Source organism: Amblyraja radiata, chromosome 7 (assembly GCF_010909765.2).
Source record: "Amblyraja radiata isolate CabotCenter1 chromosome 7, sAmbRad1.1.pri, whole genome shotgun sequence".
Classification (NCBI taxonomy): Eukaryota; Metazoa; Chordata; class Chondrichthyes; order Rajiformes; family Rajidae; genus Amblyraja; species Amblyraja radiata.
In genome coordinates, this window is record NC_045962.1 from 4,446,716 (window position 1) to 4,590,516 (window position 143,801).

Sequence of the window (143,801 nt, forward strand, 5' to 3'; positions counted from 1 at the left end):
TAACTCTCTCTTAAATCCATCCAGTGATTTGGCCTCCACTGCCCTCTGTGTCAGGGAATTCCACAAATTCACAACTCTCTGGGTGAAAATGTTTTTTCTCACCTCAGTCCTAAATGGCCTCCCCTTTATCTAAGACTTTGGCCCTTGGTTCTGGACTCACCCAACATTGGGAACATTTTTTCTGCATCTAGCTTATCCAGTCATTTTATAATTTTATATGTTACTGTAAGATACCCCCTCATTCTTCTAAACTCCAGTGAATACAAGCCTAGTCTTTTCAATCTTTCCTCATATGACAGTCCCGCCATCCCAGGGATCAATCTCGTGAACCTACGCTGCACTGCCTCAATCACAAGGATGTCCTTCCACAAATTAGACCAAAAGTGTACGCAATACTCCAGATGTGGCCTTATACAACTGCAGGAGAAGAACTGATGGAAGTTTGTAAAATTATGGAGAGACATTAGACAGGGTAAGCAGCCAGAATCTTTTTTCCACGGTGGAAAAGTTTGAGACTAAAGAGCATAATTTTAAGATGAGAGGGGGAGAGTTTAAAGGAGAAGGTTGGGCGAAAGTTTTTACACTGAGGGTGGTGGGTGCCTGGAACGAGCTGCCGGGTGGTAGAGGCAGATGTGTGTGAGTGGCATTTAAGAGGCTTTTACATAGGCACATGGTTATGCAGGGAATAAAAGATAGGAACCGTGCAGGCAGAAGGGATTGGTTTAAGTTGGCATCATGTTGGGCACAGATATTGTGGGACGAACGGCCTGCTTCTGTGCTCTATGTTTTATTTTAAGTTTTTAGCCAACTCTCCTGCTGTTGGCTATGGAGGAACATGCGGCCTTGAGATCAGGCTTCATGAAATCAGGGGTCAGAGGGTTGGAGGTTGGCAAGTAATGTCTATCTGGTCATCAAAGAGCAAGGTAAACTTCCAGTTGGATGTGCAGAGTGATCAGGGGTTAGTGACTCCCCACTTTGGGCTACTGGTCATGGCACCATCAATCAAAGGGTCAGGGGCTATAGCTCATGGTTCAGGTCATAAGGGCATAACTGAAAGGAGCGTAATTAGCCCTTTCAGCCCATCAACACCGCCATTCAATCATGGCTGATCTATCCCTCCCTCCTAACCCCATTCTCCTGTCTTCTCCCCATAACCCCTGACCCCAGTACTAATCAAGAATCTGTCTATCTCTGCCTTAGATATCTCTGCCTATATTTCTCTGCCTTCTCTCTGCTTCTGCCTCTGGTTGGGGAGGAGGTGGTAGACCATGGAATTTACTTTGTGGAGTCTATATCCAGCACTGAGCTGTGCGAACACAGCTGATATTGTGGTGATTTAGGAGGATGTTGCCAGGACTAGAGGGTGTGAGCTATCGGGAGAGGTTGAGTAGGCTGAGTCTCTATTCCATTGAGCGTAGGATGATGAGGGGAGATCTTATAGAGGTGGACAAAATCATGAGAGGAATAGATCGGGTAGATGCACAGAGTCTTTTACCCACAGCAGGGGGAATCGAGGACCAGAGGACATAGGTTCAAAGTGAAGGGGAAAAAATTTAATAGGAATCCGAGGGTTTAACTTTTTCACACAAAGGGTGGTGGGTGTATGGAACAAACTGCCAGAGGAGGTAGTTGAGGCTGGGACTATCCCATCATTTAAGAATCAGTTGGACAGGTATTTGGATAGGTCAAATTTAGTGGGATATGGAGCAAGCGCAAGCAAGTGGGACTAGGATAGCTGGGACATTGTTGGCCGGTGTGGGTGAGTCGGGCCGAAGGGACTGTTTGCACACTGTATCACTCTATGACTCTATGACCAGTGGTGGCTGCATCTGTGAGCACATGGATCAATCAATGTTCATGGTCAAGAGCTTCAAATTCCTGGGCGTGCACATCTCTGAAGATCTTTCCTGGTCCGAGAACACTGATGCAATCATAAAGAAAGCACATCAGCGCCTCTACTTCAGAGAAGATTACGGAGAGTCGGTATGTCAAGGAGGACTCTATCTAACTTCTACAGGTGCACAGTAGAGAGCATGCTGACCGGTTGCATCGTGGCTTGGTTCTGAAACTTGAGCGTCCTGGAGCGGAAAAGACCACAAAAAGTAATAAACACTGCCCAGTCCATCATCGGCTCTGACCTCCCTACCACCGAGGGGATCTATCGCAGTCGCTGCCTCAAAAAGGCTGGCAGCTTCATCAAGGTCCCACACCATCCGGTCCATACACTCAACTCCCCGCTACCTTCAGGTAGAAGGTACAGGAGCCTGAAGACTGCAACGACCAGGTTCAGGAACAGCTACTTCCCCACAGCCATCAGGCTATTAAACTCGGCTCGGACAAACTCTGAACATTAATAGCCCATAATTTGTTTATTTGCACTTTATCAGTTTATTTATTCATGTGTGTGTATATTTATACAATGGTATATGGACACACTGATATGTTCTGTATTCGTGCCTATTATGTATTGGTGTGCTGAAGCAAAGCAAGAATTTCATTGTCCTATCTGGGACACATGACAATAGACTCTCTTGAACTCGAACTCTAGTTCCTGGCCGGGCAGAACGTGGTCACTTGATGTAGGGTTGGCACTGTAATCATGTCAGATTTGTAGGCATGACTCCTGCCGGGAAGTGTCCGGTGGAAACATTGGAGCAGCATAATAGGAAATGCTCTTTATTCATTTCAACCCATGAATACGTCTCCTCTGGACACAATTATTTATTGCCAATATACACCACCATGCTGTGATAGAATTTGCTCCTCGATCCATCCTTTCCTCTGTCGATGATCAGGATCCCAATTTGCTGTAGGTTGAGTTAACGCAGGTGGTGGGTCTAGAGCCTGCGGTGGACAGGGTTTAGATATACAAAGCTGACTCGATCCATGTCAGCTGATAGACCATTCACTAAAGACCTGCTGGTTTCAAGATCCTTCAGACATGACCAGTCACAAATTTTAACCAAGAGATGACAACATGGCCAGTATGACAACAGGCCCTTTGGCCCGCCGAGTCCACACTGACTATCAACCGTCTATTTATCCTAATCCTACACTAATCTAATCCACCTCTAGTCTGTCGATATTGTCATCAGTTTCCCCCTGCAGATTCTAGCACTCACCCATATGATCAGCCATGATTACATTGAATGGCGGTGCTGGCTCGAAGGGTGGAATGGCCTACTCCTGCACCTGTTGTCTATTGTCTGTACACAAGGGGCATTTGACGGCAGCCAATTAACACACCTATCTGCACATCTTTGGGATGTAGGGGGGAAACTGAAGTACCCAGAGGAAACTTAGGTGGTTGCAGGGAGAACGTGCAAACTCCACACAGATAGCACCCGATATCAGGAGTGAACCCGGGTATCTGGTGCTGGGAGACAGTGTATCCATTGGATGTGCCACAGTGCTGCCCTAGTTGTATCTGCTATGTGAGCACTTTCTTCCGATACATGGACTTCCTGCCATTCTGAAACGTTCTTCATGCAGAGTCCAAGGTTAGAATTCTCCTGAACCCACATCGCACTCTGCAACTTGCTGATGGGACCGGACAGCCCTGGAATCCAAACTTGTAAACAGAAAGGAGAGTCGCTTTATTTAATGATAAAATATCTTCAGAGAAATGTTCCTTTTGAATGTATTCCCAAAGCTGTTACTCAGGCAATTTGAGAGGCTGGGAGGAAAATTTTATTGCCAGCGCCTGATCATGGAAGATGAAAAATCTGGGTTTATTGGCTAAAATAAAACTAAATGGTCTCGACCTGAAACGTCACCCATTCCTTCTCTCTAGAGATGCTGCCTGTTCCACAGAGTTACTCCAGCATTTTGTGTCTATCTTCGGTATAAACCAGCATCTGCAGTTCTTTCCCACACAAGAGGCAACACAAGTTTGGAACATTTTATTTAATCAAAAAATTGGGGCTTGTAGACTGTCCCACTTAGACGGTTTTTCAGCGGACTGCCGACGACTGTCAAGTTGCCGCAGTCGCCTGAAAAACCGGCGACTGGAACGGCGACCGTCAGAGTGGAACGCACACACACACACACACACACACACACACACACACACACACACGTATGCACGCACACACACACACACACACACACACACACACACACACACACACACACACACACACACACACACACACACAAGCACACACGCACGCACGCATGCACGCACACACACACACACACACACACACACACACACACACACACACACACACACACACACACACACATCGCTTCCTTCACCAGCCCGTTATGCAGGCGGGGGACAGGGCAAGCGGGGGAGCGCTGTCTGAGTGAAAATCACACGGTGCAAAGCCAAGGTGAAACAGACACACACCGCGATGAACAGGAAGGTTGGCGCTGTAAAAAGACGGCTAAAGCACAGTGTACGTTAAGTCCTTTAAAAGAGGGGGGGGGGGAGAAGGGGGGAGAAGGAGTGGAGACAACTTTTAAGAAGCCAGAGATACACGGCTATGAAGCTTGGCGGACATTAACATTACCAGTTGGTTATCCTAGGTTCAGAAAACTACTGCTTACCTTTACTTTTCACAATGAGCCAATGAAATTCACCAGTCAGCACCGGCTACATCCTCCGAGAACCTACGAAGACCTTCGACCTCCTGGCAACCCATTTGGGCCTCCTGCCGACCCATCTACGGCATGAGAATTCTCGCTATTCTCCAGGGAGGCTTCATTCTAGTCGCCGCTAATTTTTCAACATGTACCATAATGAGGCCGCGAGCAGTTCCCAGAATGCGGGAACTCCTCACGACCACGAAGGCCACTCCCCGGCAACCACATGTGGCGACCGCATAGTCTCCTGCAGTTCGATCCTGACTACTGTATGTCTCTGTAATTCCCACAACATCACACCCACCAATCTCAAACTGTGCTACAAGCTCATCCACTTTGTTTCTTGTACTACGCGCATTCAAATACAACACCTTTAATTCGGTATTCACCTCTCTTCTCACACTGGTCCCGATTCTACCCGACCTTTCTCTCTTAGCCCTTCTTGAACTTTCCACCCCATTAATTTGGGAGACATTTCCGCCCCTCTCTTTCCCTTTAACTCCACCCTTACACTTCCAATTTGTTTAAACCCCCCCCACTATTTATTTCATAGCTCTATCTACAACCCTGGTTATAGGGTTTGCCAGGAGTCTACTCCTAGCCGGGTTCAAGAGGAGTCAGTCCCATTGGAACAGCTCGCTCCTTCCCCAATACTGGTGCCAATGTCCCACAAACTCAAACCCACTTCTTCCACGCCAGTCCTTGAGCCACATGTTCAACTCTCTTAACTTCTCAACCCTATGCCATTTGCACGTGGCTCAGGTAGCAATCCAGAGATTATTACCTTCTTGGTTCTGCTTTTCAATTTGGTCCACAGCTGTTCAAATTCCCTGTGCAGAATCTCTTTCCTTGTTCAACCTACATGGACGACGACAACCAGACCTTTGATTCCTTGCTACGCCAAAATAACTCCGAAATTCTCCCAGATTTTTTCAATTTTGGTAGAGATTTCACTTTTACATTCTCAAATCCACTCCTCATTAAATTTCGTCATGTTTATGTACACATTTTTAATAAAATCCTACCCCCCCCCCCCAAAAATTTCAAAATGTTAAAAAAAAAACAGCTCTCACCCATAGAATGTTGGTGAACGTTCCATCGTGTGATGTCACAATGCCCAATGCTCACAGATGTCCAATCGGAATGGATTCATTTCCATATGCCTTTGCTCCAGCCCCCCCCCCCCCCCCCCCGCAGCCAGTGTCGAAGCGCATGATCACGTGTGTGGGAATAGAGAAAGAGGATTGGGGGTAATAGGGAATGGGGAATAGATGGACTGCCCCTACTTCTCCCCCTCCCACTCTCCCTCCCCACTCTTTCCCCTCTCTCCCCCCACCCCTCTCCCCTCCCTCCACACTCTTCCCCTCCCTCCCCTACCCCTTCTCCCTCCTCCCCTCCCTCCCCATCCCTACCCCCCTCCCTCCCCATCTCCCCCATACCTCTCTCCCCCTCCCTCATCCCTCTCTCATCCCCCTCCCCACCCCTCTCTCCTCCCCCTCTCTCACCTACCCCATCTCCCTCCTCCCCTCCTTCCCCCCTCCCCCACACCTCTCCCCCCTTTCTCCTCCCCTCCCCCACCCCTCTCTCCTCCCCGCTCTCCATCTCCCTCTCCTCCCCTCCTCCTCCCACCCCCATCCCACTTCCCTCTACCCCACCCCCTTCCCTCTCTCCCTCAACCCCCTTCCCCCTCCCTCCACACTCTTCCCCCTCTCTCCCCTATCCCATCTCCCTACTCCCCTCCTGCCCCCCTCCCCCACACCTCTCTCCCCCATTTCTCCTCCCCTCCCCTCCCCCACCCCTCTCTCCTCCCCCTCCCCATCTCCCTCTCCTCCCCCTCCTCCTCCCCCACTCCATCCCTCTCTCCCCCAACCATTTCCCTCTCTCCCCCACCCCCTTCCCTCTCTCCTCCCAGCACCCTCCCCCATACCCCTCTGTCCCTCTTCCACCACTCCCCCTACCTCTCTCCTCCTCCCTCTCCACTCTTCCACCTCTCCCGTTCCCCCACCCCTCTTCCTCTCCTTCCCCCACCCCTCTCTACTCCTCCCTTCCCCTTCCCTCCCCTCTCTCCCCCACCCCCTCCCCCTACCCCTCTGTGCCTCTTCCAACACTCCCCCTACCCCTCCCCACCTCCCTCCCCACTCTTCCACTTCTCTCCCCCTTCCCCCACCCCTCTCCCCCTCCCTCATCCCTCCTCACCTCTCCCTCCCCCACCCTCTCTCTCCCCTCCGTTCCTCCCTCTCTCTCCCCACCCCCTTCTCCTACCCCTCTCTCCCTCTTCCACCACTCCCCCTTAACCCCTCCCTCTCCCTCTGTACCACTTCCACTACTCCCCCCTACACCTCTCCCCCCTCCCTCCCAATCTTCCACTTCTCTCCCTCCCCCACCCCTCTCTCTCCCCCCTCCCTCCCCACTCTTCCCCATCTCTCCGCTCTCCCCCTCCCTCCACACTCTTCCCCCTCTCTCCCCCCTACCCCTCTCCCCCTCCCTCCACACTCTTCCCCCTCTCCCTCCTCCCTTCCACCCTCCCCTCCCTCTCTCTCCATCTCCCACCCTCTATCCCCCTCCCCCACCCTCTTTCCCCCTCCCCCCACCCCTCTCTCCTCCTCCATTTCCCCCCTCTCTCCCCTTTCCATCTCTCCTCACCCCTCTCCCTCTTCCCCTCCCACCCCCACCCCTCTCTACACCCCACCCCTCCCCCCTACCTTTCTCTCCCTCTTCCACCACTCCCTCTACCCCTCTCCCCTTCTTTCCCACTCCCCCCCAGAGTAGACATGTGTTCAGTGTTATTCAGAGCTCAGAGACACGTAACCCTCTGGCTTCCTCCATCTTGCAGAGACTGAGTGAGGCACACCGGTTCCGGATTTTATAGTCCCTCCCCCCTCCCACCAGCAGGGGCAGCAAGAGATTGGCAATTAAAAAAAAATTAATATCTCTCTGATTTTTCATCAATGGGAAAAATCCTCCAGTCCCGGAAGGCGGAGGGGGGCTCTGAGCGAGGTGGCCAAAAATGACGGCCGTAGGTGGCGGCGTTCTCTCGGAAATCACACCACAGCGAGCCAAAAGCGGCCAAGATCAGACTTTTAATAATATAGATACAATTATTAAGGAATTGGACAGGCTAGATGCAGGAAAAATGTTCCCCTAGTTGGGGGAGTCCAGAACCTGGGGGTCACAGTTTAAGAATAAGGAGTCGGCCATTTAGGACTGAGATGATGAAAAACCTTATCACCCAGAGAGTTGTGAATCTGTGGAATTATCTGCCACAGATGGCAGTGGAGGCCAATTCACTGGATGTAATCAAGAGAGAGTTGGATATAGCTCTTAGGGCAAACGGAATCAAAGGATATGGGGGGAAAACAGAAATGGGGTACTAAATTCTGGATGATCAGCCAGAATCATATTGAATGGTGGTGCTGGCTCAAAGGGGTACACCTATTTTCTATGTTTCTATGTTTCTATTAAAGCCCCATCATCCAGCAATCCTGGCACACCGATTAGGCACCCGAAGAGCAAAGTGATTCACAATAAGTGTAAAAGGATAAAGCAAATTAAGCAAATGAGATGTATAGGAAGGAACTGCAGATGCTCGTTTAAACCAAAGATAGACACAGAATGCTGGAGTAACTCAGCGGGACAGGCAGCATCTCCAGAGAGAAAGAATGGGTGACGTTTCGGGGTAGAACTGGAAAAACAGAATTACATTTTGGCGTTCATATCTTGCAGAAGAGTAGTTTGCACTCCATCTACTGGGTGAATGAGGGGGTGAATTTGTGATTGAAAATTCTCTTCCTCCAAGCATTCGAACAGTTTACGACTGAGGCCTCCTTGTTTCTCACTTTATGATTGTTTTTTCTTTGATACCAACTTGGTCAAAGATGGCTGCGAATTGTCTGAAGAAGGGACTCGACCCGAAACGTTGCCCATTCCTTCTCTCCAGAGATGCTGCCTGACCCGCTGAGCTGTTCATGTGAAGCACAGGTCCTTGAAATGTTTCTTTCAGCTGATACTGAAGTCCACTTCTTGACAAGTTCAGCTCCACTTTAGGTTCCCAGCAGGGTGGAGCCTGAGTGTTGGGGTGTAAATGGATGATGAACCTGTGAATGTCATGTCCATGAGCAAATTGCAGAGCCATTAGCATCCCCCCCCCCCCCCCCACCCCCAACCCCCATGCCCAGCTGATCAAGATCCTGCTATAATTTTTGATAACCATCTTCACTACCTGTGATACCACCAACTTTAGTGTCTTCTGCAAACTTACTAATCATGCCTTGTACATTCTTATCCAAGTCATTGATATGAGACCATTGATGTGATTTGAAAAGATCATTCTTTAACCATTATTCGTTATTGCTGCAGGGCATTCTTGCCTCTGAATTAGGCTCAATGCTGGTGCAGCTTTTGCCTCAGAGTTGCAGGTTCATTCCTGAGCTCCAGTGCTGAAGGTGTGGCAATTGTGTATTATTCCTGTGGCCACACGGTCATGGGGAGAGTGCTTTGATTTCCCACCCGCAACCCAAGAGTAGGTGGGGAATTCTCCACCATCGTAAGTTGCTCATTGTGTTAAGGTGATTGGTAGAATCTGAGTTCATGGGATTGTGGGGTGAATACCTTGCTGGAGAAGCGATTGTTTTCCAGATCATATCTCCGGTCGCTCTGCTGTCTAACATCATCGAGCTGGCGGCCTTGCTCCAGACTGACTTTGAGCCTCACCGTGGGGCCGTGGACTTACCATCGGAGCCGATCCCTTGCCTGAGATCGATGCTCCAACCACGGCCTGCGGATTTCAACATCAAGGAGCTCGCAGTCTCGGGTAGAGACCAAAGTCGGGAAGCTCCAAACGACGCAGGTTTCAACCAGCCCCGACCCGGGGTCCGATCGCCCGGCGCAGGGGAGCTGAGATCCCCCCCCCCCCGATGCAGGAGCTTGATCGCCCTGACACGGAGGGCCAGCCGCCGGATACAGGAGCCAAGATCGTTCCGTCAACGGAAGGCTCAAGGGCCCCGACCGCGGGAGAACAAAGAAGGGAAGAGATTTGAACTTTTTTTTCACCTTCCATCACAGTGAGGAATGTGGAGGAGTCACTGTGGTGGATGTTCATGTTAAAATGTGTTTTTGAGTCTGTTGCTTTTAATTGTATGACTGACCTGGCCAGTGAAATTCCTCGTATGTTGCAAAACATACTTGGCGAATAATCTGATTCTGATTCTGATTCTGATTCTGATTCTGATTCTGATTCTGATTCTGATTCTGATTCTGTTGCTTTTTATTGGTATGACTGTAAGGCAAATCAAATTTTCGTATGTTGCAAAACATACTTGGCTATTAAAGAATGCTTATGATTATTATGATAAAATAGGACATGTGTAGGATTAGTGTAAAGGCACGCTTGGTGATTAGTCTCAGCTCCATGCGCTAAAAGGCTCATTCCTTTATTGTATCGCTCCATGACTCTATTGAGCATTCATTTCCATGGACAAATGCAAATTCGGGCATGTCACTGTAAGGCAGATGTAACAGGGTGTTGGTCATGTCAAGGATGCATTTTCAAACAATGTGTTTATCAATAGCTGTGTCTGTCTTCTTAGAAGGACATAATGTGTAGGAAGGAACAGCAGATGCTGGTTTAAACCAAAGATAGACACAAAATGCTGGAGTAACTCAGCGGGCCAGGCAGCATCTTTTGAAGGTAGACAAAATTGCTGGAGAAACTCAGCTGGTGCAGCAGCATCTATGGAGCGAAGGAAATAGGCACCGTTTTGGGCCGAACCGTTTTGGGCCGAACCATTCGATTTTCCAGCATCTGAAGTCCCTTCTTGAACACAGCATCTCTTGAGAAAAGAAATAGGTGACATTTCAGATCGAGACCCTTCTTCAGATATCTCGACCCAAAATGTCACCTATTCCTTTTCTCCAGAGATGCTGTCTGACCCGCTGAGTTAATCCAGCTTTTCATGTCTATAGAAGGACATAATGTTCCATGGGAAGACTCATCACCATGCTGTGGCACCTTGTCAGTTTTGATTATTGCATATTTAGTACATTTCCTTTAAACCTTTTGTCCTGACTTCACTGTTGCTTGGGAATGTCAAAGATTGAGCTATCTGCTACCAAATAAATAAATGTCTGAAAACAGGAAGCAATTCATTTTGAAATACTGCAAGAGAGACGAAACCATTAACCCTTAACACCTATCCCACCCATGTACCTGTACAAATGTATCTTAGATGTTATAACAGTACCTGCCTCAACTACCTCCCTGGCAGCTCATTCCATATACCCACCATCCTTTGTGTAGAAAAGTTACCCCATAGTTTCCTATTAAAATTTTCCCCACTCAAATTAAACCTATGTCCTTTGATTCCCTATTCCCCTACTTTGTACGGCGGTGCGACTCACGTTGCAGCGGCCCCTACAGCCTGTCTGCCTTATATATTTTTTGTCTAGTTAAATGTAGTTGTTTGTATATTTTTTTAATACTGTATTTAACTGTGCATATGTGGGGGGGTGGGGCGGGGTGGGGGAAACTTTTAAAAATCTCTTCCCTGCACGGGAGACCCAACCTTTTCCCTGTCGGGTTCCCGTTGTCGTTGGGGCCTAGTACCGTGGAGCGGCCTCCAACTGGAACGACCTGGGGGCTCCAGTCGCGGAGCCTGCGGACTCACTCACTGAGCTGGCCGGCCTCGGAGCGTGGGAAGCTGTGGTGGCTCGCTGCTGCAGCCCAACCCCGGAGCTCCAGCTGCAGGCCCGGTGGACTGGGACATCGGGAGCTCGCGGGTGCCTGGTGGAGACCTCTTTCCGGAGCTCCCGCAACGCAACTTCTCTGGCACATGTCGCGGGGTTGGAACGACTCGGAGCGGGGCCGTGCATTGCCCGGCGAGGCTTTAATGGCCGCGGGACATTCCAGCGCCCACCGGGGGCTCCAACTTTGTGACTTTTGGGCCTGGAGTGGGGCCGTACATCGCCCGGCGCTGCCTCAAATGACCGTGGGACTTACCATCGCCCGCCTGGGGCTTCGACATCGGGAGAGAAATGGTGCAGGGGAGAGAAAAGACTTTTCCTTCCATCACAGTGAGGAGGAGATTCACTGTAGGTACACAAAAATGCTGGAGAAACTCAGCGGGTGCAGCAGCATCTATGGAGCGAAGGAAATAGGCAACTTTTCGGGCCATTTTTCAGACTGATGGGGGGTGGGGGGAGGGGGGGCAGGGAGAAGAAAGGAAAAAGGAGGAGGAGCCCGAGGGCTGAGGGAGAGATAGGAAGGGGAGGAGACAGCAAGGGCTAACAAAATTGGGAGAATTCAATGTTCATGCCCCCAGGATGCAGACTCCCCAAGTGGAATATGTGCTGTTCCTCCAATATCTGGTGGTGCTCGCTCTGGCCATGGAGGAGACCCAGGACAGAGAGGTCAGATACAGAATGGAAGGGGGAGTTGAAGTGCTCGCTACAACAAGTAATCCTCTGCCAGTTTCGCCACCTCCAACATGACCCTACCACTCGCCACATCTTCCCATCTCCCCCCCCTGTCTGCCTTCTGTAAAGACCGCTCCCTCCATAACTCCCTTATCAATTCTTCCCTTCCCTCCCGTACTACCCCCTCCCTGGGCACTTTCCCTTGCAACCGCATGAGATGCTACACTTGTCGCTTTACCTCCTCCCTCGACTCCATTCAAGGGCCCAAGCAGTCATTCCAGGTGCGACAGAGGTTCACCTGCATCTCCTCCAACCTCATCTATTGCAACTGCTGCTCTAGATGTCAGCTGATCTCCATCGGTGAGATCAAGCGGAGGCTTGTCGATCGTTTTGCCGAACACCTCCGCTCGGTCCACTTTAACCAACCTGACCTCCCGGTGGCTCAGCACTTCAACTCCCCCTCCCACTCCGTATCCGACCTCTCTGTCCTGGGTCTCCTCCATGGCCAGAGCGAGCACCACCAGAAATTGGAGGAACAGCACCTCATATTCCGCTTGGGGAGTCTGCATCCTGGAGGCATGAACATTGAATTCTCCCAATTTTGTTAGCCCTTGCTGTCTCCTCCCCTTCCTATCTCTCCCTCAGCCCTCGGGCTCCTCCTCCTCCTCCTTTTTCCTTTCTTCTCCCCCCCCCCCCACCCCCCATCAATCTGAAGAAGGGTTTTGGCCCGAAACGTTGCCTATTTCCTTTGCTCCATAGATGCTACTGCACCCGCTGAGTTTCTCCAGCATTTTTGTGTACCCATGAGATTCACTGTGATGGATGCTTGTGTAAATTGAATTGTTTGTGTGTCGTGTAGGAATTGTTTTGTTTATATAACTGAGTTTCGTTTGAGCCTCTCTGAAGTTCAAATGACATGGAATAAATATTGTATTGAATTGTATTGTATTGGGCAATAGACTCTGTGCATCTACCAGATCTATTTTGTATATCTCTATAAGATCACCCCTCATCCTTCTGCTCTCCAAGGAAGGGAGCTTCTCAGACTGGATGCCTGTGACTAGTGGTGTGCCTCAGGGTTCAGTGCTGGGCCCGTTACTGTTTGTCATCTACATCAATGATTTGGATGAGAATGTTCATGGCAAGATTAGCAAGTTTGCAGATGATACAAAAGTGGGTGGTTTTGCAGATAGTGAAGATGGTTGTGAAAGATTGCAGCAGGATCTGGATCGATTGGCCAGGTGGGCTGAGGAATGGTTGGTGGAATTTAATACAGAGAAATGTGAGGTGTTGCATTTTGTGAAGTGTACCACGGGCAGGACCTACACGGTGAGAGGTAGGGCTCTGGGTAGTGTTGTAGAGCAGAGGGATCTAGGAGTACAGGTGCATGTTTCCTTGAAGATAGAGTTGCAGGTAGGTAGGGTGATTAAAAAGGCATTTGGCACATTGGCCTACATCAGTCAGAATATTGCGAATAGAACTTGGGAGGTCACGTTGCTGTTGTATCCCACTAGTCACAGGCTGAGGATAGACGCACAAAGCTGGAGTAATTCAAAGGGTCGGACAGCATCTCTGGAGAAAAGGAATAGGTGAAAAGAAAAAGAAAAGGAACATTTCGTGTCGAGACCCTTCTTCAGACTGAGAGACGGAGTCTGAGAGTCCGTAAGTGCCGGACCTCCCTATCTGATGACCTGAACTCCTTTTACGCTCGTTTCATGATGGGCAACACCACCCCAGGTCTGCCGACTATCGACAATACCGCCAGCGGGCTGGCTACCGAAGCTGAAGGGAGGAATGTGCACACATTCTCGCTGTCCGAGCACGACGTGAGGAGGGCTCTGACACGGGTGAACACGAGGAAAGCTGCAGGCCCCGATGGCATCTCGGGGCGAGTACTCAAGTCCTGTGCTACGCAGCTAGCTCCAGTGCTCACTACAATATTCAACCTCTCCCTGGTCAAGTCCGTGGTCCCTGCCTGCTTCAAAAAATCCACCATTGCACCGGTACCAAAAAATGCCTCCCCAGCCTGTCTGAATGACTACCGTCCGGTGGCCCTTACCTCGGTAGTCATGAAATGCTTTGAGAGGCTGGTGAAGAAACACATCTGCGCCTTCCTCCCTCGCAACATGGACCCGTTGCAGTTCGCATACCGTCCGAACAGATCCACGGACGATGCGGTCTCCCAGGTTTTGCACACCGCTCTCTCTCATCTTGACAGCCAGAAGGGGTGCTACGCGAGGATGCTGTTCATAGACTTCAGTTCAGCCTTCAACACGATAGTCCCCACCAGACTGGCCGGGAAGCTACTGGAATTGGGGCTCAACACCTCCCTGTGTGCCTGGGTCCTGGACTTTCTCACCGCCAGGCCCCAGGTAGTCAAGATGGGAGGGAATACATCGAAGTCCCTCACCCTGAGCACAGGATCGCCCCAGGGTTGCGTCCTCAGCCCTCTATTGTACTCCCTGTACACACATGACTGTGTGGCTAGGTTCAGCTCCAACTCAATAATTAAGTTTGCTGATGACACTGTGGTGGTGGGCCTGATCTCAGACAACGATGAGAAGGCCTACAGGGAGGAGGTGGCTGATCTAGCACTCTGGTACCAGGATAACCGCCTCCTCTTGAACATCAAAAAAACGAAGGAGCTGATCGTAAACTTTAGGAGGGCACATCATCCGAGGACGTACACACCATTGAGGATAAATGGGGATCCTGTGGATAGGGTGAGCTGTTTTAAATATCTGGTAGTCCACATCTCTGAGGATATGACATGGACATCACACGCCTCAGCACTCGTGAGTAAGGCAAGGCAGCGCCTTTACCACCTCAGGCAATTGAGGAAATTCAGAATGTCTCCGAGGATCCTCCAGTGCTTCTACGCAGCGGCTGTGGAAAGCACCTTGTCCGGAAACATTACCATCTGGTTTGGGAACTGCTCTGCCCAGGACAAGAAGGCTCTGCAGAGAGTAGTGCGTTTGGCCGAACGCACTATGGGAACTTCACTCGCCCCTCTGCAGGAACTATACATCAGGAGGTGCAACTCCAGAGCCAATAAAATCATGGGAGACCCCTTCCACCCATGCAACGGACTGTTCCAGCTGCTACGGTCAGGCAAACGCCTCCGTTGCCATGCTGTGAGAACGGAGAGGTTGAGAAGGAGTTTCTTCCCAGAGGCCATTCGGACTGTAAACTCCTATCTCACCAGGGACTAACTTTACTGAACGTTTTTCCTTCCAATATTTAATATGTAAAAGAATATGTGTGTGTTTATGATTGTGTTTATAGTTTGTTTGGTTGTTTGTTTGTTTGTCTTTTTGCACAAAGTCCGCGAGCATTGCCACTTTCATTTCACCGCACATCTCGTATGTGTATGTGACGAATAAACTTGACTTGACTTGACTTGAGTCAGGGAAAGAGAAATGAGGGATATAGATGATGATGTAGAGCGATATAGAACAAATGAATGAACGATATGCAAATAAATAACGATGATAAAGGAAACAGGCCATTGTTAGCTGTGGACTACGTGAGAACGAGTACAGACAATGTGCTTCGACAAGACGACTTTGAAGCTGGTACGACTTGGGTGGTGGAGGGATGGAGAGAGAGGGATGTACGGGTTACTTGAAGTTAGTGAAATCAATACTCAAACCCCTGGCCTGTAAGCTGCCCAAGCAAAATATGAGAAGCTGTTCCTCCAAATTGCATTTGACCTCACTCTGACTATGGAGGAGGCCTAGGATAGAAAGATCAGTGTGGGAATGGGAAGAGGAATTAAAGGGTTTGGCAACATGGATCAGGTAGGTCCAGGCAGACTGAGCGAAGGTGTTCTGCGAAACGATCGCCCAGTCTACGTTTGGTCTCGTCGATGTATAAGAGTCCACATCTTGAACAATGGATACAGTAGATGAGGTTGGAGGAGGTGCAAGTGAACCTCTGCCTAACCTGAAAGGACTGTCGGGGTCCCTGGACAGAGTCGAGGGAGGAGATATAGGGACAGGTGTTGCATCTGCGGTTACAGGGGAGGGTACTGGGGAGGGGGTGGTTTGGGTTGGGAAGGGATGAGTTAACCAGGGAGTTGCAGAGGGAACGATCTCTGTGGAAGATGGAAAGGTGTGGAGATGGGAAAATGTGGCTCGTGGTGGGATCCCTTTGGAGGTGGCAAAAATGTTGGAGGATTGTGTGTTGTGTGTGATGGCTGATGGGGTGGAAGGTAAAGGCAAGAGGGGCCCTGCCTCTGTTGCGACTAGGCAGAGGGGGAGCAAGGGCGGAGCTGCGGGGTACCAAGGGGACACGAGTGAGGGCCTCAACTATGATGGAAGAAGGGAAACCCCGTTTCCTAAAGAATGAGGAGATCTCTGATGAACTGGTATGGAACACCTCATCGTGGGTGCAAATGCGACATAGACGAAGGAATTGGGAGTAGGGGATAGTCTTTGCATGAAGCAGGGTGGGAAGAAGTGTAGTCTAGATAGTTGTGGGAGTCAGTGGGCTTATAACAGACGTCAGTCGATAGTCTAGCTCCTGTGATGGAAATGGTGGGATCAAGAAAGGGGAGGGTGGTGTCGGCCCAAGTGAATATGAATGCAGGATGAAAATTGGTGGTGAAGTTAATGAAGTCCATGAGTTCTGCATGGGCACAGGAGGTAGCACCAATGCAGTGGAGATAGGGTTTGGGGATACCTCCTGTCTGAAAAGTAACCTTCCACCATCACCTTCTGCTTCCTTCCGTGAAGTCAATTTTCTACCCATTCAGCTATCTCTACTTGAACCCCATGCAATCTAAGGTGTTGGAAGTTATTGCGTAGTGAGACCTAAATATCTGTGGAATTACCTGACGGTAATTTATCTGTTTTGTAGTAAATGCCTACTATTTTCTGTGTGCTTAAGCAAAGCAAGAATTGCATTGTCCTATACAGGGACACATGACAATAAACTCACTTGAACTTGAACTTAAAATATGGTAAAATGGGTAAAATATCTCACTTCAGGCAGTCTGAAGCGCAGTCTAACGTCTCAACAATATCAGCTGGTGTGTGCAATTGCTTCAGACAATTTGCCAGTGGACGTTCAGTGGATCATTAACAACACATATGTAAAGATAGGCCGACACAAAATGCTGGAGTAACTCAGCGGGTGAGGCAGCATCTATGGAGAAAAGGAATGGGCAATGTTTCGGGTGGAGCCCCTTCTTCAGACTGATGTCAGGGGATGGAATGGGACAAAGATAGAATGTAGGGGGAGACAGTAAGACTAGTGGGAGAAATAGGAAGGGGAAGGAGAGATAAAGCAAGGGCTATCGGAAGTTAGAGGTCAATGTTCATAAAGCTTGGGTGACAAGCCATTGACCTGATAAAACAAACTAATTTTCTCGTCTCTCATCCCTTCCCGACCTGGACGGTAATTCCACCATTGTCTGCTTTCATTTCACCAGACAAGGTAAAATCTTTTAAAATATTGATAGCGGATAGATTTCTTGTGACAGCACAACTTTGCAGAACTTGCTCAGACCTATAATTTAAGAGTCTATACCTGGAGGTGGTTCACAGGATTGTGATGGGAAAATGAAAGGTTGTCTTTGGAAATTAATAGGGATTAAATTAAAGTCACAATCACATTGTGAAAGATAAAGTTGGAATATTGAAGTAAAATTATGTATTATTTTAATGTTTGAATTACAAACTGTCAACGATTTAAGCTTTATTTTAGTTTCTATGTTTTTACTTATTTGGTGATTTTAATTATTTTTTATACATAAATTTAATCTTGCACAGATATGGATTGTTAAGGGCTTGGACACGCTAGAAGCAAGAAACATGTTCCCGATGATGAGGGAGTCCAGAACCAGGGGCCACAGTTTAAGAATAAGGACGGAGACGATGAAACACTTTTTCTCACAGAGAGTTGTGAGTCCGTGGAATTCTCTGTCTTAGAGGGCGGTAGAGGCAGGTTCTCTGGATGCTTTCAAGAGAGAGCTAGATAGGGCTCTTAAAGATAGCGGAGTCAGGGGATATGGGGAGAAGGCAGGAGCGGGGTACTGATTGGGGATGATCAGCCATGATCACATTGAATGGCAGTGCTGGCTCGAAGGGCCAAATGGCCTGCTCCTGCACCTATTGTCTATTGTCTATTGTCTATTGAATTGTTTATTTATCTGTTAACATTGCTCATTTGTTTTAAAAGCATGTTGTTGGTGTATAAATTTTTTTTTCAAAATGTATATATTTTTTAAATTAGTTGGTTAAACATTTTATTGTAACATTCTTCTTTTCACACAACTTTTCGCAAAATTTGTGAAGGCCCAAGGCATGATGCCAATAAGGAATGCAGAATTCGAACATGTTGCTTCTCAAACTTTATTTGACTTTAAAGGGCAATCCTCACGGGGAAGAGAGATCATGCTATGTGACCTTCTACAACTCTGTAATACGACGGCAGGATCCCACAGTGGGAAAGCTTGCACCCCAGTCAGAGAAGCGCCTGTACTCTCCTCTCTCCAGCAGGTACTGCCTCCCTCTGAAGTTCGGGTGCTCGTAGAAAACCCAGGAGCCATCCAGCACTTGGCTCGATTGGACTTCACGGTACGGAAAACGATCGTGGATGGAGGAGCAATCTTCAGTCAATTCCATCATCTGTCCACCAAATTCTGGCCTTTCATAAATTCTAATTTTGAATAAACCACCAGGAGTCTATTGCATTCAAATAAAAAAAATAGTCAGTGATTTGGTAATATTAAATTGCATAGTTTTCATATAGACTCGACAACAAATATACATCTCATGTGCTCGAGTTTGACAGCACACGACAGAGAAATGTTAGTTGTATAGAAATCTCCATTTTTGCTTAGTGTGGATGGGAGAATCAAGAGCGATACCTTTGAAACAAAAACATATAAGATTATTAAGGGATTGGGGTTGGAATAGAGTAAAGCATCAACGACATCTCGTGTCCACGGGTCTTTATTGGATTAATTGTTTAACTTGCTAGATAGCTAGATAGGGACATTCAGTGAGTCCATTATAGAAACATATAAGATTGTTAAGGGATTGGACACGCTAGAGGCAGGAAACATGTTCCCGATGTTGGGGGAGTCCAGAACTAGGGGCCACAGTTTAAGAATAAGGGGTAGGCCATTTAGAACGGAGATGAGGAAACATTTTTTCACCCAGAGAGTTGTGAATCGGTGGAATTCTCTGCCTCAGAAGATAGTGGAGGCCAATTCTCTGGATGCTTTCAATAGGGAGTTAGATAGACCTCTTAAAGGTAGCGGAGTCAAGGGATATGGGGTGAAGGCAGGAACGGGGTACTGATTGTGGATGATCACCCATGATCACAGTGAACGGCAGTGCTGGCTCGAAGGGCCTAATGGCCTACTCCTGCCCCTATTGTCTATTGTCTATAGTCTTGATTTAATACAATACTGGATACTTTTTTCTATTGAAACCATTTTGTAGCCCAGTTCCCAATAAATTCTATTAAAACATGAATGATGAGTCCACAAATATCTCTTGGTTCAAATACCAATGAGCCTAAAATGAACTCATTTGTATGCATTTTACCTGAAGTAAAATCAGTAAGTGAAATATGGCTCATGTTGCATCCATTGGGGAAAAATCAGTTGGAAAAATGCAAAATGTACGATGATCACATTATTATTTTGTCATCCCCAGGCACAAATATTAACTTGATTAAATATTATTGCGTTTAGCAACACTAAATCCTGAAAATAAGCTGCAAATTTGAAAACATCAAGGAGGGATATGGCTGGGCAATTTCAAATGTATGTAACAAAATGGATCTAGTTTCTGCTGAGTGATACAAAACGCGATGTTAATCGGTGAAGTGTAAAAGTATTCACGAGCAGCTTGTCAGAAATGAAAGAATCTCGCACATTTATCTGTATTTCTGAAGATAGACACAAAATGCTGGAGTAACAGCGGGACAAGCAGCATCTCTGGAGAGAAGGAATGGGTGACATTTCTGGTATCGATCATATTTCTGGTCGATACCCTTCTTCAGACTGAGAGTCAGGGGAGCCAGAGACAGAGATAAGGAAGTGTAAGGTGTGAAAACGAGATATCAAAGGGGATGAAGTACAAGGGAGGTGTAGAATAGGTCATTGCTAGCTAGGAGAAGGTTTCAATGAAGCATACAGAGATAAAATATAATCAGGGACAATCAGACTGGTTGGAGAACTAGGGTGGGGGAGGGATGGAGAGAGAGGGAAAGCAAGTGTTACCTGAATTAGAGAAATCAATATTCATACTGGAGTGTACACCACTTTGCAACAGGATCCTTGACTTCCTCCTCTGAGTGTCAGCGGAGAGGGAGTTACACAGATAAAGAAGTGTGTGAGATCAAAAGTGATGTGGATCAGGGAAAATGTAGAATAGACGACCAGAAACGTCCCCCATTCCTTCTCTCCAGAGATGCTGCCTGTCACGCTGAGTTATTCCAGTATTTTGTGTCTATCTTAGTTCAGAGATACAGAGCGGAAACAGGCCCTTCAGTCCACCGGGTTCGCGCCGACCAGCGATCCCCGCACATTAACACAATCCTACACCCACTAGTGACATTTTTTTACATTTACCGAGCCAATTAACCTACAAACCTGTACATCTTTGGAAACCTTTATCTAGCAATGTTACAAAATTTTGAGATTTAAAAAATCAAGTCTGTAATTTATCCCACCAGATAAAGCATAAAAAGAAGTTTAATTTGACACCTAATTCACTTTCATATCTCAAGTATTTAAAAAGTTATGGCAATTTTCATACTCGGAAATTAGCATCTTGTTCCCTATTGATTTTCTATGGACATAACAAAAAAGCTGTGATCGTGTGCAGTCAAAAGCCCATAACCTTCTTAAAAATTAAGAGAACTGAATGAAATTTTCAGTTATCGTAGATTGAACCATTCTGAAACAAATATAAAATAATCTTACTTGGATGACCTGAAATTAAAGCATATAATTAGTTAGTTACCCAAGTGTAGTTAATTTCAAACTTCAATTACTAGATCTAAACATCTATCCATTTCTTAATAGATGATTAACATTTTTAAATAGCCTAAGTGTCCAAATAATATTCATAAATAATTCACAATAAAACATGATTTTTAAATCTCATTTACATTAATTTATAGGCCAAATGGAAGGAATTTAGTGTTCAATTGCTGTAAATTAAAGTCCATTTTAAATCAGCTTTCTAGTGGGATCCTGTGAACGCGCTGGTTTAGAACGTTCACATTGCGCTAGATTTGTGCCCTCAAATGCCCAGAAAAATACTGCGGGATATAATGGGCCCAAAATGAGCTACTCGCAATATTAAACTTTGTATAAAGGGATCTTAAGAAGCCCTTTTTAATGTAAAAATATGCAGCATACCTTCTATTATTTGCTCTATGAGACCCTGACAGCTGCCGGTGGTCGCGGGTTTAGAGATTGATTTTTAAACTACTATAACTATTATACGAGGCCTTTAAAACTAATAATAGCTTTTGCGACGGGGTCTTCCAGCGATTTTTCGTTAATAATTAACTAGGCTGAACATCTTCGATTTGAACAGCCTAGAGAAAATCGCGTTTTAAACCCGCCCCCCTCTAAACGGCGCCAAAATCGCGCACACCCGCAGCGACAGATTTTCAGCGACGCTTCAGGTAGGCTTTGCAACATACCTACTTTATCTGCAGTATAAATCAGCATCTGCCCTTCCTTCCTACACATATCTGTATTTGGTCTGTTTGTATATTATCAGAAGCTGTCTCCATGGGACTTTGTCAATGCCTCTGTCACCGGCTCAGGCAAGATTTGAGGATTTTACTTGGACAGTTGTGTCAGCAATTTCTTTATTTGTTGCTTTGAAAATAGTTGGCCTGATCTCATTGATCGTAATCGGCTCAGAGAAATTTAGACATTCTTATTTAACTGCCCAATGTTAAATGATTCAAACTGAGAGTGATTGGAAAATAAATCAGATATCACAATTATACAACATAACAAAATAAGACATCATGTAGGAAAAACATTCATTGTACTGTATATTCAGCGTGAATTAGTCAAACCAACCATTCAATTGAACCTCCTATAAGTTAGCATTTAAATGCCAAGTTATTTTAGAGAAAATTAAGGACCTGTCCCACTTTCACAACCTAATTCACGACCTGTTTTACTCGTGGACATTTTTCATCTGCCTAGAAAAACGCCCCGACCTACTTGATGCCACAAGTACCTAAGACTAGCATCACGACCTGCTACGACCTACCTACAACCTCCTACAACCTCGTGACGACCATGCTGCGAGTATGAGTATTCACGCTGAATATACAGTAGAAGGAATGTTTTTCCTACATGACGTCTTATTTTGTTATGTTGTATAATTGTGATGACTGATTTATTCTTGGCAAAGGTCGTGAATTAGGTTGTGAAAGTGGGACAGGCCCTTAAAGCTTAACATGATTTAAATCAGTAATATTTCCAATTAAGGATTACAGATGTTAGTTACTTATATCCAAAGTACAGGAGAGCATTAATATGCCTCAACTCAACGCGTGTTCATCACTATTTGTTGACCCTAACCTTGATATACAATAGGGAGGCGCAGTGGCACAGCCATACAGTTGCTGCCTTACAGTGCTTACAGCATCAGTATTCGATCCTGACAATGGGTGCTGCCTGTGTGGAGTTTGTACGTTCTCCCCGTGACCTGCATGGGTTTATTCCGAGAACCGGTTTTCTCCCACACTTCAAAGACGTGCCGATTTGCAGGTTAATTTGCTTGGTATAAAAATGTTTAAAAATTCCCTAGTGTAGGATAGTGTTAATGTGCGGGGATCGCTGGTTGGTGCGGACTCAGTGGGCCGAAGGGCCTGTTTCCGCGCTGTATCACTAAATTAAACTAAACAATAATAGAAATGAATTGACTCCCCAGCCAAAATTTGGTTTCCTGGAACCTATATTTCTAGGTAATGAATTTCTAGCTAATATCAATGTTTTGAAATTGCATGGAATTATATGGCGTCTACACACATACTGTACGTAAGTAAGCTATTTTCCCATTTGCTGGTGTTTATTCTCTGCTAAAGTATCTTCTGGATCACTTGTCCAACCTTCCCAGTATGACTTCCCTTTCCTTTCTATATCCAGCTGCACCTTAAATGCAATTCATCTCAAGTATTCCATGCAGTTTTAACAGTGTGACTCCTCTTGAGGTTGGCATTACAACAAGTGCAGCACCACTCTTCATATGGGGCCAGATGGAAATGCCTCAATCGATTGATAACGGGTGTTAGCAGAGCCAAGGTGTCTCTAAAGAAGTGGGGATAGAACTCCAACGATGTCACCTGCGAATGTGACATTGAACCACAAGCAATGGAACACCTACTGAAATGTCTTCAACTGGAAAACCAAAGCACACCTGCCGATCTCGCCGCCTACAATGAAGCTGCCGCGAAGTGTGTTCAGCTCTGGCTGAACTATATCTAATCTTGTGATGTGGACTCGATAAGAGGAATGCACTGTTAATATCCACACGTTCAATACTCTCCAGTTAGGCAAGTGGTTTTCTGCTTGCAGAAGGGAGGAGAAAATGGAAAAAGAGTTGTGGGGTGGGTCAAAGATCGATGATGGTGTCCGACCCAAAATGTCACCTGTTCTTTGCCTGCACTGACGCCGCCTGACCCACTGAGTTCATCCAACAATTTATCTTTTGCCCTGGTTTGCTTTACATGAGGTATGCTGATTTGATAAATGGCTTGCTCAACCATAATTCTATCGCACAGAATACAATGCATGTTCTACAAAACATCATTATGTGTATCAATATCAAAGGTTAAGGCAACACTTTTTGTGTCGGTTTGCAATTAAGCCCGGCTGTCTTACTTTCAATAGACTATTTAAAATATCAGTAACATAGAAACATAGAAACATAGAAAATAGGTGCAGGAGTTGGCCATTCGGCCCTTCAAGCTAGCACCACCATTCAATATGATCGTGGCTGATCTTCGAATATCAGTACTCCGTTTCTGCTTTTTCCCCATATCCTTTGATTCCATTAGCCCGAAGAGTTAAAACAAACTCTCTTTTGAAAACATCCAGTGAATTGGCCTCCACTGCCTTCTGTGGAAGAGAATTCCACAGATTCACAACTCTCTGCGTGAAAAAGTTTTTCCTCACCTCAGTCCTAAATGGCCTACCCCTTATTCTTAAACTGCGAACCCTGTTTCCGGACACCCCTAACATCGGGAACATTTCTCCTGAATGTAGCTCGTCCAATCCAGTAAGAATTGTATATGTTTCTATAAGATCCCCTCTCATTCTTCTAAATTCCAGTGAATACAAGCCCAGCCGATCCATTCTGTAATAAGCACCCGATCTATTCGCAATACTTGTGTTGTGAAGTTAGTACTTACCTGGTGAATGAAGCGACATGATTTAATGCTGTCACTGTATCCATTCCAGTGTTGATAGTCTGGGTATTCCCCCCTGGTCAGAATGTATTGGTACCCAACATAATTTGTTTTCTCGTAGAGCGCCCAGTTTCCACCCTCCACACGGATGGAGTTGCATCTGCTAAAGAAGGCGTGCAGATCTGGGCAGTCAGTGTTACACTCATAACACTGGCCCTGGAAGTTTTTGTCCTCAAAAAAGATTATCTGCGGTGAGGAGAAGAAGGTTAATTTGATACAATCTCAAATCAATAAAAAACAATAACTCTTATTTGTTGCATTGAACGTCTGCCTCTACCTTTCCCATTTTGGAGTTTTACCCAAAGGACAGCTTTGATGGACGAACCTTAGATATGAAATGTGAGCTTTATATATCCAACCTGATCATGCGATGTAACCGAAAGCTTTGTTAGTTTAATCACCTATATTTGCATATCAGCAAAACCTAGCCCTGGCATCCTTTGGTGCCAAAATGATAGCTCAGTATTAAAGAACTGCTGCCCTCTGTCAAATTAATTGCAGAGGAAATGCTTGAACAGCTTAATGTGTGATTAGATGTTTCATGCACAGAAACTTTCCGCTCATGAAAAAATTTAATATATTTTGTATTTTGTTACGTTAGAAAATTGTCACGACAGAACAGGCTGATCCTTTTCCAGGTTTTTCACACAGGGTGGCGGGTATATGGAATGAGCTGTCAGACAAGGTGGAAGCAGATGCAAGTGCCATGGTAAAAAGCCACTTGACAGGTACAGATACAGTAGGTAAGCAGTAAAGCAATATGAGCCTAGAGCAGGCAAATGGGATTAGCATAGACAGGCACCATGGTCAGCATGTACGAGCTGCTCGTTTCAGAATTCAAATAAATAATATCAAATTAATGTTAAATCAATCAAAAATTGCCTTTACATTTTTTATTAATATGCAAAAATGATGTGAACAAATTTATACGGATCTAACTTCAAAGAATTGAGCGTAAATGTTTTGATTTTTTGCTGATTATATTAGAAATGTCTTTTTAAAACTATAGTTTATTTGGTCCGTGGACTGGAATGTGTAATGAATCCTTTATTAAGTTAGACTGATGTGCAAAGCACATTGTTAGTGCATGAAGTGTTTGGCAAATGTTCCAGCTGGTACCAGCAATATTTAATTCAGCTTTTGTACACTCACTATTGTGAACCTGGACTGCTGCAAAGCAAAAACTCTACTTGAACTTTCGTTTGTTTCTGTACTGTTTTATTTTTGATTTAGCTAAATTCCATACAATTTAATTCAAAACATAAAATGAGCGTTTGACGGCACTGGGCATGTTTTAGCTGAGGTTTAGAAGAATGAGGGGGGACTTCATCGAAACGTACAGAATAGTGAAAGGCTTGGATAGAGTGGATGTGGAGAGCAGTGGGAGAGGCTAGAACTAGAGGTCATAGCCTCAGAATTAAAGGAAGGAGATGAGGAGGAATTTCTTTAGTCAGAAGGTGGTGAATCTGTGGAATTCTTTGCCACAGGAGGCTGTGGAGGCAAAGTCAGTGGATATATTTGGGGCAGAGGTAGATAGCTTCATGATTAGTATGGGTGTCAGAGGTTATGGGGAGAAGGCTAGGAATGGGGTTAGGAGGGGGAGATAGATCAGCCATGATTGAATGGTGGAGTAAACTTGAAATGCCAAATGGCCTAATTCTACTCCTATCACATATAATCTTAATAGATTCCTAGCTGGGATGGATTAGGAATGTGATTTGAAGGTAATCTTCAGGAAGTTAAGATAAATTGATAGGGAGAGCAATGAAGTGATCACTCATCATCGTTGAATACATTAGCGATGCAGTGGTGCTGGTTTCCATCGGGAACGGTGACGGACACACCACACATCTCTGTCCTCCAGTTCCTGCGGACTTCCACCGCTGGAAGTGTTGGATTTTGGTGTGTGTGCTTTATCATCATTCCTTACAATGCTGTGTACGACAGTGATCGCAACTTCTACTGAAGTGTGGATGGCCGTTGGCTCGCTAGAAGCTCATCCACCCTACAATACAATACAATACGGTTACAATACAATATGGTTTTATTTGCCACATTGCACATAAAGTGCAAGTGAAATGAATTTGTCAGCAGCGATACAATGATAAAGAACACACAATACACAATAAAAATTGAACACAAACATCCACCACAGCATTCATCACTGTGGTGGAAGGCACAACATTTGGCCAGTCCTCCTCCATTTTCCCCCGTGGTCGGGACCTCAACCCTCCGCAGCCGTCGCTGCGGGCGTCCAGATGTGCAGACAAGGTAAAAGTCCAGGTAAGTCCTGAATCGGCTCTTCCCCACCGCTTTAGGTTGGTGTAGGCCGCAGGCCGGCGGTCGAAAATTTAAAGTCCCCGCCGTGCCGCAGCCAGAAGCACCGCAGACCGCAGGGCCGGTGGTCGAAGCTCCCCTCCAGGGGTGATGGTAAGTCCACGCCGGGCCCGCGGTAGAAGTAGGTCGCGGGCCGGCCGATGGAGCTTCTTCCTCTCCTGGGTCCCCCATGAGAGATCCCAGGCTGCGGTCGCCGCGCCAGCTGGAGCTCTACAGACAGCGACTTCAGGCTGCCGCGGGCCAGAAAAACGGAGTGCTCCCCTCCGGCGAGCCCCAGCGAGCGCTCGCCCGCTCCACGCCGAGAGTCCACGCTGCGCCCGCCGCTGAAGCCACGGGCGCGTCTCCGGGAAAGGCCACACCGATCCTCGATGTTAGGCCACGGGGGAGGTGACCTGGAAAAAGTTGCCTCTCCATGGAGGAGGCGACCGAAATGGTTTCCCCCTTACACCCCCCCACACCACCCCCCACACAAGACACACAAAGAAACATTAAAAACACACTTCAAAACATACTAAAATAATAAAGAAAGTTGAAAAAAACGAACACGCTGCTGACAGGGTGCCAGCTTGCAGCGCCCCCACCGACCAGTTTGACAGGTCTTGTTTTTGGTCCTGCTGGGGGTCCACAGCCCCCTCCTCACCTGGCAAAACAGGTGGGGGAGATGGTTTAGTCGCCGACTTTCCGACCATGGAGCAGGTAGCACGAGATTACATGGTACCCGTGGCGGGTGGAACTCCCCCCCTACCTGACCTGATTAGCACTAATGCAAAAATGTTTTGCATTCTTTTGTTGATTTTCACTGTCTTGCAGAACCTCTGTGCGTGTGAGTCAATGCGCCCATGTTGCTGCTGCAAGCAAGGTTTGCATTGTACTTGTACTTCATCATAAGTGTGCTCTGGAAAGGGTCCAAAGGAGGTTTCCAAGAATGATCCCATGAATGAGTGGATTAACATATCATGAGTGTTTGTCGGCACTGGGCCTGTACCCACTGGAGTTTAGAAGGATGAGGGGCTATTTCATTGAAACTTCCCAAATAGTGAAGGCCTTGTATAGAGCGAATGTGGAGAGGATGTTTTCACCAGTGGGAGCGTCTAGATGTCATAGCATCAGAATTATAGGACGTTCCTTTAATTCCTAGGAGATGAGGAGGAATTTCTTCAGTCAGAGGTTGGTGAATCTGTGGAATTCATTGCCGCAGAAGGCTGTGGAGGCCAATGGATATTTTTAAGGCAGAGGTAGGTAGCTTCTTGATTAGTACAGGTGTCAGAGGTTATGGGGAGAAGGCAGGAGAATGGGATTAGGAAGGAGAGATAGATCAGCCATTATTGATTGGCGGAATAGACTTGATGGGCCGAATGTCCTAATTCTGCTCCTATCCCCTATGACCTTACATGACAATAACCTCGATTTGACATTTTGAAATAACCAGATTGTTGTGAAAACTACTCTGGTTTATTTAATCTTAGTGCATGAAATTTGGCATTTGTATTCAGTACAACCCATTTATGACTCCAGAGCCATTAGTATGTTTGAGTCTTAACTACTTCTATTCAGAGGCAAATAAGGTTCAGTTCAGTGGCAAATAAGGTTGTGTAATGACTGAGAGGTTTGTCAGCCTTGTCCCTGCCTCACGATCAAATGGGTTAAATATATTTGTGAACACAAGCTCGTAAAGAAGCAAAAGAGCAATTGCTATCTCCAGGATTTACATTGTTTCAATACTGTTTATAATAACACACGTAGGATGAATATAACATAGGATAATTTGAATCATATAAGATTGTTAAGGGTTTGGACACGCTAGAGGCAGGAAACGTGTTCCCGATGTTGGGGGAGTCCAGAACCAGGGGCCACAGTTTAAGAATAAGGAGTAAGCTATTAAGAATGGAGACGAGGAAACACTTTTTCTCACAGAGAGTGGTGAGTCTGTGGAATTCTCTGCCTCAGAGGGCGGTGGAGGCAGGTTCTCTGGATACTTTAAAGAGAGAGCTAGATAGGGCTCTTAAAAATAGCAAAGTCAGGGGATATGGGGAGAAGGCAGGAACGGGATACTGATTGGGGATGATCAGCAATGATCACATTGATTGGCGGTGCTGGCTTGAAGGGCCAAATGGCCTACTCCTGCACATATTGTCTATTGAATAGTCGATGTGTGTTAAACAGATTTATCGCCAAAAATTACTTCAGAATGCCTCAGAGCAAGCAGCAAAGCACTAAATGTAGGAAGAGCTTGCTAGCTAAAGATCTTTAGACTTTAGTCTTTAGACTTTAGAGGTACAACGCATAAACATGACCTTCAGCCCCCAAGTCCACGCAAACCAGTGATCACCCCATACACCAGAACTATCCTACACACTATGGACAATTTTACTGAAGCCAATCTTCAGACAGTCTGAAGAAGGGCAGATGGAATTTATTAGTTGGAATTTAAGAGTCGTCATTAAATACACTTGAGGTGCTGGAAGACTGGAGGCTGGCAAATGTTGTGCCTCTATTCAAGAAATGGCTGCAGGGAAAAGCCTGGGAACTACAGGACAGTGAGCTTAACATCTGTGGTCGGAAAGTTACTGGAGAATATTCTGAGGAGTAGGATATACATGTATTTAGAAGGGCAAGGGCTGATTAGAGATAGTCAACGTGGTTTAGTATGGGGGAGGTCGTCTCCCACAAATCTGATTGATTGTTTTTGAGGATGTGACAAAAATGTTTGTTGAGGGCAGAGCTGTAGATGTTGTATATATGGAATTAAGCAAGGCTTTTGACAAAATTCTGCATGGGAGGCTGCTCTGGGAGGTTGGAGTGCATGGGATCCAAGGATAGATAGCTGAATGGATAGAAAATTGACAATGGAAGGATGTCTTTGGGACTGTGGTTTGTGACTAATGTTGTGCCTCAAGGTTTGGAGCTGGGCCCATTGCTGTTTGTCATGATTTGGATGAGAATTTGCAAGGCATGATTAGCAAATTCGCAGATGGCACTAAAATGGGTGGTATTGTAGATTGTGAAGATGGTTGCCAAAAATGCAACAGTACCTTGATCGGTCGGGCAATTGGGCTGAGGAATAGTTGATGGAATTCAATACAGAAAATGTGAGGTGTTTCATTTCGGGAAGTCTAACATGGGCAGGACCTACACAGTGAATGGTTGGAGTCTGGGGAGTGTTGTAGAGCAGAGGGAGTGCAGGGACATAGTTCGTTGAAAATTGCGAGACAGGTAGACAGGGTGGTCAAAAAGGCTTTCAGCATTTAGAGTATTGTGTTTAGTTCTGGGCACCATGTTATAGGAATGATGTTGTCAAGCTGGAAAGGGTTCAGAAAAGATATACGAGGATGTTGCCGGGGCTCGGGGGCCTGTGCTATAGGGAGAGGTTGAGCAGGCGAGAACTCTATTCCTTGGAGTGCAGGAGGATGAGGGGTGATATTATAGAGGTGTATAAAATCATGAGAGGAATAGATCGTGTAAACGCACAGAGTCTCTTGCCCAGAGTTGGGGAATTGAGAACCAGAGGGCATAGGTTCAAGGTGAGGGGGGAAAGATTTAATGGGCTTCTGAGGAGTAAGGGGGAGAAAGCTGGAAACGTGGTGAGGGTGGAACAAAGTCTGGTGAATGATAGGTGGATACAGGTGAGGAGGGTATGATGTGTGGAACAAGGCCAGAGATGAAAAGGAGACAGAAGGGTGTCAGATAAGGAGAGAAGATGAGTGAAATGTTGCACCAGAGGGTGGTATATAGGGGCAGTGGGGGTGGATTGAGGGAAAAGGGGCATGCCAGTGGGAGAAATGGTTGTGCACCAAGATAGAGGGCACAGGAAAGAGTTAGCAGGAAGGGGGGGGGGGATACTATTTAAAATTGGAGACTTCAATATTTATACCATTGGGTTTTAACGTGCCCAGGTGGAATATGAGATGCAATGTGGTTAGAATGAGGCTGCACACTCTGGCAATGGAGGAGGCCCAGGTCAGAAAGGTCATTATGGGATGGCAAGGGGAGTAAAAATGATCAGCAATCATGAGATCTGACAGGCATTATGGATCAAGCACAGTGAAATGGTCGCCTAGTCTACAGTCATGTTGAGGTTTAGTTGAGATACAGCGCAGAAACAGCCCTTTCAGCCCATTGGGTCCACGCTGACCATCGATCCCCGGACATTAGCATTATCCTATACCCACTAGGGACAGTTTTTATATTTACCAAGCCAATTAACCTACATAACTGTACGTCTTTGGAGTAAAGGAAGCCACTTCAGGAGCTCTGAATACAATAGAAAAGATTTATGAAGTGCATGTGAATGTCTGCCTGATCTGGAAGGGATGCTGGCGTCACTGGATGGACGTGAGGGTGGAGGTGTGGGGGCATCTTGTGCTGTTGCAGGGTGAAGTACCTGGGGAAGGGGCGGTTTGGGTGGAGGGGGAAGAGTGAGGCAGGGAGTTGCGGAGGGATGTGGTCTTTGTGTAATGCGGAGAGGGGCCGGAAGGGAAGATGTGACTGGCGGTGGTATCACGATGAAGGTGGTGGAGGTGTGGGAAATTATGCGTTGGTTGCAGAGTTGAGGACCAGAGGAACTCTACCTATGTCGCAGTGTGGGAGTGAGAGCAGAACAGTGGGATGCAGGAGCCAGAGCGTTGGAGAGAACGATTCTGCTTTCTTCGATACAGTCCCAAGTTGGGTGCTGGATCCTCCAGCACCCCAACTTGTAATCTACAATCACTGGGGATCTGTTAGCTCTTTCATGAAGTAATTCAGTAACTGAACAAGAGCAATGTCAACATGTCAATGTCAATGTCAATGTCAACGTTCAGTCCGAAAGGTCTGAATGACAAAAATAAAATTCAATTCAATTCAATTCAACAAGACAGCATCTTCATGAACTTACATACTGCTGGCTTCCAAATAGTCACAAGTACAGGGAAAGGTTTTGAAGCCTAATGCAGACTTAAATGCTAATGGTGTTTCTACATGCACGTTCGATAATTTGGTAGAGTGTTCGACTTGCATTTCCAAATCGTTTCTAAATAGGTAATACCATATGGAGTAGGAAGGAACTGCAGATGCTGTTTTAAACCAAAGATAGAGACAAAAAGCTGGAGTAACTCAGTGGGTCAGACACCATCTCTGGAGAGAAGTAAAAGGTGACGTTTTGGGTTTAGACCCTTTTCCAGCTTTGAGTTACACCAGTAAGGATTTGTAATAAGAATGTGATTTATGACAGCCCAAATAATGGTAACAAATCAAGGTATTCAGCAAAAAAGATTTTTATTTATGCTCATGAATTTATCTACTCCTTAATTCATATTTTTCAGCAACAGTTTAGAAGTCCCTCATGCGCCTGAAAGACCCGATGGTGGAGTTGTAGCCGCCCCAGTCATTGTATTTCCTGTACTCCCCGGGTCTCATGAAGTACTGTCGGCCCCTGTAGTTGGCTTGTTCATAGAAGATCCAGTAACCATCCATCACGTGGCAGGAGTGAATGTCACGGTAACGGAAGCGATCGTAGACGGAGGGACAGTCGTCCATGAATTCCATCGTCTGTCCTCCAAAGTCAGGCCTCTCGTAAATCTTCATCCTGTAGTTGCCTCCTCGGTACTGGAATGGGAAAAGTTTCAGATTTACGATTCAGCTACATAATTGGCACATAACTAGATGAAAGCATTGGACTTTTTTTAAGGGATTCAGGAGATGCCTTTTATGATATGAAGGTAATTTCTGCAGAAAAAAAATGATAGAAAGTGCTGGAGTAACTCAGCGGGTCAGGCAGCATCACTGGCAAGCATGGATAGGTAACATTTCAGGTCAGGTCTCTTCTTCAGACTGATTATGTTGAGATTGGGAGGCCAAAAAGCTGGGAGAGAAGGGGCAGGACAAAGCGTGGCTTGTCCTGTACTGTCAATGGAATATTTGGAAACAGCTGAGGGGGAATCCGTGATGTTTGGTGGACTGTGTGGGGTGGGAGGACCCCTTGCTCCTCCCGTGCAGCAGGTGGTGCTGCACAGGACAAAGGGAGATGTTTTGTATATAGTTTATCCTGTGGGCATACAGTATGCGGGCAGTCATTGTGACTAGTCTTGCTGCCAGCAGTGAGTGAAACATTAAAGACTTCTGTTGTAAACTAAAGACTCTCAAAGTTTGTGCAGACCTAGAAGACGAACACACAAGATTCTTGATAAGCAAATGGCTGGACAAAGGGCAGAGATGAAAAGGAAGAGGATTGAAGAATTGCAAAATGTGAAGATAGAGGAAGCAATGTAGTTAGAAGGGGAGGGGGAAGAGAGAAATTGGTCTGAGTCCAGGGAAGAGAGGGGGAGTAAGGAATGGGGGGGGGGGGGGGGTTGTGTTGGAAGAAGGCGTAATGGGGAGGGGGTTGTAAGAGTATTAGTGTCTTTTTGCAAACCAGCATCCGGAGTTTCTTATTTCTAACATTCGTAGCAGTGTGTGAGTCTGTGGAACAAATGGATTAATTATGTCCAGTAATCAGAGAGGCAGTTAGGACAGACTTGATATCTTTTTGCTGATTTAGTGTAAAATAGGAACAACAGAATGAATTCTCTATTTCTGCAGCTCTAATCAATTTTCTATTTCGAAGCAGATATGCTTGAACCCAATTTGGTTTAATTAAGTCTATGGTGAAGATCGTTAAAATAGTATATCTGTCGGGAAACTTTGCTGAATAATATGTTTAAGAAAGGACTGCAGATGCTGGTTTAAATCGAAGGAAGACACAAATTGCTGGAGCTGGCAGCATCTCTGCAGAGAAAGAAAGGGCGACATTTCCGGTGACATCGCCCATTCCTTCTCTCCAGAGATGCTGCCTCACCCGCTGAGTTGCTCCAGCAATTTGTGTTTACCTTGCTAAATAATATTCTAGTTCAGCATTGTGGTCCTCTCACAATTCATAGCTACAATCCAGTTATTTGATGTTAGCATGTATATGTTCCAATTAAAATGCTCAAATTTTAGATGCTTGGTAAAAATATTCAATCAGATAATTGTCTTTTAAACAAATGCATTTAAATTAAATCAAATTAAAATATAAAATCAATCAATCAATGCACAGTTTAAAAAAAATGTAATTTCATGCCAACTTGCACAGACGCCACAATTGAAAAGGAAATGGTTATTCCCAATATAAGTTTCATAAAAGCAAATGCTGACAAATTCTTACTTGCTGCCACAAGTAAGAATGTCATTGTTCTATCTGGGACATATGACAATGAAGCACTCTTGACTGTTGACATCAATGTGACAAAAGTCAGCAGCAGACCTAAACCATCAAATTATCACTCACCTGAGGGTAGCTGCGACAGGACCTGATGTTGTCGTTGAATCCCATCCAGCGCTGGTAGTCAGGATACTCCCCCTTGTTCAGGACATACTGGTACCCCATGTAGTTGGGTTTCTCGTACGCCACCCACCAGTCACTCTCCACACGGATGGAGTTACAGCGGCTGAAGTAAGGGGACAGGTCGGCACAGTCGGTGCTGCACTCATAGTGCCGACCCTGGAAGTTCCTGTCCTCGTAGAAGATGACCTGTGGAGAGAAATAGGTTTATAAATAAATGGTATTTCAAGCATTGAGTTAAATGATGAAGAATTCCATTACGCTGTTTAAATACCGAGTTGAACTTGCCTTTCCCATTTTGATTCCAGTTAGTGTGATAACCGACTGACTGCAGCACTGCCTCACAGCTTGATATTTATATGCTGGGAAAAAAGGCCACGCTGGCTTGTACATTATTATTCTAATGATTCGGGTTTAAAAATCAGCAAAAAAAATGAAACCACATTCCCTGGTCTTTGTGTACAAAACATCTGTGTGCATGTCATTGATTCTTTTCAGTTTGCTTTCACCTCGTTTTAATTGTTGTACAAGCAACATACACGAATTGCAGGCTTTTAGTTCCATAGTACAAAGAAAATAGTGTAAATGAAGCATTAAAGCACGGTACTGTCCAGAAAGATATATGATTGCAAAAACATTGGTGGCTCTTTGCATCTACACTGTTCGATGGCTGTACTGCAAGGGGCCGCGGAGCGTTTTTGAAAGTGGGGGGGGGCTGAGCGATCACTGATCACCAGCCTCGGGGGGGAGGGTGGGGGAGGGGGTCCCACAGTAGGGACTTTTTTCAATTTGATGGATCAAAATCATGTTTTAGTGCATTGCAGAAGTGTGGTTTCAATGTTTTTTGTTTGAAGTATTTTTAAGATAATGTCGGGCCTTCATGAGAGATTGGAGCAGGTGAATATTATTTTTGTTATTGCTCAACCTCCAAAATCTGGGGGATAATAATACTGGCTATCCCCCACCTCAAAAATTGTGGGGGGGGGGGGGTATGTCCCCCACCTACGTGGGACACCGGTCACCAGGTACCAGGGGAACCGGTTACCGGGGGATACGGGCGACATGTCACTGAGGTACTGGTTACCGGGCACCCGCGCCTGCTCCGTTTATCGCTGTGTTTCCGGGCGTGTAGATGGATGGGGTGACGGCAGGACTGCCCCGGGAGCGGGTCTCAGGGTCAGTGAGACGGGGTGGCACATGTACCCTAAGGAGGGCAGAGCCCCACCGGTTCCGCGGCCCATGTACGGTATGTTATAGAGATGGGATAGATGTTGCCCAATCCCCATTTTCTTGCAACTGATGGTTCGGCACCTCCTTTAGTTTAGTTTAGTTTAGAGATACAGCGCGGAAACAGGCCCTTTGGCCCACCGTGTCCGCGCCGACCAGCGATCCCCGCACACTAATATTAACCAACACACCCTAGGGACAATTTGACAATTATACCGAGCCAATTAACCTACAAACCTGTACGTCTTTGGAGTGTGGGAGGATGCTGAAGATCTCGGAGAAAACCCACGCAGGTCACGGGGAGAACGTACAAAGTATGTACGGACAGCACCCGTAGTCAGGATGGAACCTGGATCTCTGGTACTACAAGCGCTGGAAGGCAGCAACTCTACTGCAGCACCACCATGGCGACCTCTTTAATCTGGACAGAGTTGAACTGTTATCTACTATCCGGTCAGTTGGGTTCTACAAGTAATAATTAAAATGATCATTTATGCCGTGCGTGATCTGCCTGAGCCCCAGTGCACTGTGCATTGGACAAATGCTGACTTCCCTTCCAACAGGGCATCTCAGTGTAATCGCAGATGGTGGTTCCGCTGATGGATGTCGGTTGAGGGAAGAACGTTTTCCAGATCTCTGGTGGAAGTGCCATCTTTCTACACCCTCAAAGACGTTACCTGTCCCCACCGGGGGATCAAGGACCACACAAGTAAACAATCACCATTCCACTGAATCACCGATGATTCACATTTATAATCACTCTTTACAAAATAATAACACCAAGTGCTGGAGTAACTCAGTGTATCAGACAACATCTCAGTCTGAAGAAGGGTCTTGACCCAAAACATCACCCATTCCTCCTCTCCGGAGATGCTGTCTAAAGGGCCTGTCCCACTTGGCCGTCATTTGCGCGCCATTTACGCGACCTGGTAGCGTGTGGGTAGCTTGTGGGTAGCGCCGGACGGGCGCATGGAGTGGCGTGGAAGTGTGTGGAGTTGCGTGCGGTATCGCTCAGCACTCCAGAATTTCGTTCTGCACTAAATCTTCGTGCGCCACCGTCCTGTCGTGTAAATGACGGCCAAGTGGGACACCCTGGCACGACGCAACGTCTCACCTCCAACAGCAGCAGAAGCAGGCAAGCGATTGCCGAGCTCGGCCTGGGGCTCACGGCCGATGCGGATCCGGATCCGCCCCCACTACAACTACCAGAGCAGGACCAAGACGATTGGAGTCTAGACACAAAATGCAGGAGTAACTCAGCGGGACCGGCAGCATCTCTGCAGAGATGCAATCGGTGATGTTTTGGGCCGAGACCCTTCTTCAGACTGAAGAAGAGTCTCGACCCGAAACATCATCCATTTCTTCTCCCCAGAGATGTTGTTGGTCCTGCAGAGTTACTCCTGCATTTTGTGTCTATCTTCAAATCACGCGCTCCAGAAGGCTGTGCGGACGCATGATGACGCGCGCGACCGTCGCACAACTGTCGCGCATCAGTCACTACCGGTCTGTCGTGCAAATGACGGCCAGGTGGGACAGGCCCTTAACCCGCTGAGTTACCCCAGCTTTTTGTGTCTATCTTCAGTTTAAAGCAACATCTGCAGTTTCTTCCTACATATCTCAGGTGGTTATGGATAGGAGACGTTTCTGGTCGGGACCCTTCTTCAGCCTGACCTGATCCTCCGAGTTACTCCAGCATTTTGTGCGTGCTTTTTTTTAAGTAAACCAGCATCTGCAATTACTTGTATCTCACTAAAGTCTCTTTTCTCTTGCGAATGCAGAGTAAGTCTGGTGTAGGTATTGTGGTGTTGCGGGATGACCACAGTAACAACACTGACACTCGCAGTTGGGTGAACGCAAGTGATATATTCTATTTACTGTGGTAAGAAAGTCCAGGGCTACATGGGAGTGCTGACCTTCACTGTCAGAGCACATGAGCGATGATGCTGGCCATCTCAGGTTTGTCCCAGCAGCTTAGTCCTTGTCTTCCAAGGAGGAGATGTGGCCATCTCAACTACTTCCTGCAGTTTAGCCTTGCTTCTCTCTCTAGACCCTGCATCCACAGGCTGCCTTTGGCCAGTCATCATTCCCGAGGGGTTAAGGCAACATTTCCTGTCCGCTCAGCATCCACAAGTTATGGCTCCAACTCTCGTTCAAAACCATCCAACCCATGATCATCTCAACACCATCAAGCCCGCCATTCACAGCGTTAGACTTGTCAACTGTGGCCATTTGGTGCACATTTCCCTGCCTGTGGTCGCATGTGACCCGTGATATTAGTTTAGTTAAGTTTTGAGATACAGCGTGGATACAGGCCCTTCGGCCCACTGGGTCTGCACCGACCAGTGATCCCTGCACATTAACAATATCCGACACACTCTAGGGACAATTTACACTTAGACCAAGCCAATTAACCTATAAACCTGTACGTCTTTGAAATGTGGGAGGAAACTGAAGATTTTAGAGAAAACCCACGCGGACACGGGGAGAACGTACAAACTCTGTACAGACAGCACCCATAGTCGGGATCGAACCTGGGTCTCTGGGGCTACAAGCGCTGTAAGGCAGCAACTCTACCGCTCTACCGTGCCACCCCATATATTGTAATATATACTCACCGTTCCCCCCTTCATCGACGCCCAGGCAAGGAAACAAGCAGCTTGTCCGATCACCGCTAATGTTACTCCCCTGGTTTTGGGGTACATTCACCCAGTTTGCAATGTCCAGCAGACAATTTAGATATTTTAATGCCATGCATTATTATTCCATGAATCCATTCACCATTCCTATTGTAACCTACTGTTTCCATAATTTTACATGAATATCCTTCTCCCCACAGCTTCATGAAGGAGGTCCTATGCCTGAATTATTACTACATGTCCTCTGTTTGTCCGGCAAAATGGATAATCCAGCAAGACTCTGGAACCAAAGCACCAGAAAATCAGTGTTCAACCTAGAGTCCGATTACTGGACCAGTAGCCAGAAAATGGGATTGTTAATCTGGATATGTGAGTTGGATCTCTCTGTGGTTTCTAATGTTCTTAAATTTAAGCAATTAAATAAATGTGTGATTAAAGAACAAAGCGACATTAATAATGCAATGGCTGGAATGTAATAGTTCAATATTAATCTACCTAACAATCTACTACCTACTTTGGGAGCTCCAAGCCACAGGAGCTTCGACCGCCCCGATGCTGGAACTTCGATCGCTGGCTGCTGGAGCGTCGATAGTCCCGACTGCGGATGGTTCGACTGCCCCGACTGTGGGGGAATAAAGAGGGAAGAAGATTAGACTTTATTGCCTTCCATCACAGTGAGGAATGTGGGGAATCCGCTGTGGTGGATGTTTATGTTAACTTACATGTAGTTGTGTGACTTTGCTTTTTTTAGTATGGCTGTATGGTAAATCAAGTTTCACTGCACCTTAATTGGTACACGTGACAATAAACTGAAATGTGTTACGTGACACCAAGACCTTAACATGGTGATTAATTCCAAACAAGTCTCTGAACTGGTTTAAAAAAATATGTATAACATCATGAGAGGAATAGATCGGGTAGACATACAGAGTCTGGTGCCCAGAGTAGGCGAATCGAGGACCAGAGGACATAGGTTTAAGGTGAAGGGGAAAAGATTTAATAGGAATCTGAGGGGTAACTTTTTCACACAAAGGGTGGTGGGTGTATGGAACAAGCGGCCAGTGGAGGTAGTTGAGGTAGGGACTATCCTAACTTTTAAGGAACAGTTTGACAGGTACATGGATAGGACAGGTTTGTAGAGAGAGGGGTCAAACACAGGCAGGTGGGACTAGTGTAGCTGGGACATGTTGGCCAGTGTGCGCAAGTTGGGCTAAAAGGCCTGTTTCCACACTGTATGACTTTCTGAGTAAGTCACAGTTAAAAGACAATTATGGTCTTTCAAAGAAAATGTTTTCCCACTTTGTCCATATCAATAAATGGATAATAAAATAAAGTTATTTTTGAATAATGTATCTGGATGTCTCATCAATAATTCAGAGTTTGCTGGGGGGGAAACAGTTGATGTGTTCTATTGCAGCTGAGAAGACCTGCCCATGATGTTTTGAGACGTGTGACAAGTTGAGATGCAGGAACAAAGGGATTCTGATGAATAGCAAGACTGAGTGTGTCCCCTTTACTGATGAGTGGAGAAATAAACAGATGAAGGGGTGCATAAGGGTTGAATAATTTAATTTGTTGACACAATGTCGAATGAAGCACAGAAACAAAAATAGAATGAAGATAAGGAAAGAGCAGATTACAAAAATGCAATGGAAATGGAAAATAAAATATCAAATCTGTAAATTTAAACTTTAACTTTTCGTAAATTCTTCAACAATTCACAACGTAGGAATGAAGTTTCATGTGAATGCCATTCATGTGAAAGAGGAAATGTGCTTTTAGAAAAGGGAATGACAAAGTGGAATTATCAGCGTTCATCCTGTGCCAACCATTCAGAAGAGTGTTTATAACATTCTGTGCTTGATTAGTACTGGTGTCAGGGGTCACGGGGAGAATGCAGGAGAATGGGGTTTGGAGGGAGAGATAGATCAGCCATGATTGAATGGCGGAGCAGACTTGATGGGCCGAATGGCCAAATTCTGCTCCTATCACTTATGACCTTTCTATGAGATTTGAGGCAATTTGAGAGGAGATGAAATAGGATGGTGAAAACTGAGGACTGCGAAACCAGAGTCTGTATTAAACCTGTAAATACTGAGCGAAAATGGCAATAGCAGGTCGACAAGGGCCTCTTCTGTAGTAAGTACTGACTGATTATTCTCTCTGTAGTTGTCACCAACCATTGTATCCACTACCAATAACATCTGTTGTGGTTGACAAAAGCATAAAAGACAACGCGAGTCATATCAATCCAAGGAAATGGAAATATTCATGGCAGGACCATTGATCAGTGCAGGAACAAATATCACTGACTCACTCTGTTCCTTTGTAACATGGTTAAATGTCAGTTTTGGAACAAAAACAAAAGGGAAGTCTTTCATTTCTTCCACAACCCCAAGGTGGCCAAGGTCTCTTTACTGTCAAAGGACTGACTGTCATTGAAGAGTTGAACAGAGAGTAAAGGCAGCAGCCAGTTTACACATGAGCTCCCACAAGCAGTGATGCACCAATAACCACTCAACCTGTCTCATTGATCAGAATCAGTGTATTGGCCAAGTATGCACACATACAAGGAATTTAAGGATGCTTTGCTCGCACATGGTAAAAACACAATATGCAGCAGACTATTAAAATAAATATTATAATTTCAAAATGTAAAAATAAGGTGCAAGGATAACAAGGTGCAGCTTTGCCATATAATGCACATGTAGATATCTCAAATGCACTTGGACAGTTCATCAGTGTTTGGCTTACAGACCAGAATGTAATGGTGTGGTGCTGCCGCTCGTCGGAAGAAGTTGTTTTTGTGTCTGGATGAGGAGGTTTTGATAGTGTGGATCAGTCCCAAAGGGGAGGTCTTCAAAGAGTTTTTGGGCAGGGTGAAAAGAGGGTCAGAGATGATCTTACCCACCTGATTAGACAATAGACAATAGGTGCAGGAGGAGGCCATTTGGACCTTCGAGCCAGCACCGCCATTCAATGTGATCATGGCTGATCATCCCCAATCAGTACCCCGTTCCTGCTTTCACCCCATATCCCCTGACTCTGCGATTTTTAAGAGCCCTATCTAGCTCTCTCTTGAAAGCATCCAGAGAACTTGTCTCCACTGCCCTCTGAGGCAGAAAATTCCACAGACTCACCACTCTGTGAGAAAAAGTGTTTCCTCGTCTCCGTTCTTAATGGCTTCCTCCTTAATCTTAAACTGTGGCCCCTGGTTCAGGACTCCCCCAACATCGGAAACATGTTTCCTGCCTCTAGCGTGTCCAAGCCCTTAACAATCTTATATGTTCGAATGAGATATCCTCTCATCCTTCTAAACTCCAGAGTGTACAAGCCCAGCTGCTCCATTCTCTCAGCATATGACAGTCCCGCCATCCCAGGAATTAACCTTGTAAACCTACGCTGCACTCCTTCAATAGCAAGAATGTCCTTCCTCAAATTAGGGGACCAAAACTGCACACAATACTCCAGGTGTGGTCTCACTAGGGCTCTGTACAACTGCAGAAGGACCTCTTTGCTCCTATATTCAATTCCTCTTGTTAAAAAGGCCAACATGCCATTCGCTTTCTTCACTGCCTGCTGTATCTGCATGCTTACTTTCATAGACTGATGTACAAGGACCCCCAGATCCCGTTGTACTTCCCCTTTTCCCAACTTGACACCATTTAGATAGTAATCTGCCTTCCTGTTTTTGCTACCAAAGTGGATAACCTCGCATTTATCCGCATTAAACTTCATATGCCATGCATCTGCCCACTCCCCCAACCTATCCAAATCACCCTGCACGCTCACAGCATCCTCCTCACAGTTCACACTGCCACCCAGCTTTGTGCCATCTGCAAATTTGCTAATGTTACTTTGATTCTTGGCCCTTGCAGCATACAGTTCATCGATGGGGGGAAGGTTGCAGCCAACAACCGTCTCAGCTGAGGGATAAGTATCACCATGGACATGAGGAGAACTGGACCTCTTCAGTCAAACATTGCCTTGTGCTCTGAGTTTTTAATGCCATCTCAGAAAGCAGCAAAGGCTTTATGTTGCCATTCCATCTCTCCAACAGTAAAGCACATTCTCGGTACTAAGTATTACAAGGAGTATTGTGGGGAAAGTAGATGAACTAAGAGCCTATTGAGCTCATCGTTCCAGGATTTCAATGTTTCAGACATGATCGAGAGGGAATTAAAAGAGGTGGAGGAGTTGGCTACTAATCAAGGGGACAGTCACTGCAGCAGAGAGGGGTCATAATGAAAGGTTCACCCACTGAGGCGATATGGGTAGAGCAAAGAAATAAGAAATGGAAAAAGCACTCTAAAGCCCCTGTCCCAGTTAGGAGACCTAAACAGCAACCTCTGGTGACCTTGCCCGTCACCCAAAAAAAAATCAAGGTCGAGGTGACCTGCAACCTCCTACCCCCTCCCACGCATATGTTGAAAACCTTCCTCGACTATGAAGAAAACCGGCTTCGACTAGACCTGCGACTAAAAAATCATCGATTTTTAAAACGGCAACCTATTTTTAGTCGAGGCCGGTTTTAATCATGATGAAAAAATAGCAGCAACCTAGATGAATTTCGACCATAAGGGAGAGTGACCAAAACCTCCTGTGACCTTATGAAAACCTTGGGTTGTGGGCAAGGTCACCAGAGGTTGCTGTTTAGGTCACCGAAGTGGGACAGGGGCTTAATGGGATTGTACTATAGGCCCCACCAATAGCAAACGGAATAGAGGAACAGATATGTAGACAGATCACCGAAAGATGTCACAAAATGCCGGAGTAACTCAGCGGGACAGGCAGAATCTCTGTAGAGAAGGAATGGGTGACATCATGTGGTATGTGGAAGGTACTTTCTTAATATTTATTCCTTCAAGTTCTGTTAATCATATTTCATGACAATCTATAGTCGTTTGAAAACAACAATAGGTTTTAAATTATAAAATGTCTTTTATGTAGTGAATTGCTTCAAGATGTTTCAATCAGACATGGACTTCCTTGAGCTGGACACTAACTGGACAGGTAAGGCATGACTGCTTAAAGTTAGATTAAATCCAAATGGAGCTGTAGCGACTAAAGGCACACAATGGTCCATTGTGGGCTCCTTGGCTATCGGTGCCGGCCTGGATTTGTGCTGTATCTTTGCATTCCTCTATTTCCCTCTCCCCTGACTCTCAATCTGAAGAAGGGTCTCGACCCAAAACTTTACCCATTCCTTCCATCCAGAGATGCTGGCTGACTGAGTTACTCCAGCATATTGTGTCTATCTTTGGTGTAAACCAGCATCTGCAGTTCCTTCCTACACCGAAAGATGGGAGATGGATTTACTCCCATTGGGAAGAGAATGGGCTAATTAGGAACAGTCGGGATGGCCTTGTACATGGCAGGACATGCCTTACAAACTTGAATTCCTTTATGGAGAAGGGAACAGAGTTGATCATTGAAGGTAGGGTGGTGGATGTTTTCTGGAACTTGAATGGATCAAGTTTAGTGAGGCACTTGGTAGGCTGATCCAGAAGATTAAGCATGGGATTAACAGTGACTTGGTTGTGTGGATTCGCAAGTGTCTTACAGATAGAAGAGAGTTGTGGTGGAAGGGCAATATTCAGGCTGGAGGTCAGTGACCAGTGGAGTTCTATAGGGATTTGTGCAGGGTGTGATATGTATATATTACTAAAAGTCTAATCTTGACCACTTTCTGTTGTTCTGTATATTGATTTTAGAAAAAACGCTGCCACTTACAGCTGTGATTTGTGGCCATTTTACTCAGAGTCCCCCTCCACTCTTCAGGTGCCGAGGATTTTTCTCATCAATGAAAAATAAAAGAGTTATTAGAGTTTAAAAAATGTTGAGATTCTCTCTCCTTTCAATCATGTCATGAAGGCCACGCCCCTTCTGGTGGGAGGGGCGAGGGACTATAAAACCAAGGCATGGCTCAGTCTCTGCAAAATGGAGGAGGGAGAGGGCACGACTTGCTGTCTTTAGTTGCATTGCACCCTGCTTGAAATGGTATGAAACTGCACTTGAATTTGGTGGCCTTGCACCCAGCTTGAAATGGAATTTCAAGGAATAGCCATGAGTCAACTGCCAGCCCACCAGCCATGAGTGAGTGAGCTACCAGCACAACAGGCTTGAGTGACTGAGCCGCCAGCCCAATAATCCATTTGGCCCACAATGTCCATACTAGCCCTCTGGAAACCAGTCCCATCAGCCCACAATACCCATACTAGCACTCCAGGAAGCCTCACTGGCCACCAATATTGGAATTGGTGGAGAGATGGAATATTGCATTGGGGACCAGCCCTCCCGTGTGATGCTGGGACACAACGGGTCCCACTTAGTCTAGTATATATTATAAATGACTTGGACATAAATGTGTACAGGTTGTTTAGTAATTTTGCAGATGACAACAGGATTTCTGGGGTTGCCGGCTGTGAGGAAGTCTGCCAAATTATTCAGCGGGTAATAGATCAGCTACAGAAATGGTGGAGAGATGGCAGATGGAATAAGTAATCCAATGAGTATGAAGTGTTGTGCTTAGAGATGTCATATGCAAGGAGAAATATATAATATGTTCCACCGGGTGGCGCTTCGATAGCTGCCTCGCCTACATTCTATCTGTCCTTTTCGTCTTTTTTTTTGTTATTTTTAGTGTGTTTCAAAAGCTTATGTTAATGTTTTCTGGGCGGGGTGCGCAGGGGGGAGGTGTGGGGAGGGGGGGAGGGGGTCGGTGGAAACTTTTTTTCGATCTCTTACCTTGCCGGAGATGCGATTGTTTTCCGGTTCGTATTTCCGGTCGCTCTGCGGCCTAACATCCTGGAGCTTGAGGCCTTGCTCGGGAATGACTTTGAGCCCCACCGCGGAGAATGGACTTACCATCGGAGCCAATCCCTTGCCTGGGATCGTCGCTCCAAAAACCGCTCCTGCGGTTTTCGCCATCGAGAGCTCGCAGTCTCGGATTGAGACCCATGTCGGGAAGCTCCAAAAGCCACATGACTTTCGACTGGCCCCGACCCGGGGTAGATTGCCCGGCGTGAGGGAGCTGAGATTCCCCCCCCCCCCCCGATACAGGAGCTTGATTGCCCCGACATGGAGGCCCACCGCCGGCTACTGGAGTAAAATCGTCCCGTCAACGGAAGGTTAGAGGCCTCCTACTGAGGAATGTGGAGGAGTCACTGTGGATGTTCATGTTAAAATGTATTTTGTGTGTTCTGTTGCTTTTTATTGGTATGACTGTATGGCAAATCAAACTCCTCATATGTTGCAAAACATACTTGGCTAATAAAATATGACTATGATTATGATAATTAATGGCATGACCCTTAGCAACATTGATGGACAGAGTGATCTTGGTTTCCATAACTTCCCAAAATTGGCAACTGCAGTAGAATGATAAAGAAAGCTTATGGTATGCTTGTTTTCATAGGCTGAGGCAGTGAGCATAAGAGCCATGATGCAACACTTTGGTAGTGATTGCCCATGGAATTCACTGTCGAGGACTTCATAATGCAGAGAGCATTAGAAACAGTTGCCGCAAGAAAAGATTTTGTGTGGATCTGGTATATCTGGGTATTGAAGGCGCTTCTGGTCTGCAGGGTGCAATAGTCACCAAAATACACTGCATCTTTAGAAATGAAAAATACAAAACATGTCAATCCCACTAGATAGGCCTTAGTCCGTGACTTGTCGACTTGACTTGGCATTGATAAGTATGTTGATGGGGTGGGAGATTGCAACCTTCACGTGGTCCACCCTACTTCGATGGATGCAATCAACCTGGCGTGCACAATCAAATAAGATCAAATAGAACAAGTTGTTCTACAACTTTAGGTTGTGCACGCCATACGCAAGAAGAAGTATGTTGATTAGAAGTAATCCGGGATTTAGACATAGGGCATGAATCAGCCACGATCTTACGCAAATGGAAAAAAGCCTGAAGGGGATAAATCATAATAATTTATTATATATAATTTATTAAATATCCATATCCTTATCCTTATCATTATAACTATAAAATTCTGATCTTGGATGCGTGTGTGTGTATTTATTCATTTATTTGTGTGTGATCACATCTACTTGAAAAAACAACACGCGAACGGGAAAATGTTTACATATTCTGGTAGAGATTTACCCGCTGGAGTCAAAAGTCGGCTTACCTGAAAATTTCCTGCTTTATTTCTTCAGTAATTAATAAAAATGGTCACAAATCCGATCCAACTTTCTATTCAAAACGCTTGTTTTTTCTGTTTTTTTCTGCTGATGACGTGACAATGGATCTGCCGTCTGTACGTGCTGCGACTGATGTCACCTCCCACCCCTCTCTCCTCCCCCGTTCAAAAGTCGCCCTGTCAAACTGCCGAGAGCTTCAGTCGACGAACGCTCGCGCCTCGGCTCGGGTTTCCCGACATCTCCCGAGAGCTTCTCTGCCCCCTTTCCCACCCTCTTTTCCCCCTCTCCCTCTTCCCCCCCTCACCCCCCTTCCCCCACTTCCCCCCTCTTTTCCCCCCTACTTCCCCCCCTCTTAACTCGTAGTGCAGTGGAGTGGGGTTGCTATGTAGTTACAGGCAGTCGAGGGCAGCTGTAGGCAATATCCTTCGCTGACCGGACATTTTGATTGGCTCTTTGGAGTTTTCAGGATCAGGGAAAACCGACTGGTAGGTAAAATAGTAAGATTAAACGAGAACTTACCAGTTCGAAGTTTGATCGTTATTTTATGAGGAGTACGTTGAGGGAATACGTGAAGAACCCCACCAGGACGCATGTGTCTCATTCTTCAAAGCAGCCGTGTGAAATCACAGATAACTGTAATGACTGAACATAGTAAGATTAGAGAAGAAAATACCAGTTGAGTATATGATCAAGGGTGGGAGCGGAGGGCACGTATTCCCTCAATGTACTCCTCATAAAATAACGATCAAACTTCGAACTGGTAAGTTCTCATTTAATCTTACTATTTTACTTCGGAGTCACGTGAGTGACTACGTGAAGATTTCAAAGCTCTGTGATTTCATGCCGTGGAAACGAGTCCATGCATCACATCTGCCTTAATTGACTGTTGGAGGAATTGTGTTAACATGTTTAGACATGAATCCAACATTGAAATCCATGATAAATTGTTAACAACAAATTATAACCCCTATTTATGGGGTGAAATTATATTACAGAACTTAAAATTGGCTCTGCAAAGTTCCAGTTTAACTACTCGTTTGTGGTAGAATAGTTGGAACATTTTCCCCTGATCCATCCTGCTGTCTCGAGGATTTGGTTCATTGGTACATCCAACTCCATAGCTGCCGATGTAGTTGCAGCCCTGGTGGAATAAGATTTGAATATGTTAGTATCTGTAAAGAAGTGTCATCAACACACTGTAGCTTTACATCATTTATTCATTCTGTAACATTACAGATAGCACTAGCTGTACGTGGTCCGTCACAGAAACTAGAGAGTGATCAGTGGGTGGGGAGGTTGTAATTATACTTGTGATATGGGGAGTGGTTAATAGTGATGAGGTAACTATATTAAAGGCACATGCATATGTCATCTACATCCTTCCCCTTAGAAACGAAAGGAAAACAAAATAGTGACAGGGCGACCACGTCTCATGCGCTATAAACGGTTAAGCAAAGTCACCATAGCGGACAGGCGGCTTGACGACACGTCCCGACCGGGTTCGCATCTCGCCATCTTCCCTCCCGGCAGGAAGAAGTGGAACAGGTACAGACGGCCGAGCCAGAATGGGGGAGCTGGGAGGGGATGGAGAAGATGGAGATGAAGGAGGGGATGCGGGCACAGCAGCGGGCAGCGGGCGGGCAGGCAAGGGAGGATGAGCTGGGGGAGGAACGGACTGACAGAGCTGAGAGGGCAGAGACCAAGGCATGCGAGGAGCGGCGGGCGGAGCAGCGGCCGGAGGCCAAGACTGCAGCGGGGGAGCAAAAGGGTCAGCGGGCGGTGGTGGAGGCTCGTTGATGAGCCGCAGGTGTTCGCGGGACCGGCGGTAGACGGTTCCCGCATGGTCGACGAAATAGGACCTAGGCGAACCAGCAGAGCCGATGATGGTGGCTAGCCTGGAGTGACCGGACGGGGATTGCATGCGGACGACTTGACCGGGGAAAAGTCGCGGAAAGGGGCGGCAGGACTTATCATGGGAGCGCTTCTAGACATCGTGCTTGAGGTCAATGCATTCCTGGACAGCAGCGGGTTTGAGAACGGAGGGCAGGAGGGAGCGCTGGGCCACCGGGATCGTGGGCCTGGTGGTGCGAGACATGAGCCGCTGAGCAGGGGAGCCCATGGCAGGGTCGTGGGAGATGTTGCGAAGGTTAAGGAGGGCTAGGTAAAAATCGGAGTGAGACAAGCGACAATGTTCCAGCAAGTTCTTTGCACTGCGGACGGCGCGCTCGGCCAGACCGTTGCTTTGCGGGTACTCAGGGCTGTTGGTGAAGTGGCGGAAGTTCCAGCTGGACGCGATAACCCGAAATCCGGAGCTCGTGAACTGGCTGCCATTGTCCGACTGCAGGCTGGCCGGGGAGCCGAAGGTAGAGAAGTGGTGGCGCAGCTTATCGACAATGGCCGAAGAGGTGAGGGAGTGCAGCTGGTCAACCTCGAACCAGTTGGAGTAAGAGTCGACGAGGACCAGGAAGTGTTTGCCTCGCCACTCAAAAATGTCAGTGGCAACCGCCATCCACGGCAGTTCGGGAGCAGGCTGCTGTAGAAGCGGCTGTCGTTGCTGGTGGGGGGCGAGACTGTTGCAGGTGGAACACGAGGAGACCCTCTCCCGGATGTATTGAGCCATACCAGGCCAGTAGAACTGGCTCTGGGCGTGAGACAATGTGGCCTCGGCCCCAGGATGACCGCGGTGAGCGGACTGAAAATAGTGGTCGTGCAGCGCGGCAGGCACAACAACCTTGTGTCCTTTCACAACCATGCCGTCGTGCAGCACGAGTTCATCACGGACCAGGAAGTAGGGCACGGCATCAGCCGGCAAAGTGGAACGACGGTCGGGCCAGCCCTGCTGGATGACGGCAGCAAGCTGTTGCAGGGCAGGATCATCGGCAGTGTGCTGGACCAGGGACTTCATCTGCTGTGAAGGGACAATATTGACATTGAGCACCATCAGGTCAGACATTTCATAGGGGTGGCAATCGGTGGACGTTAGCGGGGCGCGGGAAAGCGTGTCGGCCACGAACATGTCTTTGCCCTTACGATAGACGATCTCGAAAGTGAAACGCTGCAGTTGCAGCATCATGCGCTGCAGCCGTGATGAGGCAACATGGATCGGCTTGTTAAGGATGGTGACAAGCGGCTGGTGGTCCAGGAACGCATTGCCCTCAAGCACGATGTCCAGAAGCGCTCCCATGATAAGTCCTGCCGCCCCCTTCCGCGACTTTTCCCCGTTCAAGTCGTCCGCATGCAATCCCCCTCCGGTCACTCCAGGCTAGCCAGCATCATCGGCTCTGCGGGTTCGCCTAGGTCCTATTTTGTCGACCATGCGGGAACCGTCTACCACCAGTCCCGCCAACACCTGCGGCTCGTCTACGAGCCTCCACCACCGCCCGCTGACCCTTTTGCTCTCCCGCTGCAGTCTCGGCCTCCGGCCGCTGCTCCGCCCGCCGCTCCTCGCATGCCTCGGTCTCTGCCCTCTCAGCTCTATCAGTCCGTTCCTCCCCCGGCTCATCCTCCCTCGCCTGCCCGCGCGCTGCCCGCTGCTATGCCCGCATCCCCTCCTTCATCTCCATCTTCTGCATCCCCTCCCAGCTCCCCCGTTCTGGCTCAGCCGTCTGTACCTGTTCCACTTCTTCCTGCCGGGAGGGAAGATGGCGAGATGCGAACCCGGTCGGGACGTGTTGTCAAGCCGCCTGTCCGCTATGGTGACTTTGCTTAACCGTTTATAGCGCATGAGACGTGGTCGCCCTGTCACTATTTTGTTTTCCTTTCGTTTCTAAGGGGAAGGATGTAGATGACATGTGCATGTACCTTTAATATAGTTACCTCATCACTACTAATCACTGCCCATATAACAAGTATAATTACATGTAAAGACGTGTCATCAACACACTGTAGCTTTACTTCATTTATTCATTCTGTAACATTACAGATAGCACTAGCTGTATGTGGTCTGTCACGGAAACTAGAGAGTGATCAGTGGGTGGGGAGGTTGTAATTATACTTGTGATATGGGGAGTGGTTAGTGGTGATGAGGTAACTATATTAAAGGTACATGCACATGTCATCTACAGTATCCACCCCAGCTGTTGTTAAAACCTGTTTCAGCCATCTGGAAATAGTTTGAACTGACACTTTTTTGTGGGTTGTTTGTGGCTGATTAGTAGTGCCATCTCATAGCCTCAGATGTTTTTGGTGTTCTCCATATAGAACAATAATTGTCTTATTATACAGAGACGATATCTGTAGAGTAATCCCTAAATTCTATTTTGAGGCCTGATGATCCCAGTCTGTTCTGTTTGACTAATTCGTAATATGAAACGTTATATTCCTGTTGAAGAAGTCATATAGTCCAGCCTTAAGTTATGTATGACTGTACACTTAGTGCCGTGACCAAAGCCATCAGCATGACTGGTTTGTGCGTCAGTCTTTGCAGGGACAGAGCTGTTGCTGGAGACCAATTCCTTAGCAACGTTAGGGCAATACTCATATCCCATTTAGAGAGTACCTGGTTCTTGGGGGATAGATATTAAAAATTCCCCTCATAAGTTTGGTTACCAGGGGTGAGTCCCAACAGAATGATGCTCTGATCCTCGCCATAGATATGTTGATAGGGCACTTCTGGCGCAGTTAATGGCACTGTAACTGAGCCCCTCATCATAATGGAGGCCTGCCAGGAATTCGAGAACAGACGTTATGTTCATCAAACTGTAGGTGATGTTGTTTCTGTGACAATATATCTCCCATTTCCTGATTTATACTAGATATAGTTTTTGGTGGACTCTCTGTGGCCCGCTGAGATAATGTTCAATGTTCGGTCCGCCCGTCCCAGTTGCAGTAGAGGTTTCTTTAGACTCTACAAATTGATAGGTCTGTTGTATTTGACATGGATGGGTTCCCCTGTTATGGGATGAACCAATAATATGGTTGTTTCAGGGTGGTGATGCATGGTTAAAACCCATGTTGAGTATCACAGGGAACCATGGTTAAGTAGGTCAATCGGCACTACCAATTAACAGACGCTGAGTCGTGTTGTATTTTTCGTAATACCCGACTGATGATGCAGAAAAGGAGAGAATGCATAGATAAACAATTGCCCCCTCAATGCAGTGAAAAGCATCTGTCCCTGCTGTCCCAGGGTCTGGTTCCCAAGAAACACAGTTCGGTAACTGGTGATTAAGTTTTATTTTATTGAATTTGCGTGACCTGATGTCTGTCACAGAATTTTGGGTTACCAGGTAGGTAAGTAGCTGACATTCCAATATTTCTCTGGATACACCATTACCAAATTGTATTAGTCAGATTGTCACTCTGTAGTCTAACACGCTGGTGATTTATCCCAGAGCAGTATGACTTTAGGCCATAGAACGCACCCCACATTTCCAGGTAGTTTATGCCCAGTGTCTGTGATAATGATGCCTCCTGTGCCTTTCATCTACCTCCACAGATGGAGATGGAAATTGGTAGTACCCCAACCAAGCGCACTGGCATCAGTTTGTAGCACCACTAAGGGTTTGCTGATAACGATAGGGTTGGAACAATGCCGAATGTTATCCCTCCACCATTTTAATTTCATAAGCTTTGATTGGTGGCTTATTGGTCTGTCGAAATAACCAGTATTAACTTTGAGTGTTTGCATTTTGCCCTTTGTAGATTTTTGGTAATACAAAGGTCCAAATTGTGTGGCTGGAAAGGCAGACACTATATGCCAATTACCCTTGCTACCAATCTGATAGACGGTTCACTGATGTCAGTGGGGTTGTTGCAGGCCTCAGTTAAGACTGTAGCCTTGTCCTTTGGTAAAGTCACCGACATGTGAGCTGTCAATAGTGAACCCCAAATAATCCATTATGTTGGTAGGCGTTAGTTTAGATTTAACTGGATGGATGATAACCCCAGTTTTCACCCAATTGTATGGTGGCTGTTACAGCTAGTTAGGCCAACTCCAAAGTTATGCCCACAATTAGTATGATCATATGATTATGTATTTGGTAGAGCTCTATACTGCCAGAGCTGCCCCATCCAGTTGAATTTTTTTAAATAACGTTTGTGATCAGTCTGTGTAGGCACTGAATAGTAAGCATCTTTTAGGTCGATGCTAGCCATGGAGTAGCCTTTGGAAATCAGTCCTTTAGCAGTTACCAGTTCCCATTTTGTACTGAATATATAGTACAATGTATTCCAGCCAATCGTGTTGGGTTTACCCATTACCCCTTTTGCACAATTCAATGGTATCCCTGGATACTGCTTAGGATATAAGTGTCTGTAGTTGATATACACCATGTATCCAAAAGAGTGTAATCTTCCACCAATGTGTGTATTATCCACTCTTCCTATAATTTGTAAGGGACCAGCCCCACCTACCTCCATTGTTACCAGTGGAAGTTTGTTTTTTCTGTGTGGTCCTCGTGGAGATTGAGGCGCTGGTGTCTGGGTTTGTTTTTGGGTTGGGGGTTTGCGCATCTTCCAGAAAGGCCGGTCTGGGCTATGGTCTAAAAGACCGCTGTCCTGTATGCCCGGCCTTTGAGTTTTCACCAGCTTCTCTTGTTCTGCTGGTGGGTGCATAAGGGTGCTGTCTTTGGCTGTAGGAGATCCTTAATGTTGTCGCCTTTATGAGCCCCAGGGCGTTCCAAAGTCCTGCTCCGACATGTTTCCAGATGCTATTTCCACGACTGGAGCATTCAGGGATGCGCAGTTTCCTGGTCCCAAGTATTTTTGCAGTGGTGTCCATCGTGGTCTGGCTGTATGTATTTGGACACCATGACCAGTAGAGTTTGCCTTCCTGCACCCCCTGCACACTTGTAGTTTTGTTCGTCAAAACCCCTCTTCAGGGTCAGCCCAGAATTGACCCCCCAGTACTCCCCTCTGACGAGGGAGATGCACTGTGCAGCCCTACAAGAGGTGCTGCTGTGGGTTTTACATAGTGCCCACAGTGACTAGGCTCCATCTCCCAGAGCCTGTCATGTTGGAGCTCGGCTCCATAAGCCGCTCCAACCGGCTCCAGCGCTCACGGTCGCTGGCCGCCCAAAGTCGGACTCATCAGTCCTCGACTCTTTTGGTTTTCTTCTTGCCTTCCCACCCAGATGCAGTGTTTAATCTGGCCGGGACGGGGGTGAAGTCCGGCACAGCTGTTCCCTTATGGGTGATTCCTGTGCGCCGGTCGCTGCTGGCGTCCGCAACTCCGCGGTCTTCCCCCGCCAGCTTTGTCACAGCTCTGGTCGACTTCTTTGCCTTGTGCATGTTTCCCCACCTGTAGAACAGTATGGGAACATTAAAGACCGCAGTATCACTTACCTGCATGTCCAGGCTTAAAACTTGCCGTTAAGGGGGAACGTCCTTCCACCCCTCCTCCTGCCGTTTTGACTTGTCAAAGCCAACGGCTCCGTTCTGTATAGTCTCCCGCCCAGCCATGGTGTTTAATCTGGCCGGTGCGGGAGCGAAGTCGGGCACAGCTGTCCACTTACGGGTGATTCCTGTGCCACCTGCTGTTGTTTGCACACCTCTCCATGTTTCCCCCACCTGTGAAACAGTATGGGGAGAATAAAGACCGCAGTTTCACTTACCTGCAGGTCCAGGTTTAAACTGTCGCTACGGGGGAACGTCGTTCCACCCCTCCTCCTGCCGTTTGTCAAAGTCGACGGCCCCATTCTGAATAGTCTCCTGCCCGGCCGTGGTGTTCTGGCCGGCGCGGGACCAAAAGTCGGCACAGCTGATCCCACTTACGGGGCTTGTGCCTTCAGCTGCTGCTGGCTCCCGCAACTTCGCGGTCCTCCCCAGCCAGCTTCACTCGCAGCACTTGTGGACACTATTTTGTCCAGCTTCCCCCCCTGTGTAAAAACAGCGCGGGGACAAAAAACTACCACAGAGTAAATCACTTACCTGCAGGTCGCGGTTTCAAACTTACCGCTGCGGGGGAACGCTTCACCCCGCTTGTCGTTTCGCAAGCGTGAAAGCAATATGTCACACATGCGTCCTGGCGGGGTTCTTCACGTAGTCACTCACGTGACTCCGAAGTAAAATGCCTGCTAAACTTTATTATACTTCTTAAAAGTGTCTCCACTCCTTCTCCCCCCTTCTCTCACCTTCTGTCCCCCTCTCCCCCCTTCTCTCTCTTTCTCTTCCCCCCTGCCCTCTGCGCTCTCTAATGGACTTACCGTACACTGTGGCAGCCGTTTACTTTCCTCATCATCGCGGGTGTGAATTTCAGACAGCGATCCCCCGCTTCCCTGGCCCCCGATTTTGCGATGTGTTTGTGTGTGAGTGTGTGTGTGAGTGTGTGTGTGTGTGTGTGTGAGTGTGTGTGTGTGTGTGTGTGTGTGTGTGTGTGTGTGTGTGTGTGTGTGTGTGTGTGTGTGAGTGTGTGTGTGTGTGTGTGTGTGTGTGTGTGTGTGTGTGTGTGTGTGTGTGTGTGTGTGTGTGTGTGTGTGTGTGTGTGTGCGGTCGGTTGATCCAGCTCGCGGTTTCAATGCACACGGTCGATCCAGCTCGAGGTTTTCCAGGCGAGTGCCCTCGAGCTTGAACGTCGAAGACAGTCCTCTTAACTGGCGGATTAGGTCGCCGCAGTGGGGCAGCCCTTAAGCGATTATTTGGGATATCTTTTAGGACTTATGGAATAGGGGAAACTGCCAATTAACTCAAATGAGAACCAGTCTTCAAAATAAATGTTCACATTTTAACTTCCGCTGGTACCTTAAGGCAATCATTGGAGGTGGGACATTCTGATTCTGTCCCTTCGTACCACGGGGAGGAAGACAGTGAATGAATGTTCATGTTAATCGGCCTTTATTGAAACTGTTATGATGACATCAGGGAAGATATTAAGTGGCGAAGATAGACACAAAAAGCTGGAGTAATTCAACAGGTCAGACAGCATCTCTGGAGAAAAGGAATAGGTGACGTTTCAGGTTGAGACCCTGAACAAGATGTTGAAGAAGATGCTGTCTCTCCCGCTGAGTTACTCCAACATTTTGCGTCAATCTTCGGTTTAAACCAACATCCGCAGTTCCTTCCTATGATAATAAGTGGCCAACTCCTGCATTAACACATTGTTAAATATATATCCTGCCACTTATACATAGTTCATGACATGCCTGTTTGTCACTTAATAGTCTTACTGTTTGTACATCTAAGGAACCAACCTTCAACTCTGTCACTAAATGGTGGCACAGTGGCACAGCGGTAGAGTTGCTGCCTTACAACGCTTGCAGTGCCAGAGACCCAGGTACGATCCCGACTCCAGGAGCTGTCTGTATGGAGTTTGTACGTTCTCCCCGTGACCGCGTGGGTTTTCTCCGAGATCTTCGATTTCCTCCTACACTCCAAAAGCGTACAGGTTTGTAGGTTAATTGGCTTGGTATAAGTGTAAATTGTCCCTAGTGTGTATAGGGTAATGTTAATGTGCGGGGATCGCTGGTCGGTGTGAACTCGGTGGGTCGACGGGCCTGTTTCCGCGCTGTATCACTAAACTAAACTAAACTAAACTAAACTAAACTAAACTAAACTAAACTAAACTAAACTAAACTAAACTAAACTAAACTAAACTAAACTAAACTAAACTAAACTAAACTAAACTAAACTAAGGTAGACAAAAGTGCTGGAGAAACTCAGCGGGTGCAGCAGCATCTATGGAGCGAAGGAGCCAATTTCGAGGAGCGAAGGAGTCTATGAAGCCTATTTCCTTCGCTCCATAGATGCTGCTGCACCCACTGAGTTTCTTCAGCACTTTTGTCTACCTTCAATTTTCCAGCATCTGCAGTTCCTTCTTGAACTAAACTAAGCTAAACTGAAGATGTATGTTTTATGGGTCTGGTGTTTTGAACTCAGAACCTTTCTGATCAGCCACAGATACGTGAATATTCAAAAGAGTTCTGATGTCGAGCAATTGATAGTTCTGAAAATGTTCCTGTTTGCACTCAATATGTTACAATTATTTAGATAAACTTCCTCATTAATCTACATAATTGTAACATATTGAGTGCAAACAGGAACATTTTCAGAACTATCAATTGCTCGACATCAGAACTCTTTTGAATATTCACATATCTGTGGCTGATCAGAAAGGTTCTGAGTTCAAAACACCAGACCCATAAAACATACATCTTCAGTTTAGCTTAGTTGTCATTGTTGTCCTGAGTTTAGTTTAGAGTTACAATACGATACAACTTGATTTATTCCGGTGGGAAACTGGTCTGCCACCAGTCAAAAGATACAGTTACAATGCATTGAAAGTCATGTACATTACAATAATAATGAAATTTAAGTGACCAGATATTGCACAGCACATATGTAATATTGCACAAACATAAAATAACATAGAAACATAGAAATTAGGTGCAAGAGTAGGCCATTCGGCCCTTCGAGCCTGCACCGCCATTCAATATGATCATGGGTGATCATCCAACTCAGTATCCCGTACCTGCCTTCTCTCCATACCCTCTGATCCCCTTAGCCACAAGGGCCACATCTAACTCCCTCTTAAATATAGCCAATGAACTGGCCTCGACTACCCTCTGTGGCAGGGAGTTCCAGAGATTCACCACTCTCTGTGTGAAAAAAGTTCTTCTCATCTCGGTTTTAAAGGATTTCCCCCTTATCCTTGAGCTGTGACCCCTTGTCCTGGACTTCCCCAACATCGTGAGCAATCTTCCTGCATCTAGCCTGTCCAACCCCTTAAGAATTTTGTAAGTTTCTATAAGATCCCCTCTCAATCTCCTAAATTCTAGAGAGTATAAACCAAGTCTATCCAGTCTTTCTTCATAAGACAGTCCTGACATCCCAGGAATCAGTCTGGTGAACCTTCTCTGCACTCCCTCTATGGCAATAATGTCCTTCCTCAGATTTGGAGACCAAAACTGTACGCAATACTCCAGGTGTGGTTCACCAAGACCCTGTACAACTGCAGTAGAACCTCCCTGCTCCTATACTCAAATCCTTTTGCTATGAAAGCTAACATACCATTCGCTTTCTTCACTGCCTGCTGCACCTGCATGCCCACTTTCAATGACTGGTGTACCATGACACCCAGGTCTCGCTGCATCTCCCCTTTTCCTAGTCGGCCACCATTTAGATAATAGTCTGCTTTGCTGTTTTTGCCACCAAAATGGATAACATCACATTTATCCACATTATACTGCATCTGCCAAACATTTGCCCACTCACCCAGCCTATCCAAGTCACCTTGCAGTCTCCTAGCATCCTCCTCACAGCTAACACTGCCCCCCAGCTTAGTGTCATCCGCAAACTTGGAGATATTGCCTTCAATTCCCTCATCCAGATCATTAATATATATTGTAAATAGCTGGGGTCCCAGCACTGAGCCTTGCGGTACCCCACTAGTCACTGCCTGCCATTGTGGAAAGGACCCGTTTACTCCTACTCTTTGCTTCCTGTTTGCCAGCCAGTTCTCTATCCACATCAATACTGAACCCCCAATGCCGTGTGCTTTAAGTTTGTAAACTAATCTCTTATGTGGGACCTTGTCGAAAGCCTTCTGGAAGTCCAGATACACCACATCCACTGGTTCTCCCCTATCCACGCTACTAGTTACATCCTCGAAAAATTCTATAAGATTCGTCAGACATGATTTACCTTTTGTAAATCCATGCTGACTTTGTCCAATGATTTCACCACTTTCCAAATGTGCTGCTATCCCATCTTTAATAACTGACTCTAGCAGTTTCCCCACTACCGATGTTAGACTAACTGGTCTGTAATTCCCCGTTTTCTCTCTCCCTCCCTTCTTAAAAAGTGGGGTTACGTTTGCTACCCGCCAATCCTCAGGAACTACTCCAGAATCTAAAGAGTTTTGAAAGATTATTACTAATGCATCCACTATTTCTGGAGCTACTTCCTTAAGTACTCTGGGATGCAGCCTATCTGGCCCTGGGGATTTATCGGCCTTTAATCCATTTAATTTACCCAACACCACTTCCCGGCTAACCTGGATTTCACTCAATTCCTCCAACTCCTTTGACCCGCGATCCCCTGCTATTTCCGGCAGATTATTTATGTCTTCCTTAGTGAAGACGGAACCAAAGTAGTTATTCAATTGGTCCGCCATATCCTTGTTCCCCATGATCAACTCACCTGTTTCTGACTGCAAGGGACCTACATTTGTTTTAACTAATCTCTTTCTTTTCACATATCTATAAAAACTTTTGCAGTCAGTTTTTATGTTCCCTGCCAGTTTTCTTTCATAATCTATTTTTCCTTTCCTAATTAAGCCCTTTGTCCTCCTCTGCTGGTCTCTGAATTTCTCCCAGTCCTCCGGTATGCTGCTTTTTCTGGCTAATTTGTACGCATCATCCTTCGCTTTGATACTATCCCTGATTTCCCTTGTTATCCACGGATGTACTACCTTCCCTGATTTATTCTTTGGCCAAACTGGGATGAACAATTTTTGTAGTTCATCCATGCAGTCTTTAAATGTCTTCCATTGCATATCCACCGTCAACCCTTTTAGAATTAATTGCCAGTCAATCTTGGCCAATTCACATCTCATACCCTCAAAGTTACCTTTCTTTAAGTTCAGAACCATTGTTTCTGAATTAACAATGTCACTCTCCATCCTAATGAAGAACTCAACCATATTATGGTCACTCTTGCCCAAGGGGGCACGTACAACAAGACTGCTAACTAACCCTTCCTCATTACTCAATACCCAGTCTAAAATAGCCTGCTCTCTCGTTGGTTCCTCTACATGTTGATTTAGATAACTATCCCGCATACATTCCAAAAAATCCTCTTCCTCAGCACCCCTGCCAATTTGATTCACCCAATCTATATGTAGATTGAAGTCACCCATTATAACGGTTTTGCCTTTGTCGCAAGCATTTCCAATTTCCTGTTTGATACCATCTCCAACTTCACTACTACTGTTAGGTGGCCTGTACACAACACCCACCAGCGTTTTCTGCCCCTTAGTGTTTCGCAGCTCTACCCATACCGATTCCACTTCCTGCAAACTAATGTCCTTCCTTTCCATTGCGTTAATCTCCTCTCTAATCAGCAACGCTACCCCACCTCCTTTTCCTTTCTCTCTATCCCTCCTGAATATTGAATATCCCTGGATATTCAGCTCCCAGCCTTGGTCACCCTGGAGCCATGTCTCCGTGATCCCAACTATATCATAGTCATTAATAGCTATCTGCACATGCAACTCATCCACCTTATTACGAATGCTCCTTGCATTGAGACACAAAGCCTTCAGGCTTGTTTTTACAACACTCTTACCCCTTATACAATTTTGTTGAAAAGTGGCCCTTTTTGATTTTTGCCCTGGATTTTCCGGCCTGCCACTTTTACTTTTCACCTTGCTACCTATTGCTTCTACCCTCATTTTACACCCCTCTGTCTCTACGCTCACACATTTAAGAAACCCTTTCCCTTCAACTCCATCCTCCACTAGCCCATTCGACACCCCACCCCCCTTATTCAGTTTAAAACCACCCGTGTAGCAGTGGCAAACCTGCCTGCCAGAATGCTGGTCCCACACCTGTTAAGATGCAATCCGTCCCTTTTGTACAGTTCCCCCTTACCCCAAAACAGATCCCAGTGATCTAAGAATCTAAATCCCTGCCCCGTGCACCAGTTCCTCAGCCACACGTTCAGGTCCCGTATCTCCCTGTTCCTGCTCTCGCCAGCACGAGGAACTGGAAGCAAACCGGAGATAACAACCCTGGAGGTCCTGCTTTTCAGCATTTTTCCGAGCTCTCTAAAGTCACGCTGCAGAATATTCATCCCCTTCTTTCCGACATCGTTTGTGCCGACATGCACTACCACTTCCGGATGTTCACCTTCGCCCTTGAGGATTTTCTGCACTCTGTCCGTGACATCCTGGATCCTGGCACCAGGAAGGCAGCACACCATCCTCGCATCCCGTCTGTTGCCGCAGAAACCCCTGTCCGTACCTCTCACAATGGAGTCTCCAACTACAATGGCGTTGCCTGCCTTAGGCCTTTTTGGTTTTGGCTCAACAGCCCTATTCGCATCACAAGCCAGTCCGCCGCCCAGTGTAAACACCTCTTCTGTCCCGACAGCTTCTAAGTGGGTGAACCTGTTCACAAGAGATACAACACCCGGGGACGTTGGCATTCCATGCTTCCCTCCCGTTTTCACTGTCTCCCACCTTCTCTCTTCTGGTACCTTAGGTGTAACAATCGTACTGTAGGACTTGTCGAGGAACGACTCCGTTTCTCGGACGAACCGGAGGTCATCCACTTGCTTCTCCAGTTCCCCAACACGGCCCTTCAGGAGCTCTACCTGGATGCACTTTTCGCATTTGTAGTAGCCAGAGGCACCAGCGGTGTCCTTGACCTCCCACATACTGCAAGCATCACACTGAATCAGCTTGCCTGACATCTCCTTCTTTCGTCTCTCCCTCTGCAGTGTTTTGCGTAGACTCCTCTCCTCAGCCTCCTCTCCGAAGACTCTCGAGCCAAAGACTCACACTTTACTCACAGGGCACTTCCCTCACAAGGCCGCTCACTCACTGCCGCTCGCTAAGAGCAGTCTTGCTTAAATTGACTGATAAATTGCCTGATTTACCAATTTACAAACCAAATTCCTCAGTTTTCAACTGTTTTCCCAGCACTGACTCACTTCTCTCCTCCCACTTGGGCTAGAGCCAATCAGTCGTATCTCTTGCTAAACTCCTGCTGCTGTTGTTGCTCCCAAAGCTACAGCAGTTCTGAGTTCCACATTATCGAGAAGAAAAGTCCAGGCTGAGGGATGTGCAAAGATCGGGGGGGGGGGGGGGGGGAGTCAGTCAGTCTACCCCACGACAGAAGGGGGAGGAGTTATACGGTTTGGTAGCCACAGAGAAGAAGGATCACCTGTGACGTTCTGTGCTGCACTGTGGTAATGTTAATGTGCTCTGTTGCTGTTGGTGCAGCATGGAAGCACGCCCTTCGATCCATCGAGTCCGCGCTGACCATCGATCACCCATTCACACTAGTTCTGCCTTGTTCCACTTTTGAATCCACTCCCTACACACTAGGGGGCGCAATTTACAGTGGCCATTTAACCTGCAAATCTGCAAGTCTTTGGGATGTGGGAGGAAACCAGCGCAACCGGAGAAAATTCACACGGCCACAGGGAGAACATGCTGACTTTATGCACCCAGCACCCGAGGTCAGGATCGAACCTGGGCTTCTGGCGCTGTGAGGCAGTAGCTCTACTCGCTGTGCAACAAAGTATAAAAGTTCACTGTATTTATAAGTCAGGAGAGGAGAAAGAGATTCTCCTGAACTTTCCAGAAGATCTGCTCAAGTTTAGTTTTGGTTTAGTTTAGAGATACAGCGCGGAAACAGGCCCTACAGCCCACTGAGTCCGCACCGACTTGCGATCCCCGCACATATTAACTCCACCCTACACACACTAGGGACAATTTTACATTTATACCAAGCCAAGAAACCTACAAACATGTGTGGGAGGAAACCGAAGATCTCAGAGAAAACCCACGCAGGTCACCGGGAGAAGGGACAAACTCCGTACAGACAGCACCCATAGTCAGGATCGAACCCTGGGTCTCTGGAACTGGAAGGTAGCAACTCTACCGCTGCCCGAAATGTATTTTGGAAAATCTATTTCTCCTCTCCAGACTTAAAAATATAATAATATTTCATACTTTTGGATCTATCTATTGGCATCTATTAGCTTCAGTCTCATCTGGCTGTGCCACGGCCACGCCAGGTTCATGGCCCAGTAAAATGGAGACACAAGTGTTCGCAGATGCTGGAATCTTGAGGAAAGCACAAAGTGCTGGAGGAACTCAGCGGATCATGCAACACCAATGGAGGGAACAGACAGCCTAAAAATAATGGGCCTGTCCCACTTAGGCGACTTTTTAGGCGACTGCAGGAGACTCTGCAGATGCCACATGGTTACCACATGTTCGCGGGTGGTTGCCGGGGAGTCGCCTTCATGGTCGTGAGGAGTTCCCGCATTCTGGGAACTAGTCGAGGCCTCATTATGGTCGCCGTGAATTTTTCAACATGTTGAAAAATTAGCGGCGCTAGAATGAAGCCGCCATGGAGAGTAGCGAGGATTCTCGAGCCGTAGGTGGGTCACCAGAGCGGTCCAAATGTTCTCGGAGGTTCTCGTAGGTTGTAGCCGGTGCTGACCGGTGAATTATATTGGCTCATTGGGGGAAAAAAAGGTAAGCGGTAGTTTTCATAACCACTTCTTCCCCCTTCTCCCCCCTTCTCCCCCCCTCTTATAAAGGACTTACCGTACACTGTGCTTTAGCCATCTTAATTACAGCGCCAACCTTCCTGTTCTGTGTCTGTATCACATTGGCTTTGCACCGTGTGAATTTTTTAGACAGGGCAAGCGGGGGGAGCGCTGCTAAAAAAGTCACACGGGCTGGTGAAGGAAGCTGTGTGTGTGTGTGTGTGTGTGTGTGTGTGTGTGTGTGTGTGTGTGTGTGTGTGTGTGTGTGTGTGTGTGTGTGTGTGTGTGTGTGTGTGTGTGTGTGTGTGTGTGTGTGTTCCACTCTGACAGTCGCCATTCTAGTTGCCGCTTTTTCAGGCGAGTGCCGGCAACTTGACAGTCGCCGGCAGTCCACTGAAAAATAGCCTAAGTGGGACAGGCCCATTAAGAAGGGTCCTGACCCTGGACGTCATCTGACCATTTCCCTCCGCTGATCTCGCTTGACCCACCTCTTTGTGTTTTGCCCAAGATTCCAGCATCTACATTTTTTTGTGTCTGCAAGTGACAGGTTGTTACTCATAAGGGGGGTAGGGGGGAGGAACTGCAGATGCTGGTTTTCACCGAAGATTGAGACAAAATGCTGGAGTAACTCAACGGGACAGCATCTCTGGAGCGAAGGAATGGACGACATTTCAGGTCGAGACCCTTCTTCAGACTGAGAGTCAGGGGAGAGGGAGACCCTATGGAAGGGTAAGATGAGAAAACGGGAGAAAAAAGGGGACAAAGATCAAGGGAAATGTAGAATAGATCATTGTTAGCCAGGAGAAGTTGACAACGAAGCAAACAGAGATAAAAATTAATCAGGTGGACAATCAGACTGGTCGGAGAACTAGGATGGGTGAGGAATGGAGAGAGAGGGAAAGCAAGGCTTACTTGAAGTTGAAGAAATCAATATTCATACCGCTGGGGTGTAAGCTGCCCAAGCGAAATATGAGGTGCTGTTCCTCCAATTTGCGCTGGGCCTCACTCTGACAACGGAGGAGGCCCAGGACAGAAAGGTCAGATGGGGAATGGAAGGGGGAGTTAAAGTGTTTAGCAACCGGGAGATCAGGTAGTGAAATGATCACAGAGCCTGCTCTTGGACTCACCGATATACAGGAGTCCACACTTGGAACAGCAGATACAGTAAATGAGGTTGGAGGCGGTGCAAGTGAACCTCTGCTTCACCTGGAAAGACTGTCGGAGTCCTTGAATGGAGTCGAGGGGGGAGGTAAAGGAACAGGTGTTGCTTCTCCTGCTGTTGCAGGGGAAAGTACCTTGGGGGGGGAGTGGCTTGGTTGGGAAGGGACGAGTTGACCAGGGAGTTGCAGAGGAAACGGTCTCTGCGGAAAGGTGTGGAGATGAGAAGATGTGGCTAGTGGTGGGATGCCGTTGGAGGTGTCAAAACTGTTGGAGGATGATGTGCTGTATGCGATAGGGTGGAAGGTGAGGGCTAGGGGGGTCTTTGTCCCTGTGGCGGCTGGGGGGAGGGTGAGCAAGAACGGAGCTGTGGGATATCAAGGAGACCCTAGTGAGGGGATCATCTATGATGGAAGAGGGAAACCCCCATTCCTTAATAAATGAGGACATCTCATCATACCCAGATGACCTGGTATGGAACACCTCATCATTGGAGCAGATGCGGCATAGACAAAGGAATTCGGAGTAGGGGATTGAGTCTTTACAGGAAGCAGGGTGCGAAGAATTGTAGTCTAAATAGCTATGGGGGTCAGTAGATTTATAATCGATGTCAGTCAATAGACTGTCTCCTGTCATGGAGAGATCCAAAAACGGTAGGGAGATGTCAGAGATGGTCCAAGTGAATTTGAGCGCAGGATGGAAATTAGTCGTGAAGTTAATGAAGTCTGTGACTTCTGCATGGGTGCAGGAGGTAGCACCGATGCAGTCATCAATGTAACGGGCGAGACACATGACAATAAACTCACTTGAACTTGAATTTGAACTTGAACTTGAGTTTGGCGATAGGGCCAGTGTACGCCTGGAACAGGGATTGTTCGACGTACCTGACAAAGTGGCAGGCATAGCTGGGGCCCATGCAGTGCACATAGTTATGCCTTGGAGGATGTGGAAGGAGTCAAAGGTGAAGTTGTTGAGGGCGAGAACCAGCTCCACTAGGCGGAGTAGTGTTAGTAGAGGGAAATTGGATGGTTCTGCGGTAGAGGAAGAAACGAAGAGCTTTAAGGTCTTCCTGGTGGGGGATGGAGGCGTAGAGTGACTGAACATCCATAGTAAAGATGTGGGCGTTGGGGCTCGGAAAGCGGAAGTCATTAAAGACACAAAGGGAATGTGAGGTATCATGGACATAGATCGGGAGAGATTGGACCAGGGAGGGATGGGATGGAGTCGAGGTACGTGGAAATCATTGCAGTGGGACAGGAGCGGGCAGAAACTATGGGTCTGCCAGGACAGTTGTGTTTGTGGATTTTGGGGAGAAGGTAAAGCTGGGCTGTGCGGGGCTGGGAAACGATAAGGTTGGAGGCTGTGGAAGGCAGACAGCCAGAAGTGATGAAATCAACAATGGTGTTTGAGATTAAGGCCTGGTGCTCGACTGTGGGATCATGGTCAAGGATTAGGAGGAGGTGTCTGAGAGTTGTCGCCTGGCCCAGTAGAGGTCAGCACGCCAGACTACCACGGCACCTCCCTTATCAGCGGGTTTGTTTATAATGTCAAGGTTGCTGCAGAGTGAGCGGAGGGCTGTACGTTCAGAGGGGGTGAGATTAGAGTAGGTAAGGGGAATGGAAAAGTTGAGATGGTTGATGTCACGCCGGCAGTTAGAAATAAAGAGGCCATTCTGGGGAGTCCAAGAGGATGGGGCCAGGTGGAGACGGGAGGACGGGTCATCACTGGGTGGTGAGGAAGAGAAGCCTTATGTCATGGTGCACACGGAACTCGTTGAGGTGGGAGCGGAGGGGAACAAAGGTGAGGCCTCTGTTGAGGACAGACCATTCCATCTGGGAAAGGGGGAGGTCAGGGGGGATGGTGAAGTCACGACAAGGGTGAGGGTTGTGGTCAGAGGTGGGCTGGGGAGTGGACGGAGGTTGAGGCGAGATCTGGTGTGGGGGACGGTGGGTGTTCGGAGAGATGGGGGGGCGTGATGACTATTGTATGGGTGGGGTGCGGTGGGGGTAACCTGGTTAAAAGAGGGGGAAGGGGAGATTGATTGGCTGATGCAAGAGGGAGTCACAAAGGCCAGAGGTGAAGAGGAGAGGACGTGAGTGAACGGAGGGATGGAAGGGGACCAGGACGTGGAGAAAGACAGGGGAAAATAGCGAAATTTGGCACGTAGATAATATGAAGTAGGGGATATGAACAGAATGACATGGAGGGTTGGGAGATGATGGGTTTATTGGGTACACACCAGACTGGGGTGACCGGTACAGGAAAGAAAGAAGAGGTGGGGGGGTTAGTAATTGAAGTTGGAGAATGCAACTGTTGAGATAAACTTCTTAAGTGAAATATGAGGCGGTATTCCTCCAATATGTGTGTGACCTCACTCTGGTGATGGGGGTGATTGACGGAAAATGTTTCAAACCTGGGAGATCCAGCGAGCCTTGGTGGCCAGAGCCTAAATGTTCAGTGAGATTGTTGCCTAGTCAATGCTAGGTTTTGCCAATATACAGGAGGCCACATCAGGAGCACATAACTCGGTAGACAAGACTTGAAGAGGTCTTTCTCTGCAGGGTCGAATCGGTAGTAAGGAAGGCAAACACAATGCTAGCCTTTATTTCAAGAAAACCAGAATACAAAAACAGGGACGTAATGCTGAGGCTCTATAAGACGTATTGTGTAATGTGAGGAATTTTGCGCACCATATCTGAGGAAGGATGAGCTGGCCCTGGACATGGTCATGGTCCAGAGGAGGTTTACAAGAATGATCCCAGGAATGAGTGGGTCCACATATGATGAGCGTTTGACAGTGCTGGGCTCCTACTCGCTGGAGTTTAGAAGGATGAGGAGGGACCTTATTGAAACCTACTGAATAGTGAAAGGCTTGGATAGAGTGGATGGGGAGAGGATGTTTTCACTAGTGGGAGAGTCTAAGACCAGAAGTCATAGCCTCAGAATTAAAGGATGTTCCTTTTGGAAGGAGATGAGGAGGAATTTCTTTAGTCATAAGGTAGTGAATCTGTGGGATTATTTGCCGCTGAAGGCGGTGGAGGCCAAGTCAATGGATATTTTTAATGCAGTGATAGATAGATTAGTACTGGTATCAGGGGTTACGATAAGAAGGCAGCAAAATTGGGTTAGGAGAGATAGATCAACCATGATTGAATGGCGGAGTGGACTTATTGAGTCTAATGGCCTAATTCTGCTCCTATCACTTATGAACTTGTGACCTTCCTCCCCTCCTCTCGTTATCTGACATCTACTTTTGTCTCCTTTTCAATTCTAACCTTTGTCACTTACTCCACCCATCTGTCAATGTAACCCTCCCCATTGGTTTCCACCTATCTTTTGTCTGTCCCCCACCCCCCCCCCACCCCTCCCGCTTCCCGCCCCCCCCCTCGCCGCCGCTCCCCCCTACTCTCTTTCCAAGCTTCCTTACCCCTACTCCTATCAGCATGAATAAAGTCCCGACATGCACATTCTCTCCCCTTGTTTGTGGCCCAAGTAGTTTCTGAATCTCTGATCATGTCCATGACCAAAGGCTAACGAATAACATGCTCACGTTAAAGTATCTGCATGAGACTAACTGATTCTACCATTTAGGGGGCTTTCAATCCAAAATAAAAGAATCCGATATAATAATGGTGTAATAAAGATGATTTTATTATGTTGACCACAGTTTCAACATGCTTTCCAGAAACATTCTAGAAGTCCCTCATGCGCCTGAAAGACCCGATGGAGGAGTTGTAGCCGCCCCAGTCATTGTATTTCCTGTACTCCCCGGGTCTCATGAAGTACTGTCGGCCTCTGTAGTTGGGCTGTTCATAGAAGATCCAGGAACCGTCCGTCACTTGGCAGGAGTTAATGTCACGGTAACGGAAGCGATCGTAGACGGAGGGACAGTCGTCCATGAATTCCATCGTCTGTCCTCCAAAGTCAGGCCTCTCGTAAATCTTCATCCTGTAGTTGCCTCCCTGGTACTGGAATGGAGAAAAAAAATGGCAACCCTGATGAAACTGCAGATATCAATGAATGTACATCGAGAAACGGGTACCCAGTTGTGAAGGGGGAGGTTGACCAAGCATGTTGACTATGCTTGAACCTTGTTAACAGCAAACAGCTTGACGATACCTTTATTTTGTTAAATAATGGGTGGTCTATGAAACAGATGGTGAACTGATGTTACAGAGTCTACCCAGAAGGCTCATCAACATCAGTAAAATATGATGTATTATTCTTATTGTGAGATTTTTCCTTTGCATAATTGGAGGCCAGGATGCTGATGGCTTTTAATGTACCAAAGTTTCACTGTAAAAGTAATAGGATGAGTTCAAATGAAGCCAATTGTATATTCTCATGAGCAGTAATACTACTTTCAGCACAGACTAGAGAACAAATTGGCTTTTAGGCGCTGCATGACCGAGCAGTAACAAACAAGCGACTGGTTATACTGCTGATCTTTCAGGAGCTTTGATGCAGACTGTATGTCATAACATGCCTTCATGTTTGTCGATGAGAAGTTGACGCTACTTAACTGTACGTCCAAAACTACAAGAGCTGCATTTAACTTTGGCAGGCGGCACTGGGTTGGTGAAGTGGATATTTGATAGATAGCTAATTGACTTCCTCCAATTTGTGGAAAGTTAAAATCTGTCTTCTAAACAGCTGTTGGAAGCGGAAACACCAGCTGGGCAGAACTTAGATGCCACTAAGAGCAACTTACGTGTGGGTAGGTGCGACAGGACCTGATGTTGTCGTTGAATCCCATCCAGCGCTGGTAGTCAGGATACTCCCCCCTGTTCAGGACATACTGGTACCCCATGTAGTTGGGTTTCTCGTACGCCACCCACCAGTCACTGTCCACACGGATGGAGTTACAGCGGCTGAAGTAAGAGGACAGGTCGGCACAGTCGGTGCTGCACTCATAGTGCTGACCCTGGAAGTTCCTGTCCTCGTAGAAGTTGATCTGTGGACAACAAACAGGATTATCAATAATTTCTCAGTGAGAGGCATAGACAACAAAATCTGATGCACCATATAAACTCTGAGTTCTCCTCACCTTTCCCATGTTGTACTCTCCAGTGGACTCGCTAGCTGACTGAATGTATTATGCTCACACACTGCTCAGTATTTATATGGTTGGCAGAAAGGCCTATCCAGGCAGCGCTTTTGTTATTCTAATGACTTGTAAAGTCAGCATTAATGCAACAAAACGCATGACACAAAATCTCATTGCAAAGGAAAGTACTTAAACGTACCTATGTATCTTTCATCTCATTTTGCCTCCATGTCATTTTAATTGTGTTAACACAGAGACCATGCATTAGAGCCCATTGTGCTCCTTAAACCCTGCTTTCACTGCAGTTCTCGAAGAAGCCCTTAGCACAAAGGACCCATTTCTGACAGGTTGATACAATGGCGCAGATATATTTCAAAATAGGTCAGGGTAAATAGCCAGATAAAGTGGCTTTGAATACAACATTGTACATTTAGCTGGGGTTGTTTAGATTTCATCATACATATACCATTATTATTTGCTTCCGTTGCTACCACAGTGTCAGTGGTGTTCATTAATGCTGAATATACAAAATGCCAATGCTTTGTTCTGTCTGCCTTTGTTGTTCTAATTCACAGATCAGCTGAATGTATATCACAATGGGACAAACGCAGCCAAATGATGCCAGACAGTAGGAAAGACTTTGTTAAACTGGAAAGGGTACAGAGAAGGTTTACGAGGATGTTGCCTGGACTAGAGGGTCTGGACCAAAGATCTTATAGCGAATTAACAGAATTATGAACTAACAGAATTATGAATCTAAACCTATATCACACACAAAAAGTTCCCCCGCAATGTCAATTACCCTGCGAGTCGGGTCGGTTCCGGTTACTACAAAATCAACTCAAACACTGCTTGTGAGCCATTTAAAAAGAAATGATTTAAAAAACATTAAAAAGACAATTACCAGAGTCAAATTTTATTCTTGACAAGAAGTATGAACTGACAGATTTATGAATCTAACACACACAAACTGTTGCCCCGCGACATTGATTACACTGCGAGTCGGGTCGGGTCAGGTAGGCTCAGGTTACTAAAATGGGCGGGGAAAAATGCCCAGGATCCCCTCCATAGCGTACTACACGTCAGCCCATTGCATTTCACAGGAGTAGCCTATCTTGCTCCGCTATAAGAACTTTGGTCTGGACTAGAGGGTCTGAGCTATAGGGAGAGGTTGAGTAGGCTGAGACTCTATTCCTTGAAGTGCAGAAGGGTGAGGGGTGATCTTATAGAGGTGTATAAAATCATGAGAGGAATAGTCCGGGTAGATGCACAGAGTCTCTTGCCCAGAGTAGGTGAATCGAGGACCATAGGTTTATGGTGAAGGGGAAAAGATTAAATAGGAATCAGAGGGGTAACTTTTTCACACAAAGGGCGGTGGGTGTATGGAACAAGCTGCCAGAGGAAGTAGTTGAGGCTGGGACTATCCCAACATTTAAGAAACTGTTAAACAGGTACATGGACATCATGTACATGGATAGGGCAGGTTTGGAGCGATATGGACCAAATGCGGGCAGGTGGGACTAGTGTAGCTGGGACATGTTGGCAAGTTGGGACGGCAGGCCTTTTTCCATGCTGTATGACTCCACGACTCTGTGAGTCTAGTGTCTGGTATCAAGAAGCAGCTAACTGCACTGGACACAGAAAAGCTTATGGTACCAGACATCTCCCTGGTTATAGTACTGACGATTAATATTTCCTATTGTGATGCATCCTGGTTGGATGCTCCTGATAGTACATCTGCAGCAGTTGGTAAGACTGATTGGAGACAGGCCAAATTTCCTTATTCTTCGAAGGAAAAAGAGGTCATGGTGCGCTTTCTATACCCTGGCATCAATATAGTTGCACCAGGACAAACTGCGATGATATTTATACTGAGGAACTCAACGCTATTAACCATCTCCACTGCAGCACCAGTGATGTAATATGGAGTGTGTACACCATCCCACTTTATGAAGTCGATGACAAGCAGCATTGTCTTGCTGACATTGAGGGGAAGGTTATTACGTTGACACCATGTCACTCATCTCTCTGTCTCCATCATGTTCTCTGTCTTATTCTTGTGCCTCAGAGTCAAAGAGTCATAGCGTGGAAACAGGCCCTTCGGCCCAACTTGCCCACACCGGCCAGCATGTCCCAGCTACACTAGTCCCACCTGCCCGTGTTTGGTCCACATCCCTCCAAACCGGTCCTATCCATGTACCTGATTAACTGTTTCATAAAGGTTGGGATAGTCCCAGTCTCAACTACCTCATCTGGCAGCTTTTTCCATTCACCCACCAGCCTTTGTGTGAAGAAGTTACCCCTCAGATTCCTATTAAATCTTTTCCCCTTCACCGTAAACCTATGTCCTCTGGTCCTTGATTCATCTACTCTGGGCCAGACAAACTGTGCATCTACCCGATTTATTCCTCTCATTCCTACACTACAAGGAATAGAGACCCAGCCTACTCAACCTCTCCCTATAGCTCAGACCCTCTTGTCCTGGCAATATCTGAGTAAATCTTCTCTGTACCATTTCCAGCTTGACAACATCTTTCCTATAACAGAATGCCTAGAACTGAACCCAATACTCTAAATGTGGTCTACCAACGTCTTATACAACTGCACATGACCTCCTAACTTCTATACTCCCTGAGGCTATTTATGTATAGTAAGGGGCTTAGAATGCTTCCCTGTGTAGCATTGGTGTTGAGAATTAACGTGGTCAATGTTTGTTCACTGGGTCAGGAAGTCGAGGATCCCACTGCAGAGAGGGTTGCTGAGATATAGGTCCAGGTTTAATTTAGTTTAGAAAAACAGCATGGAAACAGGACATTCGGCCGAATGGGTTGTGCCGACCAGCGATCACTCATTCACACTAGCTCTATCATACACACTAGGGACAATTTACAGAAGCCAATTAATAGGAATGTTACAAAATTTTGAGATTTAAAAAATCAAGCCTGTAGTTTATCCCATCAGATAAAGCATAAAAATAACTTTAATTTGATACCTAATTAACTTTCATATCTTCAGTATTAAAGCAGTTATGGTCATTTTCACACTCGGAAATTAGCATCTTGTTCCCTATTGCTTTCCGTTAACTTAACACAAAAGCTGTGATCGAGGACAGTCAAAAGCCCATAACTTTCTTAAAAATTAAGAGAACTGAATGAAATTTTTAATTATTATAGATTGAAGCATTCTGAAACAAATATAAAACAATCTTACTTGGATGACCTGAAATTAAAGCATATAATTAGTTAATTACCTAATAGTAGCTAATTACAAAATTGACCATTGTGACAAAAATAGTTATAAACACCCAGACTGCCTTGAATGTGATATTCTCAAGATCAGAACTTTAATATCATTGTATTATATGCTGTAAGTCCGTAACCGATAGGTAAATAAATTACAATTTCTAGCAAAAGGCTAGGTCTTTATGGAGAAGATCAGTTGCTAGCTGGTACATTGGCATATCATAATCAGTAGCATAATAATAATAATAATAATGTATTTTATTTGCTGGCGCCTTTCTGGACACCCAAGGACGCCTTACAGGACATAAAATCACAATACATTTATCAATATTAAAATCAAGTTGATTAAAAACAAAAAACAAAAAAAACAAAAAATTCACAAAACATTTTAAGTCATTAAAATCAGGGTGAACATGGTGGAAGTTATGTCGGGTATGCTAATCTAAACAGGTGTGTTTTGAGTTGTGATTTGAATTGATCGATAGTGTCCAGGTGACGGATGGGAGGTGGAAGAGTGTTCCAGAGACATGGGGCAGAGCAGCTGAAGGCTCTGGCACCCATGGTGCTGAGTCTAAATGTGGGGACAGTTAAAATTGCAGCTGAGGAGGAACGAAGTGACCGGGAAGGAGTGTATGGTAGCAGCAGGTCAGAGAGGTATTGGGGAGCAAGGTGATGTAGGGCTTTGAAGGTCAGCAGTAAAATCTTGTAGTTAATCCGGTGGTGCACAGGGAGCCAGTGGAGCTGAGTGAGGATGGGTGTGATGTGGTCCGATGATCTCGTGCAGGTGATGATCCGGGCTGCAGAGTTCTGAATGCATTGGAGGTGATGAAGAAGTTTATTGGAGGTGCAAGTGAGGAGGGCGTTGCAGTAATCGATGCGGGATGTGACCAGAGCGTGGATGAGGACTTTTGTATTGTCTTTGGAGAGGGAGGGGCGGAGTCTGGAGATGTTGCGGAGATGAAAGTATGCAGAGCGTGTGATATTGCTGATGTGGGGGCCAAAGGAAAGTGTACTGTCCAGAATGACGCCGAGACCTTTGACATGGGAGGAGGTGGGTATGGGTGAGCCATCAACTGAAATGGTGAACGGGTGGGTTTTGGAGAGTGTGGACTTTGATCCAATTAGCATGATTTCTGTTTTATTTCCATTGAGTTTTAGAAGGTTGAGTGACATCCAGTTGCTGATAGCTTGAAGACAGGTGGTGAGGGCAGTTGGGGGAAGGGAGGTGTTTGGTTTTGTGGAGAGGTAAAGTTGTGTATCATCGGCGTAGCAGTGAAAATTGATTCCAAAATGACGGAGAATATTGCCAAGAGGTTGAATATAGATGATAAAAAGCAGTGGCCCCAGCACCGATCCCTGAGGAACACCATGGGTGACTGTGGCAGTTGTGGATGTGACTTTGGTCACTTTGGAACCTGAGGAACACCATGGGTGACTTTGGATGTGGATGGATGTTCCCTGGATGAACTGTTTTCTGTCGTGTAGATAGGACCTGAACCAAAGTAGTGCATTGTTGTTGATGCCGGTGGCAGATAGACGTTCCAGAAGAATTGGGTGGGAGATGGTGTCAAAGGCTGCTGTGAGGTCGAGGAGGATCAGGATGGATAAGTGGCCGGTGTCAGCTGCGAGAAGGAGATCATTTGTAAATTTGTTTTTTTTTTTGTTTTTTTTTTTAAATTATTTTTATCAGGTACGGTAAATTACAATAATACACAACACATATATCTTAATACATTTTTTGTACCGCTTCATTTTTTTGAGCTTTAAGAAAAAGATAGAAGTAAGAAAAGTAAAGAAAGTGCGCAAGAGTCGTGAAATGCAAGAGAGTGTTGGGAAAAGAAAGCCCCTTAGAAAAGAAGTTAGAGAAGGAAGTAAAGTAAGAAAGTAGACCCTAGAAAAGAAAGAAAAAGAAAGTAGGAACAATCGCTCTATTATAACATTAAACTCCGCAGAAAGGGGACTACCAACCAAGTCTGTTTTTGTTGTTTTACCTCCCATTGCCAGGTCCTGATACCATTTATTTATTTATTTATTTTTAAAATTACTATTGCACCTCATGCTTGTAATAGGTCCATAAACGTAGAACACGTCTTTTGGAATTGGTCTGCTTTACCTGCTAAGAGGAATCTCATCTCTTCCAGATGTAATGTTTCCAACATATTTGATGTCCACATTTTTATTGTTGGTGTAGGCGCATTTTTCCAGAATTTAAGTATGAGCTTTTTTCCCATTATTAGCCCGTAATTGAATAAATTCTTCTGATACACGTTTAATTCAGGGATACCTTCCGATATTCCAAAAATAATCCATTCTGGTTTTGGTACCAGTTTTATTTTAATTAATTTTGAAAAAATATCAAATATTCCATACCAGAATTTTTGGATTTTTGTACAAAAAACAAAAGAATGCGATATGGTAGCTTCTTGACACAGACATTTATCACAGATTGGTGGTCATTTGTAATTTTTACCAAGGCTGTTTTAGTGCTGTGATTGTGGCGAAAACCAGACTGGAATGGTTCATAGAGGTTATTGTTTTGAAGGTGGACTTGAAGTTGTGTCGCTACTGTCCTCCAGAAGATTAGTGATGAATGGGAGGTTGGAGATGGGGCGGTAGTTATTTGGATTGTTTGGATCAGAACCTGTTTTTTTTAGAATCGGGGTGACAGAAGCTGTTTTGAGAGATGTAGGGACAGTAGCAGTTGATAGGGAGGAGTTAATTATGGACGTTATGATGGGTGAGATAGAGGACAGACAGGATTTAACCAGGACAGTAGGGATGGGATCAAGCAAGCAGGAGGAGTTCTTGGACGGTGATGAGTTTAGTTATTTCTTCGACTGTTGGAAGCTGGAAAGTAGACAGGGTGGAGAGTGGGGAGTCCAGTGTGGAAGTCCAGGGTGGGCTGTTGTGAGCAGAAGCTGAGAAAGAGTTCAATTGGTGATGAATGCTGGTGATTTTGGTACTGAAGAAGTCAAAAAACGTATTATACTGAGCAGTGGAGGTGAGGTGATTGGAGGTTTCAGGAGGCTTAAGTAGTTTGTTGACAGTGGAGAATAAAGTCCGAGTGTTATTTTCACTGTTGTTGATGATGTTGGCGTAGTAGGAGGATTTAGCAGCAGTCAGGGCATTTTTATATGAGAGAAGATGATCTGTATGCATTTGGTGGTGAATAGTTAGTCCAGTTTTCTTTGTAAGTCTCTCCAGACGCCGGCCCACCATTTTCATATGGCGGAGTTCAGGAGTGTACCACGGAGATGACCTGCTAAAAGAGACTGTATGGGTTTTCAGAGGAGCCAAGGAGTTTAATGAGTGGGATAAACAGTCATTGTAGTGATCAACCAGGTTAGCAATGCAGAGTGGGGGGGAAGTAGGATGAAGAGAGTTACTGATTAGTCTGTTGAGTTCCACTTGATTAATGTTTTTCAGATTATGGAAGGATATGGTGCGCTTCAGATTGCGTTTAGGGAGTGGCAGATTAATATCAAAAAGGACAGTTTTATGGTCTGAAATGGGAAGCTCTGTAGATTTAAGATTGTATGGTGTCACTCCAGAGCAACAGACTAAATCTAAAATATGGCCTTTATTATGGGTTGGGAAATCGATGTACTGAGTGAGGCCAAAACTATCCAGAACAGAAATAAAATCTTTAGTAAAGGTGTCAGTATGTTTATCTAAATGAATATTGAAATCACCCATTAAATGACATTGGTCAGATAAAATAGCAGTGAGTTCGCTAATAAAAACTGTAGACGGCTTTGGAGGATGATAGATAGACACTATGAGGGTGGGTGTACACCCATGTAGTTGAGTAGTCAGGATTTCGAACGAGGATGGCTCTGTGACTGAGACTGACGAGATCTTGAGATTCTCGCGATAGACCAGTGCAAGACCCCCTCCTCTCCCGGAAGCGCGGGGTTTGCAGATGTAAACAAACTCAGGAGGTATGGCTTGGTTGAGGTGGAAGTAATCATCAGGCTGTTGCCAAGTCTCAGTAAGACACAGAAAGTCAAGTTTTGAATCCGAAATGAAGTCCGAGATGAGAGGGGCTTTGTTGGAGAGAGATCTGACGTTGAAGAGTGCAAATTTGGATCCATTTGAGGGAACGGCGGGGTCAGCTAGCAGAGGAGCTAACACACTGGTCAGCAGCTCGACCCATGTTGTGTAGTTTCCGAGGACCTGTGGACCAAAAGGAGCTGATGGAGTTTGAGTTATTGTTGGAGAAGTTCCTGCGGGATCCACGGTGGATGTATCTTGGTCGATGGAGAATGTCTCGATGGCTGAGGAGCCCGGAGCGGAATCGACGCTGGTGGAGTTCTGCTGTCGAATAGGATAGCCGTGGGGTGGCTGTCACTGTGGTGAAAAGCAGGACAATCCAAAGCAGCATTTTGCACGTCCACATCTTGCAGCTCCGGTGGTGCTGTCGCATCTAAATCCGACTGCGGACTGTGAGACACCGGCTACCACAGCTGACACAGGTGCTATCAGCAGCAGCAGGGTAAGCCAAACGTGATGCCGAAAAGAATCAACAAATGCCACAGGGCAACGGCAGAGGATAATCAGTCCAACAAGTTCAAGAAAAACATTTGGTCGAACAGTAATAGTGCACACAGTTAGCAGGCTGTGTAAAATTAGCTAACAGACAAAACAAAACAAAACAAAACAAAAAGTCCGGTGAGCAGCGGCAGCCAGCTGCGCCAGCGTTCACTCGACCGGAACCGGAACGAAAGGATGCATCCGGAACGGAGCATCATCATACTCCTCAGATTGTAACGAATAAGCAACTCTTTACACCTTGTTTTTCCTTAACTTTTCAATTTTGGCATTGTAAACTAAAGGTTTTTGCTCTTCAAACCACGCATGACCTGCCTTTCAGCCCACTACTTTCCCATTAAGAATGTCCTGTAGATCATCACATTTGGAGTAGTCCAAATTCAGATAATCTCTGCAAATGCTGTCTTTTGCTTGGCATTTGGATTGACAATTTTGCATTTCTTCTTTGGAGACATCTGTTTAAAATGTAAAGAAAAAAATCACTGAACAGCATTAACAGAAACAAGTTATTTACAGTTTTAGAAGAAAAAGTAGAAATGATAAAGTTAAACCTTAAAACAAATAGTAAATAACCAACAAAAAATTCCGGTTTGAGAAACAGATGGAGTAGACGCACTAAACGAGTGATCCGGTAATCTTATCATTTTCATAACATTCCGCCCTCTAACTTTTACACCAGAACGAAGTCAGCTTTTCTTTACTTGTCTGACATTTCTTTAGAGTAAATGTTGCCGTCTCTCTAATGGGCTTCGAAGGGTGCATGGTCGAGCAAAAAGGAGGACGTTGACATTAGCTTGGAGGCCATTACCACGCTGCTCGAGCAACACCGAGAGGCACTAGCCATCGAGTTTAGAACTTTGTTTGGTCGGCTCGACTCAAAGCTAGACCAAATAAAACTTACAGTGGAGGATCAAGATCAACGTGTCTCGTCCCTGGAACTTTCTGCAGAGGATCTTAACCAGCGAGTCGTTGACCTTGAGAACATTTGTTCTACTCTGAGTGGTGACAATACTAAGCTAAAGGCTAAAGTGGCCGAATTGGAGGGCCGAAGTCGGCGACAAAACATACGCACCCTCGGTCTACCGGAATCCACTGAAAGCGGACGGCCCACTGAGTTTTTCTCAAGTTTGCTGCGAGAGGTTTTCGGGAGCGAGACGGTGACATCCCCTCCAGAAGTCGACAGAGCCCATCACTCCCTAAACGCTAAACCGGCCCCCGGCCAGAGACCGTGGCCAGTCATTCTCCGCCTGCATCGGTATCAGACGAAGGATCTCCTCATCAGGGAGGCACGGCGGAGAGGGAAACCCGAATTTTGCGGCAAACAAATTCGGATTGTGGAGGATTACAGCCCAGAAGTTCAGAGCCAGCGGGCAGAGTACAGAGACGTCATGGCAGAACTTTTACACACTGGGACTAAAGCCTGCCCTGCTATATCCAGCTCGACTCCGTCTCACGTTGTCCGGTGGAGCCAGAAAGTGGATAAACTCAGCCGAGGAGGTGCAGAAATACATCGACAGCCTCCCTAGGCCACCTAAACCCCCACAATGACTCTGTTTAGGGACTTTGAACCCACTGGATGAGAGGTAACACTGTATAGCTCTACCTATTGACACAACATGCAGCATGTCAGCTAACGTCTGTGGTTTGTTTACATGGCTGAATGTGCTTATTCATCTGGGTATGCTGCTTATTTACTAAGATACTTATACAAAATGGCTACAGCCAAATATCACTATATGTGCACTGTCAATTAGGAACGATTTCCAGCTGGATTTTTGTGTGCTGTTACCACATATGGCCTGGCCCTATATCTATGTGCTGTTGCGTTCTAACTTCGGCTCTTTAAAAGCTTTTATGGGCCAGTAAGTAACTTTCAAGCTATAATCATATTTTCAAGGACATGTTGACCCATGTGAGTTATCGGTTACATTTAACCATTTAGTTTACCGTTGACACAGTTCTGGGTTTGTACTGTTCAGTTATTCCAAAGTTGATATTCAGTCTTCATAGCCATATTTTTTTGGGGGGCTATTTAGATAAGTCAAAATGTAATTATAGAGGTGCTTAAATGTATTTTCTAGTACACTATACTGGAGAAATAGTTTGACATTAGACAGGAAGATTCGATTTGTAAAATGTTTGTTTGGAAGAGCTTGCTGCTTCTTTCTATAGCAGCTTTCTTGTGGGGGGGGGGGGGGGGGGGGTTATGTCACTGCCAGTAACGATTTTGGCAATTTATATAAACACATCATTACACACTAGTCATTTTCAACCTGCACTGGCCCGTTGCTTCGTATTCAGCCGGTCATTTGGTTAATTGTATTTACATTACAACTTAATGTTTTTCTTTATTATGCATGGATAGACACATAATAATAATAATAATAAATTTTATTTAATGGGCGCCTTTCAGACATCTCAAGGACACCTTACATAGTAATCGGAATAACATATAATCGGAATATAACAAGTAATAAAGACATCACAGAGACACAAAATAAAAACAGAATTCAATTTAAAAACAGAAAATCAAAAACACAGTGTGAAGCTATTAAGCTATAAAGCTAGTAAGCTGGAACGTCAAAGGTTTAAACCATCCTGTTAAAAGAAGAAAGGTTTTTTCGCATCTTAAACAACTCAAAACAGAAATTGCCTTTGTGCAAGAAACTCATATCCGTTGCTCAGACAATGGCCGTCTCTTGTCAGGTTGGGTGGGGCAGGGGTTTCACTCTACCTTTCAGGCTAATGCCAGAGGAGTTTCAATCCTTATCAGCCAGAATATTTCTTTTGAGTCACATAATGTGATCTCTGACAAGTTTGGTTGGTATGTAATTGTGACTGGAAAATTATGTAATACACTGGTAGTATTTGTCAACGTGTATGCCCCTAATGTAGACGATGTAGGATTTTTCGAGCGGTTATTTTTATTACTTCCAGACCTGAACACATACTCTCTTATATTCGGTGGTGATTTCAATTGTTGTTTAGATCCTCTTTTAGACCGATCCTCTACTAACCCCAGTACAGTAAGTAAATCAGCTCGTTTCATCCAAGCCTTTCTTTCCCAGTACGGTGTCTGCGAGGTGTGGCGCTCTTTACATCCACAAGATAAGGAATACTCATTTTTCCCACATGTCCATCATACGTATTCTAGAATTGACTATTTCTTTCTTGATAACCAACTTGTACCCCTGGTTCATTCTCGTGACTATGAGAGTAGTGTCATTTCTGACCATGCCCCTATTGCTCTGGCCTTGTCCCTTCCAGATCTCCCTCAAAAGAGTAGGCAGTGGCGATTCAATTCAACTTTACTCTCAGATGATAAGTTTGTAGAATTTATGGAAAGAGAGATAGCCTTTTTTCTTCCATTAATATATCCCCTGAAATCTCTAGCCTGAGCATATGGGTTGCCCTTAAGGCTTACCTTAGGGGGCAGATCATATCTTACACTGCTCAAATAAAGCGGAAATCCAATAAAGAGCGTTTAGATCTTGCTCATCAAATTGGAGAAATTGACAAGCAATATGCGCAAACTCAAAATCCAACTCTTTATAAAAGACGATTGGAACTCAAAACCAAATGTGACCGACTCACTCACTCACTACTCACTCAATTGAACACATACTTTAAAAAAATAAAGCCATGTAATATACATATGGAGATAAAACAGAAAAATTACTTGCAAATCAACTTAAAAGTGCTAAAGCGAGACAGAATATTTCTAAAATTCGCACGCCTAATGGCCAGTCCACTTCGGATCACTTGCAAATTAATGACGCTTTCAGAGACTTTTATTCCCAGCTTTATACTTCAGAATCTCAACCGGATCATAAGGTAATGCATGACTTCCTGAGCAGTCTAAATATTCCCAAACTATCATTAGATTTTAGGGAAAGATTGGACGAACCTATATCACAGGCAGAAATAGCTTCAGCCACTTCCTCAATGCAATCAGGCAAATGTCCGGGCCCTGACGGCTTCCCGGCAGAGTTTTTTTTTAAAGTTCTCTCTACTCCTTTCCCCACAGTTGTGTTCCGTTCTATCTGAATCCTACAGACAAGGTTCTCTTCCTCCATCTTTTGCCGAAGCCTGTATTACTCTTATCGCCAAAAAAGGTAAAGATCCAACTGAATGCGCCTCCTACAGACCCGTCTCCCTTCTAAACACGGATGCTATCATTTTATCTAAGGTTCTAGCACGTAGACTAGAGAATGCCCTCCCTACTGTTATATCTGAGGACCAAACCGGCTTTATTAAGAACAGACATTCCGTCTTTAACATACGTCGATTATTAGATATTGTCTACTCTGCTTCTGAGGATGTCCCTGAGTGTGCCGTATCTATTGATGCAGAAAAAGCATTTGATCGCATTGAGTGGGTCTATCTATGGGCTGTTCTGGACAAATTTGGTTTTGGAACGAACTTTATTTCATGGATCAGGTTACTATACTCTCATCCCACAGCCTCAGTTTGGACTAATTCCCAGTTGTCCAAGTCGTTCGACTTGTATCGTGGAACCCGCCAGGGGTGTCCTCTGAGCCCCATGCTTTTTAACTTGGCCATCGAACCACTTGCCATGGCCTTTCGCAGCTGTGAGGACATAGCCGGTATTTGGAGGGACAGTACACAGCATAAGGTCTCACTATATGCTGACCACCTTTTGCTTTTTGTCTCAAACCCAGGCACTTCTCTGCATTCTGCTATGTCACTGCTCAATAATTTTGGTCAATTTTCAGGTTATAAAATAAATCTTGGAAAAAGCGAACTGTTTCCCATTAACTATGAAGTACAACCCTTGGATCTTTCCAATTTGCCATTCAAATTTGAAAAAAACAAGCTCTCATACTTGGGCATTTCTGTCACGAGGAAATACAAGGATCATTTCAAAGAGAATTTTATCATTCTGTTAAACCAGATCAAACAGACGCTAACACAGTGGTCACCCTTGTCAATGTCACTTGTCGGCTGGATAAATTAAATCAAAATGACCATTTTACCAACATTTTTGTACCTTTTTCAGGCTTCACCGATTTTTATCCCCAGGTCCTTCTTTGACCATCTTGACTCAGTTATTTCCTCCTATATATGGAGAGCTAAGCAGCCTCATCTTAATAAGACCCACCTTCAAAAAACCAAGGCTGCTGGTGGCCTGGCTCTCCCAAATTTTCGTTTTTATTATTGGGCTGCTAACCTGCGCTGCCTTGCATTTTGGTCTTTCTTTCACAGCCAGCCCGATTGCCCTGACTGGGTAGCCATGGAATTACACACAGATGATAATATGTCCATACCTGCACTACTTGGTTCCTCACTTCCACTCCCCTCAATTAAATCTGTACAAAATCCAGTGGTTAAACACTCTTTGAGGATATGGGTTCAATTCAGGAAATGTTTTGGGTTGCATAACTTTTCTCTACTGAGCCCTATTGCATCAAACCACCTTTTTAAACCATCAACTCAGGACCCTGGAATGGCATAGGAAGGGTATTGTGCGCTTCAAGGACCTGCTTATGGGTAACACTGTAGCATCATTTGAACAATTAAGCAACAAATTCAATCTTCCAAAGTCAGATTTTTTTCGATACCTGCAAACAAGACATTATGTGTTCTCTAAACTGCCCAGCTCTTCTTTACCAACAGACACAACTCTTGTTGATACAGTTCTTTCTTTAAACCCATCTCAGAATAGACTTGTCTCAGCTTTATATGGCAGGATGTTGGATTTAAGGCGCGCCCCCATGGACCAGCTCAAGGCAGCATGGGAGGAAGACATGGGTTCCTCTCTCTCGGAAGATACATGGAGTTCCATTCTTAAACTGGTTAATTCCACCTCTCTATGTGCTCGTCACTGTCTGATTCAATTCAAAGTGGTACATAGGGCTCATATCTCAAAAGCCAAATGATCTACTTTTTACCCTGAGGTTAGTCCATTCTGTGTTAAATGTAAAATTTCTAAAGCCTCTCTTATCCATATGTATTGGTCATGCCCCAGCCTTAACAAGTTCTGGCTAGAGGTCTTTCATACATTATCCCAGGTGTTAAACAACAAATTGGAACCAAAGCCTCTAATCGCTCTTTTTGGGGGTCACTGGTGAGGAGGTTGGATTAACTGCAGATAAACACCGCACTATATCTTGTGCTTCTCTTCTGGCTCGGCGAACAATCCTGCTCAGGTGGACGGAACCTACCCCGCCTACTCATACTCAATGGCTGACAGATATTATGTCCTGCCTAAAGCTCGAGAAAATCAGGTACTCACTTCAACATTCAAATGGAAGGTTTCAGAAGGCGTGGGGACCTTTTTTAAATGCATTCCAGACTTTATAAATGCTTGATCATCAAGCACAGTTTAACAGCTTAACAGTCTACCCATTCATTTATCTTGGATTATTGTTGTGACAGGCTGATATTTGCATATGCTCACTGGCAGTGACTGGGGAGGGGTTATTTTTGGTATCTCATTTTTAATTTATTGTTGTTGTCTTGTTATATGTTAACATAAGTTGTTATTTATTTATTCTTTTCGTACATTCAGTCTGTAACAAATAGACAACTTTGCACTTTGTTATGGCCTGAAAACTAAATAAAAAAGATTTTGATTAAAAAAAATAAAAACATCATATTCATCAGTTTCATCAAATCAATTAAATTCATCTAAATTCAATTACTAGATCTAAACATCTATCTATTTCTTAAGAAAAGGCTACATTTTTTAAATAGTCAGTATCCAAATAACAAACTGATCCCATTCACAATATAACGTGATTTTAAAATCTCACTTTGTCATGAATTTATACGCCAAATGGAAGGAAGTTAACGTTTAATTCCCATAAATTAATCCAGAAACATCCACTCTCGAGATAATCAAAATCATTATTTTTTACACAATACATCTGTCTAAAACTGTTGTGGATATTTAATATGAAAATATTGATCATGGATAGACAATAACACAAAATATAGATGATTTTGATGTTCTTATGAAATGATTGTGCAAAAAAAGAATAAATGTGATTATCTTGAGAGTGGATGTTTCTGGAATGTGATCGATTGGAATGTGGCCGCTACCATGAATTAAGCCCCTATCGGCCGATTCGTATCAGGGCCTAAATAACATTTTACGCATCATAAGATTAATATGAAGCCACATACACAATACAAATAAGATGCTGTGTATTAAGACCAAGGCAATTGCAGTTCAAATCAGGTAAGTGTGAGGTGTTGTATTTTGGGAAGTTAAACCATGGTACAACTTTCACCGTGAAGGTGAGGTCTTGACAAGTGTTGTACAGCAGAGGGATCTAGGAATACAAATAAGATGATGGAGTAACTCAGCGGGACAGGCAGCATCTCTGGAGAGAGAAGGAATGGGTGACGTTTCGGGTCGATATCCTTTTTAAGACTGGTTAGGGATAAGGGAAACAAGAGAGAAAGGCAACGATGTGGAGAGATAAAGAACAATGAGTTAAAGATATGGAAAAAAGTATCGATGATAAAGGAAACAAGCCATTGTAAGCTGTTTGTAGGGTGAAAATTAGAAACTGGTGTGACTTGGGTGGGGGAGAGATAGAGAGAGAGGGAATGCCTGGGCTACCTGAAGTGAGATAAATCAATATTCATACCACTGGGGTGTACGCTGCCCAAGTGAAATATGAGATGCTGTTCCTCCAATTTGCGTTTAGCCTCACTCTGACAATGGAGGAGACTGAGGACGAAAGGTCTGTGTGGGAATGGGTAGGACAATTAAAGTGTCCAGCAAACGGGAGATCAGGTTGGTTCAGGCGGGCTGAGCGAAGGTGTTCCGCGAAACGATCGCCCAGTCTACGGTTGGTCTCGCCGATGTATAAGAGTCCACATCCTGAACAATGGATACAGTAGATGAGGTTTGAGGAGGTGCAAGTGAACCTCTGCCTAACCTGAAAGGATTGTCGGGGTCCCTGGACAGAGTCGGGGGAGGAGGTATAGGGACCGGTGTTGCATCTCCTGCGGTTGCAGGGGAAGATATCTGGGGAGGGGGTGGTTTGGTTGGGAAGGGAAGAGTTAACCAGGGAGTTGCAGAGGGAACGGTCTCTGCGGAAGGCTGAAAGGGGTGGAGATGGGAAAATATGGTTAGTGGTGGGATCCTGTTGGAGATGGCGGAAATTCGGAGGATTATATGTTATATGCGATGGCTGATGGGGTGAAAGGTAAGGACTAGGGAGATTGTCTCTATTGCATTAGGGGGAGGGGGAGCAAGGGCGAAGCTACGGGGTACCGAGGAGACACCAGTGAGGGCCTCATCTATGTTGGGAGAGGGGAACCCCCATTCCCTAAAGAATGAGGATATCTCATATGTCCTGGTATGGAAAACCTCATCTTGGGTGCAGATGCGGCGTAGACAGAGGAATTGGGAGTAGGGATAGAGTCTTTTGTAAAGGGTGGGAAGAAGTGTAGTCGAGATGGTTGTGGGAGTCAGTGGGTTTGTAATAGCCATCAGTCAATAATCTATTTCCTGCGGTGTTGACTGTGAGATCAAGAAAGGGGAGGGAGGTGTCGGAGAAGGTCCAAGTAAATTTGAGTGCAGGATGAAAATTAGTGGTGAAGTTAATGAAGTCCATGATTTCTGCATGGGTGCAGGAGGTAGCACCGATGCAGTCATCAATGTAGCGGAGGTAGAGTTCAGGGATAGGGCCAGTGTACACCTGGAACAGGGATTGTTCGATGTACCCTACAAAGAGGCATGCATAGCTGGAGCCCATGTGGGTGCCCATAGCTACGCCTTGGACTTGGAGGAAGTGGGAGGATTCCTTGCATAAATCCCCTCCTTTATCCGTGAATGATCCTACCTTCTCTTCAGTTGCCCTCCTAATTTCAATGTACAGGTACATGTAAAATACCTCGGGATCCTTTGTTACCCCTACCTGCCAAGGACATTTCATGGCCTCTTTTGGCTGTCCTAAATCCCTGCGTGACCTCTTTCCTGCTTTCTTTATATTCCTCAAATTGATTTCATTTTCCTAAACCCTATTAATGCTTCATTTCGATAGACACAAAATGCTGGAGTAACTCAGCGGGTCATGCAGCATCTCTGCAGAGAAGGGATGGGTGACGTTTTGGGTCGAGACCCTTCATCAGACACCAAACCCTTAGTCCGACGAATAGTCTCGACCCGAAACCTCATCTTCGGTGTAAACCCGCATCTACAGTTCCTTCCTACTAATTTGTAATGCTTCCTTTTCCTTTTTGTCCATATTTACACCTTGTCTCATCTCATTCTCTCTTCTTCTTACTGCAGCATTCCCAGAACTGAACTCTGAACTCTTTGAAACATATAAAATTGTTATGGACTTCGACCCGCTAGAGGCAGGAAACATGTTCCCGATGTTGGGGGAGTCCAGAACCAGGGGCCACAGTTTAAGAATAATGAGTAAGCCATTTAGAACGGAGATGAGGAAACACTTTTTCTCACAGAGAGTGGTGAGTCTGTGGAATTCTCTGCCTTAGATGGAGGCAGGTTCTCTGGATGCTTTCAAGAGAGAGCTAGATAGGGCTCTTAAAAATAGCAGAGTCAGGGGATATGGGGAGAAGGCAGGAACGGGGTACTGATTGGGGATGATCAGCCATGATCACATTGAATGGTGGTGCTGGCTCGAAGGGCCGAATGGCCTACTCCTGCACCTATTGTCTATTGTCTATTGTCTGATCAGCTGGACTTTAAATTACTCCCTTTAGTCAGATGTGGACTTACACAACAACAACTGCTCCCAGTTTACTCTCCCTACCTCTTACCTAATAATGTTGTAATTTGCCCTCCTCCAATCTAGTACTTTGCCTCAAGTCCAGAGTTATCCTTATTCATAACTATATTAAAACAGAAGATGTGGCCGGTAATGGGATCCTGTTGGAGGTGGCCAAAGTGTTGGAGGATTAAATACTCAACACTTTCACCACCTCCAATGGGATCCCACTACTGGCCACATCTTCCCTTCTCCACCCCTTTGTGTTTTCGGCAGTGACCGCTTGCCGCAACTCCCTGGTCAACTCGTCCCTGCCCACCCAAATCACCGCCTCCCCAGGTACATTCCCCTGCAACCGCAGGAGATGCAACATCTGTTCCTTTACCTACCCCCCTTGACTATCCAAGGACACTGACAGTCTTTCCAGGTGAGGCAGAGGTTCACTTGCACCTCCTCCAACCTCATCTACTGTATCCGCTGTTCCAGGTGTCAACTTCTCTACATCGGCGAGACCAAACGCAGGCTCGGCAATCGTTTCGCTGAACACCTCCGCTCAGTCCGCCTTAACCTACCTGATCTCCCGGTGGCTCAGCACTTCAAGTCCCTCTCCCATTCCCAATCTGACCTTTCTGTCCTGAGCCTCCTCCATTGTCAGAGTGAGGCCCAGCGCAAATTGGAGGAACACCACCTCATATTTCGCTTGGGTAGCTTAAACCCCAGCAGTATGAACATTGACTTCTCTAATTTCAAATAGCCCTTGCTTTCCCTCTCTCTCCATCCCTTCCCCCTTCCCAGTTCTCCCACCAGTCTTACTGTCTCCACTACATTCAATCTCTGTCCCACCCCCTCCCCTGGCATGTCTGAAAAAGCGTCTCGACCCGAAATGTCACACATTCCTTCTCTCCAGAGATGCTGCCTGTCCCGCTGAGTTACTCCAGCTTTTTGTGTCTGCTTGCAGTTCCCTGTTTCTTCATATTAGTTAGAGTTGCCTCTGGTGCTCTGTGAGAAGGGCAGCAGAATGCAAGCTTTATCCTGCATTTATCCATTGTTGGATTGGCATAATTGCTTGATGCTTGCAAAGGCCAAATCAAGATTGCTCCAATAACTGTAAGGCTGACACAAATCAATTTAATCTGCAAATTAATTTGTTTTAATTTGCAAATTGTTTATTATTGGCCTGTATTAAAACCTCATAGCAATGAACAATCAGTCTGAAGAAATGTCATGACTCAAAACGTCACCTAGTCCTTTTCTCCCGAGATGCTGTCTAACCCACTGAGTTACTCCAGCTCTTTGTGTCTATTTTTGGTTTAAAGCAGCATCTGCAATTCCTTCCTACACAAACAATGTTTTGTCCATTTTTACTGAAATTATCTGATCAAAGATCACATTATATTGCAAGTATTGATGAGAAGGCATGAGGATAACTGTAGTATCTTCCTGTTATATTGTAAATACCTTGTTGTACGATGGCACTTCACAGCCCTGTTATACTTGTTTGTGTGTTCCAACATAAGTGCTTGATATTCAGAATAATACCAGGAATTTTGCTTAAAATTTAATCCAACAATGTTCACTGAGAAATTTTTGTTATGATATTTTCTCCTACCTTTCACATTTTCAGACTAATATGCCTCAATACCAAAGAGACATTAATAAACCTTTAGGTAGTCAAAAATGCTGGAGAAACTCAGCGGATGAGGCAGCATCTATGGAGCGAAAGAATAGATGAAGTTTCGGGTCGAGACCCTTCTTCAGAACAGGCACGTGCCGTCAGGATGGGCAAGGTAGGCACTGCCTACCCTGACTAAAATTATGAAATGGTAATTACTAAATATAAATAGCAAAGGCATAGGAGAATTATGCCTATCTAAGAAATCGATCTCTTAGGTAGGCATAATTCTCCGTGCCTTTCATCGTCAGCACTTGCAACACGCGAAGGTCTGTGCAGCCCACGTGCCGTCAGCGCTGCTTCAAGCCGTCAATGACAAGCGGGGCTGAAGGCAGCTGAAATTCTGCCTTTGCTGTACTGCGCAGGCACGGCAGCCTACTGCGCATGTGCAGCACTAGTTTCTTGGCGGGTTTTTCAAATATGGATTGTCATTATCTGAATAGTATCTTAGGAAACAAAGAGAGAAGAATGTTTGTGTACCAATAATGTGGTAAGTACATTTCTTGGTGCTATATGTTTTTAAATACCGTATTTCCCGGGGTGGGGGGGAGAGTTCCTTTCACAGCGTTTGGGGAGTCTGGTCTGGGGTAAAGTTGCGGGGAGGGTAGGAGCGTTGTGAAGGAGGGGATCTGGATCATGCCAATAACCCACTTGTGACGCTCGTTGCACGGAGGCGGGGGGAGGCAGAAGTAGCTCGGGTGGTTGTGAGCGGCCGCCGGGCTGGACAGCGGAACCAGCCACCGCCTCAGCGCCTTCTACCGGCCCCCGCTCACCTCTGGCAGCTCTCCATCTAAAATCCTCCCACCTGCCGCTGGCTTGCCTCACTCATGTCAGCCGCTTCCCGCAAATCCTTAATTACGACAGCGCTGGGAATTTAAGGATTTGCGGGAAGCGGCTGACATGAGCGAAGTTGGCGAGCGGCAGGTGAGAGGTGTTCAGACGGAGAGCACTGCCAGAGGTGAGCGGGCCGGCATTAGGTGCTGAAGTGGCGGCCCGTTCTGCTGTCGGGTCACGGCGGCTGCTGGCTGCTACCCGAGCTGCTTTTATCCCCGGCCACAATGCGGTGGCTCCGCGCCCGGAGCGCCGCGGCAGCCGTGAGTGAGTGAGTTACTGGCATTATCCCCGAACCCCTCCTTCTCAACACTCCTGCCCTCCCCGCAACTTTACCCCTGGCACAGACTCTCCACACGCTGTGAAAGGAACTCTCCCCCCAATTGGTCCCTTGAACAAGTGTTGTCATTCAATAAGATGACAACTGATTCAACTTTTCCCTGTACTCCCGTTTTTCCCACCATCTCTCCACCTGCCATCACCCTCCACCCCCCACCCATTCAGTAATTCAGAATAAAGGAGAATTGGAAGCCGTGGGCAAATTGAATTGTTACTGTCTTTATTTTTATATTTTATTTTTACGGAGAGACCAATCAGCGCATGCGCGGTTTAAGGTTTTTTAAAAAGCCGACTAACTGCCTACCTTGAGTAATTACTCACAGCACGTGCCTGCTTCAGACCCTTATTCCTTCGCTCCGTAGATGCTGCCTCACCCGCTGAGTTTCTCCAGCATTTTTGTCTACCTTCGATTTTTCCAGCATCTGCAGTTCTTTCTTAATAAAGCCTTAAATAATTTGCTTATATTATTTTCTATACTTTTCTATATATTTTCTTATTTTCTTAGAGAATTAAAATATGGAAGGACGTGACCAGAGTTTATTTATTTGTTACACAATGTGGGTTATTTTACCATGACTTAAATTATTTATTGTTCCTTCTTACAGCTGATACGTTAATTTGTAAATCTCATTCATTGAATTCATGATTCCAAATTCCTTCAAGTTTTCAGTGATTCTGGTTCAAGGTTTGCAAAAAGAACCAGCCTTGAATACTTGAGCTTCTTCAGGAATTCCAATGTATCCAAATGTACCAAGTCCTGTTCAACCATTGACTTTGGTACCACCACCAGGGGTGCCAGGGAGATGGCCAGCCCTGCCAGCAGTCTGTTCATTTATTTCTATCTTTTAGTTATTTTTAGTGTTTGTTAAAAGTTTGATTTAATGTACTTCAGTTTGTTTTATGTGGGGGGAAGGGAAGGGGGGGTGGGGGGGGGGGGATCGGGGGAAACTTTTTTTCAGGTTCTTACCTTCCCGGAGATGTGATCATTTTTCAGATCACATACTCCGGGCTCTGTGACCTACCATCGCTGGAGCTGGAAGCCGCCTCGGTCTGTCGTGAGCCCCACCGCGGGGCGCGAACTTACCATCGGAGCGGATATCTTCCCTGGGATCGCTCCCACCATGGCCTGCGGACTTACCATCAAGGGCTCGCCGTCTCGGGAGAGGCAAGTCGGGAGCTTCAATGCCGCAGAAGGCTTGACCAGCCCCGACACGAGGCCCCCGACCAAGGAAGAACACAAGGGAAGGACTTGAACTTTATTTCGTCTTGCATCACAGTGAGGAATGTGTAGGAGTCACTGTGGTGGATGTTCATGTTAAAATGTGTTTTTGAGTCTGTTGCTTTTAATTGTATGACTGACCTGGCCAGTGAAATTCCTCGTATGTTGCAAAACATACTTGGCGAATAATCTGATTCAGATTCTGATTCTGATTCTGATTCTACTGACATAAAATGGCTTCTACACAGCTTGGCCCAACAATAACAAACCTGTCCTTGCTTTACAATGTATTCCTTTGTCCTCCTGGGCCGTGTAACTGATTTTTGTCCACTATACCTCGAGGATATTTGACTTCCTCCAATACTGTTTTCTTTAGCACCTAGATTTTTGCCATGCTGACATTGGCATCTGTCTACATCTTAGTTTTGAGATTTTGCTCCCTATACCTCTTGACCTCCATTTCTCTCTATTCTCTTAAACTGTTTTATAAGCGTTTGCCAAAGTTTTGGTCAACTGACCTAATATATTGTCATAAGGACACAAAGTACTGTGGTAATTCAGTGATCAAGGCTCTGGAGAACATGGAGAGATTATGTTTTGGTTCTTTTGTGCAGTGACCAGCATCTGCAGTTGCTTGTTTCTACAATATATTATCATGTGGTTTAGTACCAGATTCTATTTGATAACACTGCTGTGAGCTATGTTGGAACTTTTTAATAATTTGAAAGTGCCGCATAAATTCAGGTTGTTTTTGTTAGAGAATAAAGCAATCTGGAGTTAAAGTCCATGTAATCAGACCTATCCCGAGCGCATGCAGGCTTAGCTGAGTAAAGCGGCTTTTTCACGGGGCGACTTGACGCAAGAGTTAACCAGAGTTTAACATCGTGGGAACCTCGTGCGATAACAGTACGGCATTCGTGGACCACCGTGGACCACCGTAGCGCTAACGGCAGGTAATCGTGTAACTTGGTCACTCGGGAGAAAATTCAAGAAAGTTTGAATTTCTCCAAGAGTGACTTGTACACTTGTGGTTGAGCATTGCAACATTATATGAACGTAGTGGCCAGTGCGATATCCGTGCGATATCCGTAATAACTCTTGCGGGTACCGTGGGAACTCCTGCGAACGGTGAGTAACTGAGCAGTTTGATTGTCAGTGCTTGTTTTACCTCATTGTTAAATAAATATATTTTTTACTATCAGATTGATGTCTGCAATTCTTCATTAACACATCACTACAAGATGAATGTCTCTAATGTTATAATCCCTCTCATGCTGAAACACAAAATAGTTGAAGGGAGGTGAAATAATCACATTTTCATTCTTTTTCAGTTTTGAGTGTTCAGGTACCTCACTTGATGAGCTTTTTTACTCCAGCAGTTTGTGTCTCTTTTTGTCTAAAGCAGTTTCTAAGACTGTAGGAACTCCGCGGGCCAGGCAGCAACTACGGAGGGAAATGGACAGGCGACCCTTTCTTCAGGCTTCCTTATCTCTCTCCCCCCCCCCCCCTCCCCCCTACTTCCACCCACCCACACAAATGCTGGAGAAACTCAGCGGGTGCAGCAGCATCTATGGAACGAAGCAAATAGGCAACGTTTCGGCCCGAAACGTTGCCTACTTCCTTCGCTCCATAGATGCTGCTGCACCCGCTGAGTTTCTCCAGCATTATTGTGTACCTTCGATTTTCCAGCATCTGCAGTTCCTTCTTAAACACAAATGCACCGAGTTCCTCCAGCATTTCGTGTTTTGCTCAGTATTCCAGCATCCGCTGTCTCCCGCGTCTCCAATAAAACAAAACTACTGTCAAAAGGGTGAAGAATAGGGGCAGAGATAGATACATTCCTGATTAGTGCGGCTGTCAGGAGGTTATGGGGAGAAGGCAAGAGAATGTGGTTGAGAGGGAGAGATAGATCAGCCGCGATTGAATGGCGGAGTAGACTTAATGGACCGAATGGCCTAATTTTGCTCCTATAACTAACAAAGATAGTAATTGTTAGGGAAATGTAGTTATTAAAGACGAGGGGGAGCAGAAATGGGCAGTCTGGGATGGCTCGCGAGATACTTGCATAGAGGCACAAAAGTTAAAGAAAGGGCAGATAAACAGAGAAGGGGGGGGGGGACTTCCCTCAGTGCCCATCTGTTACCATTAATTGGACAGTTCGGTCTGTGAAACGCAACACGCCAGCCCCGACACCCAGCCCGGTGGTCAGTCCTTTGAAGATAGACACCAGTTGCTTGGAGCAACTCAGCCGGACAGGCAGCAACTCTGGAGAGAAGGAACGGGTGGCGTTTCGGGTCGAGAGCCTTCTTCAGACTGAGGTCAATCCCCTGCATGGATAACAGGAGTCCCAGCCAACACGACAATCGCCCGCTGCACAGTCTCGGAGCTTCCACTGCGAAAACGGTGCCTACATTTGAGCACTTATGTAACTGAACCACCCTAACACCAACCACAGACCATTCCTGAACTACTACCTACCTCATTCGAGACCCTCGGAATGGGTGACGTTACGGGACGAGACTCTGAAGAAGGGTCTCGAACCGAAACGTCACACATTCCTTCTCTCCAGAGATGCTGCCCGTCCCGCTGTGTTACTCCAGCATTTCGTGTCTATCTTCCGTATGCTCTGTGATGGTCATCTCGGAGTCAAGTGGCAACTCTGGTCTGTAGACACGAGGAACTACAGACGCAGGAATCACGAGCAAAACACAGAGCGTTGGACGAGCCTGACACTTTGAGTTCCTCCATCACTTTGTGTTGAAGTCAGGTCTGGACATTGCTTGGCTCAGTCTCAGGCGCCGGCTAACTAGGAAGGTCGAGTCAAAGTCCAGCACTAACACTCAAGAAATAAAGTTTGCGGCCTGATGTTCCCAATATTTAATTGAAATCATTAATAAAGTAAATAAATAGATACCGGTCTAATCAGTATCTACCGGATTGGACAGGCTAGATGCAGGAAGAATGTTCTCGATGTTGGGGGAGTCCAGAACCAGGGTCCCAGTTTTACAATCTACCGTGGGAACTCTTTAACTCAGTAAAGTAAAGTAAAGTAAAGTAGCCTTTATTGTCATATCAGCGCACAGGCAGCAGTTGATTGTTGCTCTATTCAGTTTCCCAGGGGGTCGGGACGGGACTGGAGTTGGGAGGGAAAGGTGGGGGAGTCGAGGGAGAGGAGGGGGAGACAGATGGGGGTGTCTTCATTTACTGGCGGTGGGTGTCTGTCACTGAAACAGGCAGGTGAGATTTCACATCCACCTTGTGTGTGCCTCTCTCTCTCTCTCCCTCCCTCCCTCTTACACAGGCTGAGAGACTCTGCCTCTGTGAGTGTACGTCTCTTTCTCCCCCTCGCCCACACACAGTAAGACCGAGGTACTGTGCTCAGTCCATCTGTGTCTCCCACATACACAGTAAAACATGCCTCCAAATGAGCCAATTCAACCAAGGGAGGATATTTATAGTGTGTGAAAAAAAAGTGACATCATTTGTGCCACGTGATGATTTAACAACACTTCACAATGTTCATTCAAGATTTAACGCGAAAGCTCGGGAGACGGACAAGTCACTCGCACAAATAACAGAAATGCCGAGTACCGTGGGAACTCTTTATCTACCCCCCGTTATATCGTGTGATATCGTGCTAGACCACGACCACTTCACTCTGGTTACATCTTGCGTCAAGTCGCCCCGTGAAAAAGCCTCATTACTTGTCAGTCCTGACCAAGAAGGCGGGCTCATGAGTGCAAGGATCCCAAACTGAAATGTTGCCCATCCATGTTATCCAGAGAAGCTGCGAAACCCAATAGACAATAGACAATAGACAATAGGTGCAGGAGTAGGCCATTTGGCCCTTTGAGCCAGCACTGCCATTCAATGTGATCATGCCTGATCATTCACAATCAGTGCCCCGTTCCTGCCTTCTCCCCATATCCCATGACTCCGCTACATTTAAGAGCCCTATCTAACTCTCTCTTGAAAGTATCTAGAGAACCGGCCTCCACCGCCCTCTGAGGCAGAGAATTCCACAGACTCACAACTCCCTGTGTGAAAAAGTGTTTTCTCATCACAGTTCTAAATGGCTTACCCCTTATTCTTAAACTGTGGCTCCTGGTTCTGGTCTCCCCCAACATCGGGAACATGTTTCCTGCCTCTAGCGTGTCCAAACCCTTAATAATCTTATATGTTTCATTAAGATACCCTCTCATCCTTCTAAACTCCAGAGTATACAAGCCGAGCCACTCCATTCTCTCAGCATATAACAGTCCCGCCATCCCGGGAATTAACCTTGTAAACCTACGCTGCACTCCCTCAATAGCAAGAATGTCCTTCCTCAAATTAGGGGACCAAAACGGCACACAATACTCGAGGTGTGGTCTCAAGAGGGCCCTATACAACTGCAAAAGGATCTCTTTGCTCGTATACATAACTCCTCTTGTCATGAAGGCCAACATGCCATTCACTTTCTTCACTGCCTGCCTGCTGTACCTGCATGCTTACTTTCATTGTCTGATGAACAAGGACCCCCAGATCCCGTTGTACTTCCACTTTTCCCAACTTGACACCATTTAGATAATAATCTGCCTTCCTGTTTTTGCTACCAAAGTGGATAACCTCACATTTATCCACATTAAACTGCATCTGCCATGCATCTGCTCACTCACCCAACCTGTCCAAGTCACCCTGCATTCTCATAGCATCCTCCTCACAGTTCACATTGCCACCCAGCTTTGTGTCATCTGAAAATTAGCTAATGTTACTTTGAATCCCTTCATCTAAATCATTGATGTATATTGTAAATAGCTGCGGTCCCAGCACCGAGCCTTCTGGTACCCCACGAGTCACTGCCCGCCTTTCTGAAAGTGACCCGTTAATCCCTGCTTTTTGCTTCCTGTCTGCCAACCAATTTTCTATCCATGTCAGCACTCTACCTCCAATACCATGTGCCCTAATCTCCTATGTGGGACCTTATCAAATGCTTTCTGAAAGTCCAGGTACACTACATCCACTGACTCTCCCTTGTCCATTTTCCTAGTTGAATCCTCAAAAAATTCCAGAAGATTAGTCAAGCATGATTTCCCCTTCGTAAATCCATGCTGACTTGGACCGATCCTGTGACTGCTATCCAAATTTGTGGCTATTTCATCTTTTTTTGATTGACTCCAGCATCTTCCCCACCAGCGATGTCAGGCTAACTGGTCTATAATTCCGTTTTCTCACTCCCGCCTTTCTTAAAAAGTGGGATAACATTAGCTAATCTCCAATCCACAGGAACTGATCCTGAATCTATTGAACATTGGAAAAGGAACACCAATGCGTCCACAATTTCTAGAGCCACTTCCTTCAGTACTGGGATGCAGACCATCAGGCCCTGGGGATTTATCAGCCTTCAGTCCCATCAGTCTACCCAACACCATTTCCTGCCTAATGTGGATTTCCTTCAGTTCCTCCATCACCCCAGATCCTCTGGCCACTAGTTCATCAGGAAGATTGTTTGTGTCCTCCTTATTGAAGACGGTTCCAAAGTACCTGTTCAACTCATCTGCCATTTCCTCGTTCCCCATAATAAATTCACCTTTTTCAGTCTTCAAGTGTCCAACTTTCATCTTAACTATTTTTTCCTCTTCACATACCTAAAGAAGCTTTTACTATCCTCCTTTATATTCTTGGCTAGCTTACCTTCGTACCTCATCTTTTCTCCCCGTATTGCCTTTTTAGTTATCTTCTGTTGCTCTTTAAACATTACCCAATCCTCTTGCTTCCCGCTCATCTTTGCTACGTTGTACTTCTTCTCTTTTATTTTTATACTGTCCCAGACGTCCCTTGTCAGCCATGGTTGCCCCTTACTCCCCTTGGAATCTTTCTTCCGCTTTGGAATGAACTGATCCTGCATCTTCTGTATTATTCCTAGAAATACCTGCCATTGTTGTTCCACTGTCATCCCTGCTAGGGTATCTTTCCAGTCAACTTTGGCCAGCTCCTCCCTCATGGCTCCATAGTCCCCTTTATTCAACTGTAACACTGACACCTCCGATCTGCCCTTCTCCCTCTCCAATTGTAGATTAAACTTGACCATATTATGGTCACTACCTCCTAATGGCTCCTTAACCTCAAGTTCCTTTATCAAATCCATTTCATTACATAACACTAAATCCAGAATTGCCTTCTTCCTGGTAGGCTCCAATACAAGCTGCTCGAAGAATCCATGACGGAGGCACTCCACAAACTCCCTATCTTGGGGTCCAGTACCAACCTGAATTTCCCAGTCTACCTGCATGTTGAAATCCCCCATAACAACCGTAGCATTACTCACTGAGTTAACTATGTATTTTGTGACTATCTATATTATAGGTAACAATGAACACAATGAAGTGCGGCACTGGGGCGTAGCGGTAGATTTGCTGCCTTACAGTGCCAGAGTCCCGGGTTCGATCCCGACTACAGGTGCTGTCTGCATGGAGTTTGGACGTTGTCCCCGTGACCTGCGTGGGTCTTCTCCGAGATCTTCGGTTTCTTCTCACACTCCAAGGACGTAAAGATTTGCAGGTTAATTGGTTTGGTACAAATGTAAATTGTCCCTAATGTGCGTAGGATAGTGTTAATGTGCAAGGATCACTAATTGGTGCTGACTCGGTGGGCTGATGGGCCTGTTTCCACACTGTATCTCTAAACTAAACTAAATTAAACTAAACAACACATGGTGACATTATGAGAGACCATCTCTCTTTAGACTTTCAATAAATTTGCAGATGTAAACAGTGTTGAAGTAGAGATGTTTTATTGTGATGATAAATATTTTAACAAGATAAATTTGTGCCATGCAATAGCAGATTAGAAGTCCCTCATGCGCCTGAAAGACCCGATGGTGGAGTTGTAGCCGCCCCAGTCATTGTATTTCCTGTACTCCCCGGGTCTCATGAAGTACTGTCGGCCTCTGTAGTTGGGTTGTTCATAGAAGATCCAATGACCATCCATCACGTGGCAGGAGTGAATGTCACGGTTACGGAAGCGATCGTAAACGGAGGGACAGTCATCCATGAATTCCATCGTCTGTCCTCCAAAGTCAGGCCTCTCGTAAATCTTCATCCTGTAGTTTCCACCTCGTTGCTGTAAAATAAAAATGATTGTAATTGGGGTGAAACACAAACGCACATTTGGTCCAAGATGAGAAAACAGCCTAATAAGGACGGGAATATTCCAGAGACAAGTTGAAGTCTAAAAAACGAGATAAAGTGAGATAATCTGCTGGACAGGGTGACAATGTCAGGTTTGGCAATAATGAAATGCTGCTATATAATGTTATTTGTAATGATATTTTGAATATTCATTTAGTATGTGGAGGTAAAGTGTGAAGTGTAATGTAGGAGTATAACCAACAATGAGATTAAAGATGAAACTATTTATCAGTTAAACTCATTAATTGAATTTTAGGTTTGTTTCCAGTTTTCGCTGCCACGTAATCTTATTTTTTAAAGAGTGAAATATGTGAAACAATAAACAGAGAAAATACATCAAAAATTCACAAATATATTTGAGGTAAATGTCTGATTAAGAGCTGCCCTTGCAGGATTAGTTAATGCAGTATAGTATATCCTGTACATTTATAAAATAAGAATTAACATATTAATTTATAACAAATTTATCAGCAATATCTAATTAATGTTTCCACCAATAATCATTGTGACTCGTGCAATAATCTAATGTAGCCAGCAGAAGGCACACACTTTATTATCTCTCCAAACAAGCTATAGATCATATTGGGATTTAAAACTCTCTTTGTGTGAAGTATCAGTCAGTTTCACGTTACAACCGTTACATAAATAAGCACAGTTTAATGGACCAAACACACTGAGAAATTCATGTTCATATGTTCATAAGTGATAGAAGCAGAATTAGGCCATTTAGCCCATCAAGACTACTCTGGTATTCACCCATGGCTGTTCTACAGTATCTCTCCCTCTCAACCCCATTTTCCTGCCTTCACCCCATATCCCGTGAAGCCCTTACTAATCAAGCATCTGTCAATCTCCGCTTTCAAAATATCCATTGACTTGGCTTCCACAGCCTTCTGTGGCAATTAATGTCACAGATTCACCACCCTCTGACGAAATAAATTCGTTCCCATCTCCTATCGAAAGGGGCTTCCTTTAATTTTGAGGCTATGACCACTAGTCTGAGACTCTTCCATTAGTGGAAACATCCTCTCCACATCCACCCTATCCAATGTAAATTTCAATGAGGTTTTCCCTCATCCTTCTAAACACCAGCAAATACAGGTCTAGTGCCTTCAAATACTCAACATTTGTTAACCCAATCATGAAATAAATGACAGCTGAAGGATTACTATTGAGGAACTCAATCTACAAACCCAATGATCAGCACCTGGTACTGATGTGTATGGAATATAGCACGTCAAATTATCACTCACATGTGGGTAGCTGCGACAGGACCTGATGTTGTCGTTGAATCCCATCCAGCGCTGGTAGTCAGGATACTCCCCCCTGTTCAGGACATACTGGTACCCCATGTAGTTGGGTTTCTCGTACGCCACCCACCAGTCACTCTCCACACGGATGGAGTTACAGCGGCTGAAGTAAGGGGACAGGTCGGCACAGTCGGTGCTGCACTCATAGTGCCGACCCTGGAAGTTCCTGTCCTCGTAGAAAATTACCTGTGTGGAGAGAAAAATAAATGTCTGTAAGTTAACAGTTCATCCCAGGAGATTTGCAATGTAATAGAATGCAAAAACACTGAGCTCTCCTTGCCTTTCCCATTTTGAGTCCAGTGAGGTTAGAAACTGACTGAATGTTTCACAGCCTCATGTCGCTTGGTATTTATACTGTGTGCATAATAATGACAGCAATGGGCGAATCTTTTGTCATGACAATGAATCACTACTGAAAATCAGCGGAAAAATAACCGCACACTGCGCACAGTGATGGAAGAGAAGCATTCGAAAGGCACCTGATGTGTCATTGATTCTTCCAATTGTGTTTTCATGTCACTTTATTTGTAATCTGAACAAAAGAGTTCTGGAGCATTCACTGCTCCGAATCCTGCAGGTCTGTTTCATCCGATATGATGAATCATATTGATTCATATGAATCATAAAACTAAATAAAAAAGATTTTGATTTAAAAAAAAATCATATTCATCAGTTTCATCAAATCAATTAAATTCATCTAAATTCAATTACTAGATCTAAACATCTATCTATTTCTTAAGAAAAGGCTACATTTTTTAAATAGTCAGTATCCAAATAACAAACTGATCCCATTCACAATATAACATGATTTTAAAATCTCACTTTGTCATGAATTTATACGCCAAATGGAAGGAAGTTAACGTTTAATTCCCTTAAATTAATCCAGAAACATCCACTCTCAAGATAATCAAAATCATTATTTTTTACACAATACATCTGACTAAAACTGTTGTGGATATTTAATATGAAAATATTGATCATGGATAGACAATAACACAAAATATAGATGATTTTGATGTTCTTATGAAATGATTGTGCAAAAAAAGAATAAATGTGATTATCTTGAGAGTGGATGTTTCTGGAATGTGATCGATTGGAATGTGGCCGCTACCATGAATTAAGCCCCTATCGGCCGATTCGTATCAGGGCCTAAATAACATTTTACGCATCATAAGATTAATATGAAGCCACATACACAATACAAATAAGATGCTGGGTATTAAGACCAAGGCAATTGCAGTTCAAATCAGGTAAGTGTGAGGTGTTGTATTTTGGGAAGTTAAACCATGGTACAACTTTCACCGTGAAGGTGAGGTCTTGACAAGTGTTGTACAGCAGAGGGATCTAGGAATACAAATAAGATGATGGAGTAACTCAGCGGGACAGGCAGCATCTCTGGAGAGAGAAGGAATGGGTGACGTTTCGGGTCGATATCCTTTTTAAGACTGGTTAGGGATAAGGGAAACAAGAGAGAAAGGCAATGATGTGGAGAGATAAAGAACAATGAGTGAAAGATATGGAAAAAAGTATCGATGATAAAGAGGCCATTGTAAGCTGTTTGTAGGGTGAAAATGAGAAACTGGTGCGACTTGGGTGGGGGAGAGATAGAGAGAGAGGGAATGCCTGGGCTACCTGAAGTGAGATAAATCAATATTCATACCACTGGGGTGTACGCTGCCCAAGTGAAATATGAGATGCTGTTCCTCCAATTTGCGTTTAGCCTCACTCTGAAATAGAAACATAGAAACATAGAAATTAGGTGCAGGAGTAGGCCATTCGGCCCTTCGAGCCTGCACCGCCATTCACTATGATCATGGCTGATCATCCAACTCAGTATCCCGTACCTGCCTTCTCTCCATACCCTCTGATCCCCTTAGCCACAAGAGCCACATCTAACTCCCTCTTAAATATAGCCAATGAACTGGCCTCAACTACCCTCTGTGGCAGAGAGTTCCAGAGATTCACCACTCTCTGTGTGAAAAAATTTCTTCTCATCTCGGTTTTAAAGGATTTCCCCCTTATCCTTAAGCTGTGACCCCTTGTCCTGGACTTCCCCAACATCGGGAGCAATCTTCCTGCATCTAGCCTGTCCAACCCCTTAAGAATTTTGTAAGTTTCTATAAGATCCCCTCTCAATCTCCTAAATTCTAGAGAGTATAAACCAAGTCTATCCAGTCTTTCTTCATAAGACGGTCCTGACATCCCAGGAATCAGTCTGGTGAACCTTCTCTGCACTCCCTCTATGGCAATAATGTCCTTCCTCAGATTTGGAGACCAAAACTGTACGCAATACTCCAGGTGTGGTCTCACCAAGACCCTGTACAACTGCAGTAGAACCTCCCTGCTCCTATACTCAAATCCTTTTGCTATGAAAGCTAACATACCATTCGCTTTCTTCACTGCCTGCTGCACCTGCATGCCTACTTTCAATGACTGGTGTACCATGACACCCAGGTCTCTCCCAATAACCACATCCACTGGTTCTCCCCTATCCACGCTACTAGTTACATCCTCGAATAATTCTATAAGATTCGTCAGACATGATTTACCTTTTGTAAATCCATGCTGACTTTGTCCAATGATTTCACCACTTTCCAAATGTGCTGCTATCCCATCTTTAATAACTGACTCTAGCAGTTTCCCCACTACCGATGTTAGACTAACTGGTCTGTAATTCCCCTCCAATGGAGGAGACTGAGGACAGAAAGGTCTGTGTGGGAATGGGTAGGACAATTAAAGTGTCCAGCAAACGGGAGATCAGGTTGGTTCAGGCGGGCTGAGCGAAGGTGTTCCGCGAAACGATTGCCCAGTCTACGGTTGGTCTCGCCGATGTATAAGAGTCCACATCCTGAACAATGGATACAGTAGATGAGGTTTGATGAGGTGTAAGTGAACCTCTGCCTAACCTGAAAGGACTGTCGGGGTCCCTGGACAGAGTCGGGGGAGGAGGTATAGGGACCGGTGTTGCATCTCCTGCGGTTGCAGGGGAAGATATCTGGGGAGGGGGTGGTTTGGTTGGGAAGGGATGAGTTAACCAGGGAGTTGCAGAGGGAATGGTCTCTGCGGAAGGCTGAAAGTGGTGGAGATGGGAAAATATGGCTAGTGGTGGGATCCCGTTGGAGGTGGCGGAAATTCGGAGGATTATATGTTATATGCGATGGCTGATGGGGTGAAAGGTAAGGACTAGGGAGATTGTCTCTATTGCATTAGGGGGAGGGGGAGCAAGGGCGAAGCTACGGGGTACCGAGGAGACACCAGTGAGGGCCTCATCTATGTTGGGAGAGGGGAACCCCCATTCCCTAAAGAATTAGGATATCTCATATGTCCTGGTATGGAAAACCTCATCTTGGGTGCAGATGCGGCGTAGACAGAGGAATTGGGAGTAGGGATAGAGTCTTTTGTAAAGGGTGGGAAGAAGTGCAGTCAAGATGGTTGTGGGAGTCAGTGGGTTTGTAATAGCCATCAGTCAATAACCTATTTCCTGCGGTGTTGACTGTGAGATCAAGAAAGGGGAGGGAGGTGTCGGAGAAGGTCCAAGTAAATTTGAGTGCAGGATGAAAATTAGTGGTGAAGTTAATGAAGTCCATGATTTCTGCATGGGTGCAGGAGGTAGCACCGATGCAGTCATCAATGTAGCGGAGGTAGAGTTCAGGGATAGGGCCAGTGTACACCTGGAACAGGGATTGGTCGATGTACCCTACAAAGAGGAATGCATAGCTGGAGCCCATGTGGGTGCCCATAGCTACGCCTTGGACTTGGAGGAAGTGGGAGGATTCCTTGCATAAATTCCCTCGGGATCCTTTGTTACTCCTACCTGCCAAGGACATTTCATGGCCTCTTTTGGCTGTCCTAAATCCCTGCGTGACCTCTTTCCTGCTTTCTTTATATTCCTCAAATTGATTTCATTTTCCTAAACCCTATTAATGCTTCATTTCGATAGACACAAAATGCTGGAGTAACTCAGCGGGCCATGCAGCATCTCTGGAGAGAAGGGATGGGTGACGTTTTGGGTCGAGACCCTTCATCAGACACCAAACCCTTAGTCCGACGAATAGTCTCGACCCGAAACCTCATCTTCGGTGTAAACCCGCATCTACAGTTCCTTCCTACTAATTTGTAATGCTTTCTTTTCCTTTTTGGCCATATTTACACCTTGTCTCATCTCATTCTCTCTTCTTCTTACTGCAGCATTCCCAGAACTGAACTCTGAACTCTTTGAAACATATAAAATTGTTATGGACTTCGACCCGCTAGAGGCAGGAAACATGTTCCCGATGTTGGGGGAGTCCAGAACCAGGGGCCACAGTTTAAGAATAATGAGTAAGCCATTTAGAACGGAGATGAGGAAACACTTTTTCTCACAGAGAGTGGTGAGTCTGTGGAATTTTCTGCCTTAGATGGAGGCAGGTTCTCTGGATGCTTTCAAGAGAGAGCTAGATAGGGCTCTTAAAAATAGCAGAGTCAGGGGATATGGGGAGAAGGCAGGAACGGGGTACTGATTGGGGATGATCAGCCATGATCACATTGAATGGTGGTGCTGGCTCGAAGGGCCGAATGGCCTACTCCTGCACCTATTGTCTATTGTCTATTGTCTGATCAGCTGGACTTTAAATTACTCCCTTTAGTCAGATGTGGACTTACACAACAACAACTGCTCCCAGTTTACTCTCCCTACCTCTTACCTAATAATGTTGTAATTTGCCCTCCTCCAATCTAGTACTTTGCCTCAAGTCCAGAGTTATCCTTATTCATAACTATATTAAAACAGAAGATGTGGCCGGTAGTGGGATCCTGTTGGAGGTGGCCAAAGTGTTGGAGGATTAAATGCTCAACACTTTCACCACCTCCAATGGGATCCCACTACTGGCCACATCTTCCCTTCTCCACCCCTTTGTGCTTGCCGCAACTCCCTGGTCAACTCGTCCCTACCCACCCAAATCACCACCTCCCCAGGTACATTCCCCTGCAACCGCAGGAGATGCAACATCTGTTCCTTTACCTACCCCCCTTGACTATCCAAGGACACTGACAGTCTTTCCAGGTGAGGCAGAGGTTCACTTGCACCTTCTCCAACCTCATCTACTGTATCCGCTGTTCCAGGTGTCAACTTCTCTACATCGGCGAGACCAAACGCTGGCTCGGCAATCGTTTCGCTGAACACCTCCGCTCAGTCGGCCTTAACCTACCTGATCTCCCGGTGGCTCAGCACTTCAACTCCCCCTCCCATTCCCAATCTGACCTTTCTGTCCTGAGCCTCCTCCATTGTCTGAGTGAGGCCCAGCGCAAATTGGAGGAACACCACCTCATATTTCGCTTGGGTAGCTTAAACCCCAGCAGTATGAACATTGACTTCTCTAATTTCAAATAGCCCTTGCTTTCCCTCTCTCTCCATCCCTTCCCCCTTCCCAGTTCTCCCACCAGTCTTACTGTCTCCACAACATTCAATCTCTGTCCCGCCCCCTCCCCTGGCATGTCTGAAAAAGCGTCTCGACCCGAAATGTCACACATTCCTTCTCTCCAGAGATGCTGCCTGTCCCGCTGAGTTACTCCAGCTTTTTGTGTCTGCTTGCAGTTCCCTGTTTCTTCATATTAGTTAGAGTTGCCTCTGGTGCTCTGTGAGAAGGGCAGCAGAATGCAAGCTTTATCCTGCATTTATCCATTGTTGGATTGGCATAATTGCTTGATGCTTGCAAAGGCCAAATCAAGATTGCTCCAATAATTGTAAGGCTGACACAAATCAATTTAATCTGCAAATTAATTTGTTTTAATTTGCAAATTGTTTATTATTGGCCTGTATTAAAACCTCATAGCAATGAACAATCAGTCTGAAGAAATGGCATGACTCAACACATCACCTAGTCCTTTTCTCCTGAGATGCTGTCTAACCCACTGAGTTACTCCAGCTCTTTGTGTCTATTTTTGGTTTAAAGCAGCATCTGCAATTCCTTCCTACACAAACAATGTTTTGTCCATTTTTACTGAAATTATCTGATAAAGATCACATTATATTGAAAGTACTTGATGAGAAGGCAGGAGGATAACTGTAGTATCTTCCTGTTATATTGTAAATACCTTGTTGTACGATGGCACTTCACAGCCCTGTTATACTTGTTTGTGTGTTCCAACATAAATGCTTGATATTCAGAATAATACCAGGGATTTTGTTTAAAATTTATTCCAGCAATGTTCACTGAGAAATTTTTGTTATGATATTTTCTCCTACCTTTCACATTTTCAGACTAATATGCCTCAATACCAAAGAGACATTAATAAACCTTTAGGTAGTCAAAAATGCTGGAGAAACTCAGCGGATGAGGCAGCATCTATGGAGCGAAAGAATAGATGAAGTTTCGGGTCGAGACCCTTCTTCAGACCAGGCACGTGCCGTCAGTGTAGGCAAGGTAGGCGTTGCCTACCCTGACTAAAATTATGAAATGGTGATTACTAAATATAAATAGCAAAGGCATAGGAGAATTATGCCTATCTAAGAGATCAATCTCCTAGGTAGGCATAATTCTCCGTGCCTTTCATCGTCAGCACTTGCAACACGCGAAGGTCTGTGCAGCCCACGTGCCGTCAGCGCTGCTTCAAGCCGTCAATGACAAGCGGGGCTGAAGGCAGCTGAAATTCTGCCTTTGCTGTACTGCGCAGGCACGGCAGCCTACTGCGCATGAGCAGCGCTAGTTTCTTGGCGGGTTTTTCAAATATGGATTGTCATTATCTGAATAGTATCTTAGGAAACAAAGAGAGAAGATAGTTCGTGTACCAATAATGTGGTAAGTACATTTCTTGGTGCTATATGTTTTTAAATACCGTATTTCCCGGGGTGGGGGGGAGAGTTCCTTTCACAGCGTTTGGGGAGTCTGGCCTGGGGTAAAGTTGCGGGGAGGGTAGGAGCGTTGTGAAGGAGGGGATCTGGATCATGCCAATAACCCACTTGCGACGCTCGTTGCACGGAGGCGGGGGGAGGGAGAAGTAGCTCGGGTGGTTGTGAGCGGCGGCCGGGCTGGACAGCGGAACCAGCCACCACCTCATCGCTTTCTACCGGCCCCCTCTCACCTCTGGCAGCTCTCCGTCTAAAAACCTCCCACCTGCCGCTCGCTTGCCTCACTCATGTCAGCCGCTTCCCGCAAATCCTTAATTACGACAGCGCGATTGAATTTACTCGGCTGTGGGAATTTAAGAATTTGCGGGAAGCGGCTGACATGAGCGAAGTTGGCGAGCGGCAGGTGAGAGGTGTTCAGACGGAGAGCACTGCCAGAGGTGAGCGAGCCGGCATAAGGTGCTGAAGTTGCGGCCCGTTCTGCTGTCGGGTCATGGCGGCCGCTTGCTGCTACCCGAGCTGCTTTTATCCCCGGCCACAATGCGGTGGCTCCGCGCCCGGAGCGCCGCGGCAGCCGTGAGTGAGTGAGTTACTGGCATTATCCCCGACCCCCTCTTTCTCAACACTCCTGCCCTCCCCGCAACTTTACCCCTGGCACAGACTCTCCACACGCTGTGAAAGGAACTCTCCCCCCAATTGGTCCCTTGAACAAGTGTTGTCATTCAATAAGATGACAACTGATTCAACTTTTCCCTGTACTCCCGTTTTTCCCACCATCTCTCCACCTGCCATCACCCTCCACCCCCCACCCATTCAGTAATTCAGAATAAAGGAGACTTGGAAGCCGTGGGCAAATTGAATTGTTACTGTCTTTATTTTTATATTTTATTTTTACGGAGAGACCAATCAGCGCATGCGCGGTTTAAGGTTTTTTAAAAAGCCGACTAACTGCCTACCTTGAGTAATTACTCACAGCACGTGCCTGCTTCAGACCCTTATTCCTTCGCTCCGTAGATGCTGCCTCACCCGCTGAGTTTCTCCAGCATTTTTGTCTACCTTCGATTTTTCCAGCATCTGCAGTTCTTTCTTAATAAAGCCTTAAATAATTTGCTTATATTATTTTCTATACTTTTCTATATATTTTCTTATTTTCTTAGAGAATTAAAATATGGAAGGACGTGACCAGAGTTTATTTATTTGTTACACAATGTGGGTTATTTTACCATGACTTAAATTATTTATTGTTCCTTCTTACAGCTGATACGTTAATTTGTAAATCTCATTCATTGAATTCATGATTCCAAATTCCTTCAAGTTTTCAGTGATTCTGGTTCAAGGTTTGCAAAAAGAACCAGCCTTGAATACTTGAGCTTCTTCAGGAATTCCAATGTATCCAAATGTACCAAGTCCTGTTCAACCATTGACTTTAGTACCACCACCAGGGGTGCCAGGGAGATGGCCAGCCCTGCCGGCAGTCTGTTCATTTTTTTCTATCTTTTAGTTATTTTTAGTGTTTGTTAAAAGTTTGATTTAATGTACTTCAGTTTGTTTTATGTGGGGGGAAGGGAAGGGGGGGGGGGGGGGATCAGGGGAAACTTTTTTTCAGGTTCTTACCTTCCCGGAGATGTGATCATTTTTCGGATCACATACTCTGCGGCCTACCATCGCTGGAGCTGGAAGCCGCCTCGGTCTGTCGTGAGCCCCACCGCGGGGCGCGAACTTACCATCGGAGCGGATATCTTCCCTGGGATCGCTCCCACCATGGCCTGCGGACTTACCATCAAGGGCTCGCCGTCTCGGGAGAGGCAAGTCGGGAGCTTAAATGCCGCAGAAGCCTTGACCAGCCCCGACACGAGGCCCCTGACCAAGGAAGAACACAAGGGAAGGACTTGAACTTTATTTCGTCTTGCATCACAGTGAGGAATGTGTAGGAGTCACTGTGGTGGATGTTCATGTTAAAATGTGTTTTTGAGTCTGTTGCTTTTAATTGTATGACTGACCTGGCCAGTGAAATTCCTCGTATGTTGCAAAACATACTTGGCGAATAATCTGATTCAGATTCTGATTCTGATTCTGATTCTACTGACATAAAATGGCTTCTACACAGCTTGGCCCAACAATAACAAACCTGTCCTTGCTTTACAATGTATTCCTTTGTCCTCCTGGGCCGTGTAACTGATTTTTGTCCACTATACCTCGAGGATATTTGACTTCCTCCAATACTGTTTTCTTTAGCACCTAGATTTTTGCCATGCTGACATTGGCATCTGTCTACATCTTAGTTTTGAGATTTTGCTCCCTATACCTCTTGACCTCCATTTCTCTCTATTCTCTTAAACTGTTTTATAAGCGTTTGCCAAAGTTTTGGTCAACTGACCTAATATATTGTCATAAGGACACAAAGTACTGGGGTAATTCAGTGATCCAGGCTCTGGAGAACATGGAGAGATTATGTTTTGGTTCTTTTGTGCAGTGACCAGCATCTGCAGTTGCTTGTTTCTACAATATATTATCATGTGGTTTAGTACCAGATTCTATTTGATAACACTGCTGTGAGCTATGTTGGAACTTTTTAATAATTTGAAAGTGCCGCATAAATTCTGGTTGTTTTTGTTAAGGAATAAAGCAATCTGGAGTTAAAGTCCATGTAATCAGACCTATCCCGAGCGCATGCAGGCTTAGCTGAGTAAAGCGGCCTTTTCACGGGGCGACTTGACGCAAGAGTTAACCAGAGTTTAACATCGTGGGAACCTCGTGCGATAACAGTACGGCATTCGTGGACCACCGTGGACCACCGTGGCGCTAACGGCAGGTAATCGTGTAACTTGGTCACTCGGGAGAAAATTCAAGAAATTTTGAATTTCTCCAAGAGTGACTTGTACACTTGTGGTTGAGTATTGCAACATTATATGAACATAGTGGCCAGTGCGATATCCGTGCGATATCCGTAATAACTCTTGCGGGTACCGTGGGAACTCCTGCGAACGGTGAGTAACTGAGCAGTTTGATTGTCAGTGCTTGTTTTACCTCATTGTCAAATAAATATATTTTTTACTATCAGATTGATGTCTGCAATTCTTCATTAACACATCACTACAAGATGAATGTCTCTAATGTTATAATCCCTCTCATGCTGAAACACAAAATAGTTGAAGGGAGGTGAAATAATCACATTTTCATTCTTTTTCAGTTTTGAGTGTTCAGGTACCTCACTTGCTGAGCTTTTTTACTCCAGCAGTTTGTGTCTCTTTTTGTCTAAAGCAGTTTCTAAGACTGTAGGAACTCCGCGGGCCAGGCAGCATCTACGGAGGGAAATGGACAGGCAACACTTTCTTCAGGCTGCCTTATCTCTCTCCCCCCCCCCCCTCCCCCCTACTTCCACCCACACACACAAATGCTGGAGAAATTCAGCGGGTGCAGCAGCATCTATGGAACGAAGCAAATAGGCAACGTTTCGGCCCGAAACGTTGCCTACTTCCTTCGCTCCATAGATGCTGCTGCACCCGCTGAGTTTCTCCAGCATTATTGTGTACCTTCGATTTTCCAGCATCTGCAGTTCCTTCTTAAACACAAATGCACCGAGTTCCTCCAGCATTTCGTGTTTTGCTCAGTATTCCAGCATCCGCTGTCTCCCGCGTCTCCAATAAAACAAAACTACTGTCAAAAGGGTGAAGAATAGGGGCAGAGATAGATACATTCCTGATTAGTGCGGCTGTCAGGAGGTTATGGGGAGAAGGCAAGAGAATGTGGTTGAGAGGGAGAGATAGATCAGCCGCGATTGAATGGCGGAGTGGACTTAATGGACCGAATGGCCTAATTTTGCTCCTATAACTAACAAAGATAGTAATTGTTAGGGAAATGTAGTTATTAAAGACGAGGGGGAGCAGAAATGGGCAGTCTGGGATGGCTCGCGAGATACTTGCATAGAGGCACAAAAGTTAAAGAAAGGGCAGATAAACAGAGAGGGGAGGGGGACTTCCCTCAGTGCCCATCTGTTACCATTAATTGGACAGTTCGGTCTGTGAAACGCAACACGCCAGCCCCGACATGCAGCCCGGTGGTCAGTCCTTTGAAGATAGACACCAGTTGCTTGGAGCAACTCAGCCGGACAGGCAGCAACTCTGGAGAGAAGGAACGGGTGGCGTTTCGGGTCGAGAGCCTTCTTCAGACTGAGGTCAATCCCCTGCATGGATAACAGGAGTCCCAGCCAACACGACAATCGCCCGCTGCACAGTCTCGGAGCTTCCACTGCGAAAACGGTGCCTACATTTGAACACTTATGTGACTGAACCACCCTAACACCAACCACAGACCATTCCTGAACTACTACCAACCTCATTCGAGACCCTCGGAATGGGTGACGTTTCGGGACGAGACTCTGAAGAAGGGTCTCGAACCGAAACGTCACACATTCCTTCTCTCCAGAGATGCTGCCCGTCCCGCTGTGTTACTCCAGCATTTCGTGTCTATCTTTCGTATGCTCTGTGATGGTCATCTCGGAGTCAAGTGGCAACTCTGGTCTGTAGACACGAGGAACTACAGACGCAGGAATCACGAGCAAATCACAGAGCGTTGGACAAGCCTGACCCTTTGAGTTCCTCCATCACTTTGTGTTGAAGTCAGATCTGGACATTGCTTGGCTCAGTCTCAGGCGCCGGCTAACTAGGAAGGTCGAGTCAAAGTCCAGCACTAACACTCAAGAAATAACGTTTGCGGCCTGATGTTCCCAATATTTAATTGAAATCATTAATAAAGTAAATAAATAGATACCGGTCTAATCAGTATCTACGGGATTGGACAGGCTAGATGCAGGAAGAATGTTCCCGATGTTGGGGGAGTCCAGAACCAGGGTCCCAGTTTTACAGTCTACCGTGGGAACTCTTTAACTCAGTAAAGTAAAGTAAAGTAAAGTAGCCTTTATTGTCATATCAGCGCACAGGCAGCAGTTGATTGTTGCTCTATTCAGTTTCCTAGGGGGTCGGGACGGGACTGGAGTTGGGAGGGAAAGGTGGGGGAGTCGAGGGAGAGGAGGGGGAGACAGATGGGGGTGTCTTCATTTACTGGCGGCGGGTGTCTGTCACTGAAACAGGCAGGTGAGATTTCACATCCACCTTGTGTGTGCCTCTCTCTCTCTCTCCCTCCCTCCCTCTTACACAGGCTGAGAGACTCTGCCTCTGTGAGTGTACGTCTCTTTCTCCCCCTCGCCCACACACAGTAAGACCGAGGTACTGTGCTCAGTCCATCTGTCTCCCACATACACAGTAAAACATGTCTCCAAATGAGCCAATTCAACCAAGGGAGGATATTTATAGTGTGTGAAAAAAAAGTGACATCATTTGTGCCACGTGATGATTTAACAACACTTCACAATGTTCATTCAAGATTTAACGGGAAAGCTCGGGAGACGGACAAGTCACTCGCACAAATAACAGAAATGCCGAGTACCGTGGGAACTCTTTATCTACCCCCCCGTTATATCGTGTGATATCGTGCTAGACCACGACCACTTCACTCTGGTTACACCTTGCGTCAAGTCGCCCCGTGAAAAAGCCGCATTACTTGTCAGTCCTGACCAAGAAGGTGGGCTCATGAGTGCAAGGATCCCAACCTGAAATGTCGCCCATCCATGTTATCCAGAGAAGCTGCGAAACCCAATAGACAATAGACAATAGACAATAGGTGCAGGAGTAGGCCATTCGTCTCTTCGAGCCAGCACTGCCATTCAATGTGATCATGCCTGATCATTCACAATCAGTGCCCCGTTCCTGCCTTCTCCCCATATCCCCTGACTTCGCTACCTTTAAGAGCCCTATCTAACTCTCTCTTGAAAGTATCTAGAGAACCGGACTCCACCGCCCTCTGAGGCAGAGAATTCCACAGACTCACAACTCTCTGTGTGTAAAAGTGTTTTCTCATCTCAGTTCTAAATGGCTTACCCCTTATTCTTAAACTGTGGCCCCTGGTTCTGGTCTCCCCCAACATCGGGAACATGTTGCCTGCCTCTAGCGTGTCCAAACCATTAACAATCTTATATGTTTCATTAAGATTCCCTCTCATCCTTCTAAACTCCAGAGTATACAAGCCCAGCCACTCCATTCTCTCAGCATATAACAGTCCCGCCATCCCGGGAATTAACCTTGTAAACCTACGCTGCACTCCCTCAATAGCAAGAATGTCCTTCCTCAAATTACGGGACCAAAACGGCACACAATACTCGAGGTGTGGTCTCACGAGGGCCCTATACAACTGCAGAAGGATCTCTTTGCACGTATACATAACTCCTCTTGTTATGAAGGCCAACATGCCATTCGCTTTCTTCACTGCCTGCCTGCTGTACCTGAATGCTTACTTTCATTGACTGATGAACAAGGACCCCCAGATCCCGTTGTACTTCCACTTTTCCCAACTTGACACCATTTAGATAATAATCTGCCTTCCTGTTTTTGCTTCCAAAGTGGATAACCTCACATTTATCCACATTAAACTGCATCTGCCATGCATCTGCTCACTCACCCAACCTGTCCAAGTCACCCTGCATTCTCATAGCATCCTCCTCGCAGTTCACATTGCCACCCAGCTTTGTGTCATCTGAAAATTAGCTAATGTTACTTTGAATCCCTTCATCTAAATCATTGATGTATATTGTAAATAGCTGCGGTCCCAGCACCGAGCCTTCTGGTACCCCACGAGTCACTGCCTGCCATTCTGAAAGTGACCCGTTAATCCCTGCTTTTTGCTTCCTGTCTGCCAACCAATTTTCTATCCATGTCAGCACTCTACCTCCAATACCATGTGCCCTAATCTCCTATGTGGGTCCTTATCAAATGCTTTCTGAAAGTCCAGGTACACCACATCCACTGACTCTCCCTTGTCCATTTTCCTAGTTGAATCCTCAAAAAATTCCAGAAGATTAGTCAAGCATGATTTCCCCTTCGTAAATCCATGCTGACTTGGACCGATCCTGTGACTGCTATCCAAATTTGTGGCTATTTCATCTTTTTTTGATTGACTCCAGCAACTTCCCCACCAGCGATGTCAGGCTAACTGGTCTATAATTCCGTTTTCTCACTCCCGCCTTTCTTAAAAAGTGGGATAACATTAGCTAATCTCCAATCCACAGGAACTGATCCTGAATCTATTGAACATTGGAAAAGGAACACCAATGCATCCACAATTTCTAGAGCCACTTCCTTCAGTACTGGGATGCAGACCATCAGGCCCTGGGGATTTATCAGCCTTCAGTCCCATCAGTCTACCCAACACCATTTCCTGCCTAATGTGGATTTCCTTCAGTTCCTCCATCACCCCAGATCCTCTGGCCACTAGTTCATCAGAAAGATTGTTTGTGTCCTCCTTATTGAAGATGGTTCCAAAGTACCTGTTCAACTCATCTGCCATTTCCTCGTTCCCCATAATAAATTCACTTTTTTCAGTCTTCAATTGTCCAACTTTCATCTTAACTATTTTTTCCTCTTCACATACCTAAAGAAGCTTTCACTATCCTCCTTTATATTCTTGGCTATCTTACCTTCGTACCTCATCTTTTCTCCCCGTATTGCCTTTTTAGTTATCTTCTGTTGCTCTTTAAACATTACCCAATCCTCTTGCTACCCGCTCATCTTTGCTACGTTGTACTACTTCTCTTTTATTTTTATACTGTCCCAGACGTCCCTTGTCAGCCATGGTCGCCCCTTACTCCCCTTGGAATCTTTCTTCCGCTTTGGAATGAACTGATCCTGCATCTTCTGTATTATTCCTAGAAATACCTGCCATTGTTGTTCCACTGTCATCCCTGCTAGGATATCTTTCCAGTCAACTTTGGCCAGCTCCTCCCTCATGGCTCCATAGTCCCCTTTATTCAACTGTAACACTGACACCTCCGATCTGCCCTTCTCCCTCTCCAATTGTAGATTAAACTTGACCATATTATGGTCACTACCTCCTAATGGCTCCTTAACCTCAAGTTCCTTTATCAAATCCAGTTCATTACATAACACTAAATCCAGAATTGCCTTCTTCCTGGTAGGCTCCAGTACAAGCTGCTCGAAGAATCCATCACGGAGGCACTCCACAAACTCCCTATCTTGGGGTCCAGTACCAACCTGAATTTCCCAGTCTACCTGCATGTTGAAATCCCCCATAACAACCGTAGCATTACTCACTGAGTTAACTATGTATTTTATGACTATCTATATTATAGGTAACAATGAACACAATGAAGTGCGGCACTGGGGCGTAGCGGTAGATTTGCTGCCTTACAGTGCCAGAGTCCCGGGTTCGATCCCGACTACAGGTGCTGTCTGCATGGAGTTTGTACGTTGTCCCCGTGACCTGCGTGGGTTTTCTCCGAGATCTTCGGGTTTCCTCACATACACCAAGGACGTAAAGATTTGCAGGTTAATTGGTTTGGTACAAATGTAAATTGTCCCTATTGTGCGTAGGATAGTGTTAATGTGCAAGGATCACTGGTTGGTGCCGACTCTGTGTGCTGATGGGCTTGTTTCCACACTGTATCTCTAAACGAAACTAAATTAAACTAAACAACACATGGTGACATTATGAGAGACCATCTATCTTTAGACTTTCAATAAATTTGCGGATGTAAACAGTGTTGAAGTAGAGATGTTTTATTGTGATGATAAATATTTTAACAAGATAAATTTGTGCCATGCAATAGCAGATTAGAAGTCCCTCATGCGCCTGAAAGACCCGATGGTGGAGTTGTAGCCGCCCCAGTCATTGTATTTCCTGTACTCCCCAGGTCTCATGAAGTACTGTCGGCCTCTGTAGTTGGGTTGTTCATAGAAGATCCAATGACCATCCATCACGTGGCAGGAGTGAATGTCATGGTTACGGAAGCGATCGTAGACGGAGGGACAGTCGTCCATGAATTCCATCGTCTGTCCTCCAAAGTCAGGCCTCTCGTAAATCTTCATCCTGTAGTTTCCACCTCGTTGCTGTAAAATAAATATGATTGTAATTGGGGTGAAACACAAACGCACATTTGGTCCAAGATGAGAAAACAGCCTAATAAGGACGGGAATATTCCAGAGACTAGTTGAAGTCTAAACAACGAGATAAAGTGAGATGATCTGCTGGACAGGGTGACAATGTCAGGTTTGGCAATAATGAAATGCTGCTATACAATGTTATTTGTAATGATATTTTGAATATTCATTTAGTATGTGGAGGTATGTAACGTTACAACCGTTACATAAATAAGCACAGTTTGATGGACCAAACACACTGAGAAATTCATGTTCATGTTCATAAGTGATAGAAGCAGAATTAGGCCATTTAGCCCATCAAGTCTACTCTGGTATTCACTTATGGATGATCTACAGTATCTCTCCCTCTCAACCCCATTTTCCTGCCTTCACCCCATATCCCGTGAAGCCCTTACTAATCAAGCATCTGTCAATCTCCGCTTTCAAAATATCCATTGACTTGGCTTCCACAGCCTTCCGTGGCAATTAATGTCACAGATTCACCACCCTCTGACGAAATAAATTCGTTCCCATCTCCTATCGAAAGGGGCTTCCTTTAATTTTGAGGCTATGACCATTAGTCTGAGACTCTTCCATTAGTGGAAACATCCTCTCCACATCCACTCTATCCAATGTAAATTTCAATGAGGTTACCCCCTCATCCTTCTAAACACCAGCAAATACAGGTCCAGTGCCTTCAAATACTCAACATTTGTTAACCCAATCATGAAATAAATGACAGCTGAAGGATTGCTATTGAGGAACTCAATCTACAAACACAATGAACAGCACCTGGTACTGATGTGTATGGAATATAGCACGTCAAATTATCACTCACATGTGGGTAGCTGCGACAGGACCTGATGTTGTCGTTGAATCCCATCCAGCGCTGGTAGTCAGGATACTCCCCCCTGTTCAGGACATACTGGTACCCCATGTAGTTGGGTTTCTCGTACGCCACCCACCAGTCACTCTCCACACGGATGGAGTTACAGCGGCTGAAGTAAGGGGACAGGTCGGCACAGTCGGTGCTGCACTCATGGTGCCGGCCCTGGAAGTTTTTGTCCTCGTAGAAAATGACCTGTGTGGAGAGAAAAATAAATGTCTGTAAGTTAGCAGTTCATCCCAGGAGATTTGCAATGTAATAGAATGCAAAAACACTGAGCTCTCCTTGCCTTTCCCATTTTGAGTCCAGTGAGGTTAGAAACTGACTGAATGTTTCACAGCCTCATGTCGCTTGGTATTTATACTGTGTGCATAATAAAGACATCAATGGGCGAATCTTTTGTCATGATAATGAATCACTACTGAAAATCAGCGGAAAAATAACCGCACACTGCGCACAGTGATGGAAGAGAAGCATTCGAAAGGCACCTGATGTGTCATTGATTCTTCCAATTGTGTTTTCATGTCACTTTATTTGTAATCTGAACAAAAGAGTTCTGGAGCATTCACTGCTCCGAATCCTGCAGGTCTGTTTCATCCGATTTGATGAATCATAATGTGGTAAAATGCTCAATTCTACATTATGTCAAACATAACTGTAGACGAGTATTTTATTTATTAATTTACACGTGACAAGTTGTGTGTAATAGTAAGATTAGATTTGGTTTTGTGTAGTTTAGAGATACAGCGTGGAAACAGGCTCTTCGGCCCATTGAGTCTGTACCGACCATCGATCCCTGCACACTAACACTATCCTGCACACCCACTAGGGACAATTTACAATTTACACTTATACCAAGCAAATTAACCTGCAAACCTGTACGTCTTTGGAGTGTGGGGGGAAACTGAAGATCTCAACGAATACCAACGCTGGTCACGGGGAGAACGTACAAACTCCATACAGTCGACACTCATAGTCAGGATTGAACCCGAGTCTCGGGCGCTATAAGCGCTGTGAGGCAGTAGCTCTACCGCTGCTCCACCGTGCCGCGCCTGATTGTGGATTGTGTGCGTGTAAAATGATTTCTGATGCATGATCGCTTGAACTAAAGTGGATGAATAGAGGTCTTTGACACCAGCAAGGTCTTGGATAAAGTTCCACATTGTAGGTTGCTCAGGAAGGTTAGATCGCATGGTATCCTGGGAGAGCTTGCAAACTGGGTAGAGGATAGTCTTGGTGGGGAGAACAGTGGGTGGTCACACAGGGGCTGTTATCGGACTGGAGGCCTGTGACGAGTGGTGTGCCTCAGGAATTGGTGCTGGGGCCATTGCTGTTTGTGGTTTATATCAATGATTTGGATGAGAATGTACAAGGCATGATTACTGAGTGTGCAGATGATGCTAAAGGAGGTGGTATCCTCGAGAGTGCAGATGGTTATCAGGAAATTACAGCACTATCCTGAGCTGCTGGGCAAATGGGCTGAGGAATGGCTGGTGGAGTTTAATGCAGATAAGTCGAAGGTGTTGCATTTTGGGAAGTCTAACATGGGCAGGACCGACACAGTGAATGGTAGAGCCCTGGGGAGTGTTGTAGAGCAGAGGGATCTTGGCAGAGGCAACAACCCTTCTCTGGGATGATTCAATGTTTACTTGGAGAGTAATTCTCATCACCCATTGTTGTGTGGTCTGGTGAACTGTGCACCCCTCCCAGCTAGAGAATGCAGGGGTGAGGGTTGGGAGGGCAGGTGGAGTGGGTGAAGTGCAAATTATAAAATATGTTGAATGCCTCAGCCATCTTGAATGTGAACAAATGTGTGACACAGGGTCACAGCGGTAAACCTGCTGACTTACAGCACCAGACACCTGGGTTCAATCCTGACCATGTGTGCTGTCTGTACAGAGATTGTACGTTCTTCCTATGTACCTCGTTAACTTTCTCCTGGTGCTCCGGTTTCTTCCCGTACAAGACGTACAGGTTTTTAGGTTAATTGGCTTCGGTAAAATTGTAAATTGTCCCTAGTGTAGTATTGGATAGTGCTAATGTACGGGGATAATCACGAGTCAGCGCAGAGTCGGTGGACCAAAGGGCCGGTTTCCATGTTGTATCTCTAAATAATAATGCTGATGAGATGGATCTCTGGCTGAGGACATTCCTCAGGCCCAAACTCAGAAATCGCCTTTTAATATTCGGTAAGTTTCAATGAGGTAACCCCTCATCCTCCTAAACTCCAGCGAGTACAGGCCCAGTGCCGTCAAACACTCATCATGTGTTAACCCACTCATTCCTGGGATCATTCTTGTAAACCTCCTCTGGACCCTCTCCAGATCCTTCCTCAGATATGGTGCCCAAAACCGCTCACAATACTCCAAATGCGGTCTTCTAAAGGTGCCTTGTAGAGCCTCAGCATCACATCCCTGTTTTGTATTCTAGCCCTCTTGAAATAAAAGCTAGCATTGCATTTGCCTACCGATTCAACTTGCAAATCCTGCACCAGTACTCCCAAGTCCCTTTGCACTTCTGATTTCTGAATTCTCTCCCCGTTTGAAAAATAGTCTACACGTTTATTCCTACTCCCAAAATGCACGACTCCACACTTTGCTACGCTGTATTCCATCTGCCACTTCTCAGCCCAACCTGTCCAAGTCCTTCTGCAGTCCAAGTCCCTGCATTTTCTACATTACCTGCCCCACCACCTATCTTCCTATCATCTGCAAACTTAGCCAGAAAGCCTTCAATCCCCTCATCCAAATCTTTGATATACAACGTATCCTTGTTCTCCAGAGATAATGCCTGACCCGCTGAGTTACTCCAGCACTTTATGTCTTTATGTGTTAGCCAGCATCTGCAGTTCTTTGTTTGTACATAATACTTTCCCTGTGAGGTAAATTCTGTCTGTCGCATTCAGTGATAATGTCAGAATGATGGGGTGAATTGTAATTATCACAATCTCCAATTTTATTTTCCATATTTGAGAACAAGGGTGGATGATAGGTTGGGGCTCTTATATTTTTAGAAATAAAAGTGGGAGCAGCGTAGAGAGAAGCTTCAAAAGATGCATAGGAAGGAACTGCAGATGCTGGTTTACACCAAAGGTAGACACAACATGCTGGAGTAACTCAGCGGGGCAGACAGCATCTCCGGAGAGAAGGAATGGCTGACATTTCGGGTCCAGAAGGGGGAAGAGGGGTTTCGACCCGAAACATCACCCATTCCTTCTACCCAGAGATGCTGCCCATCCCACTGGGTTACTCCAACATTATGTGTGGACCTTCACAACATGTCAATCTGGGTAGATAGGGATAAGACTCAGAACAGGTTGCCTGATGATAGACATAGGAACACATAGGAAATGCATAAATTGAATTAACAGGTTCCTCATGGTTTAGGATTTGTTTATCCTGATGAAGGTTTAATGCACCCATGCTAATAATTAATCAGTTATTGTTTTTCTACAATTACTAATCATATTTATTGAGGAGGCATGAGACTGGCTTCTGACTGCTCAATGGCCTCTTCCCCCAAAGATCATAACCCATTCTCCAGAAACCCCACGATTCCTTCCTGCTAAAGCATTCTCCTTTGGTGTTGTTGAGTGTCGTGATGCTCACAATACGACATTTCTTCTCAGTTAATCTCCAGGCTTTGGTATATTAGATATTTCAACGTGTAATAATGTAAAAGGTGTTCTGAAAACAATGGTTGCTCCACTTATTCGTCACGTATCCTTGCCCTTGGTATCACGGACACAGAGAAAGATTTCTCAGAGAAAGCCATTTCATCCTGAAAGAAGATATGAATAACTATCCTTGCACCTCATTCAAACCTGTGAATATTTTGACGATGAAATCTAATGAAAACAAATTCCAATAGTTTAATATGGCGAGGAGAACAGTGATGCATTGGGGCAGGGAAATATCATCAATGTAACTTCCCTCACCCATTGTCCAGCTATCTGCTCTCTTATACCCCCTAAAATCTGTTCTCTCTTACACCCCCTAAAATCTGTTCTCTCTTACACCCCCTAAAATCTGTTCTCTCTTACACCCCCTAAAATCTGTTCTCTCTTACACCCCCTAAAATCTAGAAACCAGCGTTTCTTTGCAATGTGGAAGGAAATCGCATTACATGGTGGAAACCCACATGCTCACAAGGAGATCATGGAAACTCCTCAAAGGATGCACCAGAGGTCAGGATTGAACCCATTTTACCACAGCTCTGAAACCACTGCATTAAGTGGAGACTGCTTCCATGAATATCTTTAGTTGGATGAGCAACTGGGCAGGGCACGGAAAAGAGGAATTTAAAGGCTCAGACAAAAAGTAGGAATAAGGAAGAGACCAAAATTCTTCTTTTAAAAAGTTAGCCAGTTTACAACCGGCTGAATAGTGTTTGTTTGGCAGTAGCATTCGGCTTTGCTTGATTTCTGTGGCTCTGAGGATTTTTTTACTTTAAGTAATAAATGTGTGACAGTGGTTGAATGATGAGGGGCAAGTGAATGAAGTGTTTGTGGATCAGCCTTTTGGGACCAGTGACCACTGTTTGATTAGGTTTAAAATAGTTATGGATAGGGACAGAGAGGGTCCACTTGTTAAAATGTTAAATTGGGGTAAGGCCAACTTTGAGGGAATGAGAGAAGGTCTCGCTCAAGTTGGCTGGAGCAGGTTGAGGGGAAAGGAACATCGGCCAAGTGGGATGTTTTTAAAAGTGTGCTGACAAAAGCTCAGGATGTGTACGTCCCCATTAGAGTGAAGGACAAAGCAGGCAAACGTAAGGAAGCTTGGGAAAGGCATTGGTCAAATACAAGAAGGATGCGTGGGCCAGGTATAGGCAGCTGGGATCAAGTGTATCCCTGGAGGAGTTTTGGGAACTAAGGAGGAAAGAACAAAGGAAATCAGAAGGACAAAAATGGGCCAGGAGATAGCCCTGGCAGGTAGCATAAAATCCCAAAATATTTTATAAATACATCAGGGGGAAAAGGATAACTAGAGAGAGAGTGGGACCTCTCGGGAATCAAAGCGGTCACCTCTGTGTGGAGCCACAGGAGATGGGCAAGGTCCTCAATTGCACTTTCTCTTCTGTATTTACCAAGGAGAAAGACAGTAGGATGGAGGAACTTGGGGCAGTCAATGGAAGTGTGATGAGAGCAGTCGGTGTTATCGTCGAGGAAGTACTGAAGGTACTATCGTGTTTGAAGGTAGACCAATCGCCAGGGCCTGATCAGATATATCCGAGGACATTTCGGGATCTAGAGAGGAAATTGGTGGAGCCCTGATTGAGATTTACGAGTTGTCCTTAAATACATGAGGGGTGCCAGAAGACTGGAGGGTGGCGAATGTTGTACCTCTTTTCAAGAACGGCTGCAGGGAAAATACTGGGGATTATAGGCCAGTGAGCTTAACATCTGTAGTTGATAAGTTACTGGAGAGTATTGTGAGGGATAGGATATAGATGCAGTTAGATGGACAAGGAATGATTAGGGATAGTCAGCATGGTTTTGTATGTGGGAGGTCATATTTCATGTAACTGATTAAGTTTTTTGAAGATGTGACCAAAAAGGTTGATGAGGGCAGAGCTGTAGATGTTGTGTACATGGACTTCAGTAAGGCGTTTGACAAGGTTCCACATGGTAGGCTGCTCTGGAAGGTTAGATCACATGGGATCCAAGGAGAGATAGATGAATAGATAGAAAATTAGCTCCATGGAAGGAAGCAAAGGGTGATGGTGGAAGGTTGCTTCTCAGACTGGATGCCTGTGACTAGTGGTGTGCATCAGGGTTCGGTGCTGGGCCCGTTACTGTTTGGCATCTACATCACTGATTTGGATGAGAACATACAGGGTTAGAGTAAGGGTTTGCTGATGATACAAAAGTGAGTGGTTTAGCAGATAGCAAAGATGGTTGTGAAAATTTGCATCAGGATCTGGATCGATTGGCCAGGTGGGATAAGGAATAGTTGATGGCATTTAATACAGAGAAATGTGAGATGTTGCATTTTGGGTAGACCTACATAGTGAATGGTAGGGCTCTGGGGAGTGTTGTAGAGCAGAGGGATCTAGGAGTACAGGTGCATGGTTCCTTGAAGGTGGAGTCGCAGGTAGATAAGGTGGTCAAAAAGGCTTTTGGCACAGTGGCCTTTATTAGTCAGAGTATTGAGTATAGAAGTTGAGAGGTTATGTGGCAGTTGTATAAGATGTCGGCGAGGTCCAATTTAGAGTATTGTGTTCAAACCAGAGGGAGAGAAAGTTATCTGCTTGCATCTGGGTGACCAAGGCATGGCAGGGGGGCTGTGGAAAGGACAGGGATTGCAGCCCAGTGGACACAGCCACAGATGGTGTGACTGACAAATGACATTGGTGCTTACATACAGATCCAATGAATGAATGAATGAATAAAAGAATTAATACTTATTGTCACATATGACAAGTCGCAGTGAATTTCTTTGGCTGCATACCCAAGGTATATAAAGAGTGGCCACATAAAGGACGCTGACAATGTTACACAGTATCTGTGCCAGGTCCCTTTGTTCTCCCCTCCCCTTCCCTCACAGCTGTGAAAATAGGAGAGAGAGTACCAACCAACCATGATGAAACCACTAAAATGTGATGGTCATTGTTATTCATAAATGATGGTGGTGCAGCGGGTAGAGATGCTGCCTCACAGTGCCAAAGACCCGTGTTTGATCCTGCCTATGGGTGCTCTCTTTATGGGGTTTGTACGTTCTCCCCGTGACTGTGTGGGTTTTCTCAGGTGATCCAGTTTCCTCCCACACTTCAAATTCTGCAGGTTTGTAGATTAATTTGCTTCTGTAAATTTCCCCTGGTCTAAGGAACTGGGTGATCGATGGTTGGTGTGGACTCAATGGGCCGAAGGGCCTGTTTTTCCACTGAATCTCTAAACTAAACTAAATTAAACTGCGTTAAAGCAGATAAGCAGAGCCTGTATCGGTGCGTGGGTCCATCATGTTGTGGCCGTTGTGGAAACCTGGTTCTGAGATGAACATGACGGGCAGCTCAACATTCTGGGCTTTCCATGTTTCAGATGTGGTAGAGAGGGGGGTAAAAGAGGTGGAGGTGTTGCTGTACTAATCAAGGTGATTGTTACGATGGCACAGACAGGACAGACTAGAGGGATCATTCACTCAGGCGATAGGGGTAGAAGTTAGACGTAAGAAAGGTGCCACGGGATCGTACTATAGGTGCCCCAATAGCAAGCGGGAGATCGAGGAACAGACATGGAGACAGATTTGTGAAAGATGCCAAAGTGACAGGGTTGTCTTAGTGAGTGACTTTAACCTCCCCAATATTGACTGGGACTTGCTCAGTGCCAAAGGCAGAGACGGTGCAGAATGTTGTGAGGTGTATCCAAGATGGTCTCTTGACACCGCCTGTGGAAAGTCCAACCCAAGAAGGGTTTGTGTTGGACCTTGTGTTGGGAAATGAGCCTGGCCAGGTGACTGGTGTTTCAGTGGAAGGACATTTTAGGGAGAGTCTTAAGATTGTTTTGAACAGGGAGAAGGCTGGATCTTGCGGGAAGGTTCTAAACTGGAGTGAGGCAAAGTAGAATGATATTAGGCAGGAGCTCAGAAGTCCACGTCTGACATGTGGGAGTTATTCAAAGGCCATGTACAATTACGTGGTCGTAAACATAGATGGGTTCGTTTGTAAGTTTACAGTTGACACCAATATATCTGGGGAGGTGGAATGTGAGGAAGGCTGACAAACTATACAGTGGAAGAAGAATCAGCTGGAGAAATGGGTGGATGACATTTAAAATGAGCAAGTGTGATGTGTTGTCCTTTGCGAAGTCGTATATAAAGGGAACATGTACAATTAATGGCATGACCCTGAACAACATTGACATGCAGAGGGATCTTGGAGTTCAAGTCCATAACTCCCTGAAAGTGGTCCCACAAGTAGATAGAGTGACAAAAAAGGCATATGGTGTGCTTGCTTACATAGATCAGGGTATTGAGAGTTATGTGGTCAGATATTTTTAAGGCAGTGATAGACAAATTTGTGATAAGAACGGGTATCAAGGGTTATGGGGAGAAGGTAGAAAATGGGATTAGGAGAGCAGGGATCAGCCATGATTGAATGGCAGAGTAGTCTCAATGGGCCGAATGGCCTCATTATACACCTATAACGTGAACGTGATACCGATCTATCGGACTTTGCTTAGTCTGCATTTCAAGTAGAGTGTGCAATGCTGGTTACCCCTTTACAGGGAGGATGTGGAGGCTTTGGAAAAGGTGCAGAAGAGGTTTAACAGAATGATGCCGGATATGGCGACATTGCTGAGGAAATTAGGGTCTGGTAGCTGGAAGATGTTGGGACTTTTCCTTACTTTCTGTTTCGTTTCGATGCTGCTCGAATGGAGGAAATGTTAACTGAAACCCCTAGTTTTAAATGTGCAAAGAATTATAGCTGATCTCAGCTCCATGGGTAAAGGTGGTGTTCTTTGTTGTGGGTCAGATATCATCAGAATACAAAAATAGAAACTAATAATCAAAGCAGTAAAGTGGATAACACTTTATTATTCTGAAGAATATTTCAGTAGGACAAGATCATTCTTTTCAGCAACAATCTAGAAGTCCATCATGCGCCTGAAAGACCCGATGGTGGAGTTGTAGCCGCCCCAGTCATTGTATTTCCTGTACTCCCCAGGTCTCATGAAGTACTGTCGGCCTCTGTAGTTGGGTTGTTCATAGAAGATCCAGTAACCATCCATCACGTGGCAGGAGTGAATGTCACGGTTACGGAAACGATCGTAGACGGAGGGACAGTCGTCCATGAATTCCATCATCTGTCCTCCAAAGTCAGGCCTCTCGTAAATCTTCATCCTGTAGTTGCCTCCTTGGTACTGGAATAGAAAGAAAATTGTAATTGTCTTGATGCTACATCTGGATTAATGTCTAGAAAGAAGCAGCAGACCAGCAAGCTCTACCTACATCAACCGACTCCAACTGGTCCAGAACGCAGCCGCCCGACTCATCACCCATACCAAATCCTGGCATCACATCACTCCAGTCCTCAAACAACTTCACTGGCTTCCCATCTCCCACCGGATCACCTACAAAATCCTGATCCTCACCTACAAAGCCCTCCACCATCTGGCCCCCCCATATCTCATTGACATCCTCTTCCCCTACCAACCCTCACGGTCCCTCAGATCCACATCAGCCGGTCTCCTCTCCATCCACAAGTCCAACCTCCGCAGTTTTGGGGACAGAGCCTTCTCCAGGGCAGCTCCCAGGCTCTGGAACTCCCTCCCCCAACTGATCCGCAATTCCGTGTCCCTCACCATCTTCCAGTCCCGCCTCAAGACCCATCTCTTCACCTCTGCCTATCCTTAGCCCCACGTCCCCGTCCCTTTTCATCTGTGCATTAATTGCCTCATACTGTGTTTTGTATTGAATTCTGCCTTTACTTTGTGTACTAGTCATGTCTCTACTATTTATTTCATCCCCCTTACATGTTTTTCCTCTACATGCTCAATTTTTGTAAGGTGTCCTTGAGACTCTTGAAAGGCGCCCATAAATAAAATTTATTATTATTATTATTATTGATGCAAATAGCATTTGATCGTTGAAGTATATTACTCATACGATGAGCTGGAGAAACAGTGAGCAGTCGAGAACACCAAATAAATGCATCTAAATCTGGTAATACTTAGCAGGACAGGCAGCATCTGTGGAGGGAGAAGCAATTCATATGTTCATAAGTTATACGTGCCAATTTAAGCTATTCTGCCCATCGAGTCTAGTCTGCCATCCAATCATGGCTGATCTACCTTTCCCTCTCAACCCCATTCTCCTTCCTTCTCCACACAACCGCTGTCGTTCACATTCATTTTCAGAAGAGGGAGAAGGATCAAGCAACTAAAGGGAATATCTGTGAAAGGACGGCACCCAACATAGACAGGGTGGTTGAAGTGATGGTGCCACTAGCTGATGGGGGTGAAGGAGTGAGGAGATGTAAACAGAAGGAGATGAGAGAGAAAAAATCATGGTGCAACTGTGAGATATCGATGGCTGGAAATCTGAAGCGAAAGAATGCTAAAGAATCCAACAGATTAGGTGGTGTCTTTTTGAAGAAGAAAACGTGGAATCATTATCTTCAGTTCAAGAACATTTATTCGAAGTTGCTTTGTCCGAGAGAGGGACTGGTTATTAGAAATTAGAATATGAAGACAGACACAAAATGCTGGAGTAACTCAGCGGGACAGGTAGCATCTCTGGATAGAAGGAATGGGTGACGTTCCGGGTCGAGACCCTTCTTCAGACCGAGAGTCAACGGAGAGGGAGACACAGAAATAAGGAAGGGTAAGGTGTGAAAACAAGACATCAAAGGGGATAAGGCTCAAGGTAAACGAGGACTAGATCATTGTTAGCTAGGGGGAGGTGACAACAGAGCATACAGAGATAAAATTTAATTAGGAGGACAGTCAGACTGGTTGGAGAATTAAGAAGGGGGGGGGGGGTGGAGAGAGAGAGAAAGCACGGGATTACTTGAATTTGGAGAAGTCAATATTCATACCACTGTCCAAGTGAAATATGAGGTGCTATTCCTTCAATTTGTGCTGGGCCTCACTCTGACAATGGAGGAGGCCCAGGAGAGAATGGTCAGTATGTGAATGGGAGGAAGAGTTAAAGTGTTGGGCGATGACCTGTAAATTATCCTTTAATGTTCTGTAAAATAATTCACCTATCAGTTTGGCATATTTAATTACTGTGAGCCAATTGGATGATTTTACTTAAACTTTAGAGTTCTGTGCAGCAAACCTTATCTGTGCATTTTAGATATGATTAATTTTGTTCCAAGAACAAAACTGTAAACCTCATTGCAAACTTAGCTACATCACTTCCAAATGTAACGTCCTTACAAAAACATCCATAAGCCTTCCACAGTCGGTCAAGAGAAATTAAATATCAAACAACGCTCTTTTCTACTCTTCATTCAGGATAAAACACAAAAAACTAAAAAGAACTCACGTGTGGATAGCTGCGACAGGACCTGATGTTGTCGTTGAATCCCATCCAGCGCTGGTAGTCAGGATACTCCCCCCTGTTCAGGACATACTGGTACCCCATGTAGTTGGGTTTCTCGTACGCCACCCACCAGTCACTCTCCACACGGATGGAGTTACAGCGGCTGAAGTAAGGGGACAGGTCGGCACAGTCGGTGCTGCACTCATAGTGACGACCCTGGAAGTTCCTGTCCTCGTAGAAGATGATCTGCGGAGAGAAATCGTTTTTTAAATTGATAGATTCTCAAAATAGGAAATATTCACCAACAAATTCTAATATAATAATAATAATAATAATACATTTTATTTTCGGGCGCCTTTCAAATCTCAAGGTCACCTTACAAAGATTAAACAGAAGAGAAAAAAAACATATAGTCGGAGAAAAATAAATAATAGGGACATCATCAATACACAAATTAAAGATAGAAATCGCTCCAAAGACACAAAATAAAAAAATAAAAAAAAACACAATGTGAAGAGAGAGCAGCGACTGCTAAAGTGCGCCAGCGTCCACTCTCCCTTCCGACAACCATCAAAGTACCTTACACAAAAGGCACAAAAGTCCAGTCCCCAACCCCAGTTCTCCCAAAAGTCAGGCCTATTAAGGCCACCGCTGTTGCCTCAGCGGAGGCCCAATGTTCCTGGCCGTTCTAGCCGGGTGGTCTTGCCCCGGCGTCGGGAGAGTCCTCACAGCGGCTGGGCAACCTGGAATGGCTGCTTCCTAGCAGGGGATTGTCGGCTTCCGAAGCCGACAAGGACGCACCGAGTTGGAGCTCCCAGGCTCCCGATGTTCATGTCGGCGCCGCCCGCTCCGCTCCGCAGACCCGCAGCCCGGAGGTGTTGATCTCGGCGGTCCAGCTCACCGGAGCTCCAGCGCGTCGACCCAGGCAAGGCATCGCCCGCTCCGCTCCGCGATGGCGCTCCAGCGCTGTGCCGCCACCGAAGCCGAGGTGCTGGGCGGTCCCCGCCAGGAAACGGCGCTCCAAGCCCGCTGGTAGGCCACGAGGACGGGTCGACGGGCAGCCCAGAGAAAAAACTGCCTCACCGACCAGGTAGGGACCTGGAAGTAAGGTTACCTCCTTCCCCCCACAATAAGAAGTCCATTTCTCCGAAAAAACGACAAACAAAACTAACTAAAAACTGGAAAAAAAAATGAATTAAACGGACGGCTGCTGGTTAGCAGCCGTTTCCCAAGATGGCCTCTCCTCCTTGTTGTCTAATATTGTCTAATGAACTAAATTGCCATTACCTTTCCCATTTTGAGCTCACAGTTGGCCTGGTAACTGACTGTGTGTAGCACTGTCTCACACAGCTAGGTATTTATACGCTGGGCAGAAAGCTTCACTAGGCTATACTTTTGTTATTCTAATGATTCAGGATTGAAATTCAGCAGATACCAATGAAACCCACGGTAGAGTTTATTGTAGAAAAACTGTTGAAAGACACCTGATGTGTCAATGACTCTTTCTGTTTTGTTGTTGTGTCACTCTAATTGTTGTTTGAGTCAAAGCAGTTTTGGACAATGACTAGTCCATATTATCTTGTGTGGTGCTTTGTGTCAAACTGCAACTGTCTCATGGGCAACCTTTGGACTAGAAGTTGATAAGTGGCAAGTGCCCACCACACCAAACAAAACCTTGCCAATCACTATTTCCTGATGTAAGAATTCAGATTTGGTTCTTGAACCAAAGATAGACACAAAAAGCTGGAGTAACTCAGCAGGTCAGACATCATCTCTGGAGTCTGAGGAAGGGTCTCGACCCAAAACATCACCTATTCCTTTTCTCCAGAGATGCTGCCTGTCCCGCTGAGTTACTCTTTGGTTTAAACCATCATCCACAGTTCTTTCCTCCACAGGGGAACTTCTTGAACCAACCCGCACAAACTGAACTATACCTTGACTATGGAATATTGTGGACCACCTCTTGCACTACCACAAACTTAAGTGTAATTTGTGCATGATTGATGTTGTTTTGTGTGTTATCTGAGTCCATGAGCCTGTGATGCTGCTGCAAGCAAGATATTTATTGTATCTTATTATTGGAATAACTTAACTCACGCACAGTGATTAAGATCCTAAGATTTTTATTGGCATTACAGCATAGGTAGCTTCATCTTAACACATAACACATGACTGGGGAAGAAAGGGAAGAGAGGCTTTCTATTAAACTTGTGGGCGGTATGACTTATTACATGAGTGACACTGATCTACATCCTCCCTCTTAAAGAATTAAATGTCAGTACAAAACCATTGACTAAATAAGGCATGCATGCATTGGTGCGACAGATGGCACAATGGGCTAAGTGTTCGGCTGGCAACCGGAAGGTAGCCGGTTCGAATCCCGCTTGGAGTGCATACTGTCGTTGTGTCCTTGGGCAAGACACTTCACCCACCTTTGCCTGTGTGTGAATGTGTGTGAGTGATTGGTGGTGGTCGGAGGGCCGTAGGCGCAGATTGGCAGCCACGCTTCCGTCAGTCTGCCCCAGGGCAGCTGTGGCTACAGAAGTAGCTTACCACCACCGAGTGTGACTGAGGAGTGAATGAATAATGCGATGTAAAGCGCCTTGAGTATTAGAAAGGCGCTATATAAATCCCATCCATTATTATTATTATTATTATGCATAACAATTGATAATAAGCTGGAGGAAAGTCAAACATAGCCCGGGTACTTCACAGTGGGCTTGCAAACACGGCCAGCACATGTGCGATAAAGACCATCTCCGTTTTTCACCACCGGGGACAGAGTCATTGGACGAAACAGAGGAATTTGGCACAGGCGGAGGAGGCGTTGCCATTGGCAGATCAGCCGTTTCAGAAGTGGGTTGTTGTGTTGGTACAGGCGGACCGATGCTGCTGGATGTGGACGGAAGTTTACTTGTACAGTCAGGATAATAAGGAGGTGGAGCCGGCTCATTCACAGGCAGGATATGTTGTGTGTTACGTCTGTAGATGCCGCCATCAGCACTGACCAAATATGAGCGTGGCTCAGAGGCAGTTCCAGAAATTACACTGATATGGTTATGACTTTTGTCAGTTTGCAAACGACCCACCTGCCCCTTGGTTAATGGTGGCAGTGGCCTGCATGTTTTGTCATACCACTGTTTTTGAATGTCACGCTTTTGCTGCAGCCTAGACTGGACTTCCGATGGTGGGACCACCTGCAGGATCATTGCCTGATCTGCCACAGGCACAGTGGCTCGGTTCTGCCTTGACAATAAATGTTGAGCAGGTGAACCCAGTATTGGGTCGCGGGAGATGTTGCGTAAGTTGAGCACGTCCAGGTACATGTCGGAATTAGCTCTGTGGGATTGTTCCATGAGCTGTTTGGCACTCTTGACAACCCGTTCAGCTGGTCCATTCAACTGTGGATATTCAGGGCTGCTGGTGATGTGGCGAAAACCCCAGAGTGCAGCAAACTCTTTGAAGTGTTGCCTGGTAAATTGACAGCCGTTAGCAGATAGCAGTATGCAAGGAGCTCCGTGGTCTGCAAAATGGCGAGCAAGCTTTAAAACTACCCCGCGAGAAGTGGGGCTGCTAAGAAAATAGATGTCAAACCATCCGGAATACGAGTCGACAAGTACCAGGTACTGCTTGCCATGCCACTCAAATATGTCAGTTGCCACTGTAGACCACGGGAGGGCAGGAGCCGGGTGTGAGAGAAGTGGTTGCTTTTGTTGATGAGGTGCTAATCTGTTACACATTGCACAGGATGCCACATTCTCAAGGATGTATTCAACCATACCAGGCCAGTAAAGCATGTTTTTTGCTCGTAGGACGGTGGCTTCAGCGCCTGGATGTCCAGCATGGACAGCATTAAAATACTTGTTCTATAGCAAAGCAAGGACTACAGCCTTGTGGCCTTTTACGATAATACCATCTTGTAGTACTAGTTCATCACGGACGGCAAAGCAGGGCCGAAATGGAAGCGGTAGATTGTAATGCTAGTCAGGCCAGCTGCACTTAATGACGGAGGTGAGCAACTGTAAGGTACTGTCAGCAGCAGTGTGGGCAACCAGGTCCTCCACACAGGACGAGGGAATAAAAGACACGATCATTATCACAAATCCGGTGAGGGCCGACCCTCACAGGTCTTTCGGGGAGCACGGGAGAGGGTGTCAGCCAGGTGCATATTCTTGCCACGTTTATAGGTCAGAGCAATGTCATACTTTTGTAGTTGAAGCAACATCCGCTGTAAGCGTCCTGGAGAGGCATGAATCAGTTTGTTAAAGATACTGACCAGGGGTTAGTGGTCAGTTTCCATCGTGACCGTATGTCTGAAGATAAAGTCATTAAACTTCTTGCATGCGAAAACAACTGCTAGCAGCTCCTTTTCAATTTCGGCATAGGGTTGTCAGTCATGGTGCGCGAGGCATAGGATTAAAATAATCGGGAGTAGGGGCACAAGACATTTGTTGCTTAAGAGTGCTGTTGCTCGTGTCATGCCCAAACAGTGTCTTTGTGGGTAAGCTGGCGCAGCGGGGCTGCGATTTCACTGAAATTCGGAATAAATTTACCCAGGTAGTTTACCATGCCAAGGAATCTCTGCAGATGAAGCAGGTCTGTGGGTGCTGGTAACTCGTTGATAGTAATGGTTTTCGCCGGATCAGTTTTTAGGCCATCTTTAGTGAACACATGGCCTGCGTAATTCACCTCACTTACACTGTATTTGCATTTTTGAGGGTTTAACGAGGTTAATTGGATTGGCGCGGTCCAGGAACTTTGTTAGATTAACATTGTGTTCTTGGATAGTTCGTCCAGCAACAAGGATATCATGTACTACACTGGAGCATGTGTAACCTGCAAACAATTGTTCCATAGCCCGTTAAAATACTTCACTAGCGGAGCTTATGCCAAAAGGCATGCAAAGGAATCTGTATTGCCCAATTTATGCCTCACTAAGGATGTCTTCAGCGGATGTTGCTGCAACTTCAAAAGTATGACATTGCTCTGACCTACAAACGTGGTAAGGACATGCACCTGGCTGACAATGTCTCTCGTGTGCACCCAGAAAGACCTGCGAGGGTCCGCCCTCACCGGCTGATGACTTTATAACAATGACTGTGACTTTCCATGATTAAGTTAGTACATAACTCACATAACTGTCGGAATTTGCGTAACAAGCAGTCGGGGTTCTGGATGGATTCAGCGGGAGCGATCTGGACACCAGATTTATAATGGTTTATAACCTGGTTTATAATGAAATCTTCTGGAACGCCGAGCAGCTTCTGTGCCTGCTAGGTTAAGGAGGATTGAGGCACGGACACCTGGAGCAGCAGCCTGGTGAGCAGCGTCGATGTAAATGGTGAAATCTTCTTCAAATATGCGTCACCGTTCTGCGAGGTCTTCATCAAACATCAGGATCTCTGGTTTTCAGAGAGCAGCAGCCATAGTAAAACATATACTGGACAAAAAAACCCAAACTAAAATAAAAGCAATAGAATTAGTCAAGGAATGAGTCCGAATTTTCTGACACCACGTTGGAATGACAACTCACGTACAGTGATTAAGATCCAAAGACTTTTATTCGCAATACAGCACAGGTAACTTCATCTTAACACACTACTCAATAGACAATACACAATAGACAATAGGTGCAGGAGTAGGCCATTCGGCCCTTCGAGCCATTCAATTTGATCATGGCTGATCATCCCCAATCAGTACCCCGTTCCTGCCTTCTCCCTATATCCACTGGCTTTGCTATTTTTAAGAGCCCTATCTAGCTCTCTCTTGAAAGCATCCAGAGAACCTGCCTGCACCACCCTCTGAGGCAGAGAATTCCACAGACTCACCACTCTCTGTGAGAAAAGGTGTTTCCTCGTCTCCGTTCTAAATGGCTTACCCCTTAATCTTAAACTGTGGCCACTGGTTCTGGACTCCCCCAACATCGGGAACATGTTTCCTGCCTCTAGCGTGTCCAAGCCCTTAACAATCTTATATGTTTCAATGAGATACCCTCTCATCCTTCTAAACTCCAGAGTGTACAAGCCCAGCTGCTCCATTCTCTCAGCATATGACAGTCCCGCCATCCCGGGAATTAACCTTGTAAACCTAAGCTGCACTCCCTCAGTAGCAAGAATGTCCTTCCTCAAATTAGGGGACCAAAACTGCACACAATACTCCAGGTGTGGTCTCAAGACTGGGGAAGAAAGGGAAAAGGGCTTCCTATTAAACCAGTGGGCGGAGCCACCGTATGACTCATAGCATGAGTGACACTGATCTACACCTATCACACCGTACATGTGCATATGACACTAAACTTGACATCCATTGAGGTCAAGAGTTGAGTTTGTTGCTACTCCTCTCATCCGTTCATCCGTTAATCGTGATTAAATGCCTGGCTCATATCAATTTTAGGTCAATGATGATTCTCAGGATATTTAGTTTAGTTTAGAGATACAGGGCAGAATCAGGCCCTTCGGCCCACCAATTCCACGCCGGCCAGCAATCCCTGCACATTAACACTATCCTACACATACGAGGGACGATTTACACTTTAACCAAGCCAACCTACAAGCCTGTACGTCTTTGGAGGAAATCGAAGATCTCGGAGAAAACCCATGCGGTCAGGATCGAACCTGGATCTCTGGCGCTGCAAGTGCTGTAAGGCAACAACTCTACCGATGTGACTCAATATTGATGGTAGGGGAAAGAGAGATGGAATTGCAATGCAATATCAAAAGAAATGGTGAGTGTTCCCACATCAGGAAATAGCAATTGGCAAGGTTTTGTTTGGTGTGATGGGCACTTGCCACTTATCAACATCTAGTCCAAAACTGCTTTTACTCAAACAACAATTAGAGTGACACAACAGCAAAATAGAAAGAGTCATTGACACATCAGGTGTCTTTCAACAGTTTTTCTACAATAAACTCTTCCATGGGCTTCATTGGTATCTGCTGAATTTCAATCCTGAATCATTAGAATAACAAAAGTATAGCCTAGTGAAGCTTTCTGCCCAGCGTATAAATACCTAGCTGTGTGAGACAGTGCTACACACAGTCAGTTACCAGGCCAACTGTGAGCTCAAAATGGGAAAGGTAATGGCAATTTAGTTCATGAAACGATATTAGAATTTGTTGGTGAATATTTCGTAGTTTGAGAATCTATCAATTTAAAAACCTATTTCTTCCCACAGATCATCTTCTACGAGGACAGGAACTTCCAGGGTCGGCACTATGAGTGCAGCACCGACTGTGCCGACCTGTCCCCTTACTTCAGCCACTGTAACTCCATCCGTGTGGAGAGTGACTGGTGGGTGGCGTACGAGAAACCCAACTACATGGGGTACCAGTATGTCCTGAACAGGGGGGAGTATCCTGACTACCAGCGCTGGATGGGATTCAACGACAACATCAGGTCCTGTCGCAGCTACCCACACGTGAGTTCCTTTTAGTTTTTTGTGTTTTATCCTGAATGAAGAGTAGAAATGGGCGTTGTTTGATATTTAATTTCTCTTGACCGACTGTGGAAGGTTTATGGATGTTTTTGTAAGGACGTTACATTTGGAAGTGATGTAGCTAAGTTTGCAATGAGGTTTACAGTTTTGTTCTTAGAACAACATTATCCATACCTAAAATGCACAGATAAGGCTTGCTGCACAGAACTCTAAAGTTTAAGTAAAATCGTCCAGTTAATTTTCTCACAGTAATTAAATATGCCAAACTGATAGGTGAATTATTTAACAGAATGTTAAAGGATATTTTACAGGTCAACTCCCGGTTGGTAAATACTTTAACTCCTCCTCCCATTCACATATTGGCCTTTCTGTCAAAGTGAGGTCCAGCACAAATTGAAGGAACAGCATCTCATATTTCACTTGCAGAGTGGTATGAATATTGACTTCTCTAACTTCAGTAATCCTTGCTTTCCCTCTCTCTCCATCCCACCCCCATCCTAGTTCCCCAACCAGTCTGACTGTCCTCCTGATTAAATTTTATCTCTGTATGCTTTGTTGTCTCCTCCCCCTAGCTAATAATGATCTGTTCTACGTTTTCCGAGCCTTATCCCCTTTGATGTCTTGTTTTCACACCTTACCCTTCCTTATCTCTGTCTCCGCTGACTCTCTGTCTGAAGAAGGGTCTCGACCTGAAACTTCACCCATTCCTTCTATCCAGAGATGCTACCTGTCCCGCTGAGTTACTCCAGCATTTTGTGTCTATCTTCAATTTCTAATTTCAATTTCTAATAACCAGTCTCTCTCGGAACAAGCAACTCCTAAGAAAAGTTCTTGAACTGAAGATAATGATTCCACGTTTTCTTTTTCAAAGACACCACCTAATCTGTTGGTTTCTTTCGCATTCTTTCACTTCAGATTTCCAGCCATCGATATCTCACAGTTGCAACATGATTTTTTTCTATCTCATCTCCTTCTGTTTACATCTCCTCACCCCTTCACCATTACCCATCAGCTAGTGGCACCATCACTTCAACCACCCAGTCTATGTTGGGTGCCGTTCACCGATATTTACAGATATTCGCTTTAGTTGATCGATCCTTCTCCCTCCTCAGAGAAGTTATGTGAATGACAGCGGTTGTGTGGAGAAGGAAGGAGAATGGGGTTGAGAGGGAAAGGTAGATCAGCCATGATTGGATGGCAGACTAGACTCGATGGGCCGAATAGCTTAAATTGGCACGTATAACTTATGAATGTATGAATTGCTTCTCCCTCCACAGACGCTGCCTGTCCTGTTAAGTATCACCAGATCTAGATGCTTTTATTTGGTGTTCTCGCCTGCTCACTGTTTCTCCAGCTCATCGTATGAGTAATAAACTTCAGCGATCAAATGCTTCTTCTGCTGCTTCTTTCTAGACATTGATCCAGATGTAGCATCAAGACAATTACCATTTTCTTTCTATTCCAGTACCGAGGAGGCAACTACAGGATGAAGATTTACGAGAGGCCTGAATTTGGAGGACAGATGATGGAATTCATGGATGACTGTCCCTCCGTCTACGATTGTTTCCGTTACCGTGACATTCACTCCTGCCACGTGATGGATGGTTACTGGATCTTCTATGAACAACCCAACTACAGAGGCCGACAGTACTTCATGAGACCTGGGGAGTACAGGAAATACAATGACTGGGGCGGATTCAACTCCTCCATCGGGTCTTTCAGGCGCATGAGGGACTTCTAGATTGTTGCTGAACAAATTATCTTGTCCTACTGAAATATTCTTCGGCATAATAAAGTGTTATCCACTTTACTGCTTTGCTTATTAGTTTCTATTTTTGTATTCTGATGACATCTGACCCACAACAAAGAACACCACCTTTTCCCATGGAGCTGAGATCAGCTATAATTCTTTGCACATTTAAAACTAGGGGTTTCAGTTAACATTTCCTCCATTCGAGCAGCATCGAAACGAAACGGAAAGTAAGGAATAGTCCCAACATCTTCCAGCTACCAGACCCTAATTTCCTCAGCAATGTCGCCATATCCGGCATCATTCTGTTAAACCTCTTCTGCACCTTTTCCAAAGCCTCCACATCCTCCCTGTAATGGGGTAACCAGCATTGCACACTCTACTTGAAATGCGGCCTAAGCAAAGCCCGATAAATCGGCATCACAAGTTCACATTATAGGTGTAGAATTAGGCCATTCGGCCCATTGAGTTTACTCCGCCATTCAATCATGGCTGATCACTGCTCTCCTAATCCCATTTCCTGCCTTCTCCCCATAACCATTAACACCTGTTCTTATCAAGCATTTGTCTATCTCTGCCTTAAAAATATCTGACTATCTAACTCTCAATACCCTGACCATATGCCTTTTTTTTAGCACTCTATCTACTTGTGGTATCATTTTCATGGAGTTATGGACTTGAACTCCAAGATCCCTCTGCATGTCAATGTTGTTCAGGGTCATGCCATTAATTGTACATGCTCCCTTTATATACGACTTCGCAAAGGACAACACATCACACTTGCTCATTTTAAATGTCATCCACCCATTTCTCCAGCTGATGCTTCTTCCACTGTATAGTTTGTCAGCCTTCCTCACATTCCACCTCCCCAGATATATTGGTGTCAACTGTAAACTTACAAACCAACCCATCTATGTTTATGTCCAAGTCATTGTACATGGCCTTTGAATGACTCCCACATGTCAGATGTGGACTTCTGTGCTCCTGCTTAATATCATTCTACTTTGCCTCACTCCAGTTTAGAACCTTCCCGCAAGATCCAGCCTTCTCCCTGTTCAAAAAAATCTTCAGACTGATGGAGTTGTGATCACTCTCCCCAAAATGTCCTTCCACTGCAACACCAGTCACCTGGCCAGGCTCATTTCCCAACACAAGGTCCAACACAAACCCTTCTTGTGTTGGACTTTCCGCATGCGGTGTCAAGAGACCATCTTGGATACACCTCACAACATTCTGCACCGTCTCTTCCTTTGGCACTGAGCAAGTCCCAGTCAATATTGGGGAGGTTAAAGTCACTCACTAAGACAACCCTGTCACTTTGGCATCTTTCACAAATCTGTCTCCATGTCTGTTCCTCGATCTCCCGCTTGCTATTGGGGCACCTATAGTACGATCCCATTGCACCTTTCTTATGTCTAAGTTCTACCCCTATCGCCTGAGTGAATGATCCCTCTAGTCTGTCCTGTCTGTGCCCCTCCTCCCTGATTAGTAACGTCTCCCTGATTAGTACAGCAACACCTCCACCTCTTTTACCCATCTCTCTACCACATCTGAAACCTGGAAAGCACAGAATGTTGAGCTGCCCGTCATGTTTATCTCGGAACCAGGTTTCCACAATGGCCACAACTTGATGGACCCACGCACCGAGACAGTCTCTGCTTATCTGCTTTAACGCAGTTTAATTTAGTTTAGTTTAGTGATTCAGCGTGGAAACAGGCCCTTCGGCCCATTGAGTCCACACCGACCATCGATCACCCAGTTCCATCTTATTTCACTTTTGTTTCTGACACACCACGGGCAATTTACAGAAGCAAACTAATCTACAAACCTGCAACGTTTGAAGTGTGGGAGGAAACTGGATCACCTGAGAAAACCCACATGGTCACGGGGAGAATGTACAAACTCCATACAGACAGCACCCATAAGTGGGATCAAACCCGGGTCTCTGACACTGTGAGGCAGCAGCTCTACCCGCTGCACCACCGTGATGCCCATAATAAACTGTTCTATACAATACTCCTTGCATTGAAATAAACGCACTTCAGCCCAGCAGCATCACAATATTCCTTCATCTCTTCCTGCCTGTCTTTTAGACAATAGACAATAGGTGCAGGAGTAGGCCATTCGGCCCTTCGAGCCAGCACCACCAATGGCTGATCTTCCCCAATCAGTATCCCGTTCCTGCCTTCTCCCCATATCCCCTAACTCCGCTATCTTTAAGAGCCCTATCTAGCTCTCTCTTGAAAGCATCCAGAGAACTGAGGCAGAGAATTCCACAGACTCACAACTCTCTGTGAGAAAAAGTTTTTTCCTCATCTCCGTTCTAAATGGCTTACCCCTTATTCTTAAACTGTGGCCCCTGGTTCTGGAATCCCCCAACATCGGGGTCAGAGATAGATTGGACTATCCATTTCATCCATTCACACCCTTCCAACCCCCCCTCCAATCAAACTATCTCCCTCTCTCTGGTTTTACATTGCACTCCTGCTTCATATCGTCTCTCCTGATACCCTTTTTTTTCCTTGTCTCATTTTTTCCGTTTCCGCCCCTTTTTGTCACCTTTTTGTTTATTTTCATCTCTACCCTTTATCTAGCCATCTGCCTATCATAATCCCCCTTTACCTGTATCTACCTATCTCTTGTGTTGGAAGGAACTGCAGATGCTGGTTTAAACTGAAAATAGACACAAAAAGCTGGAGTAACTGATGGACAGGCGGAGGGAAGGAATGGCTGACGTGTCGGATCTGGGTCTGAAGAAGGGTCTCGATCTGAAACGTCGCCTATTCCTTTTCTCCAGAAAATCTGTCTGACCCGCTGAGTTACTCCAGCATTTTGTGCCCACCTATTACTTGCCAGGCTTTGTCCTGATCCCACCTCTTTTCCAGGTTTCTCCATCCCCACTACAATCTGAGGAAAGATCCCAACCCAAAATGGCGCCTATCCATGTCTTCCAGAGATGCTGTCTGACCCACTAAGTTACTCCAGCGCTTTATGTCCAGCACATTTCCAGCATCTGCAGACCGTGTAACTTTCATTGTATCATTGTCCGCTCTCCACATAGTTCCACAGCTCCTGAATAATCCCGAAAATTGTACATTGCAACGCGACTGGGATGCGTAGAAGGATTCCTGCTGGCGTTAATGTCTATTGAAGGAAGTGTTCTAAAGCTGCAGGTTCTGGTTGTTTTCCCAGAATAAAGGTGGAGAATTGGGCAATTTCTGAATCAATATCGCTTTTCACATTGTTGTCAATTGGAAGAGGCTTTCATTGTAGTTTTGCAACAGGTCATCTGATCACTCACTCAGTATTAACCTGAAGCTCATGAGAAACTGGCAATCATAAATATCCCTACGAAAGCAGGGGATATATGACTGGACTTCGAGCTGTGAGGCGCTGCAAAAATCTACCGTTGTCTGTATTGTCTCCTGGCTTAATTGCAAATACATTTTGGATGAGACATACAGACATACAAAAAGCTGTGAATCATGAAATCATAGACATGGCCATCCGAAGGGGGGGGGGGGGGTGGGGGGTGCGTTGGGTGCGACTGCACCCCTCTTTTTTTCCCTTAAGAAAAAAGTCCCAAAAAAAAAAAAAAATTAAAAGAAAAAAAAATCTGAACAAAAACAAATCTACATTTCCACTTTGGAAACGGTCAGTTCTCTGTTCTCTCGTCCCCGGGCGAGAGTGGCTGAATCTGAACCCAACGGCTGTAACCCCAACACCAGTCTCCGCTGCGGCGGAGCCCGCTCCCCTCGCCTCCCCCCAACGCCGGCGCCCAAGCCATCTTCCCCCCCACGCCACCCCCGCTGACCCCCACTGGGCTGACGCCACCCCCGCTGGGCCCACGCCACCCCCGCTGGGCTCACGCCACCCCCGCTGGGCCCACGCCACCCCCGCTGGGCTCACGCCACCCCCGCTGGGTCCACGCCACCCCCGCTGGGCTCACGCCACCCCCGCTGGGCCCACGCCACCCCCGCTGAGCTCACGCCACCCCCGCTGGGCCCACGCCACCCCCGCTGGGCTCACGCCACCCCCGCTGGGCCCACGCCACCCCCGCTGGGTTCACGCCACCCCCGCTGGGCCCACGCCACCCCCGCTGGGCTCATGCCTCCCACGCCACCCCCGCTGGGCCCACGCCACCCCCGCTGGGCTCATGCCTCCCACGCCACCCCTGCTGGGCCCACGCCACCCCCACTGACACCCACTGGGTCCCTGTCACCCCCACGGGGCCCACGCCACCTTCATCCCCCCCACCCGCTGGGCCCCCGCTGGGCCCCCGCTGGCCTGCGCCACCTGCATCTTCGCCCCCCGCAAGAAAGAGGGGTGATGTGAGAGGGGGGAGGGGGAGAGAGAGAGAGGGGAAGGGAGAGGAGAGAGAGATGGGGAGGGGAGAGGGAAAGGGGGATTATCTTGCGTGAGATTGCAAAATTAAGGTAGGTTTTAGAGATATTAAATTTTCTCCTCCATATGAATAATATTAAACAATATCAAATAATATCAAACAATTGGAACTGCTTTCTTTTCCTTGATAACAATACTGAAAAATATGAATTCCATAGTTTGTGACATAAACACACATTTTAATGGGATCATTATATACAGATGTAACATTTCCATTTTGAGATCGGGGGGGGGGGGGGGGGTGGGGGGGTGTGGGGGTGCTGGGGACAAATATGCGTCAAGCCGATAGCCTAATCGTTAAAGAGTTAAAAAATAGAAACATAGAAAATAGATGCAGGAGTAGGCCATTCGGCCCTTCGAGCCTGCACCGCCATTCGATATGATCATGGCTGATCATCCAACTCAGTATCCCATCCCTGCCTTCTCTCCATACCCCCTGATCCCTTTAGCCACAAGGGCCACATCTAACTCCCTCTTAAATATAGCCAATGAACTGGCCTCAACTACCTTCTGTGGCAGAGAATTAATTCCACAGATTCACCACTCTCTGTGTAAAAAATGATTACCTCGTCTCGGTCCTAAAAGACTTCCCTCTTATCCTTAAACTGTGACCACTAGTTCTGGACTTCCCCAACATCGGGAATAAGCTTCCTGCATCCAGCCTGTCCAACCCCTTAAGAATTTTGTAAGTTTCTATAAGATCCCCCCTCAATCTTCTGAATTCCAGCGTGTACAAGCCGAGTCTATCCAGTCTTTCTTCATATGAAAGTCCTGCCATCCCAGGAATCAGTCTGGTGAACCTTCTCTGTACTCCCTCTATGGCAAGAATGTCTTTCCTCAGATTAGGAGACCAATACTGTACGCAATACTCCAGGTGTGGTCTCACCAAGACCCTGTACAACTGCAGTAGAACCTCCCTGCTCTTATACTCAAATCCCCTGCTCTTATACTCAAATCAAAAGATAGCCTAATCGATAAAACGCTGAGAAGAGGAATCAGAGCTGCCAAGGAAAGATACTCTGAGAAGTTGAGGAGCAAGTTCTCAGCTAGTGATTCTTCGTCAGTTTGGAAGGGCATGCAAGAAATCACCAGCTATAAGAGGAAAGCCCCCCGCTCTTTAGGCAATCGTCAGCTGACGAACAACCTGAATGAGTTTTACTGCAGTCTTGAAAATCAGAAATGTAACCCTGAAACCCCCTCCCCAACAAACACAGCCAGACCCCAGTCTGCAAAGAATGGACCCTGCACCCTCTCCTTCCCATTCACCACTTCACACCTACTTAAGGCAAGACTCCAGTATGAAAAGAGTGGAACCTTTCCCACCCCACCCAACCACTTCACACCCACATACAGCCTGACCTCAGTCTGTAAAGACTGGGCCCTTCTACACCTACCCCACTCCAATCACCACTCCACTCCAATCACCACTTCACACCCAATGACTGCACCTCCACAGACACCTCTGTCAAGCTTCTCAAGTTTGTGGATGACAAAACCTTGATAAGACTGATCCAGGATGGGGATCTCTGTACTCTTTTCAGTTTGACATCTTTCCTATAACATGGTGCCCAGAGCTGAACACAATATTCTAAATGCGGTCTCACCAACGTCTTATACAACTGCAACATGACCTCCCAACTTCTATACTCAATACTCTGACTGATGAGGGCCAAAGTGCCAAAATACTTTTTGACCACCTGATATACCTGCGACACGACCTTCAAGGAACCATGCAACCATCAACCATTCCTCTGCCCACCTGGCTAATTGATCCAGATCCTGCTGCAATCTTTCACAACCATCTTCACTATCTGCAAAACCACTCACTTCTGTATCATCAGCAAACTTGCTAATCTTGCCCTGTTCTGTGACGTTTCAGAGTGCTGGAGTAACTCAGCGGGTCGGGTGAGTATAGAAGTTGGGAGGTCATGTTGCAGTTGCATAAGAAGTTGGTGAGACCGCATTCAGAGTATTGTGTTCAGTTCTGGGCACCATGTTATAGGAAAGATGTCGTCAAACTGGAAAGGGTACAGTGAAGATTTATGAGGATGTTGCCAGGACCAGAGGGCCAGAGCTATAGGGAGAGGTTGAGTAGGCTGGGACTCTATTTCATGGAGCACAGGAGGCTGAGGGATGGTCTAATAGAGGTGTATAAAATCATGATTTGAATAGATATGGTTGAGTCTTTTGCCCAGAGTAAGTGAATCGAGGAGCAGAGGACATAAGTTTAAGGTGAAGGGCAAAAGATTTAATAGGAATCTGAGGGGTATGTTTTTCACACAAAGGGTGGTAGGTGTATGGAACAAGCTGCCGGAGTTATGGCAGGGACTATCGCAACATTTAAGAAACAGTTAGACAGGTACATGGATAGGACAGGTTCGGAGGGATATGGATCAAACGTGGGCAGGTGGGACTAGTGCAGATGGGACATGCTGGGCCGAAGGGCCTGTTTCCACACTGTATCACTCTATGACTCTATCTTTCCCTCTCAAACCCATTCTCCTGCCTTCTCCCTATTACCTCTGACACCCGTATCAATCAAGAATCTATCAAATCTCCTCCTGAAAAATGTCAATTGACTTGACCTCCACAGCTGCCTGTGGCAATGAATTCCACAGTTCACCACCTTAAGAAATTCCTGCTCATCTCCTTCCTAAAGGAATGTCTTTTAATTCTGAGGCTGTGGCCACTGGTCCTAGACTCTCCCACTAGTGGAAACATCCTCTCCAAATCCACTCCATCCAGGTTTTTACCAGGCTGGGACAGACGACAACAGCTTCACACCGTGTCCCAAAGCTTGTGTCCTGTCCTGCATCACCCAAGGCAGCAGAGATGTTATTGGAGAGGGCAAGCACCGTAACAAAGTAGCTCACGGTGGTGTGGGTAACATTCAGGAATGTCTATGCATGTCACATCATGAATATTACTGAAAATCGATCTTGACCTGAAATATAATCTATATCATTTCTCCAGAGGTGCTGCCTGACCCACTGAGTTACTCCAGCACTCTGTGACATATCACCTATCCATGTTCTCCACAGATGCTGCCTGACTCGCTGAGTTACTCCAGCACTCTGTGAAACGTTGCCTATTCATATTCTCCGCAGATGCTGCCTGACCCGCTGAGTTACTCCAGCACTTTGTGACTGTTTTCCCTTCACCCATCTGCCCAAGCCCACTCTCCCCCATCCTTTCCTATGTTCCTTTCCACCCATAAACCTCTCTCTGCCTTTACATTTCACTCCTCTTTCAAATCTGCTCTACTTATCTACATGCATTTTTCTTCTTCACTTTTTAGTCATAGAATGATGCAGTGTGGAAACAGGCCCTTCAGCCCAACTTGCCCACACCGATCGACATGTCCCATCTACACTAGTCCCACTCACACGAGTTTGGCCCATATCCATCTAAATCTGTCCTATCCGTGTACGTGTCCAAATGTCTCTTAAACATTAGAATAGTCCCAGTCTTAACTACTTCCTCTGGCAGCTCGTTACATACACCCAGCACCCTTTGTGTGAAAAAGCTACCTCAGATTCCTGTTAATTTCTGAAATATTGGTCATAGATTTGGTGCAAAAATGCTCCAAAACAAGGCTCAGAATAGATCAGAGAGCATCTAAAAACCCTGAGCTTCCAAGGCCCTTAAGCGGGCCCTGGGCCCTCTCATGGCTTTATTCACCTCTATTAGATCAGCTCTCATCCTCCTGCGCTCCATGGAATAGAAACCTAGCCTAATCAACCTCTCCCTTTAGCTCACACCCTCAAGTCCTGGCAACATCGATGTTGGCGGGCGTGGCAGCGCGACACTGTTGCAGCGGCCCCTTCAGCCTGTCTGTCTTTTTTTTTTTTTTTTGTCTAGTTAAATGTAGTTGTTCGTGTTTGTTAATAGTGTTTTTAACTGTGTATATGTGGGGGGGGGAGGCGGGGGGGGAGGGGGGAGCTTTCCAGCGCCCGCC

General features: G+C 45.8%; 7 protein-coding genes across 9 annotated transcripts; 1 reads left to right on the top strand and 6 right to left on the bottom strand.

Moving 5' to 3' along the window:
* Nucleotides 1–18,413: 18,413 nt before the first annotated feature.
* Nucleotides 18,414–24,751, bottom strand: LOC116974823 (gamma-crystallin M2-like). 2 transcript variants are annotated; one of them, XM_033023468.1, is made up of 4 exons: nucleotides 24,743–24,751; nucleotides 24,423–24,651; nucleotides 24,230–24,249; nucleotides 18,414–18,689 (listed from the first exon to the last, which is right to left on the bottom strand). In XM_033023468.1, exons 1-4 carry the CDS (start codon nucleotides 24,749–24,751, stop codon nucleotides 18,414–18,416), a joined length of 534 nt encoding a protein of 177 aa, XP_032879359.1. The 2 variants fall into 2 exon arrangements, with proteins under 2 accessions (XP_032879359.1, XP_032879360.1); XM_033023469.1 differs by lacking the exon at nucleotides 24,230–24,249 and having other exon boundaries at nucleotides 24,409–24,651.
* Nucleotides 24,752–32,038: 7,287 nt separating this feature from the next.
* On the bottom strand, nucleotides 32,039–98,890 carry LOC116974955 (gamma-crystallin S-1-like). Of its 2 annotated transcripts, none has more exons than XM_033023574.1 (3): nucleotides 98,854–98,890; nucleotides 34,085–34,327; nucleotides 32,039–32,385 (listed from the first exon to the last, which is right to left on the bottom strand). In XM_033023574.1, exons 1-3 carry the CDS (start codon nucleotides 98,860–98,862, stop codon nucleotides 32,110–32,112), a joined length of 528 nt encoding a protein of 175 aa, XP_032879465.1. In that variant the 5' UTR covers nucleotides 98,863–98,890; the 3' UTR covers nucleotides 32,039–32,109. The 2 variants fall into 2 exon arrangements, with proteins under 2 accessions (XP_032879465.1, XP_032879464.1); XM_033023573.1 differs by lacking the exon at nucleotides 98,854–98,890 and adding an exon at nucleotides 34,427–34,460.
* Nucleotides 67,111–68,560, bottom strand: LOC116974952 (gamma-crystallin S-1-like). Its single transcript, XM_033023571.1, has 3 exons — nucleotides 68,528–68,560; nucleotides 68,192–68,434; nucleotides 67,111–67,448 (listed from the first exon to the last, which is right to left on the bottom strand). The coding sequence occupies exons 1-3, from the start codon at nucleotides 68,534–68,536 to the stop codon at nucleotides 67,173–67,175; spliced, it is 528 nt and encodes a 175-aa protein (XP_032879462.1). The 5' UTR covers nucleotides 68,537–68,560; the 3' UTR covers nucleotides 67,111–67,172.
* LOC116974961 (gamma-crystallin S-1-like) lies at nucleotides 96,854–98,888 on the bottom strand. Its single transcript, XM_033023583.1, has 3 exons — nucleotides 98,854–98,888; nucleotides 98,517–98,759; nucleotides 96,854–97,195 (listed from the first exon to the last, which is right to left on the bottom strand). Exons 1-3 carry the CDS (start codon nucleotides 98,860–98,862, stop codon nucleotides 96,920–96,922), a joined length of 528 nt encoding a protein of 175 aa, XP_032879474.1. The 5' UTR covers nucleotides 98,863–98,888; the 3' UTR covers nucleotides 96,854–96,919.
* Nucleotides 98,891–114,011: 15,121 nt separating the features above from the next.
* LOC116975671 (gamma-crystallin S-1-like) lies at nucleotides 114,012–116,363 on the bottom strand. Its single transcript, XM_033024997.1, has 3 exons — nucleotides 116,301–116,363; nucleotides 115,222–115,488; nucleotides 114,012–114,353 (listed from the first exon to the last, which is right to left on the bottom strand). Exons 1-3 carry the CDS (start codon nucleotides 116,361–116,363, stop codon nucleotides 114,078–114,080), a joined length of 606 nt encoding a protein of 201 aa, XP_032880888.1. The 3' UTR covers nucleotides 114,012–114,077.
* A 7,417-nt stretch (nucleotides 116,364–123,780) lies between these two features.
* LOC116974964 (gamma-crystallin S-1) lies at nucleotides 123,781–127,573 on the bottom strand. The gene is made up of 3 exons (XM_033023587.1): nucleotides 127,542–127,573; nucleotides 126,258–126,500; nucleotides 123,781–124,126 (listed from the first exon to the last, which is right to left on the bottom strand). The coding sequence occupies exons 1-3, from the start codon at nucleotides 127,548–127,550 to the stop codon at nucleotides 123,851–123,853; spliced, it is 528 nt and encodes a 175-aa protein (XP_032879478.1). The 5' UTR covers nucleotides 127,551–127,573; the 3' UTR covers nucleotides 123,781–123,850.
* Nucleotides 127,574–133,298: 5,725 nt separating this feature from the next.
* Nucleotides 133,299–135,499, top strand: LOC116974954 (gamma-crystallin S-1-like). The gene is made up of 3 exons (XM_033023572.1): nucleotides 133,299–133,330; nucleotides 133,429–133,671; nucleotides 135,155–135,499. The coding sequence occupies exons 1-3, from the start codon at nucleotides 133,322–133,324 to the stop codon at nucleotides 135,428–135,430; spliced, it is 528 nt and encodes a 175-aa protein (XP_032879463.1). The 5' UTR covers nucleotides 133,299–133,321; the 3' UTR covers nucleotides 135,431–135,499.
* Nucleotides 135,500–143,801: the final 8,302 nt, after the last annotated feature.

What these genes read in the sequence shown, in the direction of transcription:
- LOC116974954 (XM_033023572.1), top strand. An exon ending in CCTGTCGCAGCTACCCACAC is followed by an intron (nt 133,672 to 135,154) that starts GTGAGTTCCTTT and finishes TTTCTATTCCAG; the next exon opens with TACCGAGGAGGCAACTACAG.
- LOC116974961 (XM_033023583.1), bottom strand. An exon ending in CCTGTCGCAGCTACCCACAT is followed by an intron (nt 97,196 to 98,516) that starts GTGAGTGATAAT and finishes TTTATTTTACAG; the next exon opens with CAACGAGGTGGAAACTACAG.
- LOC116974952 (XM_033023571.1), bottom strand. An exon ending in CCTGTCGCACCTACCCACAC is followed by an intron (nt 67,449 to 68,191) that starts GTAAGTTGCTCT and finishes TCTCCATTCCAG; the next exon opens with TACCAGGGAGGCAACTACAG.
- LOC116975671 (XM_033024997.1), bottom strand. Translation starts at nt 116,363, where the DNA reads ATGCATCAGAAATCATTTTACACGCACACAATCCACAATCAGGCGCGG. An exon ending in CGCGGCACGGTGGAGCAGCG is followed by an intron (nt 115,489 to 116,300) that starts GTAGAGCTACTG and finishes GCTAACTTACAG; the next exon opens with ACATTTATTTTTCTCTCCAC. An exon ending in CCTGTCGCAGCTACCCACAT is followed by an intron (nt 114,354 to 115,221) that starts GTGAGTGATAAT and finishes TTTATTTTACAG; the next exon opens with CAACGAGGTGGAAACTACAG.
- LOC116974964 (XM_033023587.1), bottom strand. An exon ending in CCTGTCGCAGCTATCCACAC is followed by an intron (nt 124,127 to 126,257) that starts GTGAGTTCTTTT and finishes TTTCTATTCCAG; the next exon opens with TACCAAGGAGGCAACTACAG.
- LOC116974955 (XM_033023574.1), bottom strand. An exon ending in CCTGTCGCAGCTACCCTCAG is followed by an intron (nt 32,386 to 34,084) that starts GTGAGTGATAAT and finishes TTCCCATTCCAG; the next exon opens with TACCGAGGAGGCAACTACAG.
- LOC116974823 (XM_033023468.1), bottom strand. An exon ending in TGACAGCATTAAATCATGTC is followed by an intron (nt 24,250 to 24,422) that starts GCTTCATTCACC and finishes TACATTCAGGAG; the next exon opens with AAATGTTCCCGATGTTAGGG. An exon ending in AAATGTTCCCGATGTTAGGG is followed by an intron (nt 18,690 to 24,229) that starts GTGTCCGGAAAC and finishes TGAATGCAATAG; the next exon opens with ACTCCTGGTGGTTTATTCAA.